The sequence below is a fragment of the Corylus avellana genome, chromosome 1 (assembly GCF_965113065.1).
Source record: "Corylus avellana chromosome 1, dhCorAvel1.hap1.2, whole genome shotgun sequence".
NCBI classification, from domain to species: domain Eukaryota; kingdom Viridiplantae; phylum Streptophyta; class Magnoliopsida; order Fagales; family Betulaceae; genus Corylus; species Corylus avellana.
In genome coordinates, this window is record NC_142490.1 from 12,799,067 (window position 1) to 12,920,502 (window position 121,436).

A 121,436-nucleotide genomic window follows, 5' to 3' on the forward strand; every position below is an offset into this window, starting at 1 on the left:
CATTTGGTTGGACTTTTTCAGGGGTGCTTTAACTTCTAAAAGGTGAAGTTATTTTGCATCTCATTAATTTGCTACTTCCAAAATGTTTTCTAATTTTATGAGAAGCAATTAAAACAGCTGAATTTCTCATATTTTAAATAGATATATATACTGTTCAAAAATAAACTTTTAGAGCATTTCTAGCAAAAAATGTAAACTAGTTTTTTAGTTAAATTTAACTATTATGCCTTATTTTCTTACTCCAACAGTCATGGTAAAATATAAGTTTTTCCTACAATTGCTACAATAAACTTTATTATATATATATATATATATATATATATATTTTTTATATTTTTTTTAATCTTTTCTCTCTTTTTATGGGGAAGACAAAGAAATGACAAAATATAATAAAATAATACTAAAAAATAGTATTTAATTAGAGTAGATAGTTAAAATAGATGTGTGAAAAACTAGTAAGTAAAATGAAAAAAGTTACATTTTGAGTAGTTAAAATGAAAACCATTGCCGGAGATGCTCATTCCAACAGGTTGGTAAAGTTTAATATAAGGTCCTTAAAATAATAATTATACCGGATAAGGGTATATAATTAAGAAGCAAAAACCTTTATTAATTACTTTTGAAAAACAAAAATAATCTTAATTATGTGGTGGAAGTACCTTTACCATCTACATATATAGCCCACATATACATACACACACATACATACATATGCGTCTATATAGCAGCCAGGCTGAGGGAAGCAACGTGTCTGTGTTTGAGAGGATCAAAAATGGGCAATAATTCAGAGAGGGAAGGGTTTAAGTACCATTTGGATGGTGGTAGTAGCGAAGATGGGATGATGAAAGAGCAAGATCGGCTGCTTCCGATAGCTAATGTGGGGCGGATCATGAAGCAGATTCTTCCTCCCAACGCAAAAATCTCCAAAGAAGCCAAAGAAACCATGCAGGAGTGTGCGTCGGAGTTCATAAGCTTTGTGACTGGGGAGGCTTCGGACAAGTGTCATAAGGAGAAGCGCAAGACTGTGAATGGTGATGATATTTGCTGGGCTATGGCAACTCTAGGATTTGATGATTATGCCGAGCCATTAAAGAAGTATTTGCAAAGGTATAGGGAGTTAGAAGGGGAGAGAGCTCAGCAAAGTAAGGCAAGCAGCAATGAAGAAAAGATTATTAGTGAAACATCAAATTATGGAGCTTCCACACAAACAAAACCTACTGCTCCCTTGAACTTCAATGTGATTGAGAGGAGTACTCATAGCTCTCTGTCCAGGCGATTTTGAAAGATATAAAGCATGGTAATTAATAATTGATTTCTACTACTACTACTACTCTTTGTATTTAACATTTTGATGCTGATGGTGATCGATGTTGTAGACATAATTAATCATATTATAGCTAGCTATAGTAGAGGTGGGCTAGGGAGAGTTTCGGGGTTCTTTTACTTATTGTGTGGGATACTAAATCTTGGATTTTCACTTTGATTGACTGTTTTAGTTTGAGGAATATGTGAAATAAAGCTAATCCTTGTATCTTTTTCTCTGAAATTATGACTTTCATTGCAACAAATTATAAGAAAATCATTGTTAATTAGTTATATATATATATATTGCTGTTCTTGGCTAGGATGAATAAAATTATTAAACAAAATGTATATTTTTAGAAATCAAGAATCAACCAATTAAGCATCTGTTAAGAGTGGAAGGTTGGAATTAATCTTAAAACTAAATTGACCCTAGATCTAATTAACCAGTACCAGAATGTCTGAGAAAACACTCAAAACAGTATAAACATTTCTAGACTTGCCCCAAAAAGTCCTGAAACTAACAAACTTATCTTGGTTTGCATGTTAGTTGGAAATATGTGTATGATTTAGGGTTATTTTTTATTTTATTTTATTTTTTTTAATTTTTTTAAGCTTACTATAAATTTTCTTATTGTCAACCTAAATTCAAGTAGAATTGCTTTCCAATGAATGGGATAATTTTGCAATATATGAGCTTTGTTCAAAATTAACCCCAATCTACAAACAATTGAAACATTGAAACCTATATGTTTGATTAAATTTTAGATCAATGTGATTGATGCAATTAGCTAGATATGTTTTCCCTTTTTGTTTGCAGTATCTTCATCAACATGATTCAATTCCCTCTTCAATTCTGTGGTTTACACATGCTCTAGTTTCATCATCGTCTGGTATATGATTTAGATCCATGAAATTCCATGAATGATTAAATGCTTGGGGTGTTGGAATCCTAGTCTAGAACATGAATTATCATGTCAAATCATTTTCCTTTTTTATTTTTTTGTGTTGATGATACTAAGTATATATATATATTCATGACCTAATACAATTTCTGAGGATTGCTTGCAGTTTGGTTTGATTTTACAATGAAGGAATTCCAAATTATACTCTGAACTAGAAGAAGAACTAGCAAGGACATAGCCTAGCTAGCTTCTGTCAATTGAACAAATTTATGCAGAGAAGCTAATTAACTAGTCACCATCTTTGCTTAAGTGAATCAACATCCAATTAATACTCAAGTAGTCATGAACTGTTAATTACAGGATTACCCAAAAGGATATATTTGTCTAGAAATCTAGGGTTTTCTTTGAACACTGAAAATCTGGGGACCACTGTCAGCTGTTTTAGTGGCTCTATCTTCCATGGATTGTCGTTGAAGGCCTCATCTTGTCTTGGCGTGCTGACATTTTTCTATAGTCAAATGAGTTAGGATCATATCCCCACAAGTCAGTAGACCTTTTGGAAGTTTTGTTCACATATATTCTTCTTATATATACAGAGAAAAGGGAGAAATATGAGAGTAAAATTTAAGGTTTTCAACTGAGGTTGGTTCGAGTGGTAAGTCATTTGGCTTTGGTACTTAAAGTTCAAAGTATTAAGTTTAGGTAGTTCTTTGGGGCTACGCAACTTGAGCTTTACCCAACTCGTATGAAGGAAGCGTTTTGCACAGTGTTCTAGGATATAGTCGGGCAGAGCCTTGGATCGATACCTCTATTATCATAATAATTTTTTTTAGAAGGATTTTTAGGTTTCTGTCACATTGCTAGCTCTACATGAAAGATAGATATATACTGCCTCTTCTTTTTCCTGATAATTACAAAAGAAGAGAGAATATTAATTGATTATACGAAATTTTATACGGAAACCATTGATCAAATTATCCTTTAATGCAGTACTTTGTGATATATACTTTTATACCTGCAGATATATATGCTAGAATAGCTTGCATCTTTTACTTTGTGATATACTTTTATATCTGTAGATATATATGCTAGAATATCTTTTTATAACAGCAAGGGCCAAATGAATAGTGGTACGTACGGGCATGGACTTGGGCCAGTACCTTTATAGTATGCATGATGTTAAGTACTATTGATGAATAAAACATAATAATAAGCCAAACTCTGGTTTTATGAAATGAAAGGAAGTTTGATTCAAAAATAATAATAATAATAATAATAATAATAAAATAAATAAGATAATCGCACTACGTGCCATTTGCCAAAGCCGTTTGATGCGACAGAAAGCACATGTGATCATAAGTACTTCTCCATGTGACACGATCTACCAAGATTGGCTTGACGCAAAGCATATATACAATTGGGACCGACACGTTGTCATGGATGGATGATGGATCCATATCCAGAGTTGGTGCATTTACATCATCACTACTTGGCCGGCCGGTACCTAATTATTGGTAATATTAATTAATATATATGCTAAGAAATGCACCAACTGGACTTGCAGAGCCTAGTTAATTCAAAAAAATATTTGTCTCAGCACCAATTTCCTTAAACTCTTATATATATATATATATGAAGAATTCTGTGATCATGCTCAAAATAGTGTTCGATCTCTTTGATACACATTGTTCGAAAACATTTTAGTCAATAGTCCTGAGGATATATATCCTTAATTCTTCGACAATCTGTAAATTAAGGATGGAGTTGAAACAAGAACAAGAACCTTAATTATCAATTTTCTTTGTGCTTAGCCGATGTACGTATGCAAAATAAAATGAAACTTTCGAGTCATGTTCGAATGGAACCTTGCGATGAAGTCATGTGATCAAATGAGTTTTGACTATCTATGATCGAAAGTCTTGGGTTCACCGGAAAAAAAATAAAAAGGGCTTAATTAGTAATGTTTGGGATAGTGGCATTTGGAAGAAATATCACTAAAATGCATTATTTACTGTTTAAACAATATTATTCATAAAATAGTGACGTTTGAATAATGTTAACGTTCAAAATTATAGCACCTGTTTGATCTAGTATAGATCGAGACCTGTTTTGACCTACTAAATGTTAGAATTGAAAAATATTCATAGTCCTTTTGAATAAGCTTTCTTACGTCACCAATATTGTCTTCATCTGGTATTGAAATCACCAAAATATGACTAGTCTACATATAAAGCGGCATTCATCATGCAATATCGCATGTCACTAATGCAGTGCCACCAATAGAAATCGATGCTTCTTTTGAGTTCCTATTTGAAATAATTAATTAATGCGTGATGTATTGTGGACTTACGCTTTTGGGAACTGTAATTGGATTCCGACTTGAAGAAATTTGAAGAGCCACTGCCAATTAATATAAACCAAACACAAAATATGGGAGCAAAACCATAGCCCATTCCAAATAATCTTAAATAGGATAATTTTATCATATGGTGCCATTAAATGTGATTTTCCCACCAAAAAAAAAAAAAAAAATAGGGTTTTTTCTTTCCCCCTTTTTTTGTTTTGGTTTTTTTTTTTTTTTTTTTTTGGCAGCTCCACCATTGTGGTGGCCGAAACCACCCCAACCACCATTGGGAGTGGTTTCAGCCACCCCCAATTTTTGTTTTTTTTTTTTTGTTTTGTTTTTTTTTTTTTTTTAAAAAAAAAAATACATTTTTTTTTAAAATTTTTTAAAAATTTAAGTAGGTGTCACGTGTCAACATTTGATTAGTCAACGTGGACTTTCGTTAAGTCAACTAACGGTTAATTGACAAAAGGACTAATTTGGTCTATTATTAAAACTATAGGAACCGCCTGTGATAAAAATCAAACCCTAAGAAGGAAAAAATAAAGAAACGAAATCTCTGGGAATATTTAGTATTTAACCCATTAATTAGTTATTCATTAAAAAACAAAAAGCAAAACAAATACGACTTATGATCTAAAAAATACGTATGGAAGGCAACTTTGCGAAAAGAGAACTACTTCCGAAATTCTAATTAAATTCATGAATGTGTACAGTGTACTAGTGGAATCATGTATATATGACTCAATTATATATATATATATAAGGGCTAAAATAGCTGGAAAAAAAAAAAATTATAAGAGATAAAACTATCTTAAAAAAGAGAAAGAAAAAGAGCTCCAATACTTCATCAAAATACGATCGACAGCATTCCTCAGCACCATGGAAATTCTAAGCATTACTTGAAATATTATTAATATTGAAGGCTAGCTCCCTCTGCTTTATTGCCAGCCGAAGGGGCTAAGTGATACTTTTTTCTTTTTTACTTTTTTGATATATAAAAATTTATGGAATAAATCACCTCCAAAAATTACAGTATCACATGCAGGGGCATACCCCTGGAGGCTAACACCAACAAAAGGCACCCCAGCCCAACAACAACAACATGTGATCAAGGAATATCAAACAACAATTTTGAGTCGTATTGATTGCATGTTGTCGTTTCGTTTAAACGACACAAAAACAAAGTTTTTTACTAGGCTTAATTATTTGATCCACCGCCAAAAATAAAATATGATCTAAAGCTCATAAATCATGCCCACTTTTAGCATAGACTTGTGAGGAATATCAAACACATTGGTACTTTGTCTCAAATTCCTCTTCAAGAAATTGTAAGCATAATTTATCACAATTCTCTTGCCTATACTAGAACTAGTGCCAGCAACCACTTCAGTCTCACCAATTAAGTGAACAACTCCTGCTTTACATGCCTTGTCCACAACCTCAATCTCTTTCTCCACCGCCTCTTCTCCCTTAACTTCTTCTTCAACTTCCTTCACATTCTCATTCTCATCTTCAATCTTTCCATCCTTCTCATCACCATTATCAAGCAATCTATGAGCCAACCAAAACTCATCATGTATATGCTCCTTCAATCTCTCCATCAAGATCTTCTCAAAGGGCTCTTGCTCATTCCTCACATCTGTGTATCCATATCTCACAATACATCGAAACACATTAAGCTCTTTCGGCTCCAATTGGCGAAAAAGGAAACGCTCTTCCACTGGAACCTTGCTTATGGGAAGCGATTTAATGGAGACAAAAACCAGGACTGAGTGCAATGCAGGCACGTTTTCCACATAGTGCTTGAAGATTGGTGGGATGCCATGAACAAGCTCCGAGTAGAACATGGCTAGCCCAGGCATTCGACAAAAGCTTGTGTCAGCAGTTATTTCCCTTAGCTTCTGTGGAGAGATTTTGTGTTCAAGCTCATAATAGTACTTTCTCCGAAACACATAGTTCCAAATATACATGATACTCATTAGGATTGTTGCAAATGCTAGGGGAAGATATCCTCCTTGCTCAAATTTGTACAGTGTTGAACTTAAATAGAGAAGCTCTATGCCACCAATAATTACAATGTAGGAAATTACGAGAAGTATATGAGATTTCCATATCATGATCATGATTAGTACAAGGAATGACGACGTGAGGGTCATTACAAAAACCACCGCTATCCCTGTTAATGCAATAAACAACTTATTAGTTCCAAGTTATACTTCAGGCTGCATTTTTCGACCATTTTTTAGATTTTTTATTTTTTTTATTCAAATGAAGAGAGGGATTACAACAGATGGTCTTTCCCGTTCTTGATCCTAATGAAAGTAAGAATACAAGCGAATGAAGATGAGCAGAATACAACAGTTTTGTTAGTTGCAGATTAGTTAGCTTTACAGTTAAGGTTAGTTTTCTGTTAAGTTGTTGTACATACAGTATATATACTACCTCTATGATTACAAACAACTCCTATACGTACAATAATCTCAACTATATGCACAACAACTTCAACAGAAAACTAACTAACTTTTAACTGTAAAGCTAACTAATAAACAAAACCGTTTCTTCAACTTGTATTCTGCTCATCTTCATTTGCTTATAGGGAAAATAATTGAGAATGCTTCCCATCTAGACCATTTTTGAGATTAACTTCCTATAAAAGTGTGGATGCGTTTTTTAGAATCAAATGGGGTTTAATTACTAGCAATTGGAACCATAAAATGTGGATTAATTCAAAATTCACATATAAAAGAGGCTAAAAAAAAGTGGAGTTAGACATTACCGTAGGCATTGCCAATCTTAGCAGTGGTCCTAAAACCTAAAGTGACTGCTACACAAGCCAGCATAAGAAGGTAATTGACTTCAGGTACGTACACTTGTCCTTCATACTTAGCGGATGTATGCACTACTTTCACCCGAGGAAAACACCCCAATGAGAGGGATTGTTGGATTATAGAGAAAGTCCCAGAAATCATGGCTTGACTTGCTATGATTGCCCCCAGTACAGCAACTACAAACATTGGCCAATACAAAGTTTCTGCATAATATATATAATTAACCACATGAATAATAAGTTGAATATGCATGCATGTTTAACACCAAATTAACCTGTAAGTTAGAGGCGCATTAAAGTGTTACTCTAGGACAACCATATATAATAGCATGTACGTGCTAATTATTCTGCAGGTGTGTGTGAACAATGAGGCCATTTGTTGTGGGGCTTTGTACATGTGTGGTGGAAAAAAGGTTGCAAAACAACATGAGAAAATGCTACTCAATCTCTCCTTTTTGGTTTTATTGAGTATATTGAGAGGTACTTAGACTATGGGTATTGCAGGTATTGCTCGAGTAGCAAGCGCCGTATTGCGAGGAAAGAAATGCTAGAGATGTAAAATGTAATATAACACCTTAGTCTCATATTGGAAAGATGAGTAGCTCAGATAGGGTAGGAGGTTTATAAATATACTCATGGGTGTTAAGATTCACATTGCTTACTAAGTGAAACTGACTTTATAAGTAATTTTAGGCAAGCTCCCAATTGACTAGTCCTTGTGGGTTGATAGTGCAAATATGGATAGAGCTTTTTCTTGAATCATTATAAATGGTATCAGAATCAAGTCTTAACGACATGCGATATTGCCAGTATCGCATGACATGTACTTGACAAGGATGCTAGGGGTTTAGGGGAGCAGTTTGTAACATCCTAGTTTCATATTTGGAAGATGAGTAGCTTACATAGAGTGTATGGTTTATAAAGATACTCGTATGTATTAAGTCTCACATTGCTTACTTACTAATTAAGTGAAATTGGGTTTTATAAGCTACAAATTGACTAATTATTTTAGGGTGATGATATATAGCACAAATGTAGGTAACACTTTTCCTTGAGTCGTTAAACAAGAGATAAAGTACTTGGAACAACTCAATTTAGATCTAAATTCAGTGTGAGAAAGATACCCAATATTTTTATTTTGCCGCGTTATCCTTTTAACAAAAAAAAATAAAAATAAAGGGCAATTGATCACAAGTAGTGCTTACTTGGTATGGAGCTGAAAAAGACATTGGCAACAAGATCATTGTGCTTGCGGAGGAAGGAGGCTTGTCCCGTGTATGCCAATATGATAGCCGGGTACGTCAGGCAACACATGCTTATTTGTATGGATCGAACAGAAAAGTGGCCAAGATCTGCAAATAGAGCTTCACTTCCTGCATATTTTTACAAGTAATTATACTTAATTTAATAATCAATACTTTAACAGTAAATAATGCTTCATTAAGTATAAGGGGAAGAAATTGCAACCTGTTGTGCAGAGGACAACACCACCAAGAGAAATCCAAGCTTGTTTTTTGTTCCTCTGAAAATAATCTATTATATACATTGGATTTACTGCTTTAATAACCATTGGATCAAATTTGAAAAAATTGTAGATGCCGATGCCAGCAATCAATACGAACCAAATGCAAATTATTGGAGAAAAAGTATAGCCCATTTTATCAGTTCCATATCCTTGAATAACGAATAAGACGACCAAGATGACGACTGATATCCAAACGATGAGATCTGTGTGATAAAGACAAACAAAAAAAAAAAAAAATGAGAGAGAAAGTAGAATGATTAACAATTTATTAAGAATATTTTTTCATGCAGTTTTGTGCCTCAAGTCCTATAGTATATTAATGCAGCGTGAATGTGGTGTATCGCAAAATCAAATAAATACAAAAATTACAATTCCTTTCAAACCGAGAATAATAAAGGAATTGAGAGAAAATAGAATAAAACTCAATCTCATGACATAGTTTTTTAATGAAAACTGATGAAAATTAATAACATAAACTACGGCATAAGTCATCCTTATTGGTTTTATATAGTTTTATATATAAAATAGAGTCCTAAACCTACTAAAAACATGAAATTAAAACACACCGTAGCGATCTTGGTCGGATGTGTTATTTTCCTTTCGGACAGAAAATGCGATAGATCGACAGATGACCAACTGAGACTATCTCGGTCGGTTGGACAGATGACCAACCGAGTCTCTGACTGAATGCCTCAAGAGTAAATGCTGGGTCGAAAAGGATTCAACTACGATTCCGACCAAAAGCCTCGAGTCTCAGCTTTGACTGGCTGCCACTCCAGCTGAGGCTCTTGAAAATTCTCCCTGGAGCTCATCCAATAGACGCATTTGGATGAGCTTGAAATTACGTGGAATGCTAAGCTTACAAAAACTGTCACAAAAAAAAAAAAAAAAAAAAACCTTTATAAAGTGATGTGGCACAATTTCATTGGGAATGAGATAAATTCCAATATTGAGAAACCTAATCAATATTGTGCCACGTCACTTTGTAAAAGTTTTTTTTGTAAATATTTTTGTAAGCCTGACATTTCTCTTAGATTATTGATACTTTTGAAATATAGTTGGCAATAAACGGCAGAAACTAACAATAATAACTAGTTATCGATCTTAACGTATGTTTCCATGTGACATATATACGGGAAAGAAATGCGAGGATCTTTCAAGAAAAAGCCTATTGATAGTGTCGTAAAACAAGCATATATATAGGCTACGTACCTTCTGTAATTGCAGACGTTGCTTCCTTTAGCCCTCCCACAGCTGATAAAACTGTCAACACATAAAATGGAACAAGGAAGACTTGTAATTTGTGATTCAAAAGTCAAATAAATAATGTGAGAATATAAATGCAAACAGTAAGGGCCGTTTGGTTTGTGGAATGACTTTTATTGAAAAAAAATATATGACATTTATTAAGAAGGCAAGAAAGTGAAATAAAATAGTCTTACTGTTAAAGTATATAAACATATACTTTAATACTTGGAATATCCAATTCTACAGCCCGAATATTCCTAAAATTGAAGGAATAGCTAAATTTAAGGAATGATAATTCCTTCTTGGGTCATGTGAATGGCTATTCAAAAACTATTCAATTTCACCTTCTTCAATTTCTAATCAAAGTTATTCGTTTTTCTAATAGAATAGTCATTTCGCATATCAAACGTATACTAATAAAATTGCTTTGGTGTTAAAGTATATATATACTCTAATACTTGGAATAGTGATCATTGCCTCGTTGGCTATGGGAATGGCTATTTGATCCACTCTACCTTCTTCCATTTCCAATAAAAAATATTCATTTTTTCTAATGAAATAACCATTAGACATACCAAACATAACCTAATAGATATATGGATACACCTATAAGAACAACATGCATAGCTGATAGCTCAAATATTATGAGCTCTAAGAGAGGTTTGGAATGATTAAATGGAAAGTTAATGTGTAAACCTGAGATACAAGGAGTGAGAACACCGTCCCCTATCACCATGGCAGTTCCAAGCATTGAGGCAAACAAAAGGAAAATCTTAGCAAAGTTGCTCTTCTCTAGCCTAGACTTGAGGCCCGAAGCCCTCCGTACACGACGGTTCGGCAACTCGAGCTTGTAATTTGAGACGTTACTGTCCTCAGCCTGTTGATTTGGGATCAAACTCACCTTGGCATACCGGCATATGAGAGAGTATAACGCAAACGTCCCTCCTGAAACATGATTTCTATGATGTTCACACCCTTAACTTTATCTTCTAAGTTTAACATAAGGGTTCTGTATAGGAATTCATTAGCACATTAATCAATTACAAGTCTTTTTTATTTACTAAAAACAAATATTAGGACATGTTTGGTATGCGGAATAAACTACTGAAATGGAATAGTGGCTAGTCCCATGGAATAATCACTCCTTTATTTGGTTGCACGTTATTCTTGAGAATAGTTATTTTATTTTCATGGGAATAACTATTCCCCTAAATAGAAGAACAATTATTCTTATGAAAAAAAAGAAGAAGAAGAAAGTAATAGATATTTTTCGAAGAAAAGAATGTGTTTTGCAAAAAAAAAAATTCATCGAATTAATCCCGTCTCCAATTCCAATGAATATAGTCTTGTCAATGAGTTAACGTTTGTGGTGGCCGCCAATGAGTACCCAAATCAGGTGTTTTCGGATGAAGAAAGATTGGACCGCGGCTTGCCGGTTGCGTATTGGAGAGTATAATTGGCTACTCAACCTCAACCACGGTCACAACCTCAGACTTTGCCCATGTAGTACCCGGGTTTTATATTAGGAAGATGAGAAGTAATTCACATAGAATGAGTAGTTTATAAAAATGTTCATGAATGATAAGTCCTATATTGCTTAGTTACTAAGTGAAACTGGACTTTATAAGAAATTTTAGAAAAATTCAAAATTGCAGCTAGTCCTTTTGGGATCGTAGCACATATGTGGCTGACGCTTCTCTTTTTTTTTTTTTTTTTTTTTTTTTTTTGCATTGTGGAGGAATAATCAAATTCGGAAATTGGTATTTGGTGCGACCACCATTGATGTTTTGTTATGGTGGCCGGCCACCCTTAACATTTCTAGAATTTTTTTTATTTAATATTTTTTTGTTTTTTATAAACTTTGGTTCAATTCAGGTAAGAGCGTATGTGTTATTACCAAACAAAAGAATAGTAATGATTATTCCATTATAACATCTTCTTTTCCCAATAATACTCTTTACTATTTTTAAAAGAATGACCATTCTGTATACCAAACATGCCCTTAATTTTTGGAAGTATATCTCCATACCATCTCATATTTCATCTTAGAAGAGTAAGGATATCAAGAGAGTGTGTTCATCTCATGTGTTCATAGGTTTTGTTATGAACCCTTTTTCATTGAATGGAGAGTTTTAGCTTACAAACCCTACTAATTACTACCATTTTGTAAAGAATAATTAGACTACTCCGCTCATAAAAGATTGGCTAATTAAAACTATACATAGACGCAGTCTAGAAATATAATACTCTATACACTAATTTGATGGGTGCCTGCACTTTGATCTAATTAGATACCTTTATCACAAATTTTGACCAAAATATCCACATCATGATGAAAATATTCCCGAGCTCTCATAGTAATTAAGGACAGTTCTTAGCCTTTTCCTTCTTAACTAAACAATTAATCACCTAGTTTTTAAATTTATATTGAAAAGATGAAGAATCAATATGATGTTACGTACCTTCGCCATTATCATTGGCCTGTAAGACAATGAACACGTACTTGATCAAAGGGAGCAAAGTGAGGGTATAGAAGATCAAGGAAAGTACTCCCAGGATATCATCGTTGTTCTTAATACCTTCGGTGAAGGTGCTCGCATACACATATAATGGGGATGTCCCAATGTCTCCATACACCACTCCAATACTTTGGAATGCTAGGTTTAAGATCACTCTCCACTTCAGATTTTCCTACAAAAATAGTTAGTTTCCAGTAAATTATTTGTCAGATTTCAATTTATCCATTAACTTTCATTCACCAACAAAGAAAACACCTCTCTCTCACTACTATAAAAATTAAAATAAAAATTAAAAAACCGGCGTTTTGTGTCGTTTGTTAATTAAACGACTCAAAATGCCAAATAAACGACGTTAAATGTTTTACATTGCTTGTTTTATGTCGCTTTGATAAACAACATTAAACATATGGACGAGAATTTATTTTCGCATCCTTTAGTGCTCAAACGACATCAAGTAGTGTCGCTTGAACAGTAAACAACATTAAAAATTAACAAAAACCTCATGAACAAACAACTACACATACAATACGGAAATTAAGTATCGATTCTTTCAATCTAATATTTAAAGTTTTAAAAACATCTTAATGTTATCCTAACTTAACAACAACAACAATAATAGTCTAATAATCTTGAAAATAATAATGTGACATGGTCGTGACATGGGGATGAGAATATGTGAAAGAACTAGCTAGCTATTTCTGGCAGACCTTGGAGTTATGGGCATGATTACGACCAGAAATGCTGTCGGATTCTTCCATGTCCGATTCATATACTTGCAACTTTTGGCTTGAAATTTTCTTCTCTTTGAGCTCTTCCATTTTAACGATGGGAGTTAATTGATCGATCATGTCTTCCCGTGGCCTCATTTCTCTAAGGGATGTCATGTACGATCTACAGAGAGGTTTCACATATCAGAGGGTCTTGATTATCTGCAAAAGAAGTGATCATCATCACAAGTTTTCCCTCCTCTTTATTTATACTTTCTATCCTCTTTAATTCCTAAAAGCTTTTGACAATATCGTATAATGCATGTTAATAAAAGGTTAATTAGTTTGTATGAATGTCCACCACATGTTTCTGATCCGGACAACACGTTAACATTTCCTCAAGTGTAGGGGGTTTTGACCTTTGTTATGTGGTGTAAGATACTTAAGCTTCGGTCGTGTGTCGCCAAAATAGTCCCTTTTAATCGGTTACAAAGAAAATAGTCAAATTTTTTTTAGTTTTATTTAACTGTTATAGATTCAAAGTCCTTCGTAAATCAATATATTTCATATAATTTGACATTGAGATGTATTTGATGGCATTCTTTTGTACATTTTTTGTCCATCTCTTTTTTAAATTTACTATTAAATATGTGAAATTTACATGTGAGTCCCACAAATTCAGTGATAAGTTTGTCAATCTCTTGTATAGAGATGAAAAAGAGATATACAAGAGAATGAAAATAAACATTTCTCTTAAAGATTGTAGAAGCTGTAGAAAATAGAAAACCACATTTCTCTCTTAAATCATTGAACATATATACACGAAATAATTATAATTATTATATATATCCTCTTTATTTATTTATTTTTTAAATGGGAAATGATAGGTGTTCTTCTAGTGTTCTCCAGGTATTCTCTCAACTGTGATGTGGCTTTTAAAATCACTGTTTAATTTGAGATTATCATTATTGACTTTTAATCTATTGGTGATTTTAAAAGCCACATCACAGTTGGGAGAACACTAGGAAAACACTAAAATTGAAGAACACCTAGCATTTCCCCTTTTAAATCACTAAGCTTTAATACAAGCTTATATATGCTAGGCTACAAATCTTAATCATAAGTGATGACGTTGTTGATCGCACGGCTAACCTTAAACTACAAATACTTGTAAAATAGATGGAAAGTAAGCACTACCAAAAAAAAAAAAAAAAAAAAAAGACCAGGGGTTAACAACGTTTATATCAAACACTACTAAATATTTATTTGAATGATTCTTAGCATATTGTATTAATAATGCCTATAGTTTTAACAATCATAATTGAGCCATCAGCTAAGCAATTTAATTAGAAATATGGTGGAGGTGCATATATATGTAGTAAAGGATGAGGGGTAAGGTGTTATGTGATTGCAACTGTGATTGCAACAAGTGGAATCGAAAAGCCAAGATGACCCTGAACAGATGTAAGATTGTTATGATAACATATGTTAGCAGTAGAAATTAAGATTTAAAGATTGGAAATGGAATTCAGAAAGAGAGAGTAACAAATAGGGAAGAAAAAGACCCTAATTGCCCCAAATAAGCAAACAGATAAATAATTTTGAAAGACTTAAATTTAATTGATAGTTCAGGCTGAATTGAAAAATAACAAATTGGGTAAAGTTCACTTAACCCCTTCAAACTACCACCCCAATGATAATTTACCACTCAAACTATCAATTACGACAATTTACCTTCCAAACTACAAAAACAATGACAATGTACCCCCAATTGTTAAAAAATGATGAAATTACCCTTACTAAAATAAAAATAAAAATACTAAAATTTAATTTAATTTTTTTCAAAATTTTAAGGGTATTTTTTGTCTTATTGAAAATTCTATATGGATAATTTCGTCATTTTGCTAGCAATGGGGGGGGAGGGGGGTATATTATCATTCTTTTGGTAGTTTGGGGGGTAAATTATTGTAATTGATAATTTGTGGGGTAAATTGTCATTGGAGTGGTAGTTTGAAGGGGTTAAGTGGATTTTACCCTAACAAATTTATATGCTTTTACATAGGCGAGGCACATCCTCATTTAACAAGGAAAATGAAAACAAATCCTAATTGTCCCACAAATCATAATCCTAATGAAAAAGGAAAAACTCAATCCTTATTAAAAATGAAAACCAAAACACACATTGTAGTGACTCAAATAATTAATTAGGCTTAGAACATCTTAATTAGAGAGTTAATTGGACTTTAGGTCACTAGGGACACTTGGAGGGGCATTTTTGAAATTTGGGGTTTTCAGTGCTACAGTGGATGAACGCTCGCATGGGAGATCAACGAGCGCTCGACCCTAAGTATTAGGAGTGCTCTATCCTTTCCTAATATTTTTCATTTTACCCTTAGCTTCTCCCCTATAAATACCCCCCCCTGGGGCATTACCCCCCCCCCCCCCCCTGGGGCATTCGAGTTTTTCGTCCTTTCCCGGTCTATTTTGTGAGTGTTGTAAGGTTTTGTGTGTTTTGGTGGAGAAGGAGGAGTCTTCTTGGAGGAACTTGCTAGACGTAATATCTACCTTTTCTTTCAATGGGGTTTTGGTAGGTTGTTAGCTTACTTATTGCTGTAGTAACTTAGTGCTAACACCTAGGAGTTGTAAGCTATGAACTTGTTTAGTCATTTTTTTCCATTAGACATAATCGTGTTATTTGAAGGCATCATGTTGGTTAGAGGTGTTAGAAATCCTTTTGTAACCTCAGGACTAGTTGAAGGAAGGCTCATAAAGCATTTGAACCAAATGAGGTTTTACCTTAACCTCACTGGCTGAACGCTCGTCCCTAGGGGTCGAGCGCTAGACCAGAGTCGTTCAGGGAAAGGTCCTTTTGGTTGAGCACCCAACGACCCCTGTTTTATGTTCTAAGTTTGTCTTGGCTCGAGTTTAGAGGTAATGATAGGTCTTTTCTCAGTATTCGAAGTTATGGAGCCTCAAAGGGATTTTATGGAGAAGACTTACGACTCGGGTGAGTACAAACTCACATAGATACTTGTTGTTACTTTTCCCGCATTGCATGATTATTTAATATATATCAAACATGTATATTTTGTAACTCTCATGAAATACATTTTTAAACCACTGTAAACTGTCTTTTACGAAAACGTATGTTAATTAATAAGATAATGATGAAGCTTGTAAAACTATGCATGTAAAAGACGGATAAGATTAATTGTATCTTATGACATGGTACACCGGTACGTGTGAGATAACGGCTATGGCTTACTATACAAGTTAACTTTATGGTCAAGTATATGTGTGTGTGGGCCTTGAATTCAATGGTTTTCGTGACTGGCGCAGCCAATGCCAAAATGGTTGGTTATTACAAGACGTACATCACTAGTAGCGTGGGCCACCCGAGGTCGGACTTGGTCGGGCTGCTAGTGGTGGATGGTAGCGTACAATGGTCGGGGCACCGGCATTGTATTATAGGTCCCTCGGGACAGCACCAACTCTGCTGAAAATGGGTAATATCTCGGGTAAACCATACTGTTAAACTATAACATAATTCTCATATTACAGCATATACATTATATCTATATTGCATACATGATAAACTGTCACCTCATAATTCTACATGTACTTTATAAATAACTGAGTTCACCACTTAATAACGGATAATTCATGTGCATTTATACTCACTAAGTCGTCGGATTTACTCTTGTATTATTATTATTTATTTTTTTTTTTGCATATGTACAACTACGCTATTATAGATAGTTTAGCAGATAATAGATACTACAAAGCACCCGGTTATCTTGGATAATTCGATCCAGAAAATGTTTGAGGACTTATTGCGAGCTTAGGCGGGTACTTATGGTAACTAATACTTTTAAGTTGCTGTATACTTAAGAGTTTTGATGCATGCTTGCATGTCAAGATATATCATAGATCCCTTATACGATGATATATATAGTATTTCAGCTACTGTGATGATCCTTGGTAAATGCTCTAGTTGTAATGATTAATGTTTATAGAATCTTAATGTTTCTATTGCTTAGTATCCTCTCTTTTGAGGAGTAGGAATCCCTGAATCTTGTTCCGTGAGAAATAAGATTGGAAGACAAACCGTGGAGTTAATTATCAGTTAATTAATTTATGAGGCGTTACACACATGCATAATTAAAATAACAGTTTTGTCAATTTTCTTCTACATCAGCTCTCCTAATTGGAAAGAACACGTCCTCAAGTTCAAATCATCTTTTTCTCAATCTTTCGGATGTCTAATTAATTCCTTCCATCCCATACTTCTCAACATCAAAGCAAGTTGATACCGGAAGAGAAACAATTTTCAAGCCTTCATAACATGACTTTGAGTATTATATTTGAAGTTACTCGCACCAACTTGAGATAAAATATTCTAAACAAGATCTTGATTGATTGTCATAAATTCACTCTCCATAAAAATTTCCCGAAAACGATGAATTCTTTCCTGTCCGCAAAAATTCAAAAATTTCCTCTAACATGCCAAAACCAATGTCAAGATTTTGTTTTTGACTTGGACCCAGAGTCCTATTCCTACTAGGAAAAGGGCTGTTGACCAGATTCTTCTAGAAGTCTTGATTGGACTCAGATTGTGACTCCTTATCCAATTCAACTTGGAGTAGGGTTCTAATCCGGATTGCATGGGATGAGACCTAGTCCCAAAGATTCAGGGGTTGAGACCCGGTTGAACCCTTTCTGTGAATCGGGGAATGTGGATTCCCAGTACCTTCAACGATGAGACTGATACCTGATTCCCGAGACATTCCCGTCCCGAGCCTTTAACTAGTGAAGATAGACTACTTAAAGGCATTGAGTCCTAGGAAGCGTCATTTCCAGGACTTACTCTGATGGACTACTTGCCATATCTTCCTTGGACTAGCCTTGCTTGGGCTTCTATCTTCCGGGGTAGGCCCATCCCCAAGAGTCTTATTTCCATGGTTTGGAGTCTGCAGTCTTCTATGGGCCGGTTCTGGCCTTGAGGCCCATAGTTCTTTTGATGGGTAGGTTCAAGTGGGATTATTCCCAACAAATTTGAGTACCATAGAAGAAAAGGAAAGGTACAACCGAAGCCTTTATCGGAATTAAAACTTGAATTAAATCAGAACCATTGAAAAAAACTACAACATATATATTATAATGTTTTTTTAGAGCACTTAAGCCAAATCCTTTCAAGAATTGAAATTAAATGAAATTGTTTGCTGCTAGCTAACAAGCTCTTGAGTAAATTGATGTTAAACTTAACAGCAGCTCAAACACCCATGTGTAACTAATTTGTTAAAGTAGTTTATTCAGTTAGTTAGTTAAACAAGTTAGTTCAATTAGTTTGCTTGTAACTGTTTTCCTAGTAGAAAACAGAGCATATATATATAGTAATTGTGATTTTTGAGGTTAATGAGAATGATTTCAGAAATTCTTCCATATTTCATCTTCTTCATTTAAAATTTGATAAAACTTTCCGGAAAAATATATGTTGGGACCAATTTGTCGACCTGTGAATGCAAAGCAAGCCTTTTGGTTTCTGGTGTGATACTCTCAAGGCTCTATTATGCACATTTTTTATGTCATTAATTAATTACAAAGCTACTCCAATGCGAATAGACTAATACTTCAATAGAGAAATTGCAATAATCGATATAAATATAACATAAAATATTTCAATTATTGCGAAATCAATACAATAGCTTATGTTTGGCCGGCACATGTAATAATCCAAGACCTTGTACAGTCAGGAAAACTATAAATTAACATTAATTAATCAAATCGGAAAATGAAACAGAGATATATCGATCGAATAATTCGACGGCTGATTCCTTATTCCTTGGACTATGATTTTCTTGACGGCAGCGACTGCGTCTGCATGCATGGAAAATGCTGAATATTTAGCACCCCACGTAAATGGCTAGCTGGGTAACAACCTGCCCTTTTGACATAAATTATAATCATCCGCCGCTAAATAAATTTTTTCAACAAATTTATTTGTGATCATAACAATGGAGCATCATGATACAAAGTTCCCGTCACCTTTGTCTTTTCCGTTGCTTTTTGTCCACTACTCATCATGAGCAAGGCAAATATCAAAGCTAGGCTCCTTAATTGTTGGTTTGGTTTAATCCAAGAGAATAACCCATTCAAAGAGAGTTGCCATGCCAGCTATTGGCGGCAAAAGAGCATATTTAGAATTGTGTTTGAGAAATAGAGTTTTTAAGTTTATAAGCGTTTTTTTGGCAAAAGCTTAAAAATAAAGCTTTTGTCAAAAAGTGCATTTTGACTATTTTTAGGTATTTTTAGACCCTTAAAATGCTTTCAATGTTTTTTACCAAACATGTATTTTTTTTCTTTAAACTGACTTTTTGAATGTTAAATGCATTTTTAGGCCCCTCAAATACATACCCAAACAACCCTAAGAGTGCATTTTCTATTGCGATTTTGCCGGTTATTTTGAATAAGACTGACCCAACATGTCCAATATTCAACTAATCACGGAAAATAAATTATGGAGACGATGTTGAAACTTATAACCTTTATCTCATACCATGTTAAAAATCATCATTTGTATGATCAAAAGCTTAAACTCATGATAAAAATTATGAATTTAATTATTTAATTAATATATTGTAACATTCTTTAGGGATAAAAACACCCTCAAGAATCACTTGATAATATAAAAAAATGACGCCTTTTTCAAAGGATATTCAAGAAACTTGCAAATTGTGGAAAAGTCGTACGTACTGGTAGAAACTTCAACTCCCATTGTTTAGTCGTGAGTTCACACCGTGAAGACGACCAGGCTCTAAATTCAGGAGCAGGATTGCTTTGATATTGGACGGGGAAGTCCAAAGAGAAAAAGCTTTCATGTGATTCCCAAAAAGCACACACACGTCACACGTGACTATTTCTAACCCTGCACGTGACGTTAGTTGGAAATATCAATGCAATTTGTAGCATGTCATGCGAATTGGAAAGCACCCAAAAGCAATCGTCCACAGACGATGAACAATGTATATATAAAAGATAAATCCAAAAAAGAAATTAATATATATATAAAAAAAGGCAATAAAAAAATATCAATCGCATAAGAGACACCAGCTAGCGTACGTGATTTGGCAAATAAATGTTGCTATATATATCCTTTTATCTTACTCCCTAAGAAAGAAAACAATAAATAAAATAAAATCTTTTGGAAACCCTTTGATTTTCCTTCATTTGCATATAAATATCCCTCGGGTCTCGGATATAAAAGCTCTATCTCTTTCTCTCTCTCGCTCTTTCTTTCCTCCTTGACTTCTGGGATTGTTATAGACATGTCTGATGATGTGGTAGAAGCCATCAGTGAAGTAAATGGAGAAGTTTCTCAAGAGCTCCAAGAGAAGAAACTTTCGTGGAAAAAGCTGCCTCGATATGACTCTTTGGACATCGAGTCCCGCCACTTTCCTGGTTCTCAAAACGGCCATGCCTCAAAGGTCTGCCACAGCAAGCTCTTCCCCACAAATTCTCTTCCTACATGAAAGCATAGTTAATATTATAATTGATTTTCCATTATTATTATTATTATTATTATTATTTAGTACTGGCCGGACTCATTAATTGTTGATCAAACTGTTTGGCACAAGTAGCAATGTTTCTTTCTTGCATGGCAAGGGAGTAATAGCTAGATACATGTATATATATTGTAGATTATTTAATTGTTGTTTGAAATTTAATTAATTTAATTTATATTAATTTTTATTTTTTATTTTTTAGGGTGTAAAATGGTCAGTGATCTTGCAGCTAGCATTCCAAAGTATTGGAGTGGTGTATGGGGACATTGGTACCTCACCACTGTACGTATATTCCAGCACTTTCCCCAATGGTATCAACCACAAAGACGACATCCTGGGTGTACTTTCTTTGATCTTCTATACCCTCACGTTAATTCCTCTCCTCAAGTATATCTTGATTGTCTTGCGGGCCAATGATAATGGCGAGGGTATGATTCTTAATTTACTACTTTCAAATCTTTCTATTTTATATTTCATAAAAAATAAAAATAAAAATAATAAAAAAAAAATTCAGAAAATGTTTTTCCCATTTTTCTATGCATGTTTGGTGTAGGCAGAAAATACAAGTGATCAGTGAAAATTGATTTTCAAGTCAACAGCAAATTTAACATTAATATTATGACTTACAATATCTCTAAAGAGGCCTAAACCATTTTCTAGAACTAATAAAATCCCTCTTGCCTTGTTGTAATTAACCTCTTCCCCCCTTCAAACTCCAAACAATTGCTTTGTTTTCTTGAGATTTTGCTGGCTTGTAAGCCTTGACTTTGTTGCCTTGTCTCCTTGCTTTTTGGCGAGGCAAGCGGCTGATGTTTGATCTTGTTTTGATTATTTAATCTATTACCATTTATCAAAAAAAAATAAAATAATAATAATAATAATTTTATATGTAAGAAAAAGGTTATTTGAAATGAGGGTGAATGATTAAGAGAAGATTCAAACTTAGGACAATTAGCAGTAGTTATCCCAAAAGCTATTTAATTAAGGTGATAGAATTAATCAAATATTTCAACAACCTTAACATAAATGGAATGGATTTCAGGAGGAACTTTTGCCATATACTCTCTCATATGCCGGTATGCGAATGTGAGTTTGATCCCTAATCAACAGGCTGAGGACTGTGACGTGTCAAATTACAAGCTGGAGGTTCAAAACAATCGTTTGCGGAGGGCAACGTGGCTCAAGTCAAAGCTAGAGAAGAGCAAGTTTGCCAAGGTTCTCCTATTGTTAGTCTCAATGCTTGGAACTTCGATGGTGATTGGAGATGGTGTTCTTACACCTTGCATTTCAGGTTAATTTACACATTAATTCACCTTTCATTTCTTCTTCATTTCATGTTAATTAATTCCTTCTATCTCTTTATTTGAATCTTAAATACAATTACATTTCTTCTCTCTTCCAATGTTTGTGATGGCAGTTCTATCAGCTGTTGGAGGGATCAAGGAAAAAGCCCCATCAGCGATGACAGAAGGTACCCCCCCTCCATTCATGCATGCATACGGGACATTATGATACACTCCTAGCTAACTATATATATAAAACTAAAACTAAAACAAAAGACAACAACGAAAACAAAAACAAAAATTATAGAACTTATACCAATTGTCATACATATATATTTAAATACATAAATTATGTGCATGCATCTTAATCTTACGTTTACTAAAGTGGCGGAATCACCCTTTGGCTTGGGGGCTGGTCGCCTCAATATATATATATATATATAAAAATTAACTTTTTCCTTCCAAAAAATTTTTTATTTTATTTTTTAATTTTGTTCTCCAAACTAAACGTTCTAATCCGCCCCTAGTTTACTATACATTAAATATATTTTAACTGGCCACTAGGAGCGTACAAGAGATTAAGGTTAGAATAAATTAATGGGAATTAATCTGCAGTGAATTCAATTCAAAATCTTGCATGTGGAGATTGAACAATATAAATTTGTTTATACAGACAGGATTGTTTGGATATCAGCAGCTATATTGGTGCTCCTGTTCATGGCTCAGAGATTTGGAACTGACAAAGTAGGATACAGTTTTGCCCCAATAATTTGCATTTGGTTTGCACTCATTGGTGGCATTGGCCTTTACAATTTCATCAAATTTGACCCAAATGTTTATAAAGCCATAAACCCAAAGTACATCGTAGATTACTTTCGGAGGAACAAAAAAAACGCTTGGATTTCCCTTGGTGGTGTTGTCCTCGCCATAACAGGTTGCGGCCATTTCTTCCTCTTTTCTCTTTTTCTCTTTTTCTCACTTCTTCCCCATAATAACCTGTAAAAATATATTTATGCACGCAGGGACTGAGGCATTATTTGCTGATCTTGGCCACTTCACGGTTCGGTCAATCCAGATAAGCATGTGCTGTGTGGCTTATCCGGCTCTCTTATTGGCCTACACTGGACAAGCTTCCTTCCTTCGCAACAACATGGATCTTGTCTCAGATACATTTTTCAAGTCCACGCCAGGTTACTAATACATATCATCTATTTCTTTCTATATATTAATCGTTTAATTTATATTCTAACACTCTCCTTAATATGTGATGCCAAATACGTAAAATATTTAATTAATATGGAAGTGAATGACAGAGATAGGGTACTTTCAGACTCATGACATTGGTCCCATACCATGTCAGACCACTAGTACTTATCCCAAAATCTTGAGCTTATACAAAATAGTTAATTTATTAATTTAATTTATATACTAAGACTCCTTCTCGTATAAGCTTAAACTCTTCGTTAATAAATGAGGTCCAATATGTAGAATATTTAATTAAAATGAGGCGTTGAATTGATAGAGATCGATTGATAAGGTTCAAAGTTAAAATCTTTGCTATGATATCATGTCAAATCATAACTTATAATGCACTTGTTTAAGCGGTTATCTATGATGCATGCAGGATCTTTATTTTGGCCAATGTTTGTGGTGGCCGTATTGGCATCAATCATAGCAAGTCAAGCCATGATTTCAGGGACTTTCTCAGTAATCCAACAATCCCTCTCACTGGGGTGTTTCCCTCGGGTGAAAGTAGTGCATACATCCGCTAAGTATGAAGGACAAGTTTATGTACCCGAAGTCAATTACCTTCTTATGCTGGCTTGTGTTGCAGTCACTTTGAGTTTTAGGACAACTACTAAGATCGGCAATGCATATGGTAATCTATAATTTAAATATGAATTATGCATACACAAGTTTTGTTTAATCTAAAAAAATGCATGAATTATTATTAAGAGCTTTCTTTCCTTTCAATTCCCTTGTGTTTCCAGAGATTCAAATGCAGCATATAAAAAATATATCTTGGAAACTAATAATGAGTTGTTTATTGCATACAGGGATAGCTGTGGTTTTTGTAATGACTCTCACGTCAACCTTCCTAGTATTAGTGATGATAATGATATGGAAATCCCACATACTTCTCATTATTTCCTACATTCTCATCATCGGCAGTGTAGAGCTTCTCTATCTAAGTTCAACCCTCTACAAATTTAACCAAGGAGGATATCTTCCCCTAGCCTTTGCAGCAATCCTAATGGCTGTCATGTTTGTTTGGAACTATGTGTTTCAGAGAAAGTACTATTATGAGCTTGACCACAAGATCTCTCCAGATAAGCTCAAAGAGATAACAGCTGACACAAGCATTTGTCGAATACCTGGGCTAGCCATGTTCTACTCCGAGCTTGTTCAAGGCATCCCACCAATCTTCAAGCACTATGTGGAAAATGTGCCTGCATTGCACTCAGTCCTAGTGTTTGTCTCCATTAAATCACTCCCCATAAGCAAGGTTCCGGTGGAAGAGCGTTTCCTTTTCCGTCAAGTAGAGCCTAAAGAGCTTAATGTGTTTCGTTGTGTTGTGAGATATGGATACACAGATGTGCATAACGAGCAAGAGTCGTTTGAGAAGATATTGATTGAAAGGCTCAAGAACTTCGTTAGAGATGATTTTCTGTTTTTCCAGAGAATGTTGGATAACAATGGTGAGAAGGATAGAGAAATAGTTGATGATGGATTGGTAAATGGCCAGGAGAATGAAAATGAGGCTGTGCAAAATAAGCAAGAAGAGGCAGTTGAGAGAGAAATTGAGGCTGTGGATAAGGCATGGCACGCAGGTATTGTTCACTTATTTGGTGAGACTGAGGTGGTCGCTAGCAAAGAATCTGGTATAGGCAAAAGAATTGTTATAGATTATGCTTACAATTTCTTGAAGAGAAATTTGAGACAGAGTGACGAAGTGTTTGATATTCCACACAAGCGTTTGTTGAAAGTGGGGATGACTTATGAGCTCTAAAGCATAAAATGAACGTGGGTATGGCATTGATGAATATAGTGGAGTCAGAAAATTGTTATTTTAGGGCCGTCAAGATCTCAAGAAGAACATGAACTAAGGGTGTCCTGTGTAGAAACGATCATTAGAAACAAAAAGTGTGTAAAAAAGAACGGTCCTGTTTTTTTTTTTTTTTTTCTTAGCATGTTTTGCATGTGTGTCTTCATTGTATCAACATTAGTATTTGACAATTTAAAAAATGTTAGTGTTTGATGTGTAGATTCAAAGATGCTTATATAGTTATATAATGTCTTTGTCACTGTGTATTATTGTGTATGTACAACATCTAAGTGACCTATTTTTTTAGCATGGCTCATTGTGTTTGTTTTAAGATTTGTGTGGGAGAAAAAGAGTAAAGCCAATGAAAGCCTAGTAGCCTACCCTTTCCAACGTATCAGTCATAGTCTCATAAAATAAAAATAATAATAATAACCAATATAGATTATAATTCGGGAGAACCGTCATACATTTTCATTGCTTTTTAATGTGTCAGTCATCTCAGGCCAAATGGCCACCGCCAACAGTCTTGGGGTGGTTTCGGCCACTCCCATTTTGCAAGTTAGGAGTGATTCAGCCACCTTCAAACCAATTAGGAGTGGCTTGAGCCACTTTCTTTCAATTTTTATTTTATTTTATTTATTTTTTTTAATGTTTATAATAATTTTAGTTTTAATTTTTAATTAGGTATATGGACACGTGTTAGATTTTTTAGTGTGCTTACTTGGATTATGCTTACAATTTCTTAAAGAGAAATTTGAGACAGAGTGACAAAGTGTTTTATTTTCCTCGCAAACATATGCTGAAAGTGGGGATGATGTATGAGCTCTAAAGCATAAAGTGAAGGTGTTCGGGTATGGCGCTGATGAAGATGGTGGAGCCAAAAAATTATTATTGTAAGGCCGTCAAGATCTCAAGAAGAACATGAACTAAAGGGCATCCAATGTAGAAATGATCATTTGAAACAAAAAGTGTGTACAAAAAGAACGGTCCTATTTATGCTTGTATTTTCTATGTTTGTCTTTTCCTTTTTTTTTTAGCTTCTTGTGCGCGTGTCGTTATTGTATCAACATTACTATTTGACAACTTAAAAAAAAATGTTAGTGTTTGATGTGTAGCACAGAGATTCAAATATGCTTATATAGTTCTATAATGTCTTTGTCACTGTGTGCATGTTATTGTTATTTTGTATGTACTAAGTGACCTTTTAATTTTAATTTTTTAATATATATATATATTTTTTAAGCGTGTCTCATTGTGTTTGTTTGTAGATTTGTGTGGGAGAAAGAGAGTAAAGCCAATGGAAGAGCCTTAGGGGTGGTTTCAGTCACCTCCATTTGCAAGTTGGGGGTGGTTCGGCCAACTCCAAACCATGGAGCCACCTTTCAATTTTTTTATTTATTTTTTAAATGTTTTATTTTTTATTTTTAATTAGGTATATGAACATGTGTTGATTTTTTTAAAGTGCTGGGGTAAATTTCTGTCAATTTTTTTTTTTTTTTTTACAGAAGTTAGACGGATTATCATCTCCGTTTTTAGCTATATAATATCGAGGTATCATGTGTGATACAAAATAAAATCGAGGAGGAAAAAATAAAGTAATTAATACGTGAGCCTCGAGAGTATCACACGACAAGAGTAAAATGCTATACTTATTTTCATTTTTTCTTATTTAATACGCGTTTTAAATGTTTATAGACACCTAACACTATTTTGAATGGGTTAAAGGATATTTTCTCAAGACCGGTTTAGAAAAAATTTCTATTCATACGCAAAAAAGTGTGAGTATATGTAACATTACTCCACCTAAAAACCCAAAGGCTTGCCTTACAGTCACATGTCGACAAATTTGTCCTAACGTTTATTTTCCCATAAAATTTAACATCAATTTATGCAAGACTTTGTTGGCAGTGAACAATTTCAATTAATTGCAATTCTTGAAAAATTTAAACTCCAACATATATATATATATATATCCTAATCCAAAATTTTCAAAACCCGCCCATTAATACCCAAGGTTTTGGGGAGGGGGAGGAGAATTGATGCATATGTTAGAGGAAGAACTATTTGTCACGAAATATCCAACACTCTTGTAGAGATAACATAGTTGGCCACCTTAGCTTACCAATACTCCTGCAATTTGTTCATGTTCTATTATAGTTTATAAGTCATGCCTACTTTTAGCATGCGCTTGTGAGGAATATCAAAAACATTTTCAGTCTGTCTTAAATTTTTCCTCAAGAAATTGTAACCATAATTTATCAGCAATCTCTTTCCTATTCCCGCTCCTTTTCCAGCAACTACTTCATTCTCACCAATCAAATGAACAACCCCAGCTCGCCATGCTTCATCCAAAGCCTCAATCTCTCTCCCCAACTCCTCTTGCAGCTTCTCTTTATCAACATGATTTAGATCTTTGTTTTCATGGTCGTCTTGATCATTAACCAACCCAGCATCCAACTCACCATAATCATTTTCAACATTATTGGGTTTACTTTGGTTGAACCAAAAATCATCTGTAATAAACTCCTTCAATCTTTCAACCAACATTTTCTCAAGGGGTTCTTGCTCTTGAGGCCTATATGTGTACCCATATCTCACAACACATCGAAACACATTTTGGTCTTTTGGCTGCAGACGACGAAAGAGGAAACGCTCTTCCACTGGAACTTTGCTGATGGGTAGTGACTTGATTGAGACGAAGACAAGGGTTGAGTGCATTGCAGGAACATTTGCAACATAGTGCTTGAAAATGGGCGGGATGCCTTGAACAAGCTCTGAATAGAACAAGGCCAAGCCTGGGAGTCGACAAAACTTAGTATCAGCAGCATTCTCCATGAGCTTCCCCAAAGAAACTTTGTGATTCAACTCATAGAAGTATTTTCTTCGGTGGACATCATTCCAAATGTACATTGTACTCATCAATACTGCAGCAAAGGCTAGGGGAAGATATCCTCCTCGGTCAAACTTGTAGAGGACTGAGCTTAGATAGAGAAGCTCCACAGAGCCAATAACAAGAACATAGGATACTATCAAGAGTATGTGAGATTTCCATATCATGATCATGATTAGTACTAAGAAGGCCGATGTGAGAGTCATCACAAATACCACTGCTATCCCTGTATGCAAAATAACAAAAATAAAATACCATTACTCTTCTTTTCTACTCAAAATGGTTGAGGGAATGAGTAATTGCAGCTATACTAATTGGGTATAATCAAATTCTAATCCTGCCCCATTAGAGTATTAGTGAGATTCAAGACGGCTAATACTAATAGTTTTGAAGATTCTCATTTCGGGAATCAAACTCTCACCTTAATATATATTCAATCACTTTTAGAATTTCATTTAAGTAACTGAATCACCGCCACTGATGGTGGGTTTTAGGTTTAAATATTACTATTTAATAGCCAAATTCAACCAAACATGAAAGCTATGTGGGTGTAGTAGTGTATTAAATACCGTATGCATTGCCAATCTTTGCAGTGCTCCTGAATCCCAAAGTGACTCCTATGCACGCCAACATAAGAAGATAATTGACTTCTGGTATGTAAACTTGTCCTTCATACTTCGCCGATGTATGCACGATTTTAACCCGAGGAAAACACCCTAGTGAGAGGGATTGCTGAACAATAGAGAAAGTCCCTGAAATCATGGCCTGGCTAGCTACTATTGATGCCAATGTAGCTAACACAAACGTTGGCCAATACAAAGGGGCTGCATCACAAGTAGCCATCTCAATTAGTTAATATATCAGAAAGCTTATTATAGAAAACTTTAATTAATTGCAACATACTTTTGAGATAATATGTGATTTAACAGTATGACTAGTGTTCTCTAGATCGTGACAGAAAATTAATTTTTTTTTAATTTTTTTAACCTGGTATGGACTCGTAGAAAGTATCCTTGACAAGATCATTGTGGTGGCGAAGGAAGGAGGCTTGTCCAGTGTAAGCCAATATGAGAGCCGGGTATGTCACCGAGCACATACTTATTTGAATAGACGGAACTGTGAAGTGGCCAACGTCGGCAAAAAGTGCTTCGGTTCCTGCATATATATTTGAAGTTAATTAATCTTCATTAATTAATTAACAAAAATAATAATAATTATCTCATTTTATAATTAATTGGGAAGCAATAATATTTCCTTATATACCTGTTATGGCAAGCACAGTGCCACCAAGGGAGATCCATGCTTCTTTTTTGTTCCTTCGAAAATAGTCAACAATGTATTTTGGATTAATGGCTTTGACAACACTTGGGTCAAATTTGATGAAATTGTAAAGGCCAATGCCCCCGATGAAGGCGAACCAAACGCAGATTATTGGCGCAAAAGTGTAGCCCACTTTGTCGGTTCCAAATCTTTGAATCATAAATAGGAAGATCAAGATTGCAACTGATATCCAAACAATCATATCTGTAGAGGAAGGAAAAATAATAGCACTGCATCAACAAAAGATTAAAAGAGTAATATATATTTTATTTGAGTTTGAACCAAATTACTAAGCACTCTTAATTAATTGTCAAACTTTCTTAAAAATATAATCATGAAGAGTTGAGTAAATGTGGGGGTACCTTCTGTCATTGCAGATGTAGCTACCTTGATACCTCCCACAGCCGATAACACTGCCAATCAAATGGAAAAGAGGAAATTAAAAGTTGGAATTTCAAAGTCAAAAGTCGGACAAAATTAATGAGCAACAAAAAGACTAATAAATCGGCAAGGACAATAAAAGAAGCAATAAATCGGCGACATTGGAAAGGTGTCAACCATTATGAGGCATGCCATTATTTAATTATTAAATCCACAATGCTATTTTTTTCATTTTCTTTTGTAAAGATATATTATAAACATTCCTAAAAATTCTAATTTTCTTTTTTTCTTTTTTTTAAAAACAACAATTATTTAAGAAAGAAATCTCACTTAATCACTTTAAACTTTCATAATTTTTGCAATTATTTTTTGAACGCTCAAAAACTTTCAATTATTTTTTTAACTCTTTCATTAGGATTTTTTTTGTTAAATCTTAATAAAAGCTTTGAAAATTTCTAAAATACTTTTTTTTTTAAAAAAAAAAGATATTTAATTACAGTAGTTTTATAAATTTTATAAGGATATAAAAGTCATTTCATCAATTAATTAGATGGTGACATTACAAAATTTTTAAAATTTAATATATTAAATTAAAAACGTAAAACTTCCTCGTTGTTTAACTAACATATAATATAGCAAACATAAAACGTTTAAATTAAAGGTCATTTTCAAGATACAAAGGGTAATATATATATATATAGAAGATTAAGATACCTGACATGCAGGGAGTGAGAACGCCATCACCAATGACCATGGCAGTGCCAAGCATGGTGGCAATCAATAGGAAGAACTTGGCAAACCGGCTGCCCTCCAGCTTAGACTTCACCCTCGATGCCATCCATTGACGACTACTTGGCAACTCAAGCTGGAAATTGGAGACCTCCTGATCCTCAGCTTGCTGGCTTGGGATCAACCCAACCTTTGCATACCGGCATATCAGAGAGTACAAAGCAAACGTCCCTCCTAAACAAATTAAATTAATGTAACAAAAACATTAATTAACAAAATATAAATATATAAATAGGTAATTAATTAATAATAAAAGGGGTGTTTTATAAATATTGGTACCTTCGCCATTATCATTGGCCTGCAAGACGATGAAAACGTACTTGATGAGAGGGATTAAGGTGAGGGTGTAAAAGATCAAAGAAAGAACACCCAGAATGTCGTCGTTGTGCTTTATTCCATGGCTGAAAGTGCTCGCGTACACATACAGCGGTGATGTACCAATGTCACCGTATACAATTCCGATGCTCTGGAATGCTAAATGCAACACCACCGACCACCCCACTACCTGAAATTTATAAAGAAAAACAACCTTAAAATTTTTGTCTTTGTTTTGTCCCAAGTGTTGCCATGCCATGCAATTATAATAATAGGAAACATATATATATATGTACCTTGGAGCCATGGCCATGACGACCAGGAACAGTGGAGGATTCTATGTCCAAGGAATCAAATCTTCGCAAAACATTCTTCCCGCCAAGTTCTCTGTGAAAAACGCTATGCCGACTCCAAAAACTTGTTTATCATAATTTATGCGGAATTAATATTATGAAGCAATAAACAATTCAATCACCCAAAATATATAAAGCAATAAAGAGGCAGACGCAGATGTTTTGGTTACGAAGAGGAAACCTTTTAGAAACCGATCTAAAAGTAAAACCTCTCCGGGGCAGCCAAACCTAGGAAATCACTATCAAAAGATTATCCAGAAATTACAGACACTAGGAACACTTACAACCCTTTGCAAGACCTTGGCTCTGTAAGATCGACAAGCCTACAACTCGTCTCCTTGCTCACAATCTTCTTCAACGTGATTCTCCTAGCCTTTACCGGACCCTTCCGATAGACTTTTCAACTGTAGATTTATCAAAGGAATAACTAAAACTCTAAGAGATTTAATTTAACGCTCACCACATATGATCTCTCTTAGCACAGCCTCCGACGAACTCTCTGGAGGTGAAAATTCATACTTCTCTCTTCTATAATGATGTATATATACCCCCGACAAAACCCTAGACCTAACCCACTTAAAATCATGTTTTTGGGCCAAAAACTTACGGGGTGTCTGGACATGTTAATGGGCGGTCCGGACACGGCTTTGCGGAGCAAGATTTTAGTTTCTGGAAATGAGGTCCGGACCCGGGGAATTGCGGTCCGGACCCGGACTGTCCAGTCTTGATCAACAGCTCCGATCGATGGGTGTTTGTGGTCCGATTGAGCTGAAATTTTGCAGGGACGTTCACAACACATGAATCTACATTATGAACGGTAGAGATTGGATTCTGAGCATTCTATGTCAGTGTTTGAGCCCATGAACAGTAGCATCTGCATTTTGAAACTGAATTAAGCCAACATAAGAACTAACAAACTCCCCCTTTGGCAATTCAGTGACAAAACCAAAATGTCAAGCCAATCCCATCATCTCCCCATATTTACTCCCCCTTTTTGTCACAGAATGACAAAAGGTCTTCATGTTTCCTGAAACACTTCACAAAATGCATCAAGGCATATGTGGAACAAGAAGACATAAATAAAACTCATGATAAAAAAAATGACGTAGAATGCGTTATCATAAAGAAACATTAGCAAAACTCTCCCTCAATGTATGACTCAATTAACAACAGGAAACTGGAAATGCAAAGCATGTTTCTCCCCCTTAAAAGTTAAATGAACACATCAATGACTCATGTATTGCATAATGAATATCCAAACATGCTCCAAATATGCAAAATATACATGAGACTAGAAATGGCTAGAAACTCATATTGCTTAACCCAAGCCAAGAAAATGTTTCATTCAACCTATGCTTGTGTGGTGTGTGGGTAAGCCATCCAAAGAGAAAAATTTTCAATTTACAAAATGAGGAGAAAGTTTCACCACCATGAGGTTTTGACAAGTATATCAAATCAAAAGTCAAACCTTATCATACTAGGGCCTAGCCACTCTCATCCTATACAATTCTCTTTGTAAAATATTTTGCACAAGTTTGACACAGTGAAATAAATTCCTGTTGGAATATGATCTTTTGATTTTATTTGTTTCACTATTTTGTTTATTTTTCTCTTTGAGAAAGTGTCCTTAAACTTTTGGTGCTTATCACAAAAGAGAAAGCAGAAATTTTTAAGCCCTAGGTTCAACTAGCATCTGGTCAATTTGAAAAATATGACTAGTCAAAAACCTCATATGGTTACCTAACAGACCTCACAAATAAAGTGAAACAAAGCCTCAATTTAAGCTTAAATGTGCACAAAAGATAAAGCATAGGCAAAATGTACCACATAAGCTCAGGCTTTAGGTAACCACAAAAACAAGTCCATTGACACAAATTTTCATCTCATGCATATTAAGAACATTCCAAGATGTAAGGAATTAAATCCATAAAAAGCAACATGAGAAATTAATGGACTATCTAGGTGCATAAGACAAAAGAAAGAAAAAGAAACAATCAAAGTAACATATTTTTGTCTTTTTGAAATTTTTTACAAAAGAAATGCACACAAAAGAAAAAACAAATGCAAAACAAAGAAAAATGCAATGCAAAACAAAACAACGTGCTTGAATTGAGATTACAACAGGCAAGACATGAATGTCCTTTAGCATTAAACTTTCATCACATCTTATAGGTCCCACTACAAAATAATGATTTGGTTTAATAACTACTTTTAGGTCTTCACAAGACATTACACATTCCTGAACATTTGATTAACAAGTAGACAAAAATCTTGGTGGTCCGCACACAATATCTCATCTATAAGCTTTTCAAAGATCATGATATATGAATTTCTTGAAAAATCCTTTATGAATATGCCTCAAAACATGAATCTCAAAACAATCATGTATATACTCTTCATACAGAAAGTGTAACAACAAAAACAATGCAGTGCATAAACAATAAAGCAAAAACAAAAAAAATGCAAAAAAAAAAAAAAAAAAAAAAAACAACAACAACAACATGCTCTAGGATATTACAAAATAAGCAAAACAATCAATCCTAGGCATGTTATTGACTCACCTAACTTTAGGTGAGATCACTACCACTCCCCCTCAATGGGTGAATGATATCATCCTTCCTAACCCACACTTGAGAAATCTTAGGTCTAGACTTATGACTTTGCTCAAACTTATCTAGCCTAGATAGCACTTCTCTCATCATTATGACCAAACCCTCACTTTCTTTCCTAGAATAGGAATTTTCACTTTTATGCTTATGGGATTTCAAATCAAAACAATTTGGTCGAATATGACCAACCTTTTCACAATGATGACAAGTGGGCATAAACCTTTTAGAAGGTAATTTTCTATGAGGATGCATGACTCTAAGCTTAGGGTAAGATGCATGATGCTTAACATAAATTTTCTTACCTTTCTTACCATGGAGAGTCGGAGCAGCTGCATGATTTTCTTTCTTTGGAGCAGCTTTGAATTTCCAACAGTTTGGTCTAATGTGACCAACAATCCCACAATGATGGCATGTAGGAAAAAACTTACCTTGAGTTTGTTTAACTGAAGGAGTCTTAGAAAAATTAGCCTTGGTTTCTTTAACATTCACAGGCTTAACATTCAATGACTCATTAGAAACATGTGAAGTAGATGCACCAACATTATCAACAATCATACTAGGCTTGTTAGGAACAAATTCTTCATTACAAAGAAAACTTTTCAAATTATCACTAGAGAAATTTCGTGAGAGTTCCTTAGAAACATTCAATTCATTCTCAAGTGATAAAGACTTTTCAACAAGCACAGAAATCTCAGATTTCAAAGAATCAATCAAGATATGTGATTTAGACAAATCATTCGCCAAAGATTCTTTATCAGATTTCAAAGAATCAATTAGGACATATGATTCAGACAATTCATTAACAATAGATTCATTCACATGTTTAAGATCTTGAAAATCTCCCAAACAATTTGTGTATTGATGTCTCAAAATAGTGAATTTTTCCAACAAATTGTTGAAGGAGTTTATAAGATCATATTCCCCTTGAGAAGTATTCATAGCAAACAGGAGTCAACAGATCTCACTCAAGAATTTAATCCAAACAGAGTGAACCCGCTCTGATACCAATTGAAAAACGCTATGCCGACTCCAAAAACTTGTTTATCACAATTTATGCGGAATTAATATTATGAAGCAATAAACAATTCAATCACCCAAAATATATAAAGCAATAAAGAGGCAGACACAGATATTTTGGTTACGAAGAGGAAACCTTTTAGAAACCGATCTAAAAGTAAAACCTCTCCAGGGCAGCCAAACCCAGGAAATCACTATCAAAAGATTATCCAGAAATTACAGACACTAGGAACACTTACAACCCTTTGCAAGACCTTGGCTCTGTAAGATCGACAAGCCTACAACTCGTCTCCTTGCTCACAATCTTCTTCAACGTGATTCTCCTTTACCGGACCCTTCCGATAGACTTTTCAACCGTAGATTTATCAAAGGAATAACTAAAACTCTAAGAGATTTAATTTAACGCTCACCACATATGATCTCTCTTAGCACAGCCTCCGACGAACTCTCTAGGGGTGAAAATTCATACTTCTCTCTTCTATAATGATGTATATATACCCCCGACAAAACCCTAGACCTAACCCACTTAAAATCATGTTTTTGGGCCTAAAACTTACGGGGTGTCTAGACATGTTAATGGGCGGTCCGGACACGGCTTTGCGGAGCAAGATTTTAGTTTCTGGAAATGAGGTCCGGACCCGGGGAATTGCGGTCCGGACCCGGACTGTCCAGTCTTGATCAACAGCTCCGATCGATGGGCGTTTGTGGTCCGATTAAGCTGAAATTTTGCAGGGACGTTCACAACACATGAATCTACATTATGAACGGTAGAGATTGAATTCTGAGCATTCTATGTCAGTGTTTGAGCCCGTGAACAGTAGCATCTGCATTTTAGAACTGAATTAAGCCAACATAAGAACTAACACTCTGGAAACAGCTTCCACCATACTTGGTTCAGAATATGCTGCTGCTGCTGATGCTTCAGTACTAGACATTTCTGCAACCCCAGAAACTCTATTACTATTCAATTGGAGAAGAAGCACTATGTAATATTCCAATTTTAGAACGAGGATGGAGGTCAGCTTACAACAGGAGCCGACATGTTTGAACTATCGGGCTACCAAAACGCCTTTTTCAGTGCGTAAATCCCAATTAAGGACGCCGATCCTTCTTGGCAAGTTGCTGTTTAGTCAGATTTTTTTTCTTTTTCTTTTTCATATTTTTTAATGGTCAAAATTTAATTTTTTTTTACGCAATTAAACATCATTTTTTTTACGCAATTAAAAGTCTTCTACAATAATTTCTTGTGCGAAACCGAGCTCGAGCTCGGTTCTTGAACGAGCCGAGCCCCTTAACTGGTACTCGGCTCGGCCGGCTCGCCAGACCTTTGCATGGCCGGCCGGGGTGGTATTCACCGTTTTCGGCTTTTTAGAGGTTCTCTGACCTGCCACCGTAGCTGTGGTGATGGTGCTAACGCACTGCACCATTTCCTGGCCCGACCCATTTCGCTTTTTCTGCAAAAATCATAAAGAAAATGAACTATAAAGTAAAACCTATACAGATTAAAAGCTCTGCTTTTATTTGCCAAACAAGCTTAAAAACAGAGTACATACAGTTGCAGCACAGTCCACATCAAGATCCACGGCAACTTCACCATCGCCATCATCATCTGCCAGCAAAAGCTGAGAGAAACTGGTTGCCCCTCTGAGATGGTCATCCCCAAATCCCTAATTCTCCGCCATCAGAAACCCTTAAATCAATCTTCCACCCATCAAAAAAAAAAAAAAAAAACCCAAGTGTACAAAAATCAGGACTTTAATCTCCTCTTGACCAATGGCATGCAGTGATGGTGAGCAACCGAGACAGAGAGACGGCGGGAGACGAGTGAGACAGACGATTGGCAACCGAGACAAGAGACCGGCAGCGGCGAGAGAGCAGGCGGCAGGGTCTGCAGGGATGAGCGTGAGAGACGACCGAGTGAGACAGAGACGATCGGCAACAGGGAGAGAGCAAGCGGCGGCGAGAATGATGGCTGCGTGAGTCTTGAGAGAACTGATGATTAAGTTTAGGGTTAGATGAACATGAAAGTATATACCATTTCCAAACACTCAATTTCATCAACTCAAAATTTAATGTCTGGGCAGCTAATATTTTATAAATCATTAAATTTAAAAAATTAAAGGCTACGATTTCATAAGATAAGATTTTTCTATTTTTAGTAATTGAAGCCTTTGGAGGTCTCAATCCTACTAGCCTCAGGTCCAGCTGTTTCCAAAAAGAAACACCTTTATAGTGATCAAACGGCGTCTTCTACAATGTCAAAAGTGCTGACGTCATAGTGGAAATCTGGAACGTCTTGGCCTCTTTTAGAAGATAATAATTTGTTTAATTAATGTTGGATCAAAATATTCCACTACTTTAGAATATACTTGAAGAAAAGTGGGAATGGGCTAATTAATTGTTAAGATAAAGTGGACTTAACTCCTTCAAATTATCATGATAATTTACTCTTAAAACTAATAATTAAGAAATTACTCCTATAGAATTTTTAGTAAGACAAAAATATTCTTAAAAATTTGAAAAAAAAAAATTAAAAATTAAAAATTAATATTTTTATTTTTGTTTTAGTAAGGGCAATTTCTTTATTTTTTATTTTTTAAATTTGGAGTACATTGTCATTAATGTTTTGGTAGTTTGGAAGGTAAACTGTCGCAATTGATAATTTGAGGGGGTTAAATGGACTTTACCCTAATTGTTATTTTATATTTTAATCTAATGAACTTCAACAATAATAATAGTCCTTTTTATATTGTTCATAGGGTAATGCTAGCCTGCTAGGGACCAAACATACTGGTATATATATGAATAATCTTAATTAATTAATGTGTGATTTTTTTTTAGGAGGGACATTTGCATTGTACTACAAGCTATATTCCCGATATGCGAAGGTGGGTTTGATCCCAAGTCAGCAAGCAGAGGACCAGGAGGTCTCGAATTTCCAGCTCGAGTTGCCGAATAGCTGTTCGAAGAGGGCATCACGGCTCAAGTCTAAGCTCGAAAATAGCCAGTTCACCAAGTTCTTCCTTTTGTTCGCCACCATGCTTGGTACTTCCATGGTCATTGGCGACGGCATCCTCACCCCTAGCTTGCATCTCCCGTTTGTTTGTCTTTTAACTTATACTATTCTTTATAATAATTCTAGAAAGATACATTGAGGTGAAACAGTGTGGTTCGATCTATTCGGACTCTTAAAATATGACTTAAGTTATAATTTTAAATGCCATAAAAAAGTCTTCATTTATTTCATTGAACACTAATTGATTTTCAAATGATATGGTCAAAGATAGATAAAAAAAAAAAAAAAAAAAAAAAAATGTGAGTTTGTAACTTATTTATCATTGATAATAATGTACTTAAATTTTAAGATACTTAAAATAATACTTTGTCAAAACGAAATACTAATTAAGATAGTGGAGTTGAACAATAAATTTTTTGATTATTTTTATTGTTAAGGAATCCCATATTGATTAGATATATAATTTTTCTCCTGAGTTAGGTGCCACTTTGTCAGCATGCATCAATGACAAGATTTTTTTTTTCTTCAATCTGCAAGAGTTGCGTCTCTTACTGTTTTATTGATCTTCTCCGTTGAGCTTTGGCTTATTTAATTTCCTGTCACAATTGATGGAAGTTTTGTCAGCGGTGGGAGGGATCAAGCAAGCTACGTCTGCAATGACGGACAGTAAGTCCCATCTGAAACACCAGACATTTTTTCGGGGTCCCATTTTTCTTTATTAATTTCCTAATAATGTATGCCCATTTTGACTACTAAAATGCATGGCGACAAAGTTTAAGAATAAACACTTTATTATTTTGACACATCAAACACTTTTGTACGTGGGGCAAAACAAAGTTTAAGAATAAAATTAATTAAGATGCTTTAGTGTTAATTAACAAATTATATATTCATAATACATCTTCTTTGTATACAGACATACTTCTCATTATCTCCAATGTTCTTGTCGTTGGCACTGTGGAGCTTCTGTATTTAAGCTCGGTCCTCTACAAATTCGACCAAGGAGGATATCTTCCACTAGCCTTCGCCGCAGCTGTAACGACTATTGTGTATGTTTGGAATGATGTGTACAGAAGAAAGTATTACTTCGAGCTTGATCACAAAATCTCTCCGGATAAGCTCAAGGAGGTTGTCACCGGAGCAAACTTTAGTCAAATTCCTGGTCTTACAATGTTCTATTCTGAGCTTGTTCAGGGAATCCAGCCGATTTTCAAGCGCTATGTTGAAAATGTGCCGGCATTTGCACTCGGTTCTTGTTTTTGTTTCCATCAAGTCATTGCCGATCGGCAAAGTTTCTGTGGAAGAGCGTTTCCTCATCCGTCGAGTGGAGCCTAAAGATCTCAATTTGTTTCGCTGTGTTGTGAGATATGGATACATGGATGTGCACAATGAGCAGGACCCTTTTGAGGTCTTGTTGATTGAGACATTGAAGGAGTTTATTGCATATGATTTTTGGTTTTCTCAAAGAACGCTCAACAATGATGAAAATAATGGGAACAATGGTGCGGTGGTTTATGGAGCGAATGATGAAAAGAAAAGACACAAGGGAGATTGAGGTTGTGGAAAAAGCATGTCGTGCTGGGGTTGTTCATTTGATTGGTGAGAATGAAGTGGTCGCGGGGAAAGCGGCTGGTATATATAGGAAAGAGAATTTTGATAGATTATGCTTACAATTTCTTGAGGAGAAATTTGAGACAGGCTGAGAAAGTATTTGATATTCCTCGATCACAAACGCATGCTGAAAGTGGGCATGACTTATGAACTCTAGAAACTGTGTGAATTGAAGAAGAAGCTAAGAATACACATTTAGATGACATAATTCACATGTATTATCTTATTTCCTTTTGCTAATTGATATATAGAGAGTATACGCGATGAAAGAATTAATTAAAATACTTTTTTTTTTTCTTCATATATATGTTCAAGAAGACCATACAGTTTGTGAATTAAAGTAATTAAAGTCATATATAAAGGGAAAGATTCAGAAAGAAAAGTACCTTGGCCCCCCATCCTCTGCCAAATTCAATTATTATGAACCACTAGAGGTTGCAGTCTTGCAGATGCATGCATTGAACCAATTTTACTCAGTACCAAAAAATAAAAAATACAAAAGTCAGGTTCATTTGATTTTTCTAGTGAAGAAAAAACATGGACTCATATAGGCAACTTGGCTTCCTCTTATTTGTGATCATTATGGGCATATTTACAACACGTGTTTGACATTAATGCCGTGGTAGGGTAGCTTGATTGGTCCCTAAGTTAACAAGCAGGAGGAAATTTCCTGCGATGCTGCGCGCGTGACCTTGACTAACTCCCGCGCACTGACGTTGACTAGTACGTATGTAACGTATGGACATGAAAATAATGTTTAATTGCCTTTAAAAGAAAAAAAATAAATTGTAGAGGACTTGTATGGACAGAATTTTCATTCAAATTGGGTTGAAAAAATTCATACAATCCAGTTTAGAGAAAAATTTTATCTTTTTGTATTTATTTTAAATATTTAGATTTAATTTTATTCCCTTATTTTTTAAGAAAAACTTAAAATAAATTTGTACCCTTAAAAAAACTTTGTTATAAATTGATTTACAACACCTAAGCCAAATCTTGTCCTTCAATTCCCAGTAAGCTGTCGAAAAAAAATTTCTTATACTTCTTTTAATGGCACCTAAGTCAAATCCCACCCCTCGATAACTAGCAAATTGCAACTTAAAATTAAATTTTGACTGTTCAATTTTATTTTATTATTATTTTTTTTATTTTTTATTTTTTATTTTTAAATCTCATCAAAATTATCCATTCTGTCAATGACCAATAAACAATAACTTGCCAAGTAGGATCGACGTCCCTTGGGGGGTGGCTGAAGCAACCACATGGCCTTTAGGGGTCGATCGGCCAGCCCCAAGGGCCAAATTATTACTATTATTATTATTTTATATGGCCCTTGGAGATGACCGATCCACCCCAAAGGGCCTTCGGCCACCCTCAACCAGGCCTTGGCGGTGGATCGGCCATCCCCAAGGGCCAAATCAAATTTTTATTTATTTATTTATATTTTTTTAATTTGGCCTTTGGGGGTGGCAGAACCACCCCCAATAACCATTGGGATGGCCTCGGCCACCACAGACTGGCCGATTTGGGGTGGTTGAAGCAACCCCCATGCGCAAAGTGGGTGGCAACCACCCTTTACTTTTTTTTTGTTTTTGTTTTTACTATTTTAAAAATATAAATAATATTTTATTATAATTTATATCAATGGAACAGATGTTTCATTTATGGCCTCCAGGATTTTTATAGAGAGATCTTGACCATTAACTGAATATTCTTTAGTCTAAAATAGACCGAAGAGGATCCTATTCTGTGTTGGATCCATCTTGATCCTCTCCGGTCCATTTGGATTTTGGATAAGAGAGTATCCAATTGATGGTCAGGATCTCTCTAGGAGGCCATAAATCGGACATTTGTTCCATTAATACAAAGTAAGAAAATATTATATGTTTTTTAAAAAAGAATTAAAAATAAAATAAAAAAAATTTAAAAAAAATTAAGGGGTGACTGGCCACCCCAGTTGGGGCTAGGGGCGGCTTTGGCCACCCCAAACTGTTGATTTGGGGTGGCCGAAGCCACCTCCACAAGCCTTGGGAGAGGCCGATCCACTCCTAAGGGTCATCACCCTAGACTGGCTCTTGGGGGTGGCTAAAGCCACCCCATGACCAAATCAATTTTTTTTTTTTGGTTGTTGGGGGTGGCCGAGCTGGGCTGGTTCGGCCAACCCCAAGGGCCATATATATATATATTATTTGGCCCTTAGGGATGTCCGATCCACCTCCAAGGGCCATGCCACTCCCAAAGGCCAAATCTTTTTTTTTTTTTTTTTTTTTTTTTTTCTGTGCCCCTTAGGGGTGGCTGAACCACCCCCATTGGGGTGGCTTCGCCCACCCTAGACTAGCTGGTTTGGGGTGGTTGAAGCCACTTCCATGCGCAAATTGGGTGGCCGGCCCCTTATTTCTTTTTTAATTTTTTTTATTATATTTTTTATTATTTTTAAAATATAAATAGTATTTCATTATAATTTATATTAATGGAATAGATGTCTCATTTATGGCCCCATGATTTCTATAGAGAGATCTTGACCATTAACTAAATATTCATCAGTCCAAAATGGACTGGAGAGGATCATATTCCGTGTTGGATCCAGATCCTCATTAGTCCGTCCTCTCCGATCTATTTTGGACTGAAGAGTATCCAGTTGATGGTCAGGAGAAAGATCCTGGGGCCATAAATGGGATATTTGTCCCATTAATACAAAGTAATAAAATATTATATATATATATTTTTTAAAAAGAATTAAAAATAAAATAATAAAAAAATTAAGAGGTTGCTAGCCACCCCAATTGGGGCTAGGGGTGCTTTGGCCACCCCAGACTGCCGATTTGGGGTGGTTGAAGCCACCGCCATGGCTCTCGACGATCCACCCCCAAGGGCCATCACCCTAGACCGGCTCTTGGGAGTGGCCGAAGCCACCCCATGACCAAATCATATATATTTTTTTTTTGGTCCTTGCGGGTGGCCGGACCACCCCTAACCCCAATTGGGGCGGGCGGCCACCCCCAATGGGTGGCCAACCACCCCTTAATTTTTTATTATTTTTTAAAACTTTTTATTAGTTTGTTTTTTTTTAATTATTTTTAAAATATATATAATTTTTATTTTTAATTTTTAATTTTTATTAATCGGACAGATGTCCCATTTATGGCCTCAATATCTCTCTAAATAAATGTTGACCGTTAATTGGATATCCTCTGGTCTAAAATGGATCGGAGAGGATCCTGTTCCGGGTTTTTGGGGATGTTGCACCTCGCTTTGACCCTTCCCGTTGGTTTTCTTAGAACCGTTCTTGATTTTTTTTAAACAATAGCTTTAGCTATTTCTTAAGTTTAGGGGATAAAATTAATTTTTATTTTTCTATCTAAATATATTTTACAATAATTTCTTTTATATTTTCTCAAACTATTAAAAAATTATTTATTTATAAAATATAGGGAAACATATAATTTAACCCCCTAAACTACCAACCATTTTCATTTTAGCCGTCTAATGTCCAAAAAGTGATAAAGTAGCCCCCTAAACTATCAAACAGTTACAATTTGACCACTCTGTTAATCATTACGATCAAATAGAATGAAAATTTTAAAACTACGTCGTTTTGGCAAGGTTAAGTTACTAAAATGCCATTTTGTAAAAAAAAAAATCAATTTAAAAAATGTCCCCCCAAAACGACATCTTTTTTAGGGAAAAAAAAAAATTTTAAAAAAAGAAAAAAGAAACATTGGTTTTGGGGTGGGCAACCACCCCATGGGCCTATGGGGGTGGCCGCCCAGCCAACCCCAAACCTGTGGGTGTGGCTGGGCGGCCACCCCATAGGCCATGGGGGTGGCCGACCAGCCAGCCCTAATTATCGGTTTTTTTTTTTTTTTTTTTTTCAAAATTCCTCAAAATGATGTCATTTTTGGGGGGCATTTTTTTAATTGATTTTTTTTTTCAAAAGGGCATTTTAGTAATTTAATCTAAAAAAAGACGTCATTTTGCATTTTACATCCAATTTGACGGTGTTGACTAGTGAAGTGGCCAGATTGCAATTTCTTAATAGTTTGAGGAGCTAATTTATCATTTTTTGAACATTATGGGGCTAAAATGAAAATGACTGATAGTTTAGGGGGGCTAAATTATATTTTTCCCTAAAATATATGTTCTATAAACTACTCATTCATTTTTTACAAAATTTTAACACAATCCCCAATAAAAGAAAAAAAAATCATAAAGAAAAAAGAAATATTTATATTAAAATAATGTATATGGAAGTTCTTTTGTTTTCTTAAGAATAACATTGTAACATTGTCAATGTTTTGGGAAGTTACTGTAGGTGATTTTTTAAAAAAATTTCTTATATATAGGAAAGAAAATGAAGTATATGGTGTTTGTGACCGGTGTTCATCCCATACCTTAGGCCTCGAATGGTCTTTAGGTAAACCCAATGTGCTGCCCTATTTGGTTGGTCCGATGCTGAAATACAAGAATAAGTAGAAAATGGAATAAGTAGAAAGATGGCCTTGGGTCTCGAGAACAATTGTCCTACTCTTCAAATTCATTTCCTCCCTTAATAGAAACTAAAGTCTCCATGTAACTAACCAACCACTGATATTGCGATCTATCAGCAATTTTGGAGATTAGTAATTTCTTTGGTAAATGAGTCATACAAGACTAGCTAGGGGTGTTAAGAGAGCAAGCCGCTCGCTTGCAAGCTTGGGCTCGGCTAATATAAGCTCGGCTTCTGCTCGGCTCGAATATTAAATGAAACGTTTCGTGAACACAAATCCTAGCTCGAATATGAAATGAAGCAAGGTCGTTTCAACTCGGTTAATTAAGCTCGTGAGCAAACTCGTATAAGGCTCTACTCGCTTATTAGGCTTGACTTGTATATTTTTTTTTTAAGTAACAAATAACAATATATAGTTAACATTACTCAACAATAACAAATATATTATATACCTTTGTTAGTTTGTTTTTTGTTATTTATACATATGTGTATATATATTATATATATGTATAATAAGAAATATATTTGATATTATTATTAATCATTTTATCATATGATATAATCAAACGGTACATGTTATTGTGTCATTTAATAAAAATATTATCATTATATAGTTTATATTTTGAAAATTGGAATCGTATATCACATAATCATTAATCATTATATAATCATATGGTATATTTGCATAAGTTATTATTATTTTTAATCAATGCATTATAATTAGATATTTTATTCTTAGAAAACGTATACGGTATATATCACATGATCTTAGATTTAATATAATATTAATATGAATTGTGAGATGATATGATCATATAATTTAAGTATGAGTGTACGACCATTTGATCATGAGGAATTTAAGACTTAAAGTTTGAGTATTACCATTAGATTAAATGATTCATAATTAAGTAACTAATGTTTTTTTTATAATTTATAGATTATAATCACAATTTGCGGTGAATCGTGATCATGAAATCATATAATATAAGTATATAACAGTTAACATTGACCCATATACATATAAGTATATAAATGTTTACATATAAGATACAATATATACTTGACATTATGTACTTGACAAGCATTAACATTTTAACTAATTAATACTATATGTAATATGATAATAGTGATTAGTGTTTGTGACATAAAACGTTTGACATTGTGATTTAAAAAATATTTAATCTTGCATAAGAAAAAAATATATGATTGAAAAAAACAAAATGTTTAAAATCGCAATTATTGAAATTCAAATAACAAACTATAATTTCGAAAGTGAATCTTAATTTTTTAATTTGAATTTTTTATTGAATTTAATCTGAATTTTTAAACTAACAATTTCGAAAGAAATTTAATTTGAATTTTTTATTGAATTTAATTATAGTCGTTCAATTTAATTAAATTTAATCTCGGCTGTTGGATTTGATCTAATCTAACGAATTTAATCTTGACTCGTCTTCAACCTTTCACTCTCTTCTTCAACCTTCTGAAAGTTGCAGACTTTGAACACAAAACTTAACCCAAAACTCTGAACAACATAAATCTCTGAACAACATAAATCTACTATAATTAATTTATAAAATCTAGAGAACCCAATACACAAAAAATCACATAAACTAAAAAATGGAGGAAGTGTGCGATGTGCTCGAGCTACCATTGGAGATGAGGAGCAAAAGGGATGGTCAAAATGGGAAGAGGTGGAGGTTTATATAATGGGTTTGAAGAAGAAGATGTAAATGAAGATAGAGAGCAGTGATATGGGACATGGGTTTTGTGGGTTTGGCTTCCTGGATGGTGAATTTGAGGGATGGTAGAGAGAGAGAGAGAGAGACGAGAGAGGGGAAAGAAGACGTTCGTCTCTACCCCAAGATCGGCTTACTGCATCAAACCAAATCGGTCATCCCCAAAATTAACACCCATCAAACCTTGAAGGCCTTGGAGACAAGCCCGAGCTTCTTCAAATGTCTTTTGGAGCATGAACCATTGTTGGAAGTGTTGATAATGGCTCAAATTGTCAACAACTATGAAGATAATTGCAGAAAAATATCAATATTTAAGTTGGTGAGCTTAAGTCATATTTATTTATAAGAGAATAAGGTTAGTTTTAAAAGGAGTTCAAGAACAACTTAGAATTGGATTTTTGAAGAAAACATGTGCGAATAAACATGTGGGCCGCAATGCTTATCTTCATTATGGAAAAGACTTTGTATTTATGATGGTTTCGTTTTCCTAATAGCAATTGGATTAGAATTGTTTCTCATCTTTTTCGTGATTAAGCGTCTATAAAAGGACATGCAGTCTTTGGTTAAGTGGGGATCCGAAAAATCCAAATTGGTGGGGATCCGAAAAATCTAAATTGGTGAGAGCAGTTTGTGACATTTACAAAATGTAGAGAGTTTTTATTCACTGGGTATTTAAGAGGGATAGTTGAGTGAGGTGTATAAGGGGTTAAGGACTTGGGTTTGAGATATCAAACTTGAGCGGTTCAGGCTTGTACCATTGTACTCAATATTTCTCAATAGTAAAGAAGGAAACCGGATCACGCCCCGTGGACGTAGGCATATTGCCGAACCACGTAAACTCTTTGTGTACGTATGTGATTGGTGTGTGTTCTCATGTGCTTTCTTTTCAAACGTGTCTTTCGCATAAAGGACTGGTGGGAAATTGGTTGCCAATTAATTATTAATTTTCCCAACAATTGGTATCAAAGCTTGGTTGTGGATTTCTACTCATTAAGAAGAAATGCAGTCCTTGAAGCTTGGGATTGAAAGGTTCGATGGGAGAATGAACTTTGGCTTGTGGCAAATACAAGTCAATGCCATCCAATCTGGGCTACACCAAACGTTGAGAGGAGCACGTTTGGCAGATTGCTCCAAAAACGCTAATAGTGTTTCTTTCACTACAATGAGAGATGAGTATGATGATGCTCTTTGAGAAGGGCATGTACATCCTCTGGCATAACTGCTAAAAATGTCAAGATAATGGATGTGTTCTATTAGCAGGTCCACATTTGCATATGAGACAATGGTTTGGTTTTTTTTATGTTGGGTATGTGGTGGAAAATGGGGTTGATGGCTGATGAACTTTCGAGGAACCAAACATGGAAGTTGCACCATATTTTTCAACAGGATTTTTTCAACACGTGCCCAAAAAGAAAGAGAAAATTCTTGGAATGGTTTAATTCTAAGTGCATGTGCTCTTTATGGTGGAGCATGATAATTCTTGTAGAATTATTACTGTTGGTGTAGACAATGTTTTGTACGACATCCCAGGGCGTGGGGATGAGCATCGGTCAAGATGCGGACTTGAGGTCTCAGGTGGAGGTTGCCAAATTTTCGCCAAGGTGAAGATTGTTGATAATGGCTCAAATTGTCAACAAGTGTGAAGATAATTACTGAAAAATATCAATATTCAAGTTGGTAGGCTCAAGTCATATTTATCTATAAGAGGATAAGGTTAATTTTAAAAGAAATCAAAGAATAACTTAGAATTAGATTTTTGGAGAAAACGTGTGTGGATAAACATGTGGGCCGCAATGCTTATCTTCATCATGGAAAAAACTTTGTATTTATGATTGTTTTGTTTTTCCAGCAGCAATTAGATTAGAATTGTTTCTCATCTTTTTCGTGACTAAGCCACTATAAAAGGACATGCAGTTCTTGGTTAAGTGGGGATCCGAAAAATTCAAATTGGTGAGGATCCGAAAAATTCAAATTGGTGGGAGCACTTTGTGACATTTATAAAGTGTAGAGAGTTTTTCTTTACTGGGTATTTAAGAGGGACAGTTGAGTGAGGTGTACAAGGGGTTAAGGGTTTGGGTTTGAGATATTAAACTTGAGTGGTTTAGGCTTGTACCATTATACTCAATATTTCTCAATTCTAAAGAAGGAGACCGGATTACGCCCCGTGGACGTAGGCATATTGCCGAACCACATAAACTCTTTATGTACGTGTGTGATTAGTGTATGTTCTCGTGTGCTTTCTTTTCAAACTTGTCTTTCACGTAAATGACTGGTGAAAAATTAGTTGCCAATTAATTATTAATTTTCCCAACAGGAAGATACAAGCAATAGAGCAAGAAAGGTGTCTTCTTGTCTGGTGAGCAAAAGAGTGAGAGAGTGGGAAATGAGAATTGGGGTGAATTTGGTGAGAGGTGCGTGGTGAAGGAGATCGAGGGATTGAGAGAAGTTGAAAAGTTTTGTCCCACTACATACAACCCATTGTCCCACATCACTCGAAAACGTGAACCCCCAATTTTGTTCCTCTATAAAAGGAAGCATACCCTTCCCTATTACAAGCCGGGAACTCTTGTCGTACTGAGTGAGGCGCAATAATAGGCTAACTGGGCCAATTGGCAAGCCAAGAAAAATTAAAAATTTGTCATGGGCATCGAGCTGAGCCGGGCTCATTAGCTCGGCTTGTTTATTATGCTAACCAGCCAAACAAGCCAAGCTCGAGCAAGGGTAACTCTTTGGTGCGAGCTGAGCTTGAACACAATTTTCAAGGCTTGTGTCTGAGCTTGAGTTTGAGCAATATTTAAATGAGTGTTTAATTAAATGAGTGATTAACTCAAATGAGAGTGTTCAAGCTTGGCTCATTTACATGTGTAATTCTTCATGCTCGTAAAATATATGATGTATTACTTATTGTAACCACTAATCGGGTCACTGGTGAATAGCTTAGTCCATCATTTCTTAACAGTTAACACCAACTTCAAGCCATATATCAAAGCAAAACATGTCAAGCATGGCAATCGATGGTCGCAAATACAGCATCCTAGAGGTGTTTCATAAGCAAGCGTGGATACAATATGTTCTTTTACCCCAAGGGAAGAGAAAGGGTGCTGCTGCAGTCAATGACAAAACACTATATCTCACTAGAGATAAGTGTTTGAGTGTTGCAGATCAGAGAAGCGCTGAAGATGAAGAGAATAGAGATTGAAAATTTGAAATGGGAAGAGAAATTAAGGGTACTGCAGGCTGCAGTCGATGACAAAACACTATACGTGGAAAATGGGTTATTCGGATGGGGCTTGGATGAATGGTGTAAGATGACTGCCTAGAAGGATCTAACGGTTGACGATTAGGGGTGCGTTGGGATTTAAAGAGAGGAAATCCAAAAGGTTGCAAAATGGGGCAGAAGGAAAAAAGGCATTGTGGGATATGTTTTGTACAGCTGATGTGCCACTGAAACCAGATCCGTTATGATACATGTGAAGTTGACCTAATTATAATTTGTTGGATTATGGAGTTGGTAAAGCCCAAGTACTCAAGACATGCATCATCAATCAATCCCAACAGTAACTACAGTATATATCGTCTCTTAAAAAATCTGGATGACAATAAGAAGAAAAGAGAAAAAAATAAAAATAAAAATAAATTGGCAATTCAAATCCTTCATTGTAATGGTAAGGGTATATATTGCACATCCCAGTGGTGTTTAAGCTTAGCAGCTCAATCAAGTAACCAGACTTAACATTGACCCTGGTCCCTGAATGACTAAAATCATCTTGATCTAAATGGTTATTGATTCGTATAGAAATTAATTGTTGGGTAAGTTGGATGAGCTCAAAGCCTGTAGCCATGTAAATGCTTAGCCCATCTTCTAGCCATGTAAGGATCGTGGTAATCCCAACTTTCAACACTGCTATTCCTCCCACCAATGCTCACATCTCTTCCTGTTGCATTACTTTTATCCCCTACACTCACTACAGTTTCCCCTGTTCTAGTGCATTCATCGACGTAGCTATATCCCACATGAACATCATCTCCATACTCTCCCAAGTCTAATGAGATCCTCCTTTCTTCACCAACTTTTAGTTCTCCAATCCTTATGATTCTGCAGTTGACTTCCTCCCCAATTTTCAACTGGATATCTCTAATGACACCTCCTAGCATTCTTAATAGGAACTGTTCAAATTCATGCATGACGAATCCATTTGAAGTGCCGAATCCGAGCCCCACATGAAACCTATGGATTGGAATGGGCACTTCCATATTGACGGCATGGTAAGATCGTGTTGGACTATCAGACAGATGCAAGATACAGGACTGTAGATTTTTGTGAACACGATCTTCAAGTATCTTAATCCCCCTTTTAAGCCCTTCAAATGGATCTGCTCGCCCCATATAGAATAGACGATCAATGATTTGTAGTGCAGTCCACTTTCCATAGGAGGTCATGCGCCTAATGGGAAAGGCACGTGCTGCAGCTGATGTGTAGGTAACAATGGCTAAACGATCAATGGGTCTAAGGGAGAAAACCACCAATGCCATCGATTGCTTGAGCAGCCTCAAGTGTGGCCCATTGGGACTCGCAACCAAGACCAAGTCAGTTGCTTGTTGATGTGCTAACTTCACTGAAAGAAAAGCTCTATTTGAGGAGGTGCAGATAATAATATTAGGCATTTGCCTGTTTGGTGACTGCAATAGTGAGGTCAATCGATGTAGGGGTGGATGGTATGCGCATGAGGTGCGACTACTATTCATTTGTATAGATGAATGAAAGTTGGGTGGAATGGGCACTGGAGAGAGATAAAGGCGGGGACGATTCGGCAAGTGAATATTGGGCTCAATAGGGTCATCACTGTCGGAGTATGCCCGTATGGGATCATTTTGGTTGCAAGAAGAGAGCGAAGGATAAGAAGGGTTCAGGCTGCAGGGCAGTTGGGTCCAATGGGCACGGCAAATGGGGCAGGTGACACTACCATGGCGAACAATATTGGAGGAGATGCAAGCAAAGTGGAAAGCATGAGAGCATTGGGTTGTGAATATTGCCTGCCCGGGGTTGCTTCCGCTGCTGTACCTGTTGTAACTCAAAGGGTCTAGACATATTGCGCACAAGTTCTGCCACATGAATCAACAAATTAAGTTGAAGCTATTAAATCATGGGAGACAGACTTTAAAGTAATAAACAGGTAAATATGACAAAAACTTATCCAAATGAAAACAATTGCACTTTATATATATATATATATATATGATCCTTTTTAGAATTGATAAATGGTTTTCTGGATAGCTACCTTAATTATAATCTAGTCTATGTCTATTATAACAAATTCCATAATTTCATGGCAACTTTCTAAAAGTAACCCAGCAAAGAATCCTATTCTAAATGCTAATGGCCAGAGTTTTTTTTAAAATATATAACGATTTCACTGTATTAAGTTATAGAGCAAGTGACCTACGATGTTCTAGTGGATGGAGTAATAAATAAATTGTTAATATATAATTGGGAATATATATAATGATGGTTCATCATTTACAAAACCCTCCACCCCGGCACCTCCTATTACATAAAAACAAAAAGAAGTAATGAGAAAAGCTTGACAAGATAATTAACTTTTCAGCAAAAACGAGCCAGAGATGTGATTACAAGTTTTTTTCTGAGATAGGGACAATTTCTTTCACTGCAATTGTCCCATTTGCTTGAAGATTCATGTATCAAGGTTTTGCCAGAAGACTAGTGCATACTAAATACGATGGACAAGAAAAGAACTTTTAGGTTTGGGCACTCAAGTGAGTTTGAGGTTGGTAGATTCAAAATTCAAGATGGGACTTTCAGGCTTAAATAGAATAGTACTGGTTAAGGAAAACGCCATAATGAATGAGTGCTTTGGGCAGGTGGGACTTCCAAAATAGGTTCTGCCGTCCACATAATAGTGGATTCTTCAACCGCTCCCTCTCTCTGGGCCTGTGCCATCATCAACAATCAACATGCTATATACACTCCTCACTCATTAATTAATACTGAAAAAAACTTTATTTTGATCTCCTGAACTTTTACTCAATTTTACAAACATCCCTTGAACTTTTAAATATTTCATTTTAGACCCCTGAACTTTTAATTAATTACTCTCAATGTGGACCCCTTTGTCAGATTTTAAACGTTACATGACGTTTATACCCATGATTTTTGTATAAAATTTCAACTTCCAAAACGTTTTTTTATTTTAAAAAAAAATGAAAATCAAGAACATTACGGTCTTTTTTTTTTGTATTTTTAACGGCTAAAATCAACGGGAGTGTTCTAATTAAGAGTAATTGAAAGTTCAGGGATCCAAAATAAGAGATTTGAAAGTTTATGAGTTTTGTAAAGTCGGGTGAAACGTCAGGGGGCCAAAGCGAAGTTTCTCCTTAATACAGTGACCCCCTTGATACACCCATCAGTAATTTAGATCGTAAACAATACAAATACAAATCAAAGTCATTGGATCTGAATTTTGATTGGGGAAAAGTGAAAGTAAAAAACAACTAAAACATGAAAAGTTGTGGCCCTTCTGGGAGTGGTCAAACTTTGAGAAGCATTGGATTCCGGAAAGAAAATTTCTTTCAAGCAAAATGCAGGGGAAATGAGTTAAGAAGAAAAGGAGATTGTAGGATGGGGAATGGATACCTTAGAAGTAGGGACGTTGTTGGTGGATGATTCTGATTCCTCTGCAACAGCTTCTCCTGTGCTCTTCTTTGCCTTTGCTGGAGTCACAGCTGAAGGATCCGAGATCTGCGCAAAACATTGAAAAATAACAACAAAGAAACCAGACCCAGTTGTCATAATTCATATGTATGGTCTTGTCTTTCTTAAGACTGACGAAGTAAAAGAAGCTCTTAGAGAAATTTGCAAAGAATAAAAACAGAAAAAAGGTACTACTTTGGGGCTTAAATCTTTTGACAGAAAGTGAGAAATGTTGGAAAATATTATGAGGATCTTACGTATTTTGTCCCGTAAGAGTAGAAATCCAATAGATGACTAAAGAGAGGAGATAAAACAATTGAATGAATTAAATCACGTAGGTTTTCTCTATATATACTAGTGCAATACAACTCTTCATGGAGACGCTTTGCTTACAGTTTGAGTAGTGCTACTGGTATAGAGGCCCCCTACAGCTTTATTCCTGGAGAAGGAGCCGCACGCATATGCTGCTGCAACCACCACCTTCCGAGCCGCTTTTCTCAGTTTTGATGTTGCTACTCCTCCTTCTCCTCCCATCCCTTCTATTATATCTTCTTCTTCTCTTCTACTTCTTCAGATGCTATAAAGTACTCTCTACGACTTGAGAATTGCAAGAAAAATAGAGAGCCGGAGTGGGGCGGGTAGACAAGGCTCTGTGCCAAGTCTGCAATTTGTCACAGGATCCCAGCTCTTGCTGCTGTGTCTGCCGTTCCTTTAAACTTTATTATTCTTTTTAACACACGATTATTCTTTTTAAAGGATATATATATATATATATATATATATATATATTTTGCCTTGAAATATTTTAAATGGAATGTTTTAAAAAGCATTAAATGAAAAATGTCCAACGTTGAATAGAGAGAAGATTTTGTTGGCATTCATACAGCCCAACAAATTTAAGTTATTAAATGAGCTATGCTAGGTACATCATTACATGATACCTGCACTTGTGGGCTATAGGGCGCTAGTGACACACTTCGCACTTATCACGAAGCCGAGTAATGCTATAAGTCTTTTAGAGTCTTCCTAGAATCATCTCTAATGTGATGTACCTTTTAAAATTACCGTTGAATTTGAAATATAATTTATTGACTTTTGATTTAATAATAATTTTAAAAAATCGCATCACATTTAAGATGACTCTGAAAACTGTAAAAAAATTTATAACATCGCTCCACGAAGCCCATTAGCTTTTCTCTTCCGGGTTTCCACATCCTTAAAGGATGCCAGCTTTCCTTCATTTGATTCCACAAAATCATTTCACTTTGAATAATGCCGAGAATCACTCGCCTCATTAAAAGAGTTTCGAGCTGTCGTTGCACTGTGATCGCTCCTGGCCAAACTTTCCTCATCCACCCGGAAATCCGTAATTTCCATTTTGAGAATTAGGTTTCCCCCGTCCCAAAGGATCATCAGCGCCGCCCTCCATCTCTTCAGAACCTGCTCCGGCCATATTCTGGTTGTCCTCCATTTTGCTACCTCTATCCCATCGCGACCTCTGTCCCCCCATAGCCGGTGTAGTGGGGCCTCTCTTAGCAAACCAATTTTGAAACTTGCCCTTCATACTTGGCCGATGTACTCACGATTTTAACCCAAGGAAAACACCAAAGTAAGAGGGATTGCTGAACCATAGAGAAAGTCCCTGAAATTATGGCCTGGCTAGCTACTATTGACGCCAATATAGCTAACACAAACGTTGGCTAATACAAAGGGTCTGCATCACAAGTAGCCATCTCAATTAGTTAATGGAGAACTTTAATTAATTGTAACATTAACTAATTCTTTTAGGATATAATTTAAATGCATGTAAAAATATTTATTAAACAATATAATTAAATTCACCATTATATATTAATTTAAACTTTTAAGATAATCGGTGATTCAACAATATAACTAGTGTTTTCTGGATCATGACAGAATTTTTTACTCGTAGAAGGTCTCCTTGACAAGATCATTGTGGTGGCGAAGAAAGGAGGCTTGTCCGGTATAAGCCAATATGAGAGCCGGGTAGGTCACCGAGCACATACTTATTTGAATAGACCGAACTGTGAAGTGGCCAACATCGGCAAACAGCGCTTCGGTTCATGCATATATATTTGAAGTTAAATTATTTCATTAGTTAATTAACAAAAATAATAATAATTATCTCATTTTAATTTATAATTAATTGGGAAGCAATAATATTTCCATGCATAAATACCTGTTAATGCAAGCACAGTGCCACCAAGGGAGATCCATGCTTCTTTTTTGTTCCTTTGGAAATATTGAACGATATACTTTGGATTTAAGGCTTTGACAACACTTGGGTCAAATTTGATGAAATTGTAAAGGCCAATGCCCCCGATGAAGGCGAACCAAACGCAGATTATTGGCGCAAAAGTGTAGCCCACTTTGTCGGTTCCAAATCTTTGAATCATAAATAGGAAGATCAAGATTGCAACTGATATCCAAACAATCATATCTGTAGATGAAGGAAAAATAATAGCACTGCATGAACATAAGATTAAAAAGAGTAGTATATATTTTATTTGAGTTTGCACCAGATTATTCAGCGCTCTTAATTTGTCAAACTTTCTTAAAAATATAATCATGAAGAGTTGAGTAGTAATTAAATGTGGGGGTACCTTCTGTCATTGCAGATGTAGCTACCTTGATACCTCCCACAGCCGATAGCACTGCGAATAAAGTGGAAAGAGGAAATTAAAAGTTGGAATTTGAATCTCCATTTAAATCTAAATCTCTATTTTCACAGATACATTTCATCTAAATCTCCTACTTCTAATGTCGGTATCCATTAGATTGAGCCGTTGCTTTCATTGGTTGCATTTATAGATGACTTCCACTTTCACATGCTTAGGGGTGCTAGTGGTTTGTTTGGATCAGGTTAATCTGCCTAAGTTTGTTTTTAGCTTGGTGTCTATCGTGTAACCTTTTTTTGCTTTAATGGATGTCGGTTTGTTACCAAAAAAAAAAAAAAAAAAAAAACATTTAAAATATAATCAAATATTTTTATATAATTTAATATGTCAATTAGATCACTTTCTTTTATTTGTAAAATTTTGTTTAAAACTTTTTTTTTAATTACTTATTAGATATAGAATGACTTATCACTTGATTAACATAAAATTGTAAGACTTAAAAGAAAAAAAAAAAGGTTTGAGAACATGGAAAGCTATAAAGTGCAATTTATAGTGGAATACAATGTGAAAAAAGAAAATTGGATGTTGAAAACTCGCTGACATTGTAATTTTATCTGTAATGCACAATGCAAACAATTGAAGTTTTATGTACTTTAAAAACTTTTCACTTTATAAAAATTTTTGTAGGTCGAGACTTTCCATGAATTTTAATAATGAATTTCAATCCATAATTATGTACTATACCATAATTAGGGTCTTTAATTAATTAGATACTATCTATTAACTTTTACTATATTAGAACCTTAAATAATTTTCTAGAAAAAAATCTTTATTGTACAATTATTAATTAATTGAGGCCTTAATTAGACACTATTAATTATTAACGTTTTACCATATTAGAGCCTTACAATATTTTTTTAGAAAGAATCTCTACTTTACAATTATTAATTGAGGCCTTAATTATATGAGCATGTATGCTATAGTTTAATCAACGGTCAAGATTGAATTTTTCAAAATCTCTTTTCATTTTCTCTCTCCTATTAAATGCTTATAAAAGTAAGTCAACTTTAAAATTCAATCTTGACCGTTGATTTAACTACAATATACATGCTGTTATTAAAGTAACAGCATGTAAGCCAAATTCTAATTATATACTATTTATTGTATAATTATTAGTTGGTGCCTTATTTAATTGGGTTGGCAAATACATGTTGCTATATATATATAATATCCCTCGGGCCTCGGACATAAAAGATCTCTCTCTCGCTCTTTCTTTCCTCCTTGACTTTTGGGATTGTTATAGATATGTCTGATGATGTGGTAGAAGCCATCAGTGAAGTAAATGGAGAAGTTTCTCAAGAGCTCCAAGAGAAGAAACTTTCATGGAAAAAGCTGCCTCGATATGACTCTTTGGGCATTGAGTCCGCAACTTTCCTGGTTCTGAAAACGGCCATGCCTCAAAGGTCTGCCACATCCGACTCTTCCCCACAAAATCCCATCCCACATGAAAACTGTTTGGTGGCCATTGTCGATCAAACTGTTTGGCTCAATTAGCAATGTTTCTTTCTTGCATGGCAAGGGAGTAATAGCTAGATACATGTATATGTATTGTAGATTATTTCATTATTAATGTTTGAAATTTATTTAAGCTTTTCTTTTTCTGTTTTTTAGGGTGTAAAATGGTCAGTGATCTTGCAGCTCGCATTACAAAGTATTGGAGTGGTGTATGGGGACATTGGTACCTCACCACTGTACGTATATTCTGAAAGAAAGCAATTACTTCTATATGCTTGGTACGAGCATGGTAGATGGGATTAGAAGCTAAAGTAATAGCTTCTATGTTATCACACCAGAGTACAGGAGGATCATGGAGAGAAACTTGCAATTCTTTTAGTAGCATTCGAAGCCATGAGAGTTCAGCAGCTGTAATGGCCATTGCACGATATTCAGCCTCGGTGCTAGATCTCGAGACAACAAGCTGTTTCTTGGCATGCCAAGATACTAAGTTGGAGCCAAAGAAAACACAATACCCTGTAGTGGATCTGCGATCAAGAGGATCCTCTACCCAGTCAGAGTCACAGTATGCCTGAAGTTGAAGAGGACCTGAAGTGAAGTGAAGGCTATGATCTGGTGTGCCTTTGAAATACCTTAGAACTCTTTTAGCAGCCTTCATATGTTCTGTAGTTGGACAATGGAGAAATTGACACAATTGATTGACAGTGTAGGCTATGTCAGCTCTTGTGAGTGTGCAGTATTGTAGAGCTCCAATGATATGACGATAGGTTGTGGGATTTGGTAGAGTATCACCATCAAGCTTGGTGAGCTTCTTGCCTGAAGTGCAGGGTGCGGCATAGGGCTTTGCTCCAAGCATTTGCACACGATCAAGTAAATCAATAATGTATTTACTTTGATTTAGATGCAAGCCAGTTTTGTCACGAAGGACATGGATGCCTAGGAAGTATGAAAGGTAGCCAAGATCTTTCAGCTTAAATTCCATTTGAAGGCCGTGGATGAGAGTCTCCACGATAGATGAATCTGTACCTGTTACTATGATATCATCAAAATATATCAGTATGTACATATGAACAGAGCCTTGATGAAGCATAAAAAGAGAGGTATCTACTAAGGATCCAACAAAACCAAGATGGAGAAGAGCTTGTGACAATCTATAAAACCAAGCTCGTGGGGCTTGCTTTAGACCATAGAGGGCATTTTTGAGCTTACAAACATGATCTGGAAAAGCTGCATCAACAAAACCAGTAGGCTGCTCCATGAGGACTTATTCATTCAAGTAACCATGAAGGAAGGTATTAGAGACATCCAATTGCTTGAGGGGCCAATTGTAGTGGATTGCTAAGGATAGTAGGATCCGTATAGTGGCTGGTTTTATAACTGGACTAAAGGTTTCAGTGTAGTCAATACCATCTCTTTGTTGGAAACCCATAGCCACTAGTCTTGCCTTGTATCTTTCAATAGTGCCATTTGATTTTTCCTTTAGCCAAAAAATCCACTTATTCTTGATGATGTTTCGATGTGAAGGTCTAGGGCAGAGAGACCAAGTACCATTGTCAACTAAAGCTTGAAGTTCACTTTCCATTGCAGCAAACCATTTAGGGTTAGAAACAGCCTGAGCAAATGTGGTAGGGATAGAAGGCAAGGGTGTAGCATGAAAGGATTTTGGTGGATGCTTGGTTGATTTTAATGATAGGAATAGCTGATAGTTGGGAAAAGACTTAGGTTTAGAGTTTCCAGTCATAGATCTTGTGACAATATGAGGAGAGGCTGGTTCAGTAGGTGCAGGCAAAAGCTGAAGTAAGGATTGATCTAGGTGGGGGATAGGATTAGGGGTAGGTGGTAGTAATTCGGCAGTAGGGGTAGTCAAGGGAGTGTTTAGAATAGGTACTTGTGCTGGGGAAGGCAAGGTGATTGGGGGTGAGGTCTGAACAGTATTAGAGTCAGAATTATTCATAGAGTAAAAATGAGAATGATCAAGAACAATACCTGTAAGGAAAGGATCTGATCCGTTAGGGGATGAAGATGCTATTCTATTCTGTGCAGGGAACACCAATTCATCAAAAATAACATGTCTAGAGACATATACACGATTGGAGATGGGATCAAGGCACTTGTAACCCTTTTGGTGGTGGGTACAGCATCCAAAGAAGATGCATTGTTTGCTTCTGAATTCCAATTTGTGTTTGGCATAGGGTCTTAAGAGAGGATAACAAGCACAACCAAAAGTTTTTAAAAAGGTGTAGTTTGGCTCCTTATTGTAGAGTTTGGTGAAAGGACTTGAATTTTGGAGAGTAAGGGTAGGCAATCTATTGACGAGATACACGGCAGTATTAACAGCTTCAACCCAGTATTTAGAAGAAATGTGGGATTGGGCTAGGAGACTAAGACCAGATTCAATGATATGCCTATGTTTTCTTTCTGAAACTCCATTTTGTTGAGATGTATGTGGACATGTGACTCGATGAAGAACACCATGTGTTGACAGAAATTTAGTAAAGTTATGAGAGGTGTATTCACCACCCCCATCTGTTTGAAGTTGTTTAATTTTAAGGGAAAATAAATTTTCTATCAAGCACTTGAATTTAACAAAGGTTTCAAAAACATCTGATTTGAGTTTTAGAGGAAATAGCCATGTGTATCTAGAGAAATCATCAATAAAGATAACATAACATTTGCTTCTATTGATTGAAGATAAATGAGAAATCCATACATCACTATGAATAAGCCCCAATGGAGCAGTGGTAATATGACTTGACTCAATAAAGGGTAACTTTTTGCTCTTTCCTAATTGACATGAAACACAAATAGATTGACTCGACTTAACTGAAGACACAGGAAGGTAGTAGTTGTGAAGCAGATGCTGCAAGATTTGATGACTTGGATGCCCTAAGCGGTTGTGCCAATCTGAAGAAGACACCCGAATCCCAATTTGTGCAGTAAATGCTCTGATTTTATTTTTGGTGAAGTGTTGTAGCCTTAATGGGTAGAGACCATCTTTACTTGCCCCTTGTAGGAGGATCTTCCCTGTGAAGTTGTCCTTAATCAAGAAATAGGTATCAGTTAGTTTAAAATGGCAATTATTGTCATGACAAAATTTATTTATTGAAAGTAAATTTGTTGTAGCATCAGGACAATGTAAGATATTTTCAAGATGTAGGAGTTGATTTGAGTGAAGAAAAGAGGAAGAGCCAGTGTGGGAGATACCAAGTCCACTACCATTACCTACTGCTACTGTCTCATTACCCTGATATGGTTGCTGCAGAGTTAGATTTTCCAAGTCATTAGTGATGTGAGTATTGGCTCCACTGCCAGCAAGCCATTCATCTTCATCTAGTAGATCGTTGGATTGGGAAACCATTGCAGCAAGTTCAGATGGTGGATGTCTTCCTTGGAATGAATAATCCATGCGATGAAAGCAGTCCAATGCTTGATGATTGGAGCGGCCACATATCTGACAAAGAGGTTTGTTCGATGAGAGGATGCCAGGTTGAGAATTTCTCCTTGGAGTGTAGTTATTTCTCCTTGGAGTGTAGTTCTTGGGAGAATTGCTTCTTGGAGTGTAGTTGCTAGTGCTTCCAGTAATAGTTTTTCCTTGGGAGAAAGCAGGAGTTTGGAGTATACCAGGAGATCCATTGAAAGTCTTCTTTGAGGGATAGGAATTTCTGTTATTGGAGAAAAGTTTCCTTTGGTTGTTGAATCTCTGTTTGTAAACTAGCTTCTGAGTAGTCATGGCAAAGGATTGTGGTTCATCAATGGCAGCCTGATGTTCAATGAGTTGCTCGTGTCCAAGTAATTCAGACTGAAATTCTTCAAGAGACATAGTGGTATTCTTTGTTATCATGGAGTAGGTCATGACAAAAGAATTGTAGGTGGAGCTTAATCCACCAATGATGTAGGATACAAGGTCATCATCGGTGATGGGGCTGCCGGCGATAGCTAGCTGGTCAGCCAAGGATTTTGCACTTCGAATAAAGGTAACACATGGATTATTACCTTGTCTGAGAGTCTGAAGTTGGCGTCTCAATTGAGTGACGTGAGACCTTGATGGAGAAGCATAACGAGTGGCAAGGGTTTTCCATACCTGATTGGAGGTTTTACACCCATAAATAGTAGGCACAAGTGGAGCAATTAAGGTTGCAATGAACCAACTGAGAATACATTGGTCTTTCTTTTCCCAGAGAATATATTCTGGATTTGGGACATCATGAGTAGTTTTGTCCGGAGAAGATGGAATAAGCTTTGGTGGGCATGGCTCAGAGCCATCAACAATGCCCATCAAGCCGTTAGTTTTGAGGATGGGCTTAAATTGAAATACCCATCCAAGATAGTTGCTGCCATCGAGCTTGGATTGACAGAGATGCGCAATGTTTGGCATTGTAAAGGATAGAGCGGCGTCGCTGGATTGCGTCATGAATGCAGTATCAAGGACACGGCAAGGAGATGTGGCTATGATTTGGTGCGGCAAGGAGAAGAACAGCAATGAGGCTGTAATTTGGTGCAGCAAGAAGAAAGAAAGTAGGTGCGGCAATTTGGTGCAGTGCGGCAATGTAGGTTGGCAATTTGGTGCAGTGCAGCAATTTGGTGCAATACAGCAGGTGCGGCAAGAGAAAAGGTGATCTGAGGGCAGCAAGAAGAGCTGCAAATTTGCCTGGAGAAGAAGCTGATTCCGTTGAAGAAGGCCCAAAAATTTGAGAGGGTCAAGGATCTTATTGAGAGGGGTATGAACCGTAAGGCTCTGATACCATAAAAGAAAGCAAAGAAAATTGCTTTTGGCGGAATGAAGTCTCAGCTTCGTTCTCATTGTATATATAGGCAAAGAGTTACAATTGTAATCAAGTTTGACAAACCCAAACTTGATACAAACTAGGAGACCTAATTTAATACAAATAAGTAAAACAAATACAACTAGAACACTAAAGAGAAGAGATAAGAACAACTATAAGGATAATACTAAAAGATAAGAACAACTAAAAAACAGACTCTATTGGTTCCTTAACATATTCCAGCACTTTCCCCAATGGTATCAACCACAAAGACGACATCCTGGGTGTACTTTCTTTGATCTTCTATACCCTCACCTTAATTCCTCTTCTCAAGTATGTCTTGGTTGTCTTGCGCACCAATGATAATGGCGAGGGTATGATCCTTAATTTCCTACTTTCAAATCTTTCTATTTTATAATTCTTTTTTAAAAAAAAAAAAAAAAAATCAGAAAATGTTTTTCCCAATTTTCTATGCATGTTTGGCGTAGGCAGAAAATACAAGTGATCAGTGAAAATTGATTTTCAAGTCAACAGAAAATTTAACATTATGACTTACAATATCTCTAAAGAGGCCTAAGCCATTTTCTAGAACTAATAATATCCATCTTTCCTTGTTGTAATTAACCTCTTCGACCCTTCAAACTCCTAAAAATTGCTTTGTTTCATTGAGATTTTGCTGGCTTGTAGGCCTTGACTTTGTTGCATGCCTTGTCTCCTTGCTTTTTTGCGAGGCAAGCGGCTGTTGTTTCTTCTTGTTTTGATAATTTAATCTATTACCATTTATCAATATATATATATATATATATATATATATATATATATATATATATATATATATATATTATTTTATATGTAAGCAAAAGGTTAATAAAATTTTCAAATGCATTATAACCTTCATTTTATGGTATAAGCCTTTTATTAAGTCACCACTTGTCCTACAGGATAAAAGTTTAAATTATAGGTGAGATTTAACACATGAAATATTTGTTTGAAATGAGGGTGAATGATTGAGACAAAATTCAAACTTAGGACAATTAGCAGTACTTATCCCAAAAGTTAATTAATTAAGGTGATAGAATTTAATCAAATATTTTAACAACCTTAACATAATTGGAATGGATCTCAGGAGGAACTTTTGCCATATACTCTCTCATATGCCGGTATGCAAATGTGAGTTTGATCCCAAATCAACAGGTTGAGGACTGTGACGTATCAAATTACAAGCTGGAGGTTCAAAACAATCGTCTGCGGAGGGCAACGTGGCTCAAGTCAAAGCTAGAGAAGAGCAAGTTTGCCAAGGTTCTCCTATTGTTAGCCTCAATGCTTGGAACTTCGATGGTGATTGGAGATGGTGTTCTTACACCTTGCGTTTCAGGTTAATTTACACATTAATTCACCTTTCATTTCTTCTTCATTTCATGTTAATTAATTCCTTCTATCTCTTTATTTGAATCTTAAATACAATTACATTTCTTCTCTCTTCCAATGTTTGTGATGGCAATTCTATCAGCTGTTGTAGGGATCAAGGAAAAAGCCCCATCAGCGATGACAGAAGGTACCCCCCCCCCCCCATTCATGCATGCATGCGGGACATTATGATACACTCCTAGCTAGCTATATATATAAACACTAAAAAAAAACAGAATATTAGTAACGTATATACTATTCATTAATATCTGCCACGTCACCATTTAGTGACGTGACAGTTAATGACACATTACTAAAATATTTAGTAACGTGTCATATATAACACGTTACCAATTGGTAACGTGCCATAATGGAACGTTACCAATTGGTAATGTGTCATTATAGCACGTTACCAAGTAATAACGTGTCATTATGACACGTAATTAATTGGCAACGTGTCATAATGGCACGTTACCAAAATGGTAACGTCTCAATGAGACACGTTACCAATTTGGTAACGTGTCCAAATTAATAGCACATTACAATAGGGCATTGGGAACCTGCGACTAGCTGGTTTCCAATATTTTTTCTCCCCCTTTTCTTTCTTTCTTCCCTCCTATTTTTTTCCTACCTCCCCCCCGCACAGGCCTTCTTCTCTTTTTCTCTCTATCTTTTCCTTTCTCTTCTTCGAAGAAGAGGGAATTTCCTCTCCGGCATTAGCCTCTCACAGTACTCTCTCTCTCTCTCTCTCTCTCTCTCTCAGGCAGGTCTGGCCTCTCTCCGTCCATCTCCTCAGGTATATATATTCCTCATTATATATATAGCTTGTGTTTTGCATTAATATATTGGGGTTTAATATATATAGCTTGTCTTTCTATTGTTAGAAAAAATGGCTAGGTCGAAACAAGCCAAAGAAGAGGCTGAAGAGGGGATAGCTGAATATCAGGCATAAATGGAGCTCGAGTTCTAGAGGAAAGTTGCAGATGTTTGTATATGTTGTTTAAACTGATTCAAGACAGTCTGAGTTCTATGATATTATTTGATGGTTTATTAAATCTGATTCCATGATATTATTTGAAAAAAAAAAAAAAAAAATCAGATTCCGTGATATCAACTGTGCTGGGTACAGATTTTTGAAAATCAGATTCCATAATATTGTTTGAAAAAAAAAAATTTGAAAAAAAAATTTTCAAATTTTTGTCAAGAATTTTTTTTTTTTAATAATTTTTTAAACTTTAGTAACATGTCACGTTACTAAAAGTTTAGTAACGCGTTAGAAACTGACACGTTACCATTTAGTAACGTGTCAGAAACTGACACGTTACCATTTAGTAACGTGTCAGAAATTGACACGTTACTAAATCCCTAGTAGTTACGACCAATTTAGAAACGCCCCAGACACGTTACTAATGACACGTTACTAACCTTTAGTAACGTGTCAATAGCCTTGACACGTCACTAACGGTCCGTTACCAAAAAATTGAATTTTAGTAATGAAAACTAAAACTAAAACAAAAGACAACAATGAAAACAAAAACAAAAAATTATAGAACATATAGTAATTGTCATACATATTTAAATACATAAATTATGTGCATGCATCTTAATCTTACGTTTACAAAAGGGGCAGAATCACCCTTTGGCTTGGGGGGCCAGCCTCCCAAGCCATAGGTCGCCCCAATTTTTTTAAATATATCTTTAAAAATAAACTTTTTCCTTTCAAGAAAATTTTTATTTTATTTTTTTTATTTTATTTAATTCTATTTTTTTTTATTTTGTTCCCCAAACTAAATGTTCTAATCCGCCCCTAGTTTACTATACATTAAATATATTTTAACTGGCCGCTAGGAGTGTACAAGACGTTAAGGTCAGATTAAATTAATGGAGCCGTCTCTTCTCTCTAGCCACCAAAGAGAAAAGCGAAATCCTTTAGTCACATAGGGGAGGAGGGTTGGCCGTTTGGCTGCCTCCCTCCTCCCCTGGCCTAGTCCTCCTCGCTCCGATGCTAGTTATTTACCTGATGCCCTAACCTCAGTGCCTCCTCTCTTCCCCTTTCTTGCCGCTCCTTTCCCCCTCTGTTTTTCCCCATTTTTCCTCCTTCCCTACCGTTTTTCTTCCCCTGCCTTCATTTTCTACAGCAGGCTCCTTGGCCTTGTTTTGGCTGTTTGTGGATTCAGATTTTGTCAGTGGTCGTCGCCGACTTGTGTTGCCACTTCTTTGCCCGCTATTAGGGTTTTCTTTCATGTGTCTCCACTGCGTCGGGCTCCCACGCCCCTTACGCGGCGGTTTCGGGCCTGCACGGGTCCGTCTTCCTTCCGGCTACCATCTTCCCACTTTGTGCTCATTTTCCTTGTTTTTTTTTCCTATTTTGGTGGTTCCTTGTTGTTTTTTCCCTTTTTTCTTGTTTGTAGTTATTTTTAGGTCTTGCTTTGCCGATCTTCTCTGTGCCTGTTCGCCGCCCACCGTCCACTGTTGGGCCTTTCGACGAGTCCCCACCGCAATGAGCTTCCAATGCCCCTTTGGTTTTCGGTTCCTGGGGTGTGCGTGATCGGAGTGTGCCGTTTCTTTTCTTGTTTTATTTTCTTGTTTTGTTGCTTCTTTAAGATGTATTTGTGTTTTAGCGTATGTTTTTCCCTATATGGTTTAATTTCCCAGTTTTGTTAGGCTTGCAATAAGGCTCTTTCCTCTCTCACTCGATCTATGTCGCCTTCGGGTTAATTAGTTTTGGTCCAGACCTTTAAGTCGTAAATGTAATCATTATCTTGGCCTTCGGGTCGTGGAGGAAGAGTTTCGACATGAGAGTCTTTCCACTTATCTCAGGGTCGAGGAATAATTGATATCCATGCATTTGGTTGAGTCTGTCTGTCACAGATCTAGTACAAAATCTGATTTTAGTCATGGGTTAGCGGATTGGTCTCGAATCTTGTACTAAACCTAGTAATCTTGTAACTTTATGTTATGGTTGCTTTAGAGCTTTACTCTGTGATGTAAGAGCGTTATGCTCGTGGTATTATTGAATGAAATGTTATGTTTTTTTCAAAAAAAAAAAAAAAAAAAGATTAAATTAATGAGAATTATTCTGCTGTGAATTCAATTCAACATCATGCATGTGGAGATTGAACAATATAAATTTGTTCTATACAGACAGGATTGTTTGGATATCAGCAGCGATATTGGTGCTTCTGTTCATGGCTCAGAGATTTGGAACTGACAAAGTAGGATACAGTTTTGCTCCAATAATTTGCATTTGGTTTGCACTCATTGGTGGCATTGGCCTTTACAATTTCATGAAATTTGACCCAAATGTTTATAAAGCCATAAACCGAAAGTACATCGTAGATTACTTTAGAAGGAACTAAAAAGATGCTTGGATTTCCCTTGGTGGCGTTGTCCTCGCCATAACAGGTTGCGGCCATTTCTTCCTCTTTTCTCTTTTTCTCTTTTTCTCAATTCTTCCCCATAATAACCTGTAAACATATATATGCACGCAGGGATTGAGGCATTATTTGCTGATCTTGGCCACTTCATGGTTCGGTCAATCCAGATAAGCATGTGCTGTGTGGCTTATCCGGCTCTCTTATTGGCCTACATTGGACAAGCTTCCTTCCTTCGCAGCAACATGGATCTTGTCTCAGATACATTTTCAAGTCCACGCGCGCCAGGTTACTAATACATCTCATCTCTCTCTTTCTATATATTAATCATTTAATTTATATTCTGACACTCCCCTTAATAGATGAGGCCAAATACGTAAAATATTTAATTAATATAAAAAGTGAATGATGGAGATAGGGTACTTTCAAACTCATGACATTGGTCTAATACCATGTCAGCCCACTAGTACTTTTCCCAAAATCTTGAGCTTATACAAAATAGTTAATTTATTAATTTAATTTATATACTAAGACTTCTTCTCGTGTGAGCTCAAACTCTCCGTTAATAAATGAGGTCTAACATGTAGAATATTTAATTGGAATGAGGGGTTGAATTGATAGAGATCAATCGATAAGGTTCGAACTTAAGATCTTTGCTATGATATCATGTCAAATAACAACTTATAATGCACTTGTTTAAGCAGTTATCTATGATGCATGCAGGATCTTTATTTTGGCCAATGTTTGTGGTGGCCGTATTGGCATCAATCATAGCAAGTCAAGCCATGATTTCACGGACTTTCTCAATAATCCAACAGTCCCTCTTATTAGGGTGTTTCCCTCGGGTGAAAGTAGTGCACACATCAGCTAAGTATGAAGGACAAGTTTATGTACCCGAAGTGAATAACCTTCTTATGCTGGCTTGTGTTGCAGTCACTTTGAGTTTTAGGACAACTACTAAGATCGGCAATGCATATGGTAATCTATAATTTAAATATGAATTATGCATACACAAGTTTTGTTTAATCTAAAAAAATGCATGAATTATTATTAAGAGCTTTCTTTCCTTTCAATTCCCTTGTGTTTTCAAAGATTCAAATGTAGCATATAAAAAATATAACTTGGAAACTAATAATGAGTTGTTTATTGCATACAGGGATAGCGGTGGTTTTTGTAATGACTCTCACGTCAACCTTCCTAGTATTAGTGATGATAATGATATGGAAATCCCACATACTTCTCATTATTTCCTACATTCTCATTATCGGCATTGTAGAGCTTCTCTATCTAAGTTCAACCCTCTACAAACCAAGGAGGATATCTTCCCCTAGCCTTTGCAGCAATCCTAATGGCTGTCATGTTCGTTTGGAACTATGTGTTTCAGAGAAAGTACTATTATGAGCTTGAGCACAAAATCTCTCCAGATAAGCTCAAAGAGATAACAGCTGACACAAGCTTTTGTCGAATACCTGGGCTAGCCATGTTCTACTCCAAGCTTGTTCAAGGCATCCCACCAATCTTCAAGCACTATGTGGAAAACGTGCCTGCATTGCACTCGGTCCTTTGATTGTCTCCGTTAAATCACTCCCCATAAGCAAGGTTCTGGTGGAAGAGCGTTTCCTTTTCCGTCAAGTAGAGCCCAAAGAGCTTAATGTGTTTCGTTTTGTTGTGAGATACGGATACACAGATGTGCATAACGAGCAAGAGTCGTTTTAGAAGATATTGATTGAAATGCTCAAGAACTTTGTTAGAGATGATTTTTTGTTTTTCCAGAGAATGTTGGATAACAATGGTGAGAAGGATAGAGAAATGGTTGATGATGGATTGGTAAATGGCCGGGAGAATGAAAATAAGGATGTGGAAAATAAGCAACAAGAGGCAGTTGAGAAAGAAATTGAGGCAATGGATAAGACATGGCATGCAGGTATTGTTCACTTATTTGGTGAGACTGAGGTTGTCGCTAGCAGAGAATCTGGTATAGGCAAGATAATTGTTATAGATTATGCTTACAATTTCTTGAAGAGAAATTTGAGACAGAGTGACGAAGTGTTTGATATTCCTCACAAGCGTTTGCTGAAAGTGGGGATGACTTATGAGCTCTAAAGCATAAAATGAGGGTGGGTATGGCGTTGATGAAGATGGTGGAGTCAAAAAATTATTATTGTAGGGCCGTCAAGATCTCAAGAAGAACATGAACTAAAGGGCGTCCTGTGTAGAAACAATCATTAGAAACAAAAAGTGTGTAAAAAAGAACGGTCATGTTTTTTTTTTTTTATTCGCATGTTTTGCATGTGTGTCTTTATTGTATCAACATTAGTATTTGACAACTTAAAAAAAAATGTTAGTGTTTGATGTGTAATAGAGAGATTCAAAGATACTTATATAGTTATATAATGTCTTTGTCACTGTGCTATTGTGTATGTACAACATATAAGTGACTTTTTTTTTTGCTTGTCTCATTGTGTTTGTTTTTAGATTTGTGTGGGAGAAAAGGAGTACTACCAATGGAAGCCTAATAGCCTATCATTTGCAACGTATCGATCGTAGTTTCATAAAATAAAAATAATAATAATAACCAATATAGATTGTAATTTGGGAGATCTGTCATACATTTTCACTGCTTTTTAATGTTTCAATTACCCTAGGCCAAACGGGGTGGCCGAGCCACCCCTAACAGCGTTGTGGTGGTTTTGGCCACTCCCATTTTGCAAGTTAGAGGGTGATTCAGCCACCCCCAAATCAGTCAGGAGTGGCTTGAGCTACTTTCTTTCAATTTTATTTTTTTTTATTATTTTTTTTTTTAATTAGGTATATAGACACATGTTCATTTTTTTAATGTGCGTACGTGGATTATGCTTACAATTTCTTGAAGAGAAATTTGAGACCGAGTGACAAAGTGTTTGATATTCCTTGCAAGCATATGCTGAAAGTGGGGATGGCGTATGAGCTAGCTCTAAAGCATAAAGTGAAGTTGGTCAGGTATGTCGTTGATGAAGATGGTGGAACCAGAAAATTATTATTGTAAGGCAGTCAAGATCTCAAGAAGAACATGAATTAAAGGGCGTCCAATGTAGAAACGATCATTAGAAACAAAAAGTGTGTACAAAAAGAACGATCCTATTTATGCTCGTATTTTCTATGTTTTTTTTTTTTTTTTTTTTTAAGCTTGTTGTGCATGTGTGTCGTTATTGTATCAACATTAGTATTTGACAACTTAAAAAAAAAAATGTTAGTGTTTGATGTGTAGCACAGAGAGTCAAATATGCTTATATAGTTCTATATTGTCTTTGTCACTGTGTGCATGTTATTGTTATTGTGTATGTACAAATTAGTGACATTTTTTAATTTTTTTTTTTAGCGTGTCTCATTGTGTTTGTTTGTAGATTTGTATGGGAGACAGAGAGTACGTAAAGCCAATGGAAAAGCCTTAGGGGTGGTTTCAGCCACCCCCATTTTCCAAGTTGGGGGTGGTTTGGCCACCCCCAAATCAGTCATGGGTGGCTCGAGCCACCTTCTTTTAATTTTTATTTTTAATTTTTTAATGTTTGAATAATTTTAGTTTTAATTTTTTTTTATTTTTTATTTTTAATTAGGTATATGAACACGTGTTGATCTTTTAAGGGTACTGGCATGAATTTTCATCAAATTTTTTACGAAAGTTAGACGGAGTGTCATCTCCGTTTTTAGCTATTATCGACGTATCATGTGTGACGCAAAATAAAATCAAGGAGAAAAAAAATAAAGTAATTAAATCACATGGGTTAAAGGTATTTGACTCTTATATCAAAATATCTTACGTACTAATTGGAATTTTAGGCACTATCCTTAACAACTTTTCACTTGCCCCCAATTCCAATATTTATGCAGCAGGCATCCAACGCCCATTCTTAGTAAGACTTCACAAGTACTCTATTACGGAAAGGTATCAGTGAAAGGGTTGTCAATATCTTGGCCAGTGGAGTTTTAGCTACGACTAGAAGTTTATATGAATATTGAAAATTTTAGGAAGTAAAGAATGACCATGTGTAAGGTGGAACTATAATTAAAGAAACTATTCGGCCTAAGAGAAAGATAATAGCAAAGTACCGGGCTAGGATAAATGCCACACACTGAAGTTACGGTTACATGATGGTGTGGCCATCACTATGTTTACCATTCTAAGTTCACCTTACTAGTTTATCAACTCACCAGGGTGCACCCACGGCCACGAGTGTTACTAGATCCTCAGAGGTTGGAGGCACAACCCAATGTAGACGGGGCATAATAACCTGCGATGTCATAAATAACAAGCGAAAATAGAACCTATTTATGTCAATTTTGATAAAAGAAGGAAGATTTATTATTAAGGTAGAAGTCGCCTTCCCTTCATTCATTTCAAACAGAAACAACAACAAATGCTAAAACACACCAAGTGCAAGAAGAAAAGTAACATCATCAGCACACTAATGCATAGATCAAGGAGAGTGCAGTGTTGGTACAAGAAGAAGAGGAATTTTCTTTGACACGGTGAGCCCATTAACTTCACTCATGTCCAAGTCTTTCCCTTGTGCACTACCACTAGGCAAATTCCAATCAAACCAATATAAGATGTTGGCAATCACATATTCAATTGAAGTAACACCGAATGTCAGTCCTGGACATCTCCTTCTCCCACCTCCAAATGGGATGAATTCAAACTCTTGCCTATTGAAATCAACCGTCGTGTCATTGAATCTCTCCGGGAGGAACTCTTCTGGCCTCTCCCATACAGTTGGGTCCCTTTGGATTGCCCATATATTGACAAATACTCTTGTTTTTTCTGGAATATCATAACCTTCAAATTTGACACTTGCTAATGTTTCTCGAGGTACCGAGAGAGGAGCTGCTGGATGTAGTCTTAGAGTTTCTTTGAGGATACACTTCAAGTAATCCATTTGGTTGATGTCATTCACATCTATCTTTGATTTCTTTCCCACCACCCTTCTCACCTCTTCTTGTGCTCTCTTCATAATATTTGGATGTTTCATGAGCTCCGCCATTAACCATTCCAAAGTTGTTGAAGTAGTATCAGTTCCTCCCACAAACATGTCCTGAAATTATGGAAACACAAAACTTTAGACATGGGTTTGTGTGTGTGTGAGAGAGAGAGAGAGAGAGAGAGAGAGAGAGAGAGACCAGAAGGATTGCTTTGAGGTTGCCTTGAGCGAGCACAGCATCAAGCATGTCGTTCTTTTGAAGTTTGAGGAGAATATCAACTAAGTCTTTCCTCTCATCATCGTCAGTTTTAAATGTTCTGTGTTCTTCGATCACTTGATCAAATAAAGCATCTAATTCTCTGAAAGTGGCTTTCAAACTCGGGATAAATCCCGTAAGAACATCAATCCATCCCAAGAAAGGGAAAAAATCTCCCAAGCAGAATGCTCCAAGGTGCATCATTATCCTTCTTGATAGATGTTCGAATGTACTCTTACCTTCTTCTTCTTCAAACGTTTTTCCAAGCACACATCTTGTGACTATGTTGTTGGAGGTTGCCATGAACATCCCACTTAGATTAACAGAAGCCCCTTTGCTACACGCCTCACGTATCTTTTTCATCAATACTTCAATTTCTTCTTCCCTTACATATTGGAAGGATTGCACTCTTTTGAGGCTCAAAAGTTCTAACACACAAATTCTCCTAGCTTGTCTCCAATACTCACCATAAGGTGAGAATGCCACATCTGTGCATCCATAGAGTAAGGCATTGGCAGCGGTAATTTTTGGCCGGTTTGAGAAAATGACATCATGTGTCTTCAACATTTCTCTTGCCATATCTCCAGACGACACCACAAGAGTTGGAGTATTGCCCAAGTTTAAGAACATTAGAGGGCCGTACTTGTTTGAAAGGGCTTGAAGAGAGCGGTGTGGGAGTGTGCCAAGCTGGTGAAGGTTGCCTAGGATTGGTAGCTTTGGTGGGGAAGGAGGTAAATTGGGTTTCCCACTTCTAATACGCTTGAAAGCATAAAGAAAAGAGACGAGGAAAAGAAGAGAAAGGAGGGGATTAATGAAGGGTATTTTGTGTAGCTCTTGCCATGAATATTGTTGCAGCAAATACATTGATAGTAGAGCCATTTCCTAGATCTCTCAAGTGTTAAGCACAATGCTTAACTTACAACCCATCCCTTCACTTATATATAGACGCTTTTCAAGTTGCGATCTTTTTACATAATGATAAACTAATAAATTTTTAAACCAACCAATGGATTAATTGACGTGTATTAGTGCATAAGATCAAACGGAATCTAGGTATCTCTTGCTTGTGCATTTGTAAATGTAGAAAACTGCGGTCACTTTTACTCAGATAAACATATTTAAAACAAAAGTGTTACACATTCATTTCTTGTTCCTTTTTTGTCTATCTCTTTAGCAAATTCACCATTAAACATGTGAGACCTATATGTGATTTCACATATTCAATGATAGATTTATTCATATTTTATACGGAGATGGAGAAGAGATGGGCTGCATTTCCTCCTGAATTTTCTGCCTGCAAGACAATTCTTAGCAGAGGCATAAGGGACAAATACATGGACCTACAAATTCTTTCATTGGAGTGAGACATCCCGACCTTTACACTCAATCCAAGCAGTTTAGTCCAAACTCAACTACAATCAATGAGAAATTTCTAGCATAAAACCAAGTCTACAAACTTCTATTAATTAAAAAATAAGAATCCTATCTTCACATGTTCTCGCCAATTATTGTCTTAATTTCCCACTTGAATTGACATCCAACACAGCAAGTTGTAATATGGTCAATAGAGGAATTTATTGAATTTAAATAATTGTTGACTTTTGTGTCGTATGATGAGAGTTTTGTGGATAGAATATTTCAATATTTGATTACAATTAATCTATAAATAAAGAATATTTCAATATTTGATTACAATTAATCTATAAATAAAGAATATTTCAATATCAATTAAATATAAAATATACAAAAAAATATTATATATATTCTATATATTCCAAGGGCCTAATAGGTAATAATTCTTGGCGGCACTAGCAACAGTTAATAACAGTAGTGGTGCACATTGTCAACCATGTGTGATGAGTGCGGAGTTTAGCTATGAGTTAAAAATAAAAAAGAATAAAATTAGTCAAACCATGAGTTGGTACACCTTATTCAATTTTTTGTGCGCCCTACCGCGGCCCCATGCCCATGAAATACTTGAAAACGTGTTATAAAAGAATAGAAAAAACTAAAAAAAATAATAATAATAAAAATAAAAAGTCAATAGAGGAATTTATTGAATTTAAATAATTGTTGATTTCCTGTCCTATGATGTGAGTTTTGTGGGTAGAATTAAACCAACATTAAACAACAACAAAATAGTTATAAAATGCTACATGCATGTCATAGCTAGATTTAGTTATAAACCTATTTTATATATTAAATTTTGGTTCCTTTTCAACCTACTTACTTTTTATTAAAATTTGTTTACATCTATTAAATGTACGTTTATGCACGCAACTATGAAACTGTTAGAAAGTTTTGGTCTATTTAAAAATTTTAGTCACTCTAAGATCAATTAAAATGTTAATTTTTTTTTTTGTTTGAGAGGTAATTAATATTATTATTTTTAATACAGTATTTAACAATTTTTTTCTCTTTTAGTGTTGACACTTATTATTGTTATTGAAATATTTGAGTTTATGGAAGTTCATTTAACTTAACTATTCCTCTTCCAATTCTTGGCTTCTTTTCAAACACCACAGAACAAAATAGTTTTTAACCATACTCAAACCTTAATTATAACCATATCTACTAGCAAACAAATTATTTTAATTTATCTATTTGTTAATTTATATTTATTTGTTTCTTTATAACACGTAACCTATTAATAATGAGATACCAAAGAAGTATTATTTAATTTAGATTTCTAGTATCTTTTGGTAGCAAGTTTGAAAGAAAGAAATCTCAACAATAATGCCATTCTTAGTCAATAAAAAATCGTATCACTGCCACCTAGCCAACTCTATTTGAATGGGTTTTTCTCTAGGATTATTAAACATAAACCAACATAAGTACCCTACAAACAAACAAAAAATGAAACATTTGATATTTTTGTCGTTTAATAGACAAAAATCAAACGGAAAAGACAAAGGCGACAAGATCGTTGTAAATTTGTAATGCTCTGGGTGGTTTATCCATGATACTTACCGCTTGCATGATTGAGATTGTATTTGAGAAATAGAGTTTTTAAATCAAAAATTAATTTTTTTAGCAAAAATTTTATTTTTAAGCTTTGTGTTTTTGCTACTTTTAGACTTTTTGGACCCTTAAAGCGCTTTCAATATTTTTTACCAAACATATATTTTTTTTCTTCAAACAAACTTTTTGAGTATTAAACGCACTTTTAGGCCCCTCAAGCGGCACACCCAAATTGGCCCTAACTTCTATCTTGATGCTCCATTTAAAGTCTGTTTATGATTGCGTATAAGAAATAGAGCTTTTAAGTCAAAAAGAGTTTTTTCCGCAAAAACTTCATTTTTAAGTTTTTGCTAAAATGCCATTTTTATGCTTTTTAGACCCTTAAAAGCGTTTTCAATTTTTTTTACCAAACATGTACTTTTTTCTTCAAACGAACTTTTTGAGTGTTAAACACACTTTTAGACCCGTCAAACGCACACCCAAACATGCTCTTAGTTCTATTTAGGGTTAATAACTTTTTTAATAACTAGGTTTGCACCTTTGTTTTTTTTTCCCCACCTAAGTTTCCAAAACGGTCACAGGAAGTACCTGACCTATGGGAAAAGACCAACTTAATGCCTCCGTTAGATTCCCTTAGAGAAAATTAACGATCTGTCACGTGCCACTCCCAAAATATGCCACGTGTCCTTAACAAAATAATAATAATAATAAAAAATTATAGAAACAATAAATAAATAAATAAAACAAAACCAATAAAAAATAAAATAAAAAAAGGAGAAAATTTTGGATTGGGGTTGGCTTACCCTCCCATTTTTGCCATAGGGGTGGCCGGCCACCCCCATTTTGCAAGTTGGGGTGGCCGAACAACCCCAATGGCCAGCTAGGGGTGGCTAAACTACCCCCATGTCCTATGGAGGGTGGTTCGGCCACCCCCAACTTGCAAAATGGGGGTGGCTCGACCATCCCATGGCCTTGGGGGTGGCCAGACCCACCCCCAATGGCCAAATGAAAAAAAAAAAAAAATGTGAGCCCGTTAACTTCACTCATGTCCAAGTTTTTCCCTTGTGCACATGGACCTACAAATTCTTTCATTGGAGTGAGACATCCCGACCTTTACCCTCAATCCAAAGCAGTTTCTTGCAAACTCAACTACAATCAACTACAAACTTCTAGCATACGTCCAAGTCGATCTACACACTTGTATTAAAAAGATAAGAATCCTATCGATCGTCACATGTTCTCGCCAATTATTGTCTTAATTATTTCCCACTTGTTACCATCCAACACATGCAGCAAGTTTACAAAGACTTTACACCAATTTAGAGCTTTTTCCGACTTATTGCCAGCGCATACGTGTAACCTCACTGATTCATAAGAAACTTGGGCACCACAAAACCCTCTTTGTTGATAATGGCTCAAATTGTCAACAAGTGTGAAGATAATTGCTGGAAAATATCAATATTGAAGTTGATGGGCTCAAGTCATATTTATCTATAAGAGGATAAGGTTAGTTTTAAAAGGAGTCTAAGAACAACTGAAATTTGATTTTTTGGAGAAAACGTGTGTGGATAAACATGTGGGTTGCAATGCTTATCTTCATCATGAAAAGACTTTGTATTCATGATGATTTCGTTTTTCCAGTAGCAATTAGATTAGAATTGTTTCTCCTCCTTTTTCGTGATTAAGCCTCTATAAAAGGACATGCAATCCTTGGTTAAGGGGGGATCCAGAAAATCCAAATTGGTGAGAGTACTTTGTGGCATTTACAAAATGTAGAGCGTTTTTCTTTACCGGGTATTTGAGAGGGACAGTTGAGTGGGGTGTAGAAGGGGTTAAGGGCTTGGGTTTGGGATATTAAACTTGAGCGGTTCAGGCTTGGACTATTATACTCAATATTTTTCAATAGTAAAGAAGGAGACCGGATTACGCCCCGTGGACGTAGGCATATTGCCGAACCACGTAAACTTTGTGTACGTGTGTGATTGGTGTGTGTTCTCGTGTGTTTTCATTCCAAACTTGTCTTTCGCATAAAGGGCTGGTGAGAAATTGGTAACCAATTAATTATCAATTTTTCCAACAATTGGTATCAGAGCCAGGTTGCGGATTTCTACTGGTTAAGAAGAAATGCAGTCCTTGAAGTTTGAGATTGAAAGGTTCGACGGAAGAATGAACTTTGGCTTGTGGCAAATACAAGTCAAGGACATCCAATCTGGGCTACACAAAACGTTGAGAGGAGCAGGTTTGGCAAATTGCTCCAAAAACGCTAATATTATTTCTCTCGTTACAGAGAGAGATGATGATGTTATTTGATAAGGGCATGTACATCCCCTGGCATGACCGCTAAAAATGTCAGGATAATGGATGTGTTCTATTAGCGGGTCCACATTTGCATACGAGACATTGATTTGGTTTTTTTTTATGTCGGGTATATGGTGGAAAAGGGTGTCGATGGCTAATGAACTTCCGGGGGAACCAAACATGGAAGTTGCACCATATTTTTCAGCAGGGTTTTTTCGACATGTGCCAAAAAAAAAAAAAAAAAAAATTCTTGGAATGGTATAATTCTAAGTGCATGTGCTCTTTATGGTGGAGCATGATAATTCTTGTAGAATTATTACTGTTGGTGTAAACAGTGTTTTGTACGACATCCCAAGGCGTGGAGATGGGCATCGGTCAAAATGCGGACCTGAGGTCTCAGGTGGAGGTTGCCAAATTTTCGCCAAGGTGGAGATTGTTGATAATGGCTCAAATTGTCAACAAGTGTGAAGATAATTGCTGGAAAATATTAATATTGAAGTTGGTGGACTCAAGTCATATTTATCTATAAGAAGATAAAGTTAGTTTTAAAAGGAGTCCAAGAACAACTGGAATTTGATTTTTTGGAGAAAACGTGTGTGGATAAACATGTGGGTTGCAATGCTTCTCTTCATCATGAAAAGACTTTGTATTTATGATGGTTTCGTTTTTCCAGTAGCAATTAGATTAAAATTGTTTCTCCTCCTTTTTCGTGATTAAGCCTCTATAAAAGGACATGCAGTCCTCGGTTAAGGGGGGATCCGGAAAATCCAAATTGGTGAAAGTACTTTGTGGCATTTACAAAATGTAGAGCGTTTTTCTTTACCGGGTATTTGAGAGGGACAGTTGAGTGAGGTGTACAAGGGGTTAAGGGCTTGGGTTTGGGATATTAAACTTGAGCGGTTCAGGCTTGTACTATTATACTCAATATTTCTCAATAGTAAAGAAGGAGATCGGATCACGCCCCGTGGACGTAGGCATATTGCCGAACTACGTAAACTTTGTGTACGTGTGTGATTGGTGTGTGTTCTCGTGTGTTTTCTTTCCAAACTTGTCTTTCGCATAAAAGGCTGGTGGGAAATTGGTAACCAATTAATTATCAATTTTCCCAACACTCTTTACTAGCCCTAATGGGTGATAATTCTTGGTGACCTCCACTAGCAACGGGTAATAACAGTACTGCTCCAAGCCTTCAATAGCACATGGGTTGAGACTAGGGCATGTGCAACTCCATATATGCCACCTCCCAACAGTACGATCACATATTTTTACCCATGAGCTGAATCCACGTACAAACGGAGGCTGGCTTGGTTTGTCAGCTAGCAGCCAACATCTTCACATGTCCATGCACATTGTCATGTTAGAGTATATATGTATATATCATGGAGTTCAAGAATAATAGTCATAGTTTAAGACTATAACTAACTTACAGCTGAAGAATATTATTGAGTCACACTTAAATGCTATTACTGAGTTATACGTGAATAGTTACCGACTATCACCCAGCTAACCTAGCTAGAATAGAAGTCTATTTGTATTTAACATGATTCTCCTATAAATATATAGGAGCAAGTTATATTGTAAATATCACTCAGAAAAATAAAAGCTTTCTGTGTCACTATCTTATTATTCCACTCTATTATTTGCACATTATTAGTTTCTTTCATGTCAACCATAAAAAATAAAAATAAAAACAAAAACAAAAAAACAAAAACAAAAAAAAAAACAAAAACAAAAACAAAAAACAAAAAATTAAAATATAATAATAATAATAATAAATTAGGTTTTTTTTTTGTTACGAATAATAAAGGCGAAAGTCTACATATACCCCCACAAACTACCATCTAATTGACAATATCCCTCCTAAACTTTCAATTGTGACAATGTTCCCCCAAATTATCAAAATATTGTTAATGTTCCCTCAATGACGAAACTTAATTATCATACAAATCTACCGACAAACAAATTATTTTAATTTATCTATTTGTTTTCCAGGCCTGGTTGATTTATATTTCTTTATTTTTTTTATTTGGTTTGGATATTAATAACACACGTGACCTATTAATAATAAGATACCAAAGAAATCTTATTTAATTTAGATTTCTAATATATTTTGGTAGCGATAGCGAGTTTGAAAGAAAGAAATCTCAACAATAATGCCATAATTCTTTTTTTTTTTTTTTTTTTATGAGTACATTGCAAGAAACCAAACAACAAAACAACAAACTACAAGAGACAAACAGAAAGGGGAAGGTCCTTCCCACTAGCTAGAGAGGAAGAAGGGAAAGGATAAGAGGAAAAGAGAATGCTACCAGAGTGAGATCTGGCTGCGGCCCAACGTGCCACTGAATGGGCACAGAAGTTTGCACTTCTATTAATTTTCCTAGCTTCCCAGGAGAAAACAATAGGAATAGTTTCTAAGGAGCCGATAATAATTGGAGAGACCCTCCAATCAAAAACAGAATTTGGATGTTGGAGAGATTGAAATTGTGGCTTATATGAAGTCGAGTGTCGGGGCCCGCTGTGCACATGGAACAATGGCAAAACAGGCTGTGATTTTGTCATGGAAAAACTAGATCGTGTGGTTGCAAATGCTGCATGGCATGACCGGTTTCCTAACGTGGAAGTCTCGTTAGACGTTGCTGTTTTTTCTGATCACATGCCTTTGTTAATAAATCTTGCAAGCAGAAATATGAAGATTAGGAGGGGAAGAGGATTCAGGTTTGAGGCTTCATGGGCAAAAAATAAAGCATGCAAAGAGGTTATAAAAAAAAAATCTAGAGGATCAAAGCGGTGGAGCATGGGACCTGGAAGTCAGTGGATAAGAAGTTGAAAGATAGCAAAAGGGGATTAAAGGAGTGGCAACGTGTGAACGGAAGAAATACGGGCCAGCAAATAAAGCAATTGTCCGAACAACTAGTTGCATGCCAGACAATTCACAATGGGGTGGATACGGCCCTCTTTCAAAAGCTGAATTTGGAATTGAAAAATAAACAGAATGAGGAGGACCTTTATTGGCGGCAGAGAGCAAAGGAGGATTGGATGAGGTATGGGATAAAAATACTCGGTATTTTCATGCATGTGCAAATCAAAAGAAAAAAGCCAACGTAATTACAGGGGTTACTGATGAGAGGGGGCAGAGATGGGAGACTAATGATCTTATTGGGGAAGCCTTTGTGCATTATTTTCAAAATTTATTTACAACAGGTGGGCCTAGAAGTATGGAGAATGTCTTGGGGGCAATTGGTCGAAGGGTAAACAACACGATGAATGAAATGTTGTGCAAAAAATTCACAATCGAAGAAGTGGGGATAGCTCTAAATCAAATGGCTCCGTTGAAAGCCCCTGGCCCGGATGGTTTTTCAGCTTGTTTTTTCCAAAAAAAATTGGGCGTCCATTGGCGAGGAGGTTAGCCATGTTGTACTTAATATTTTGAATACGGGTTGCATGAATAAAGAGCTTAATTTAACATATATTGCTTTAATTCCCAAATGTAAAAACCCCACTAGTGTCACTGAATATCGCCCCATTAGCTTGTGCAATGTGCTTTACAAATTAATTTCGAAGACCATGGCTAATAGATTAAAATTGGTGCTCCCCGAAATTATTTCACCGAACCAAAGTGCTTTTATTCCTGGTCGGTTAATTTCTGATAATATACTAGCTGCCTATGAGACCCTTCATACTATGCAATCGAGACTGTGGGGAAAAGCGGGTCATATGGCGGTGAAACTCGATATGAGAAAAGCCTATGACAGGGTGGAATGGGATTTTTTAGAAGCAATGATGGACCGGATGGGTTTTGACAGATGGTGGATTGAAAGAATAATGATGTGTGTCAGGTCAACTACCTATAAGGTCCTAATTAACGGGACACCTACAGGTCAGATTTTTCCTACAAGGGGAATCCGACAAGGGGACCCCATTTCACATTATCTTTTCTTGTTGTGTGCAGAGGCTCTTAGCTCCTTGTTGACCCTGGCGGATGGTAATGGTGAATTACCGGGAGTCCCCACTTCAAAGAAGGGCCCTCAGTTAAGCCATCTTTTATTTGCCGACGATAGCCTATTATTTTGCAAAGCGTCCCCTTCGCACTGGATTCGATTGACAAATCTCCTCAAGACGTATGAGATGGCTTCGGGGCAGCGGTTAAACCAAGCTAAAACGTCAATCTTTTTTAGCCAAAACACTCCCATAGAGGCCCAGATGGAAATTTTGCGATTGTCAGGGATCCCATCCACACAGAGATATGACAAATATCTCGATTTACCAGCCTTGGTTGGCAAATCTCGGAAACAAGCTTTCAAGAGTATTAAGGATAGAGTTTGGAGGCGTCTTAGTGATTTGAAGCTAAAATTGCTGTCATAAGCGGGGAAAGAGATCTTGCTGAAAGCAGTTATTCAAGCAATTCCTACGTACAGCTTGAGCATTTTTCTTCTTCCGAAAGGGTTATGTACCGAAATTAATTCCATGATGCAGAAGTTCTGGTGGGGGCATCAAGAGCAGGATTCACGCATACATTAGATGAGATGGGGTTAAATGGGATTATCAAAAGATCGAGGCGGTTTGGGATTTAGAGATTTGGTGAGTTTCAACAAGGCTCTCCTTGCAAAGCAATGTTGGCGGTTGCTACAATCCCCGGACAGCCTTACGGCAAAAATATTAAAGGCCAAATATTATCCCACTTCCTCATTCATGGACGCAAAATTGGGCTCAAAACCCTCCTTTGCGTGGAGAAGTATCCATGGGGCGAGGGATCTTCTTGAGGCCGGTTTGCTATGGAGAGTTGGCAATGGTCACTCGATTAATATATGGGGTGATGCTTGGATCCCTATTCCATCAACTTTTAAAATCCATTCTCCTCCGAAGATGCTGAATCCGAATAGCAGGGTGCATGAACTAATTGATCAGGAAAGAGGTGAGTGGGATCAAAATCTCTTAAATAGCATTTTTTCAACTGAGGAGGTAGTGGCTATTAATTCTATACAAGTTAGCCAAACGCAACAACCAGATATTCGGATTTGGCGGTGTACAAGTTTGGGTATCTTCTCGGTTAAAAGTGCTTATCATTTAGCAAAGGAGATGGAGATGAGGAAATGCCCGGGAGCTTCCACAAAATGGGAGGAAAGTAGGCTGTGGAAATTATCTATTCCAAATACGGCTAAGAATTTTTTCTGGAGAACCTGCAAAAATTTACTGCCCACCAAGGAAAATCTACTTAGGCGAAAAATGGTGAAAGAACCTTTTTGTCCCATTTGTGAGAGGGAACCGGAGACTGTTCTTCATGCTCTGTGGGGTTGTTCAGCTGCAAGAGACATATGGGGATGCAGTAGAAGGGTCTTTCAAAAGATGACCACAGATGGAGGGAGTTTCAAGCAGATTGCGGAAATTATCTTGTTAAAATGTGAACCAGGTGATTTTGCTCTCTTCATGCAGTTATCGCGACAGGTATGGTTTCGCAGAAACAAATGGGTTCATGAAGGAATTTTCATTGACCCAAATGTTATTCTTAAAAAAAATAGCAGAGGATACATTGGCCTACGCGCAGCTACAACAGAAGGAGCCAGCAGAACATAATGTATCTATTAGGCAACAGGCGTGGATGGCTCCTTTGCAAGGTTGGTACAAGGTGAACTGGGATGTGGCCATAGATAAATTAAATGAAAGGGTGGGGATTGGAGTTGTGCTCAGGGATGAAAAAGGACATGTGATCGCAGCTATGTGTAAAAAGCGGATGGGTGTACTGGAGCCAGCAATGGGGGAAGCATACGCCGCCTATCATGCAGCGGTTTTTTGCCGAGATATGGGAGTGCACAATGCAATTTTGGAGGGAGATGCAAAAACAAATTGTGGAGGCTATCAATTCAGCTAAGGAAACATGGAGTCGTTTTGGGCATCTAATAGAAGACACAAGGCGTGTACTAGGCACTCTATCAAACTGGAATTGTGTCTTTGTTCCTCGCGAAGTAAATGAGGCGGCTCATAGGATGGCGAAAGTGGCCTTCACTGATATCAGTGATAGAATTTGGAGAGGTACTACTCCTAATTGTATTAGTGATATTATTTTGATGGAACAGTTAGCTCTATCTTGATGATTGTTTTTGGAGTTCTTATGCTCCACCTCGAGTTATTATCAATAAAATTCATCAGTTCAGTTTTTCAGGAAAAAAAAAAAAAAAAAAAGCTACCGACTCTTTTTGAATGGATTATTCACTAGGATTTAACTAATACAAGCAACATGACCCTACAAACAAACAAAAAATGAAACTTTTGATATTTTTGTCGTTTAATAGACAAAAAGCTAGCAAACGGAAAAACAAAGGCGACGAGATCGTTGTAAATTTAAATGCTCTGCGTGGTTTATCCGTGATACTTGACACAAATCAGATTTATTTAGCTGGAGGATGTTTTGGAATTGTGAAATAGAAATTTTAAGTTAAAGTATTACTTTTTAGTAAATTTTATTTTATTTTATTTTATTTTTAATGTTCGTTTAAGGGGTTTGAAAGTGTGTTTAATACTCAAAGAGCCTTAAAAAATAAAAATAAAAATAAAAATAAATAAAATAAAATAAAAACTCAAATAGTCCGTTTGAAGAAAAATGTATATGTTTGGTAAAAATAAAAAATAAAAGCGTTTTTAAGGGTTCAAAAAGTTAAAAAAATGGTCAAAACGTACTTTTAGAAAAAGTTTAAAAATAAAGTTTTGTTTTTCTTTCAAAAAGTACTTTTTTATTTAAAAGCTATATTACACAATTTCAAACATGCTCTTAAGCTTTTGCCGAAAGTAAGTTTTGGTTATTTTTAAGTTTTTTGGACTCAAGCGCTTCTAACTTTTTTTACCAAACAGGTTTTTTTTTTTTTTTTAACAGACTTTTTGAGTGTTAAACGCACTTTTAAACCATTCAAACGCACATCTAAATAAGTCCTTAAACTTTTGCCAAAAAACACATTTTAGCCATTTTTAAAAATTTGTTCAGCTGTCGAATACTAGTTCGCTTGATTCGATCGATCTGTTTCATTTTCCGGTTTTATTAATTAATGTTTAATTGTTTTCGTGACTGTACAAGATCTTGGATTATTCCATGAAACCATAATAAAGTCAAGCCCTTAAACTTTTCCAAAAATACATTTTAGCCATTTTTAAAAATTTGTTCAGCTGTCGAATTCTAGTTCGCTTGATTCGATCGATCTGTTTCATTTTGCGGCTTGATTAATTAATGTTTAATTGTTTTCGTGACTGTACAAGGTCTTGGATTATTCCATGAAACCATAATAAAGTCGCTTATTCACATGCATGTGCCGGCCAAACATAAGATATTGTATTGATTTCACAATAATTCCAAGATTTTATTTTATATTTTCTATCCATTATTGCACTTCCTCTGTTGAAGTATTTGTCTATAGACAAAGTTTTCCTCCAAACTAGGTTAGAGGAATTTTTTTCAACTTATTCTATAAAAATGACATGTGTCCATTTTTTTAAGGACAAAGTTTTCCTCCAAACTAGGTTGGAGAAATTTTCTTCAACCTAGTCTTTAAAAGTGACATGTGTCCCTTGAACATGTAAGATACACATGTTTTTTTAATAGTAGGGACAAAGTTTGAATAATTTTTATTAAAAACTCATGCGCATCTCATATGTTATTAAAAAAAAAAAAGGACACGTCATATAGATTAGGTTGAAGGAAATTCTTCAACCCAGTTTGGAGGAAATTTCATTGCCACGTTAGCTTAGCAATGAAATTTCTTCCAACTCTGTCCTTACAATTAAAAGCAATTTCTTCCAAATTGCTTTTTAAATAAAATTTCTTCCAACTCTGTCCTTACAATTTAAAAAAACATGTGTTTCTTACATGTAAAAAACACATATCATTTTTATAAAATAAATTGGAGGAATTTCCTCCTATCCAGTTTAGAGGAAAACTTTGTCCAACAATATTACATAAGTCTCTATTTATAGTGAGACAATGAATAATGAGTAATAAACTCAAATAAAGATCATGTTCTATCAACATGGTTCTTTCGTATTTACAACCCTAACCGTCTCTTTTCTCTCTAGCCACCAGAGAGAAAAGCGAAACCCTCCAGCCACATAGGAGAGGAGGGTTGGCCGTTTGGCTGCCTCCTTCCTCCCCTCGTCCTCCTCGCTCCGGTACTAGTTATTTACCTGATGCCCTAGCTCTGGTGCCTCTTCTCTTCCCCTTCCTTGCCGCTCCTTTTCCCCTCTGTTTTTCTCCGTTTTTGACCCTTCCCTGCTGCTTTTCTTCCCCCACCTTCATTTTCTGCAGCGGGCTCCTTGGCAATGTTTTGGCTCTTTGTGGATTCGGATTTTGTCTGTGGTCGCCGCTGACCTGTGTCGCCGCTTCGCTGCCCGCTATTAGGGTTTTCTTTCATGCGTCCCCACCGCGTTGAGCTCCCACGCCCCTTATGTGGCGGTTTCCGGCCTACACGGGTCCGGCTACCGTCTTCCCACTTTGTGCTCCGTTTCCTTGTTTTTTTCCTGCTTTGGTGGTTCCTTGTTGTTTTTTCCCCTTTTTTTCTTGTTTGTGGTTGTTTTCAGGTCCTGCTTTGCCGGTCTTCTTTGCGCCTATTCGCCATCCACTGTCCACTGTTGGGCCTTTCGACGAGTCCCCGCCGCGATGAGCTTCCATCGCCCCTTCGGTTTTCGGTTCCCGGTGTGTGTGTGATTAGAGTGTGCTGTTTCTTTTCTTGTTTTATTTCCCTGTTTTGTTGCTTCTTTAAGATGTATTTGTGTTTTGGCGTATGTTTTTTTCCTGTATTGTTTAATTTCCCTGTTTTGTTAGGCTTGTAATAAGGCTTTTTCCTCTCTCACTCGATCTATGTCGCCTTCGGGTTAATTAGTTTTGGTCCAGACCTTTGGGTTGTGGATGTGATCATTATCCTGGCCTTTGAGGAGGAAGAGTTTCGGCATGAGAGTCTTTTCGCTCTCAGGGTCAAGGAATAATTGCTATCCATGCATTTGGTTGAGTCTGTCTGTCACAAATCTAATACTAAATCTGATTTTAGTCATGGGTTAGCGAATTGGTCTCGAATCTTGTACTAAACCTGGTAATCTTATAGCTTTATGTTATGGTTGCTTCAGAACTTTGCTCTGTGATGTAAGAGCGTTATACTCGTGGTATTATTGAATAAAATGTTATGTTTTTCTCAAAAAAAAAAAAAAAAAAAAAAAAACTCAAATAAACCCTAAAATATATAAAGAATAATAAATCCTACGAAAGAAATAAAATAAGAAAAATTTAAAATATTCTAACGAATGAAATAATATATTCTAAATATTCTAAGATATTCTAACATTCTTTCAAAATCAAAGTATAAGCTTGAGTTTGGAAAATAGAATAAATTAAAGGCATTCGAAGTCGATGATTGGATCAAGTCAGTGCCAACGAGAAAGGCTGAAACTGCCTGTCGGCTAAAAGAATCCGTTGAAAAGCCAAACAATTAAAAAACATGGGAAGGGCCAATACGCATTGTGCTAAGGTTAGAAAGGCTGACAATAACGACACGAGAAATGAGGTTTGATAAAGGCACAACACAAACCCAACTTAAAACCAACTTCTCTCCTGCGTGGCATTTATTTATTTTTTATTATATTTTTTTAAAACCAAATCAAAGATCAGTAAAAATCAAATTTCTCTCTCAGTCCCTCGCTCTCCCTCCCGCACTCACCATCTCTCCTCCGGCGAGTTCTTCAGCCACCAGAAATCCTCCCTCACTCCATCGCTCTCCCTCCCGCACTCACCCTCTCTCTCCTCCGACGAGTTCTTCGGCACCGGCGAAGCTGTTCGTCCGTCGCAAGGTTCCATCCACTGTCTCTCTCACTCCGGCGAAGCCGAAGGCTCTCTCTCTCCTCCACCGGTGGTAAGCAATCCCTCTCTCTCATCCACATTCAAAATCTAGGGCTTTTTGATTTATGTGTAGTGGGTGCTAGAATAGTGTATTAGATTTATGTGTATTTAGGGTTTAGATTTCTGTTTTTTGAATATTATTGGGTATGGATTTGTTTTGGGTTTATGGAGGTATAATGCATAGTATGGGAGCTGAATTCCAATTTGCAGTAGATAGAATGATAGGTGGTTGTTTTCCTGCATTATGGCTGAATATATATTACCAAACAAAAAGTTGTTTTTGGTACTACTACTATGCTCTCTCTCTGCAAGTGATATAAGAATGTAAGCTAGAATTATCATTTTATCAAATATTGCAAATTGAACTCTTAGCACTGGCCTAATTTTAGGGAACTTTAAGTAGCTAGGCTATATATCCACCTTGATATATCAAAACACAACTGTTATGCCTTGGGAAGCAAGTTGCCGCACAGTTTCAAGCCCAATCCCCTTGTTTGCTCCTGTAACCACTGCATACCTGTAAGAAATCCCCACAAATGGGCACAAAAAACATAAAAGATGTGCCTTGTTTTTTTCCCAGAAAAAGTTGTGCAGTTGTTGAAGAACAAATATATGTACCTTTCTGGTGTATGATTTCCATTGCTTTCCATTTTGCTATGCTTTGATGAACAGATATGTTGACCTGTTCATACAATGAGCTGGAGGCATATTTGTTCTTTAGCCGTGCTTGCCTTGAATGGATGCAGGTTTGTGGATGAATACTTGGTGCATCTTTTGATGTATTGAATTCCACTTTTTATTTAGCTGGATTGATTTAAAAATCTCAGGTTGGCTTGCTGATGTAGAAATAATAAAGGGATCAGTATCTTACACTCGAATGTTCATAGACATTACAGAAACTATGTCAAAGCTAAAAACTGCTTAAACTGTGTTATGACTGTAAATGAGTTGTCTGTGGAGTTTTTCTTGTTTCTTTTTTATTGACTGACTCTATGCTTGAGATAATTTAAATATTTCTTATAGCCATCTGGCTTGAAAATGGATGGAGAACTTGGTTATATCAGTGACATATCTTGAACCATGTTCTTCCAATCATAACAGGCGACTGGAACACAACCCGATATCATTCATGTCCATGAATGGCAGGCTGGAGCTTTACCACTGCTTTACTGGGTTATGTACCATTATCTCTCACTTAAGGTATTTACTTCAAGTTTTGTGACAGATATAGATGCTGTTAAATAGTTTTACCTCCCTTCATATGAGATTTGATATTGATATTGATATTGATGTATTTTTGTTTATAGAAGCCAAGAATAGTATTGACAATCCACAATATGGAGCATTATGGGGAGTGTAGGTAAGCTTATCCTTTTGTTATTCCCTTGTGCTTTAACCATCAACTCCCTTCAACATTTTCCACTTTCCATTTTATGCACCCATGGTTTGCAATTGCTTGGTTCACCCCACTACCACAATCATTTGTGTCTCATTAAAGTATTTGCCTCGCTACCACAAGGTTTTACAAGTTTCACGGTTTTCCAAAGAGAGGAGTTTGAAAGAAATTTCCTGCTTGTCTTACCCTCCTCCTTTTTTTTTTGTTATTTATTTGGGTATGATAGGAGATTGAGTACGATACTGAATTTGCAAAGGATGCCCCAATTCAAAGTCAGATTTTCTACTGACTTTGGAGTATGTCTGATTGGCAGGCTGCAAACTATCTGAACATCAAGAGCTTGCTGGATTTGACTTGCCAGACAGTGGCTGACATGATCAAGGGCAAAAATCCTGAGGAAATCCGCAAGACATTCAACATTAAGAATGACTTCACACCAGAGGAAGAGGAGGAGGTTCGCAGGGAGAATCAATGGGCCTTTGAGTGAAGATCCAAAATAAAGCATATCTGTTTTTTTGTGGCTTATGTTTCTCTTTTGTGCTGGCGAAAGGGGATGTTGTTTCTACCTATCTAAGACTTCTTAAGATATTAACTTACTATTCTGGCTGTTACTATTGTAGACAATGGTTGTTTTGCTCAAACCTTGGCCCCACTTCCCTCCCTTTCCATTTATTTTCCCCATGATGTTCAATGGATCTTTTTTTTTCTATGTTAATATTACAAAAATTTGTAGAGATTTTTAGCAACTGATTTTATGGAGTATACTTGAGTCGGTACAGTGTATATGCATTGTCTTAAATGGTCATTTGCAAATTGAACTAAGACAACCATTACCCATCAAGAAAAGAATGTGATTTACAAAAATGCTTGAGATTCATGATGGTTTTACAATGTGGACTCCTCTAAGATGGGTATCTAGAAACATTATGAAAACACCAGCTGAGTGTCCCAGCGAAAGTGATCATGTGTGTAAAGCAGGTTTCCTCTTCACCCAAAACCAAGCGCACTCCCTCAAAAAAAAATTATCTTTTTTCTTCCTTGGAGACTACAAAGCTTCAAAATGGAGCATTTCTTACAGACTCTAGCTTGGAATAGTGATCATGAATAATCCTTGACAATCCAAATTCAAAAGAAAATCGAATAAAAAAAAAAAAGATCCCAAATTGGTCTATTGTGCACCAGTGATCTACAAATTCTTACTCTGCTATGCATAAAGCAAATATTCCTTTTTGGGTCCTGTTTTGGTGTTTTAAGCATGAAAATGGGTAAATAGGACACTAAAATTTATCAGTCTTCTTTAAGGCATTACATTCCCTAAAAAAAACTTTCATAAACAATAAGAAATATGCAATAAACATAAATGACAAAGCTCTTCCGCGTTGCTCCCAACACAATCCTTTTAAAGAGTTACATGACAATTTCTCAAAAAGACAAAGTCACATGGCAACTTCTCAAAAAGACAGTTACATGACAATTCCCTAAAAAAAATGCCAACATCAAAGGCATAAACTATATTAAATTTTACATGCTCTTGGACATAATGACATGTATCAGAGAGCGGATACTTGAAAGCTCATCACCAGTAATCGTAGGCAAGTATTGTCGATGGTTGAGAACGGCATAAACTTCATTGAAGATGGGCTGCACCTGCGTTGCAATCATTGGGTCTGTTGGGATTATAGCATTGGCTTCTATAAACAAAAATATATCAATATCAATATCAATATCAAATCTCATATGAAGGGAGGTAAAACTATTTAACAGCATCTATATCTGTCACAAAACTTGAAGTAAATACCTTAAGTGAGAGATAATGGTACATAACCCAGTAAAGCAGTGGTAAAGCTCCAGCCTGCCATTCATGGACATGAATGATATCGGGTTGTGTTCCAGTCGCCTGTTATGATTGGAAGAACATGGTTCAAGATATGTCACTGATATAACCAAGTTCTCCATCCATTTTCAAGCCAGATGGCTATAAGAAATATTTAAATTATCTCAAGCATAGAGTCAGTCAATAAAAAAGAAACAAGAAAAACTCCACAGACAACTCATTTACAGTCATAACACAGTTTAAGCAGTTTTTAGCTTTGACATAGTTTCTGTAATGTCTATGAACATTCGAGTGTAAGATACTGATCCCTTTATTATTTCTACATCAGCAAGCCAACCTGAGATTTTTAAATCAATCCAGCTAAATAAAAAGTGGAATTCAATACATCAAAAGATGCACCAAGTATTCATCCACAAACCTGCATCCATGCAAGGCAAGCACGGCTAAAGAACAAATATGCCTCCAGCTCATTGTATGAACAGGTCAACATATCTGTTCATCAAAGCATAGCAAAATGGAAAGCAATGGAAATCATACACCAGAAAGGTACATATATTTGTTCTTCAACAACTGCACAACTTTTTCTGGGAAAAAAACAAGGCACATCTTTTATGTTTTTTGTGCCCATTTGTGGGGATTTCTTACAGGTATGCAGTGGTTACAGGAGCAAACAAGGGGATTGGGCTTGAAACTGTGCGGCAACTTGCTTCCCAAGGCATAACAATTGTGTTTTGATATATCAAGGTGGATATATAGCCTAGCTACTTAAATTTCCCTAAAATTAGGCCAGTGCTAAGAGTTCAATTTGCAATATTTGATAAAATGATAATTCTAGCTTACATTCTTATATCACTTGCAGAGAGAGAGCGTAGTAGTAGTACCAAAAACAACTTTTTGTTTGGTAATATATATTCAGCCATAATGCAGGAAAACAACCACCTATCATTCTATCTACTGCAAATTGGAATTCAGCTCCCATACTATGCATTATACCTCCATAAACCCAAAACAAATCCATACCCAATAATATTCAAAAAACAGAAATCTAAACCCTAAATACACATAAATCTAATACACTATTCTAGCACCCACTACACATAAATCAAAAAGCCCTAGATTTTGAATGTGGATGAGAGAGAGGGATTGCTTACCACCGGTGGAGGAGAGAGAGAGCCTTCGGCTTCGCCGGAGTGAGAGAGACAGTGGATGGAACCTTGCGACGGACGGACAGCTTCGCTGGTGCCGAAGAACTCGTCGGAGGAGAGAGAGGGTGAGCGCGGGAGGGAGAGCGATGGAATGAGGGGGGATTTCTGGTGGCTGAAGAACTCGCCGGAGGAGAGATGGTGAGTGCGGGAGGGAGAGCGAGGGACTGAGAGAGAAATTTGATTTTTACTGATCTTTGATTTGGTTTTAAAAAAATATAATAAAAAATAAATAAATGCCACGCAGGAGAGAAGTTGGTTTTAAGTTGGGTTTATGTTGTGCCTTTAACATTTTTCATTTTATATTCATTATTCTATTGAGGTATTTGTCGATTCGCATTAGGAGTTGCTTTCTAATGGCATAAAAAATGTGCATAATATGTGAGCCTTGAGACTTTAAAGTATCATTCACACCCAGAAACCAAAGGTTGACAAATTTGTCCAAACGTTATTTTCCCAGAAAATTTAACATCAATTTACGCAAGAGTTTGTTGGCAGCGAACAATTTCAATTAATTAAAATTCTTGAAAAAGACAAAGCAAGTATTACCCGAGGTTTAAAGCCCCATATATATATAGGGTTAAATACTTTAAACCCCGTTAGGGTTTAGCAACTTTATTTTTTTATTCTGGGGTTTCACTTTTATCACAGGACCCCCTTGTGGTTTTGGTAAAGACCAATTTAGTCCATCTGTTAGTTGACCGTTAAGATTAACACGTGGACCAATCAGATGTTGACACGTGGTACCTATTTAATTTTTTTTAAAATTAACAAAAAAAATGTATTTAAAAAAAAAAAAAAAAAAAAAAGAAAAGGACAAAACTGGGGGTGGCCGAGCCACCCCCTTGGCCATTTGGGGGTGGCTCGGCCACCCCCTTTGGCCATGGCCACCCCCATCTGGCCGGATGGGGGTGGCCGAGAATGGCCAAGGGGGTGGCTCGGCCACCCCTAGTGGGTTCTGGGGGTGGTTTCGACCACCCCCTTGGATCCCAAGCCACCCCCAAATGGCTAAGGGGGTGGTTCGGCCACCCCCAGTTTTTTTCTTTTCTTTTTCTTTTTCTTTTTTTTTTTAAAAAAAAAATACATTTTTTTTGTTAATTTAAAAAAAATTTTAAAAAAATTAAATTAAATAGGTGCCACGTGTCAACATCTGATTGGTCCACGTGTCAGTCTTAACGGTCAACTAACGGATGGACTAAATTGGTCTTTACCAAAACCTCATGGAGGTCCTGTGATAAAAGCGAAACCCCAGAGGAAAAAAAATAAAGTTGCTAAACCCTAAGGGGGGTTTGAGGTATTTAACCCATATATATATATATATATATATATATATATATCTTTGCCGTAGACTTTTATGGAAAAAAATATGGTACTTTTATTGACGCCAAGCCTTTTCCTATATATATTGTACAACATCTTAATCTAAAATTTACAAAATCCGCCCATTACCCGAGGTTTTGGGGAGGGCTGGGGAGGAGAATTTATGCATACGTTAGAGGAAGAGCTATATATTGTCACGAAATATCCAACACTCTTGGCCCCTTGAATCTAATTTATAATAATCCAGAAAAGGCAAAGTAATGACATATTGAGATAACATAGTTGACCACCTTAGCTTACCAAATGCTCCTGCAATTTCTTCATGTTCGATCTATTATAGCTCATAAGTCATGCCTACTTTTAGCATCCGCTTGTGAGGAATATCAAAAACATTTTCAGTCTGTCTTAAATTTTTCCTCAAGAAATTGTAAGCATAATTGATCAGAAATCGCTTTCCTATTCCTGCTCCTTTTCCAGCAACCACTTCATTCTCACCAATCAAATGAACAACCCCAGCTCGCCATGCTTCATCCAAAGCCTCAATCTCTCTCCCCAACTCCTCTTGCAACTTCTCTTCATCAACATGATCATTTAGATCCTTGTTTTCATGGTCGCCTTGATCATAATCAATATTTTCAACATTATTGGATTTACTTTGGTTGAACCAAAAATCATCTGTAATAAACTCCTTCAATCTCTCAACCAACATTTTTTCAAGGGGCCCTTGCTCTTGAGGCCTATCTGTGTACCCATATCTCACAACACATCGAAACACATTTTGGTCTTTTGTCTGCACACGACGAAAGAGGAAACGCTCTTCCACAGGAACTTTGCTGATGGGTAGTGACTTGATTGAGACAAAGACAAGTGTCGAGTGCATTGCAGGAACATTTGCAACATAGTGCTTGAAAATGGGCGGGATGCCTTGAACAAGCTCTGAATAGAACAAGGCCAAGCCTGGGAGTCGACAAAACTTTGTATCAGTACCAATCTCCTTGAGCTTCTCCAAAGAAACTTTGTGATTCAACTCATAGAAGTACTTTCTTCTGTGGACATCATTCCAAATGTACATTATACTCATCAATACCGCAGCAAAGGCTAGGGGAAGATATCCTCCTTGGTCGAACTTATAGAGGACTGAGCTTAGATAGAGAAGCTCCACAGAGCCAATAACAAGAACATAGGATACTATCAAGAGTATGTGAGATTTCCATATTATGATCATGATTAGTACTAGGAAGGCCGATGTGAGAGTCATCACAAATACCACTGCTATCCCTGTATGCAAAATAACAAAAATAAAATACCATTAGCTTTTTTTTCCTACTCAAAAAGGTAGACGAAAAAGACCAATTGCAACCATTCTAAATGGGTGTGATCATAATAGCAATTGCCCTTTAGAAGCCGCACAAGAACCGCCAAAGTCTGATCTCATCCCATTAGGGTATCAGTCAGAACCAAGACGGCTAATACTAATAAAATTGAAGATTCTCATTTCGAAAGTCAAATTCTCACCCTAATACAAACTCGACCACTTTCATAATTTCCTTTAGGTTTAAATATTACTATTTAATAGCCAAATTCAACCAAACATGAAAGCTATGTGGGTGTAGTGTATTAATTACCGTATGCATTGCCAATCTTTGCAGTGCTCCTGAATCCCAAAGTGACTCCTATGCACGCCAACATAAGAAGATAATTGACTTCTGGTATGTACACTTGTCCTTCATACTTAGCCGATGTATGCACGATTTTAACCCGAGGAAAACACCCTAGTGAGAGGGATTGCTGAACAATAGAGAAAGTCCCTGAAATCATGGCCTGGCTAGCTACTATTGACGCCAATATAGCTAACACAAACGTTGGCCAATACAAAGGGTCTGCATCACAAGTAGCCATCTCAATTAGTTAATGGAGAACTTTAATTAATTGTAACATTAACTAATTCTTTTAGGATATAATTTAAATGCATGTTAAAATATTTATTAAACAATATAATTAAATTTACTATTATCTATTAGGTTAAACTTTTGAGATAATCGATGATTTAACAATATGAGTAGTGTTCTCTAGATCGTGACAGAAAATTAATTTTATTTTTTATTTTTTTAACCTGGTATGGACTCGTAGAAGGTATCCTTGACAAGATCATTGTGGTGGCGAAGGAAGGAGGCTTGTCCAGTGTAAGCCAATATGAGAGCCGGGTATGTCACCGAGCACATACTTATTTGAATAGACCGAACTGTGAAGTGGCCAACATCGGCAAACAGTGCTTCGGTTCCTGCATATATATTTGAAGTTAATTAATCTTCATTAATTAATTAACAAAAATAATAATAATTATCTCATTTTATAATTAATTGGGAAGCAATAATATTTCCATATATACCTGTTATGGCAAGCACAGTGCCACCAAGGGAGATCCATGCTTCTTTTTTGTTCCTTCGAAAATAGTCAACAATGTATTTTGGATTAATGGCTTTGACAACACTTGGGTCAAATTTGATGAAATTGTAAAGGCCAATGCCCCCGATGAAGGCGAACCAAACGCAGATTATTGGCGCAAAAGTGTAGCCCACTTTGTCGGTTCCAAATCTTTGAATCATAAATAGGAAGATCAAGATTGCAACTGATATCCAAACAATCATATCTGTAGAGGAAGGAAAAATAATAGCACTGCATGAACAATAGATTAAAAGAGTAATATATATTTTATTTGAGTTTGCACCAAATTACTAAGCACTCTTAATTAATTTGTCAAACTTTCTTAAAAATATAATCATGAAGAGTTGAGTAGTAAATGTGGGGGTACCTTCTGTCATTGCAGATGTAGCTACCTTGATACCTCCCACAGCCGATAACACTGCCAGTAAAATGGAAAAGAGGAAATTAAAAGTTGGAATTTCAAAGTCAAAAGTCAGACAAAATTAATTAGCAACAAAAAGACGAAGCTTCTCGTAATTTACTTGTCTTTTTGCATCGTTTCCAATAAATCAACAATGACGATAACAGAAGCGTGGCGACATTGGAAAGGTATAAACCATTATGACTTATGAGGAGGCGTGCCATTATTTTATTAAATCCTCTATGCTATTTTTTTCATTTTCTTTTATAAAGATATATTATAAACATTCCTGAAAATTCTCATATCGTTTTTTCCTTTTAAAAAAACACCAATTATTTAAGAGAAAATATCACTTAATTCTCTCCAACTTTCATAGTTTTTGCAATTAACTATGAAAGTCTGTAATGTAATCCTTCTATTATGATTTTCTGTTAAATCTTAATAAATGCCTTGAAAATTTACTTCTGTTTTATATATATATATATATATATGGTAATTTTATAAATTTTACCAAAGTATCAAAGTCATTTCATTAATTTTTTGTTTGATATAACTTTAAACTTAACGAGATAAGTGACGTTACAAACTTTTTAAAGATTTAATATATTAAATTAAAAAATTTTAAACTTTAAAAAATAATTGTAAAAGTTATAAAAGTTAAATACGTAAATTGAAGTTTCCTCGTTTAACAAACATATATAGCATACATATATAACACGTTTAAAGGGTCATTTTCAAGAGACAAAGGGTAATATATATATATAGAGAGAGAGAGAAGATTAATTAAGATACCTGACATGCAAGGAGTGAGAACGCCATCACCAATCACCATGGAAGTGCCAAGCATGGTGGCAATCAATAGGAAGAACTTGGCAAACCGGCTGCCCTCCAGCTTAGTCTTCACCCTCGATGCCATCCATTGACGACTACTTGGCAACTCAAGCTGGAAATTGGAGACCTCCCGGTCCTCAGCTTGCTGGCTTGGGATCAACCCAACCTTGGCATACCGGCATATCAGAGAGTACAAAGCAAACGTCCCTCCTAAACAAATTAAATTAATGTAACAAAAGCATTGATTAACAAAATATAAATATATAAATAGGTAATTAATTAATAATAAAAGGGGTGTTGTATAAATATTGGTACCTTCGCCATTATCATTGGCCTGCAAGACGATGAAAACGTACTTGATGAGAGGGATTAAGGTGAGGGTGTAAAAGATCAAAGAAAGAACACCCAGAATGTCGTCGTTGTGCTTTATTCCATGGCTGAAAGTGCTCGCGTACACATACAGCGGTGATGTACCAATGTCACCGTATACAATTCCGATGCTCTGGAATGCTAAATGCAACACCACCGACCACCCCACTACCTGAAATTTATAAAGAAAAACAACGTTAAAATTTTTGTTTTTGTCTTGTTCCGGACATGTTGCCGCTTAATTATTAAGGCTCAACACGCGTAATATTTAATTTAAATTGTGAGTAAATTTGCAGAGTCAAGATTCGATGATTCGATCTTTGACTCGGAAACTATGTTAAATTACTAATAAATTTAATCACTTAATCAATACTTTAACATTACCATATCAAGCAATAACTAATAATAATAATAATAGCAAACATATATATATACCTTGGAGCCATGGCCATGACGACCGGGAACAGTGGAGGATTCTATGTCCAAGGAATCGAATCTTCGCAAAACTTTCTTCCCGTTGAGTTCTCCGGAAACAGCTTGCTCCATACTTGGTTCAGAATATGCTGCTGCTGCTGATGCTTCAGTACTAGACATTTCTGCAACCCCAGAAACTCTATTACTATTCATTAATGGAGAAGAAGCACTATGGATTCCCCCACCTTCTAAGTTATCTCCACTACTAATTAGTGCAACTTCCCATTTCAGAACGAGGATGGAGGTCAGCTTTATATGGACAACAAGAGCCGACATATTTGAATTATCGGGGCTACCAAAACGCCTTTTCCAAGAGTACGTGAAATCCCAAGGGACGTCGATCCGGCTTGGCAAGTTGCTGTTTACTGGTCATCGAGAGAATGGACAATTCGACCAAAATTTTTTTTTTTTTAACGGTTAAAATTTAATTTTAAGTTTCAATTTACTAGTTATCGAGGGATGGGATTTGACTTAGGCGCCTTAAAAAAAAGTATAAAAAAAATTTTTCAACAGTTTACTGGTTATTGAAGGACGAGATTTGGCTAAGGTGTTGTAATTTAATAAATTTATAACAATTTTTTTAACGGTACAAGTTTATTTTAAATTTTTCATAAAAATAAGAGAATAAAATTAAATATAAACGGTTAAAATAAATACAAAAAAGTCTTCTACAATTTAATTTTTTTTTAAGGCAATTAAACATTATTTTCATGTCCATACGTACGTACTAGTTAACGTCAGTGCGCGCGAGTTAGTCAAGGTCACGCGCGCAGCATCGCGGGAAATTTCCTCCTGCTTGTTAACTTAGGGACCAATCAAGCTACCCTACCACGGCATTAATGTCAAACACGTGTTGTAAATATGCCCATAATGATCACAAATAAGAGGAAGCCAAGTTGCCTATATGAGTCCATGTTTTTTCTTCACTAGAAAAATCAAATAAACCACACTTTTCGTATTTTTTATTTTTTTGTACTGAGTAAAATTGGTTCAATGCATGCATCTGCAAGACTGCAGCCTCTAGTGGTTCATAATAATTGAATTTGGGGGGCCAAGGAACTATACTTTCTGAACCTTTCACTTCATATATATATATATATATATGAAGTATATATATATATATATATGACTTTAATTACTTTAATTCACAAACTATGTATGGTCTTCTTGAATTCTTTTATATATAATATATTATGATATTTTTATGAAAGAAAAAAAAAAGTATTTTAATTAATTCTTTCACCGCGTATACTGTATGAATTAGGGAAAACGAAATAAGTTAATCGCATAAGATAATACGAACACGTGAAGCAATGGACTTTCTCGTTCATGTATAAATGGTCAAAGAGATGACAAAGGTAAACTAATGCATGCATTATAATTAAAGAAAGAAGATATATACAAGGGAATCATGAGTACTTGTAAGCTATTTTGTCAACTTTTGAGATATTTAGAAAGAGACATAGCGTGTGGTGACTTTTCTTCTTTCTATTTCAGTATTTCCTCACTGTTACGACGTAGCATATATATATATATATATATATATATATATATATGCTGCCTAACGTTACCTATTATCATAATAGAGTAGACTATCCACCCAAGGGCCATGGGTGGCCAAAAATGGGATGGCCGGCCACCCCATATGACAAAAGTGGGGTGGCCCCAAAGTATTTTCTTGTTTTTAAATTTTATTATTTTGTTATTTTTTTATAATTACTTTTTAAATTTTAAATATTATTTTATTATTTTAAAGATTTTTTAAATTAGTAAAACACGTAACGTTAGTAGGACACGTAACATAACGTAACGTGATCTTAACTTTTAGATTAAAATGGACATCCAAAATCTAGAAACCCCTTAGGATTTCAAGGGATTCGGATCCCGATAGGATATTTCATGCCACCATCCATCTTCAGAAATCGCGGCGCCAATCCTAGCCATCGGGTTTCACTGACAGCTACGACTTTCTTATCACCACATGCATGCGCTGTTGAAAATTTTTTGTGGACTAGAAAGGACAACGACTTCTATTAACATTCTTACATGTGTTGAAATAAGAAGGGTTTCCTTTGATCCCCACACGTATTGATTTCTCCTTTGGCTGGCGGGCTAGTATTTTGGGCTAGTCTCTCGGCTCTCATCCTTAGCTCTATAGGAATTTGCACCTCTTTTTCTTTTGTCAACAATACAAGGAAAGAGGGGAGGGACTACAACATTACAAAGCAGAATGATTCCAACAAAATTGTGAGCTGAGGCCCACCTTTCTACTACATGATCAGGACTAGAGTTTGCTTCTCTTCCCCACTTTTTGACCCTTCCATGATGGAAGAGAAGAAAATGCTAATTTGATATCCCATAAAGCATTCACATTAGGGTAGGGGTAGCCAAAAAAAGCTTAAAGGTTATTTTGGCTAGCCCTTTAACAAACAGAAAGAATGCATAAAAATAATAGAGCTAATTAATAAGACAATAATATATATAAGTAACAGCACTTTAATTCCATATATATTACATAATCATAAACAAAAACAAAAACAAAACCAAAAAAGGTTGCTCATAATTATGTCTAGATGATCAGCTACTTCGCTGTCGTGTGTAAACTGCAACTTATTCTATATGTACACATGTGCTAAGGGACATGGTTAATTAACATCTAGTAATCACCATTTACGCTTACTTTTGCTCTAACTTTGTATTCTTAGCTTCTTCTTCAATTCACACCAATTCTAAAGTTCATAAGTCATGCCCACTTTCAGCATGCGTTTGTGAGGAATATCAAACACTTTCTCAGTCTGTCTCAAATTTCTCCTCAAGAAATTGTAAGCATAATCTATCAAAATTCTCTTTCCTATACCAGCCGATTTCCCCGCAACCACTTCATTCTCACCAATCAAATGAACAACCCCAGCACGACATGCTTTTTCCACAACCTTAATGTCCCTTATCTCCACCGCTTCTCGACGCCTCTTTTCATCATTCTCTCCATCAACCACCGCACCATTTTCCCCATTATTTTCATCATTGTTGACCGTTCTTTGAGAAAACCAAAAATCATCTGCAATAAACTCCTTCAATCTCTCAATCAGCAAGACCTCAAAAGGCTCCTGCTCATTGCGCACGTCCATGTATCCATATCTCACAACACAACGAAACACATTGAGCTCTTTAGGCTCCACTCGACGGATGAGGAAACGCTCTTCCACCGGAACCTTGCCGATCGGCAGTGACTTGATGGAAACAAAAACAAGAACCGAGTGCAATGCCGGCACATTTTCAACATAGTGCTTGAAAATCGGCGGGATTCCTTGAACAAGCTCAGAATAGAACATTGCAAGACCGGGAATTTGACTAAAGTTTGCTCTGGTGACAACCTCCTTGAGCTTATCCGGAGAGATTTTGTGATCAAGCTCGTAGTAATACTTTCTTCTGTACACATCATTCCAAACATACATAATAGTCATTAGAGCTGCGGCGAAGGCTAGTGGAAGATATCCTCCTTGGTCGAATTTGTAGAGGACCGAGCTTAAATACAGAAGCTCCACGGTGCCAATGACAAGAACATAGGAGATAATGAGAAGTATGTGGGTTTTCCATATCATGATCATGATTAGAACAAGAAAGGATGATGTGAGAGTCATGACAAATACCACAGCTATCCCTGTACACAGAAAATATTCATTAGCTTCGATTGTTATTTTACTTAAAATTCCGATTAAGCCCGCAAAATGAATAGGAGAAACTTCACGTACACCTTGATATTTCAACATTTTTGCAATCATATCATTAAATTAAAAGGTTTTAATGTCAGCCTTACCATTAGGGTTTAGTTAAAGATAAAACCAAACAATGGACAAGTGAAATGTCTCTTATACCCCTGTAAAACTAATAAAAATTACAAAATTATTCTTAATTAAAAATAAAAAAAAAATAAAAAAAAAAAGAAGAAGGTCTATGGCCATGTGCCGGATGACGATGGCTTGTGCACTATTTTTTTTTTTTTTTTTTTAGACGACGGTATTTTGGGGATTTTAACATACTTCATTCAGATTTAATAAAAAATCCTAACAAATAAGTGACATTACAAACATTTTAAACATAGCAACCAAACAATATTGTCACTTTTTAAACTTTAAGGGTACCATTGCAAAAAGTGCCTAAACATCAAGGTAATTATAAGATTGAAAATTCATATTGATAAGAGGCTAAAAAGATAAGTATCTCGTATTGCTAATTACCGTATGCATTGCCAATCCTTGCGGTGCTCCTGAATCCTAAAGTGACCCCTACACAAGCCAGCATAAGAAGGTAATTGATCTCCGGTATGTAAACTTGTCCTGCATACTTAGCCGATGTGTGCACAATTTTCACACGAGGAAAACACCCCAATGATAGGGATTGTTGGATTATAGAGAAAGTTCCTGAAATCATAGCTTGACTAGCTATAATGGCTGCCAATACAGCTATAACAAACACTGGCCAATACAAAGAACCTGCATCACAAGTGGTCATCTCAATCAAAAATTCCACACAAATTCCATGCAATTCATCAAGAGTAGAAACATTTGAAACGTACTTGCAAAAAAATCAAAAGTAGCTAGCCATCCCAATCAGAATACTACGAGTGCGATTTTGTAGGTTAAAAGTAAGATTTTAAACTAAATCTTATAAAGTGTATCGTCCATGAGTACGTACATTTTAAAATGTAGAAAAAAACCGTGTTTTCAAATCGTAAACATTAGAGTGGGATTTCAAATTACACGTTTTAAAATCGTTATTTTTATTATAATCGCAAATGCAAATTGTGGCGGTAAACAATAGATCTTTTACTTGGTATAGACTTGAAGAAGGTATCTGCAACAAGGTTCATGTGCTTGCGGAGGAAGGCAGCCTGACCAGTGTATGAAAGCACGAGTGCTGGGTAGGTCAGAGAACACATGCTTATTTGTATGGACAGAACTGTGAAGTGTCCCACATCGGCAAATAAGGCTTCAGTTCCTGCATTCATCATGCATGCATGGATGATATTTCTCCAAGTCAAGTTATCCAATTTTATATACATATATATATATATATATATATATACTCATTATGCGAGCAAATGGTAACCTGTTATGGAAAGGACAATGCCACCAAGGGAGACCCATGCTTCTTTTTTGTTCCTTTGGAAATATTGAACGATATACTTTGGATTTAAGGCTTTGACAACACTTGGATCAAATTTGATGAAATTGTAAAGGCCAATGCCCCCGATGAAGGCGAACCAAACGCAGATTATTGGCGCAAAAGTGTAGCCCACTTTGTCGGTTCCAAATCTTTGAATCATAAATAGGAAGATCAAGATTGCAACTGATATCCAAACAATCATATCTGTACATAAACAAATAAGATGAATTATATATATATATATATATATATATATATATATATATATATATATAACTTGTTAATTACTAATACTAAAGCATCTTAATTAATTTTATTCTTAAACTTTATTTTGCCACAACGAAAGTGTTTGATGTGTCAAAATAATAATAATTTTTTTGTCTACATTTTAGTAGTCAGAGTGGGCATAAATGATAATTAGGAAATTAATAAAGAAAAATGGGACCCGAAAAAATGTCTGGTGTTTCAGATGGGACTTACTGTCCGTCATTGCAGACGTAGCTTGCTTGATCCCTCCCACTGCTGACAAAACTGCCATCAATTGTGACAGGAAATTAAATAAGTCAAAATGTCAACTGAGAAGTTCAATAAAATAGTAGTAAGACGCAACTCTAGCTGATTGAAAAAAAAAAAACAAAATCTAAGAAATTGTCATTGATGCATGAAGACAAAGTGACACCTATAACCTAGCATACATCTAGTCAATATGGGATTCATGAACAATAAAAGACAAAGATTTATTTTAACTATCTTTAAAATATTGCTTTGAATTATTGGTAATATATCAATGATATAAACTCTTTCTTTTTTTTTTTTTAAATCTTACTAGAATTATTGTAAGAATCATATTAGTGAAGCTAGCAATGATTTATTAAGGGAAGACAAACAAACCGGAGATGCAAGGAGTGAGGACTCCGTCGCCAATCACCATGGAAGTACCAAGCATGGTGGCGAACAAAAGGAAGAATTTGGCGAACCAGCTACTTTCGAGCTTAGACTTGAGCCTTGATGCCCTCTTTAGGCGGCTATTCGGCAACTCGAGCTGGAAATTCGAGACCTCCAGGTCCTCTGCTTGCTGACTTGGGATCAAACCCACCTTCGCATATCGGCATATGAGAGAGTACAATGCAAATGTCCCTCCTAATTAATTAATTAAAAAAAAAATCACACATTAATTACTTAAGAATATTATTCTTTATAATTTGTTAAATTACCACTTATCGAAAGAAAAAAATTAAGAAATTTGATCTAATATTAAATTAAATCATCACTTATTTTTTTTTTTAAAAAAAAAAAAGAATTAACTTGAATTTAATTAATAGAATTATTCTGACTAACAATTAAAAATGGTTGGTAGCGTGATGAACATGTGTTTCTCTTACCAGATTTTGACTAAAATAACTACACATCATTATGCATGCAATTTCTTTATGTGTTTGCTTGTCGATCTGTCTGTATTTAATATTTCACTCAATGAAAGTTAATTAAGACTTTAGAGTACCCATATGAACAATATAAAAAGGACTATTATTGGTTAGATTAATAATTAATAATTAATCCATGCTCACGTATATTCTAAAAAGTAGAGCCATCCGCCCTACAAGTCTGGAGATCAGCCCCACTTTTCTTCACGTGCACTAGAATATTTGATCGATCTATAACATTAAAATAAAAGGATTTTATTTTCTTTTCTTCTTCTAAAAGAGGCCAAGAGGTTCCAGATTTCCACTATGTCGTCTGCACTTTTGACAATATTGTAGAAGAGGCCGTCTTTAAATGCGTTTCTTTTAGAAACGGCTGGACCTGACTAGTTAAGCTTCTCCCTAGTTCCTGCCTCCACTCTCACCAGTCTCACGTACTAACTTCAATGTTAGTAAAAAAATTAATTTCTTATATATATATATATATATATATATATATATATGGCGAAAAATGTAAGGTTTTTTTTTTTTTTTTTTTTTGATATTTTCCTGGAGTTAGGTGTATATTGTTTTCTAAAAACGATGTTAGAAAAATAAATGCCATTTTAAAAAAAATAATATCGACTTAAGACTATAAGAATTAATTAAGAGATGACCTAACATTTTTTTTTTTTTTTGGCCTATCTCGATTCAGAAAGTGGCAGGATAATAGGTGAAAGCTTAGATTTTTGGCACATTGAAGTTGGAAGAAACTAGAACTAGCTAGAAATATAACCTTTTTTCTTTCAAAAGTTTGAAAAAAGTGATGAAAGATATAATTAAATAAAGAAAACATGATTAAAAATGTAGCACAGCTTAGTGGCATGGCAACAAGTGGGTCATTGACTTTCGATCAAACAAAGACCAGAAGTAAAAGTGGGACAAAAATTGAGGTGGGAGGATTTAATTTTATAGGAATTGTATTTAATTAATATTTGACACCCCTTTTTATGCGTTGATTAGAACTTTTTCTTAGTAATTAAGGCTTTACAAGATGAAGTATTTAATTGAAATGAAAAGTAGATGATACAGATATATAAGGTTTGAACTTATGATATGTATTTAAGTTTATAGAAAAGTAGAGAATTTAATTTTAATTTTTTAATTAATATTCTAAAAATAATAATAATATGAGAAACATACAGAGAAGGATCCTCTCCAGACGTTGGTTAAAAATGAGAAATTATAATTGTGCACCTTAATTTTTAACCAACAACTAGACTTGCCACATATATAATAGGGACCAAGATAAAAGAACTAGAGATGAGCCGGTTAGTAATAACACGATAGTAAAATAGTAATTTTACTTTTTGTTTGAACTATTTTACCCTTATGTTATTACATACTGACAGGCACCTCATCCTAGTGAAAGAGCATATGAATTCACTTGATATACTGCATATTAATTGCATGTCATGGAAAACAACATGAGATTAAAGCCTGTGATTGGTGCATTAATATCGATCATCTGGATGATCGTATTTATAGGGAATTAATTAGGTAATTAATTAAGAGAAGGTAAATTAATTAATCGGGGGTGCAAATTAAAGATCTTACCATCACCATTATCATTGGCCCGTAAGACGATGAGAACGTATTTGACCAAGGGGATCAAGGTGAGGGTGTAAAAGATCAGAGAAAGAACACCCAAAACGTCGTCGTTATGGTTGATGCCGTTTGAGAAGGTGCTGGCGTACACATATAGAGGTGATGTCCCTATGTCCCCATACACTATTCCAATGCTCTGAAATGCTAGATGCAACACCACCGACCACCCCACACCTGCCTAAAAACATTATATATATATCCACAAAATAAATAATTAAACCTTAAACTATATATTGTGGAAGAAAACGGCTTCAAAATATATGGAAAGGAAAAAAAAATAATAATAATAATATGTAATATCAACACAATGTCGTCCAAAGGTGGAAATATGTGAAAAAAATGTGTTGGAAATGGAGAGATCGACCTTGGAGCCATGGGCATGAGCATGATCGGGGACGCTTCTGGATTCGATGTCTAAGGAGTCGTATCTTGGCAACTTTGGCCATGAAATTTTCTTGCCATTGAGTTGTTGTTGTTGAGGAGCTTCGTCCTGCTGATCAGTTTCTTCAGTTTTATCTTCTACTACAACATGATCATCAGAGACTTCCATCACTGCACTATTTCTATCTATCTATCTTGCCCTCTCTAGATAGAGGGAGAGATAATATATTACTAGACGTGAGAAGTATCTGCGAAGGTGGCCAGCGATGATGAGGCCTTGGGAGGAGGAGTTTCCTGGATGTGGAGGAGCTGAGGTTTTTGGAGGGTGGAGGGTACTTATTTAAACGTACTTACAAAGTGGAGGTTTACTCAGAAATTTAAATAAATTAAAAAAATAATAATAATAATAAAATGAAAATGAAAAAAACCCACCTCAGATAGATATGTACTGTGTTAATTAGAAAGGAGACCAAAAAAAAAAAAAAAAAAGATCTGAAATTAAAAATTAAGAAATGGTGGGGCACCAACAGAAACAGTAGCCTTTGTTTGAACAGCCGACTAGATGTGGAAGAAGCAGGGGCAAGATGTTGATGGGCGGTCCCACGAAGGATCTTTATGATGTAAGTACTTTGGGGCGTTCATTTTACAAATAATTCTTCTTCTTTTTTTTATATTTTTCTTAAAAAAAATTATTAGTAACAATTGAAAAACAAAAAATATTTTTTCTTTTTTTTTTTTTGTAAACAAAAATATTTTTTCTTGGTCGATCTTTTAAATTTATTTTATTATTGTACAACTAAAAATAGCCATGCAAGTATAGATAGCCAGGGGCGAAATTAACGTTTAATTTATAGTTTGGTGGCAAAAGTAAAAAAAAAAAAAAAAAAAATTGGGGGAGCATATTCTAATTAAAAAAAATTATAAGAGCATTTTTAAAAAATTTTAGAAAAACATGGGAGCTTGGGAGGCTGAATAGTCAGCATCTGCCCCAAGCCCTCATGTAGTTCTGCCGCCCCTGGATAGTCAACTTCATTGATTGTCTGGTCTTCTCATAGCTCCAGCAATAAGATAATAAATTTTTCTTTTTTTTTTTATCAAATGCGATAAAAACTTATAAAAGATTATCATTCTCACTCTTAATTTGAATTAAAGAGAAAATAAAAGATTATTTGAGAATGTTTTCAAATATTCGATTATAAGCGGCCCACTTAAATGGCCATGGCCAAACAGAGTGTAAGAGTTAAATAAAGAAGGAAGAAAGAGAGAGAGTTGGGATAAAACTTGTTGTAAGTGCATGCCGTCAATTATAGATAATAAGTAATTCCTAAAACATTAATTTATTATTCACTGACATGACATTCATCTCCCAAATCATTTTGTTAATCAACTTTTAACCAAATAGCAGTCTATTTTCAAAGATTGAAATTACATTAGGGAATTAACCATGTTTGTTAATGACTTAAATTTATTTTTTTCTCAAGCTAATTATATTAATAAATAATTCAGAACATAAAATACTCTTTTAAAAATTTAAAAAAAAAATCTTCCACACTAGAACTCTCTCTCTCTCTCTCTCTCTCTCTCGAAAAGGACAAAAACACATGGATTGGTGACAAGGGTATACTGGAATAATCTTGGAGTAAAATGTAAAGTTGGTATTTTTCAACGGCCAATATGTGCCGTCCTTTTGTTGGAGGCTACAACCACCGTCCACGAAAGGTCAAAGGTCAGCCTCTCGTGCGCCTGATTAACAACACCTGGGCAACTTTGGGGCGCGCGCTTTCCAGATGTCGTTCATGTAGGGCGAGCTTTAGATGTCTAAAACCTACGCGCCGCCATCGTCACCGCTTCGACTACATTTTTTTAAAAATTTTTATTTTAGGGATCGAGAGGAATCGAGAGCCGAAGTAGGATCACGTGTGGGTTAGCCTTCCTCACGTGCGACACCTTTTGCGACTTCAAGGAAGGGTTGTTTTGTCTTTTGTGGGGGACCAATTTGAAAATCCTCGGCTTCGTCAAACTGACAATTTATAATGTAAACTCACGTGGGGTTTACTGAACATGGAAACCAGAAGTGATTTGATAATTGCAGTTTTTATTTTAATTACATTGACTTTTTCTCGCTCTATTTCAAGTGCCAACAAAATCAACACATTAATATGGGCTGAGATTGAAAATGGATTCCGATGTCACGTAATTTGTTGTTTGGATTAATAATTTGAATAGAAAAATGTTTTGTATTTTTTTTTTCTTTATTATATAAGAGGTCGACAAATTCACCATTAAATATGTGGATTTCACACATTTAATGATAGATTTATAAAATAGATAAACAAGAAATGGGTTTATAAATGGATATGTAACATCTCTCATTTGAAAAATAAATAGGAAAAATTTCACAAAATCGCTCCTCAACTTTCATGTATTTTGAAAGTATACTCGAAATTCAAAAACTTTCAATTAAGAATATCAAACTTTCAATTTTTTTGAATTATCCCATTTCGTTCGAATTTTCCATTCAATCTTTTCAAAAACAAATAAAATAAAAATTGGTAAAGATTCATGCGGTTATTTTTTTCAACTTTGCATTTTTTTTATTTTTTATAAAAACAAAAATGGTATTTTGTTCATTTTGACAAAAAGTAACGGAAAATCCAAATAGAATTGAGTAATGTAAAGAAATTGAAAGTTCGATACCCTTAATTGAAAGTTTTAAAACTTTTGGGATTAGTGTCAAAACGAGTGAAAATTCATGGAGGTTTTCTGAAGTTTTTCCAAATAAATATGAGAATAACTTCAATCAGGTCGTAATGTAAACTAGCTGTTTTGCACCCCTGAATAGGAAATAAACACCTAAACTTGAAATACAAAAAAATAATATTACTCCTCATACCAAATAATTTTTCTTCTCTCAGACAAAATATCTCATAGACAAAATACTTATTGAAAACACCACCAATAAAACCACTGGAGCCACAATCTTGGTTAGTTTTGAAGACTCCGGTCTCGATGGCTGAAAAGTGGGTAGGGGGTTCAATGGTAGGTAGTGGGCATTGGATTAGAATGAATGGAAAGTCTATGAGATTAATTTGAATTAAAGATATCGTATTTTTATGTCTATTGTATTTGGGTTTTTACATAATGTGTCAAATTTTTATTGAATATTATAAAATGACATTTTACACAACATCCTCATAGAAGGAACTCTCAATAAATATAAGAGTTTTTGTAAACCCGTCTGACTAAGCACTTAGATGGGCACTTCAAAATTTGTTTAAATACTACAAAATTGTTAGTAATCTAGACAAAAAAAATTGTTAGAATTTCCACCGTGAAAGTATAATTTTGGTTGAGTTTCAAACGGGAAGAGAATTGAGCAATAATGTCATGCTTAGTTGCTTGATAAGTAACAACCGGACAATAATTCATTAAAAAATAAACAAAAATAAAAAAGTATGGTGATCATGGGCATAGAAAAGTAGTATATATAATTTGGCGGTGCTTCCGGAAAGCAAGCTAGCAATCGTCCGATCGTTACCGACATGGGAAGATGACAAAACTTGAAGCAACCACCATGGCATTTTGCATGCTCGATATTCTTTTGAGCAAATCAAATCACCCTCTGATCCCACGTTATATGAAGGAGTTTAATTATCTTAAATTCTTTGGAATAATCTCGCTAATGGTCAAATACAGTCTAGTTTAATGGTCAGATATTAAATTAATTATATGCATTAGAAACGCAAATTAATTGAGTTATTTGTTAATTTATTAGAGAAAAGTGTGTTTTTTAAAATGAAAACAGAAAACAGCTGAAGAATTAATACGTTAGCAAATAATAAAGTGATATTTCCAAATTTTAGTGATGGTAATTCTACAACATGCTCAAATGCAAATTAAATGGAGCTCATTTGATTTGGATATTAATTTCCAACAGCTCCCCCGATACTATATATATATTGGAATAAAATGGAAATATAATTCAAAGGAGGTTTTTCTTAATCATGACTCATGAGGAGGTTTTTAACGGTGATACCACATAATTCTTAATCGTGAGGAGGTTTTTCTTGTACGTACTCTATAATTCAGAGAGTTTTTTTTTTTTTGCCTTACCCAAATTTGGGGTTTAATTAAGCCTAAGAAACTTCATTAACTTCTTCCTAGCTTCTTATAATTTTTTGATCGAAGAGTTTGACTTTAGCTCAATAATTGTAGATAAATAATAATAATAATAATAATTATTATTATTATTATTAATTTTTTAAAAAATAATAAAAAATAAAATAAAAAAGGGCTCTTTGGGCTGTTGAATCTGAGACAACTACGCCACAGACAATGAGCAATAAGAGCTTATTATATGATGTTTTGAAATAGAAAAACAGCTCCTACGTACTTGTATATTATACCATCTCATTTCTCTTTTTTCAGCTGATAAGTAGTTAATTAACTGAATAAAATATATATATATATACCATGACTCATCTTGGTTTCAACATAAAATATATATATATATATATATATATATATATATATGATTCACTTTTCCTTTCCAATTTATCTATGCTGATTTTTCTTTGTTGTTTATGCTAGCTAGCTTCTTGCATTACCCAACAAAATCTGGCTAAGCGGCCCTTCACATGCACCAAACATAAGATATACAGTTTTTAATGTAAGTGTAATTTAAATATATTTTGTTAGATTTAATTTATGCCAATTATTGCACTCTTTCTGACAGACCTGGACAGTGAATGCAAATTAAAAGATATGTATATTAGGTGTACCTTTCTACCTAACTAATAATAGCAAAGAAAAATGCACGTAACCCTATCTACCATTATATTGTTACCTCAGTCGTTTTCCTTTTCCGCAAGTGTAAGTAAAAAAATTGCCGTGGGATAAGTGTGAAAACAGCATCTCAACGAGAGCATATTTGACCACAAATATACAATATTATCTGCATGCATGCATGTCGTTTGACATCACAACTTCTTTGTTTTTGTAATATATATATGTGTGTACAGCAAGAATATGTGACACAATTGATCCTGTGAGCTAGGCTTTCTTTGGGTGCGGCATATTAAGAGAAGTTGTGCTCAAGTACGACTTTATCTATTTATTATTATTATTTTTTATCATTATCATTATCATTTTAAGATTGATTGCTATCTTATTGTAAATTTATTGTAAAGACAGACCGGAGTGTTAATAAGATCATCAAGGAGAATTCTATTTGACAATTTACATTGTTGAAGAGTTCAAATTCTATCTATATGAACTTACCCTAAAATAAATCCCATTTCGACATGATATAGGACGCAAGGGCCGGAAGTGTTAAGTTTGAGTGATATCTTGCTTTTAGATAGGTTAGAGGCACCCAGGCATGGTCGACGTCGACATAATTTTTTTGTTTTAAGTACTCTGATTTGCAAGTGTAGCATTAAAATATTAATTAAATAATTAAATTTATTTATTTTTGTAAACTTAAACTTTTGAGACACAATAGTGATTGGTTACAAGAATTTTTGGGATTGCCTGAGAGATTGGTTTGGATTTATAATAATTTTTCACTTCATTATTAGGCTTAATCATTTTGTTGAAAGCATTGCCACATCATTTTAAAACAAACAGCTTTAAAAAAAACAAACAAACAAACAGAGATTGACTGTATGGTATAAATCAATATCTGCAAATATTAATCAGATGGTGAGCCAAAAAAAAAAAAAAAAAAAAAAAAGGAAGAATCCAAAACTTAGCTATCATGGCTGCTCAGGCCATAAGGATTACTCAATGCTTAAAATAAAGAAAAACGAAAATCCTATCCAAGTTTTGATAGCAATTGTTAGGCTGTTTCTGAAAAGGCCAGGCTCTGATTGCCTTTCCGAGATTCTGAGTTGTCTGGTCTTGTTAGTTCTAATATATATATATATATATATATATATATATATATATATATATATTATTGGCTCTATTTAAATTGTCGAACTTGTGCTGCAAAAGAATATATGCACGGCAACCAACAACATTTGAATTCAAAGACGGATTCACTACGTCTATTTTGTTCGGCATCCAAAACGTTTTAATCACTTTACTTAATAAAAAAAACGTTTTAATCACCTACTTCAGAAAAAAAAAAAAAAAAAAAAAAAAAAAAAAAAAACAGTGAACATAGGTACGCTATGTTTGGCTGCTGCAATTTAGTTTTTTCCTCCTGAAACGGCTTGGGAATGATGCTTGCGCTTACATAGATTTTTCTTTAATTTGTCGACCAAGGATTGACATGTTGTGCACTAACTAGGTGGTCGTGTACCCAAAAATAAAATAGAGAAAATAATAAGCATAAAATAAAAATAAAATTGTATTATGTATAAAAATGTTTATCTATTCAGCCTGGTATATTACCAATTAACAAAATATCTTAAATGGCAATTTAGATTGTGTTTGTATATCTTTCTAGTTTGCCTTCCAAGAATCTAATGAGATGTAATCAAGGGAAGACCAAGAAAATATACTGTAACAGTGAAAGTATTTCATTAGCATTGCATACCTTCAATCCATGATACATCATCACTCAAGATTGCCTCTCTCCATATACTTTACAAAATCTGCACCCTGGGGTGAAAATTTGGTGCATAAAGACTGCGTGTGTTAACAAAAAATATGCTTACAATCGGCCATTCATAACTTACCCCATGCCCTCCTTGCTGGGACAGCTGATTATTAGTGGCTGCATATACAACATTCCAGTCCTCATCAAAATATCATGGTTGCAACTACTATGCTGCATTTCTGAGGTACCTGTCAAAAATTGGATTTTCTACCAATTCTTTAGCGGAAGGCCGGCGGACTGGATCTGGGTCTACCATCACCTGATAGAATTAGCAAAACAGGAGATAAAATCGGCAATGTTGAAAGTTTCTTATTACTAAAAATCAACTTCAAAAATTATATTTGATGAAAGCCAACTTTCTTTTAACGACGAGCATTTTAGCTTTTACAAGATAAAGAAAGTGTATAAGAGCAACTTGAACTATGCCCAGCCCAGTAGAAGCTCATATCATGTCCTATAACAGACAAAGATGCAGATTAATAGTATTCAACCTAATTTATATTCTATTAATGATTCTCCATGCAATTTTTATCCAAATCTGCTTTCCACACAGAACTGACAGATAAAAGAACGTATTGTACCTTGAGTAAGTTTTGAAGTTGCAATGAATGACCCGGAAGGAGTGGTAATTTTCCCTCTTTAAGATTCAAAACCCGAGTGCCTGATTCTGGCAAAGGTGACCCTCTAATAAGCTCATAAATAGCAGCTCCCAAGGAGAAGATATCAACTTTGTCAAGATGATCATATTTCTCATTCAATATTTCTTGAGGCATATAGCGTGCATCACCCTCTTCAATTGGCAGGCTCTTATCAATGAGAGTTGCACATCCAAAATCGCCAAGCTTATAAACACCATTCTTTATGTAAATATTATCAGGTTTTACATCTAGGTGAGCAATTCCTCTCTCATGTATAAACTGCAATGCTTTTGCAATCTGTGCAATTTAGGTATCAGAAATGGCAAATAATAATGGAAGTTGAAAACTTGTAGTCAAAAGAGTTAGGATCAGTTGAAGAGTCTAGAGCACCAAGTTGGCTTCTGGATCTCATAAAAAGATTATACAAAATAAAAAGGAAAAATGAACAGAAAAACAAAAATAAACAATTGCAGTCCATCTTTTTTTAATATAAGTAAAATAAACGAATGCATGCCATCTTGTAATCCATAGCATTGTGGCCGTCCTTCATAATGGTGGTTCAAACATAATGAAGCTAGCAAAAGATTCATATCATCACCAAAACCAAAGATTAAATTGCAAAAATAATAATCTCTACACAAACCAAAAATTGCATTCCCCGGTTCAGATGATATGTGTAACATATACATAAATGCTGGCATTAAATCTATTTGATGCCAGTGGGTCTTGTGTGTCTTATTTATGCTGTTGGTAAAGATAAAACTGCACCAAGATTGACCCTGTCAACCAAACCAGAGATTCACCTCCCCTTGGAGGGCATTTCTGAAACAGCATTCTAGAAACTTTGTTTTCATCCCGCACTCTTACAAACCAGAGAGCTGGCATAGAGTCATCCCCTAACTCATTCCAAATCCTTAGTATATGAGGTATCCAACTTTTTCCAACTCTACCTCTTGACCAGTAAGAAAAAAGCTTATGTAGAAAAAAAGGCCCTTGTGTGGATAAGTTCCCCACTGGAAGAGCTTTAGAGGGATAGGAGCGGACATCTATATGGGCTTAACGTGATTCAAAGCCAACAACCATGTATTGCAAGAAACTCCTATGCGTATCTATTGTATACCTAATAAAAGCTTTAAAGAGCCTCTGACTTCCGTTCTCTTAAGAAGCCTCATTTTATGTTGAGTGTTACTTTCCTAAATGATTTGGTGTATTGAGCCTTTATTCGATCACATGATAACATCTTCTTCTATGTCAATTTAGCAAACCAATGCCTTAAGTCACTCTCACAATAAGTTCAATGATAAAGTATGTTTCCATTGTAGCCACATAGCCTTCAATGTTTTAGTTAATATTAGAATATCTTGACGCTGTATCTTTACAGTTGGACTTTAACATGCACTGCACACAAGAAGCTCATGTACAAAACATTGGCACCCAAAATAAATAATTATGTAAAAGAAAACATTAAACAGTTACATAAGACTATTGTATCACATGTACGGATGTACCATTATATCTTCTAAGTGATATAGACTTATAACAGCATTCTAAATTAGTGGTCTACAACCATTTTTATTATTATACCATATTCCTTTTGCAAAAAACGATATTTTCCTGTGGTCAATCTAGTAATGCCTTCATGCTACATTTTATTTATCTATGATAAAAGTTTCAATTGTGAGTATACAAAATGCTCCAGAAAGAACATAACCTGATGCAAGACTTGCAACACTTCTCCCTCTGTGAATAATTGAGAAGATCTACTGATAGATAAGCTTTGATCACAGAGCTCCATCTGAATGTAGAGTTGCTCATTTTCAAACCAAGAAGAATAGTATCCAACAATGTTTTCATGAGACCCTAGAAAGGAAAGATGGTAAAATTTATTAAAAAAGATATTAAGCAGAAATACAAAAACTAAAAGAAAATTTACATTCATACCTAAAGCTGCCAAAGCTTGAACTTCCATTAAAGCTTTCCTCCTGCAAAGTGCAATATTATTGCATAAGCAAGTTACTTGACCGAAACATAGAAGTATCTAAATCCATAAAGCAGCTACCTTTCTGCATCTTGATGTAACTGCCTTGTGCTGTGTTTCACAGCATACAAGCAACCATCAATTCTCTTCAAGACTTTGAATACGCAACTAAAGTTCCCCATACCAATTTGCTGCAATTGCAAAGCAAAAACATAACAGGTTACATAAGAGCCAGAAACTTGACAAATAAGTACATAAATAAGAACTATTTGATCTTAAGTTATAAATTTAGGCATATTTACAGGTACCTTAATCTCATGGAAATCAGTGTGATAGCGTGAAAGGCCATCTCCACCAATAAGTGCAGGGAAGAAACCTGCACATTGCAGCATTATGGAATTAAAACTTCAAGATGAAGAATCTCTGAGAACCTTCTGCCAACTCAATCTCTGGCCTCCAAAATAATAAGGGGGAAATGGATGGAAACTCTTTCAAATGAATCTTACAATGAGCCTCTAGAAACTAGAACTGTACCTGCACATTTTGATCTTTGATTGCCAAAAGGATCTAAGTCCATTTCTGAATTACCCATCAAATATGGATTCTTAATGCAAGGAGGGGGCATAACCCGACAACGCAAGGCAACTGCAGATTGTGATACATAATTATGAATCTTCTGTGTTCCAGGTACGGCTGCTTTCTCTAACTTCACTTCATCTGTATCTGTACCAAATGTATCATTTGCAAGTTCCACCACTTGTTGATGGCCAGAAAAGCTAGGACTGAGAGGATTTACCAAGATACTATCTGCGAAAAGCATAGATGTTCAGTTGCATAAAGGAAGGAACTACCTTTTAGCATCTGAAAAGTTTAAATCAACAACAACAAAAAAGTGGAAATACATGGATAAAAAATAATTTGTTGTAAAATATGTATTCAATACTTTGTCTGCTTCCACGTGTAATTAAAATACACAGGCAGGTAGGAAAGTGATGCCACAAAAAGGAAACTAATGGTAAGGGATGGATAGATAAAATAAGAATTGCAACATGTCGTGTACTCAAGACCCTAGCCTGCATAATTCTACACATTAGACATGTTCATCAAAAAATTCCAAAACAACTTCTACTTGGATACATCTTAGGGCGCATTGCTGTTCATTTCAGATAAGTTTCTCTCCAATTTGATGACGTTAATGAAAAGCTTAAGTTCTAGGAAGTTGTATAATTTAAATCCTAATCACGTATACAATTGTTCACATTTACAATGCACACTTTTTTTAACTTGATGCAAGGAAACATGCATCACTGTTCTACCGCGTAATCCAAACGAACCTATCCTTATCAGAGTACGACCCAATGAAGAAAACATTTAGACACCTTCACTGTTTGTGTTGTACTGCATTTGTGAGTACTACAATTAGACACTTTCTGTCAAATGTACGGCAAAACCACATGCTCTACTTGACACTGAATACAGATTCAGGTAATGTCGCAATACTACCAGTACACGAAAGGGCCGAAACCTTTCTCCACAAGACACATTCCCTCTCATACCCTGCTCACTATGGTTTCCCAACTAGCACTGAACAAGTAATTACCATGGAATAGCTTGCATCCTCACACTACTCAAACTAAACAACTAGCACAAAAAACCAAATTTGTTGAGAATTCCAATCCTAGACACCTCAAAAGTTTCATATACGGACATCTTTAAAGTTCACATACCTATAAAAACGAGAATTTATAGTGAAACAACCCATGTATATGCTAACAACACCATTCCTTCAGTGGACGCAAAGGAGACAATTCTCATGACGCTATCAACACATACAATTCGATGTGCTCCCTCAATCTATTATCGGAAAACATTCAACAAACAAAAAATCACAACTGCAACAACTAATCTCACCTGGCCGACGCCTCTTACTTCTCACAGTATTCAGCTTATCCGGCGACTTCGGGCAAGGAATGTTTTCCTGTGGAAACAAAGCGAAAAAAAATATTAATTTGTTCCATCAATCCTAAAATCGCATCCCTGAACATGAAATCTGAGACTTTTATTTACATCACCTTGTTGCAATCGAAACCGTTCAGTAAATTTTGATTATCCGGGGTGATATAATCCGGAGTGCTACATTCACAGCAAAAACCCCCAAAAAATAAACCATAAGAAAATTGATCGTCAAATAAACACACAGAAAGTGTTCGTATAACACAAAAAAGAATCAGAGCATCAATTTTTTTCATCCAAATTGAACATGAAAACCTAAAAAAAAATCCAATATGATTTCATTCATTTGTAAGAAAAATCTGTGAAAGATATGAAAGTTTCACCAGAAGAAATCTTGGCTGAGAATGAAATCTTTCTCGTCGGCGTCGGCGTCGGACGGCAGATTCGCCTCCGCGGCGGCTTCTTGTTCCAGAAGTTTCTGGAAGAGAGAGGGAGCATTGGATAGCGACGATGAGGTGGAAGAAGATGTTTGGTGGTGGTGAAAGGGAGCCACTGAGATCTGCCCCAGCTGAACCTGCAAGCGCCTCGCTAGCGTGCCCTCCATTTCTCTGCTCCTCCTCTTCCCGTTGCCGCTCCTCTTTAGGGTTTTTCTCTTCATCAACCTCTCTCTCTCTCTCTTTCTTTCACTGTCTCTTTGTCTGCCTAAATTGCTCGATTTTTGAGCATGAAATTCAAATTGCGCGGGATGGGGGTGGATTGGGTGGGATGAGAAGCACACTGGAGAATGATTTTATCCTTAGATCTTGTGGTTTTGAACCGTCCGATCACCATCGTGGACTCCTTGATCGTGGTTTTCTGCGTTGGGTGAGTTGTGTTGCGTACTACGGAAGCTTTACTAGTTTTAGTGGTAGGAAAAGTTGGTGTGCTTTTTAGGGGGTGTTTGGCAAATGGGGTGGCCTAAACACTGTAGTTAATGTAGATTGATGTGAAAAAAAAAGTAAGAATGTTTGGTATAAAAAAAATGAAAAAAGTGGTATGGAAAAGTGAAAAAGTTTTGTTTTGTAATGATTTTTTTATTTGAATAATAATAAAAAGTAAATGATTTGCTATTAAAAGTGAAAAAGTTAGAATATTTTGATGATTTTTTTGAGAAATTGTGATGAACAGTATTTGGGCCAACCTCATCCTCATTACCAAACAAACCCTTAGATTATTAGTGCGCACAAAGGGAATAAAAGAGTAATTTTAAGACTTTTTTTTTTAAAATAATCATTAATTCGGTAGGACTCAAACCTTTATTTAAGTGGATATTACAAATTTAATAATTAATTTTTTTAATAATGGATTACGGTTTCAATAATGGATTTTAAAAGTAGCGTTTTTAAAATCGTAAAGAGGTTTGGTAAAACATATTAAAAATTACTTTTTTATTAGGGATAAGTGCAAAATTGATCCATATGGTTAGCCTAATTTACAAATTACTCCCTGCGGTTTAAAAAATAATTTATAGATCCCTAGGGTAGGCTAAAATAACATTTTACTCCTCAAACTCATTTTCCGTTAAATGACTTAACAGAAACCATTACATTGCCATCTTACACCCAATAAAAATAAAACACAAGTTCTTTTTTATTTATGCTTTTAAAAAATGACAAATAAGTTTTTTCACATCATTGTCAGACTCTAGCACACACTTCACGTCAAATTAAATAAACATAATCCCTCTATATCCCCCTGTGCCGCCGTCGTCTTCATCTTCCCCACTGATTATTGCGTCCATCCCCACCGATTCTTACCATCGTCTTCATCTTCATCTTCCTTACCGATTCTTGCGTCCATCTTACAAGATACGTCACGATGGTAAGCCACCTTACTTTGGAGCTTTTTTACTTCCGCTTTTAAGATTTTGGGCAACTTCGATTTATGGGTTACTCTGAGATTTTTGGGCATTTGCGAATTTGGATTGGTGCGTTTTTTGGCAGTCTTTCTTTGGAATTTTGGATTTGTTTTTGGGCATTGAAGAGTCTTCAAAATTTGTTTCTGGGCAACAGAAACAATCTATCCCTCTCTCTCTCTTTTTTTTTCTTTTTCTTTTTTTTTTTTTTTTTTTTTTTTTGGGTTCTATGGCAAGCACAGTTGTGCTGTTTAGTAGTAGGCACAAAGTACAAATGATGGATACCACAAAAGAGTGTTTTAAGAAAGAATCGGTGAAGATGAAGTCAACGGCAAGAATCGGTGAGGATGGACACAATAATCGATGGGGAAGATGAAGATTACTGCATGGACAGTGAATCGGTGATGAAGATGAAGATGACGGTGGCACATGGGATATAGAGGGATTAAGTTTATTTAAATTGCCGTGGAGTGTGTGCTGGAGTCTAATAATGACGTGTAAAAGCTTATTTGTTATTTTTTAAAAGCATAAATAAAAAACAATACATGTCCTGTTTTTATTGGGTGTGAGGTGGCAATGAAACGGTTTCTGTTAAAGGCCCGTTTGGGAGTGCGATTTCAATAAGTGCGATTTAATAAATTGAGTTTTTAAAATCGCTACTTTTAAAATTGCACAGGCGTTTGGTAAAACATACTAGAAGTACTTTTTTTTTATCAATTGAGTGTTTGGATAACATTAGCATATAAATATATAATTGCGGTTTCATGACCAAATTACCAATAAGGATATTTATTTATAAGAGTAAAATAACTAACATTGTTTATAAGCCTTCATTTTTAACACCTATGCAAACTAAAGTATGACTTATAATTTGAAATTAATTTTGAGTTTTCTACTTAGACAATTATATATTGCTATATTACTTGTTTCTATACGCTTTTTTGTTTTAGTCATTATTTTAAATTGTTACTGTGCAATGCAGATCACTGTGCAGTGATCTAGAAAAATACTCCGGTCTCTGTGCACTGCACAATAAAAAAATTAAAATAAAAAAAAAAATCACAAATTATCACTGTCTATTATCCATTAAAAAAAATATATAAAAAAATCGTCATAAACTGTTACAGTGCAATACCCATTAAAAAATAAAAATAAAAATACATCACAAATTGTTACTATACAGCACCTTAAAAAAAAAAAAAAAAGCCTCATACGGTTACTGTACACGCACTATCACATTACTAGTGATCTATCATTGCATGCTATGATGGATTGTAGATCACTATGCATGCACGGTAATCTAAATAAAATTTTTTTAAAAAAAAATCACAACTTTACTCTGTAGAAATGGTCGAAGAACATAAACGCATATATAAAAAAGCACAGTAATCATACAAACCACATAAAATAACACCGAACACAAAACAGTGAAAAGTTTTACAAAAGCAAATGAGTTATATGGAGAGAAAAAAAATATTAAGGTAAGATTATTACCTGGTAGAGGGGCGAAGAGATGGACAACAGCGACGGACATTACTACAAGGCAGAGAAAGGATGAACGAGACAAAGAGGATGCAGAAAAAAAAAATAAATAAAGAAAAAAAATAAAGGTTTTAATATATTTTAGGTAGGTATTCTTAGTATTTTTTTCATTCTCGCTCAAAAAAAGGTAACTATTGCGCCAAATATCTTTTTAATAGAAATCATGATTTTATTTTAAATTCGCACTTTTTTAAATAAGCACCCTCTAATCAGCTTATGGAAATGGCAGATTTTTTTGCGATTTTAAAATTTGCATTTTTAAAATCGCAATCCCAAACACCCTAAAATTGCGATTTGGTTTAAAATTGCAGATTATTTTTTTAAAAACGCACTACCAAACGCACCCTAAGTCATTAAAGAGAAAATGAGTTCAGAGAGTAAAATATTATTTTGACCTACCCTAGGGACCTATAAATTATTCTTTAAACCACAGGAAGTGATTTGTAAATTAGGCCAACCACATGGACCAATTTTTTCATTTATCTTTTTTTATTAAATATTTGTTTTGCGAATTCATGATTTTGGTTTAAATTCGCACATTTTCAAATAAGCACCCCCTATCCTGTTTTTTGAAATCGCAGATTTTTTTATTTATTTTAAATTAAATGATTTTTAAATTGCAATGCCAAACGCTTTACGTTTTGCGATATCTTTTAAAAACGCGAATTATTCTTGCAAAATCGCAATCCCAAATACACCAATTGAGACTATCACATCAATATGACCACTAAGATAGTTTGGACCGTTTTGATCATCATTCAAATTGAAGGTAGTTGAATTGCCCTTATAATTAAATGTCATTTAAAATAAACGGTCTAGATATTTTCTTTTTTCCACGAGTTACAAAGAAGATGAAGAGGGGGAAGAGTAATACTATAAGTCTTCCTAGAGTCCTCCTAGAGTCATCCAAAATGAGATATGGCTTTTAAAATCACTGTTGAATTTGAGATGTGATCGATTGACTTTTGATTTATTTGTGATTTTAAAAGCCACATCACATTTTGGATGACTCTAGGAAGACTTTAAGAAGACTTATAACATTACTCGAGGGGGAAGAAACAACAAAGAACAAAACACAAAATGAAAAGGGTGGGGCAACCTAACAAGTAACAACAATCCCAAAAAGACCAAGACAGTGTTTGTAAAAACTTAAAAACTACTGGTGATGAACAAAGTGATTGGCTCAATCCATTGGGTTCCTGACTCAATGGCCAAGAGACTACCCGCCTTAAATAGCAATTTGAAGGAGCACTGAACACATGTTATAAAATATGTTGCATGAAATCTCAATCTGATATAATAAAATACCCAAAAACATACCACAAACATTAAGTTACAAGCCTTTGACCATTTTTTTTTTTTTTTTTTTGTAATTTTACTTTAGACCCCTAAATTA

At 35.5% G+C, this 121,436-nt stretch overlaps 9 protein-coding genes, 1 long non-coding RNA gene and 3 pseudogenes across 11 annotated transcripts; 5 read left to right on the forward strand and 8 right to left on the reverse strand.

The window, feature by feature from the left end:
* Window positions 1-772: 772 nt before the first annotated feature.
* LOC132169108 (nuclear transcription factor Y subunit B-1 pseudogene) lies at window positions 773-1,496 on the forward strand (annotated as a pseudogene).
* Window positions 1,497-5,789: 4,293 nt separating this feature from the next.
* Window positions 5,790-13,521, reverse strand: LOC132172281 (potassium transporter 5-like). Its single transcript, XM_088518355.1, has 8 exons — window positions 13,396-13,521; window positions 12,617-12,845; window positions 10,851-11,099; window positions 10,119-10,169; window positions 8,849-9,109; window positions 8,587-8,754; window positions 7,331-7,585; window positions 5,790-6,730 (listed from the first exon to the last, which is right to left on the reverse strand). The coding sequence occupies exons 1-8, from the start codon at window positions 13,519-13,521 to the stop codon at window positions 5,790-5,792; spliced, it is 2,280 nt and encodes a 759-aa protein (XP_088374481.1).
* Window positions 13,522-20,679: 7,158 nt separating this feature from the next.
* Window positions 20,680-25,376, forward strand: LOC132171739 (potassium transporter 5). Its single transcript, XM_059583130.2, has 8 exons — window positions 20,680-20,864; window positions 21,145-21,370; window positions 21,985-22,233; window positions 22,360-22,413; window positions 22,899-23,159; window positions 23,248-23,415; window positions 23,850-24,104; window positions 24,283-25,376. The coding sequence occupies exons 1-8, from the start codon at window positions 20,706-20,708 to the stop codon at window positions 25,233-25,235; spliced, it is 2,325 nt and encodes a 774-aa protein (XP_059439113.1). The 5' UTR covers window positions 20,680-20,705; the 3' UTR covers window positions 25,236-25,376.
* Window positions 25,377-27,422: 2,046 nt separating this feature from the next.
* LOC132172354 (potassium transporter 5-like) lies at window positions 27,423-38,018 on the reverse strand. The gene is made up of 13 exons (XM_088513425.1): window positions 37,867-38,018; window positions 36,700-36,937; window positions 36,499-36,612; window positions 36,201-36,399; window positions 35,810-35,882; window positions 31,263-31,365; window positions 30,931-31,156; window positions 30,577-30,825; window positions 29,844-29,894; window positions 29,425-29,685; window positions 29,149-29,316; window positions 28,731-28,985; window positions 27,423-28,387 (listed from the first exon to the last, which is right to left on the reverse strand). Exons 1-13 carry the CDS (start codon window positions 38,016-38,018, stop codon window positions 27,423-27,425), a joined length of 3,054 nt encoding a protein of 1,017 aa, XP_088369551.1.
* A 599-nt stretch (window positions 38,019-38,617) lies between these two features.
* LOC132169110 (potassium transporter 5 pseudogene) lies at window positions 38,618-39,729 on the forward strand (annotated as a pseudogene).
* Window positions 39,730-49,622: 9,893 nt separating this feature from the next.
* On the reverse strand, window positions 49,623-53,055 carry LOC132169111 (putative E3 ubiquitin-protein ligase EDA40). 2 transcript variants are annotated; one of them, XM_059580194.2, is made up of 3 exons: window positions 52,900-53,055; window positions 52,450-52,554; window positions 49,623-50,900 (listed from the first exon to the last, which is right to left on the reverse strand). In XM_059580194.2, the coding sequence occupies exons 1-3, from the start codon at window positions 53,038-53,040 to the stop codon at window positions 49,623-49,625; spliced, it is 1,524 nt and encodes a 507-aa protein (XP_059436177.1). In that variant the 5' UTR covers window positions 53,041-53,055. The 2 variants fall into 2 exon arrangements, with proteins under 2 accessions (XP_059436177.1, XP_088368537.1); XM_088512411.1 differs by having other exon boundaries at window positions 49,623-50,897; window positions 52,444-52,554; window positions 52,900-53,040.
* A 3,395-nt stretch (window positions 53,056-56,450) lies between these two features.
* On the forward strand, window positions 56,451-68,307 carry LOC132169112 (potassium transporter 5-like; annotated as a pseudogene).
* Window positions 68,308-70,630: 2,323 nt separating this feature from the next.
* Window positions 70,631-72,332, reverse strand: LOC132171514 (cytochrome P450 71A1). Its single transcript, XM_059582843.2, has 2 exons — window positions 71,359-72,332; window positions 70,631-71,273 (listed from the first exon to the last, which is right to left on the reverse strand). The coding sequence occupies exons 1-2, from the start codon at window positions 72,292-72,294 to the stop codon at window positions 70,659-70,661; spliced, it is 1,551 nt and encodes a 516-aa protein (XP_059438826.2). The 5' UTR covers window positions 72,295-72,332; the 3' UTR covers window positions 70,631-70,658.
* Window positions 72,333-86,144: 13,812 nt separating this feature from the next.
* Window positions 86,145-88,298, forward strand: LOC148587951 (uncharacterized). Its single transcript, XM_088513437.1, has 5 exons — window positions 86,145-86,210; window positions 86,310-86,555; window positions 87,644-87,742; window positions 87,850-87,902; window positions 88,252-88,298. Exons 1-5 carry the CDS (start codon window positions 86,145-86,147, stop codon window positions 88,265-88,267), a joined length of 480 nt encoding a protein of 159 aa, XP_088369563.1. The 3' UTR covers window positions 88,268-88,298.
* Window positions 88,299-89,205: 907 nt separating this feature from the next.
* Window positions 89,206-91,060, reverse strand: LOC148587952 (uncharacterized). The gene is made up of 3 exons (XR_015909098.1): window positions 90,924-91,060; window positions 89,737-89,835; window positions 89,206-89,629 (listed from the first exon to the last, which is right to left on the reverse strand). It is a non-coding gene; the product is annotated as an uncharacterized LOC148587952 (long non-coding RNA).
* Window positions 91,061-92,347: 1,287 nt separating this feature from the next.
* Window positions 92,348-97,020, reverse strand: LOC132171154 (potassium transporter 5). Its single transcript, XM_059582394.2, has 8 exons — window positions 96,775-97,020; window positions 96,286-96,511; window positions 95,932-96,180; window positions 95,107-95,157; window positions 94,684-94,944; window positions 94,408-94,575; window positions 93,920-94,174; window positions 92,348-93,572 (listed from the first exon to the last, which is right to left on the reverse strand). Exons 1-8 carry the CDS (start codon window positions 96,964-96,966, stop codon window positions 92,629-92,631), a joined length of 2,346 nt encoding a protein of 781 aa, XP_059438377.2. The 5' UTR covers window positions 96,967-97,020; the 3' UTR covers window positions 92,348-92,628.
* A 2,245-nt stretch (window positions 97,021-99,265) lies between these two features.
* LOC132171431 (potassium transporter 5) lies at window positions 99,266-105,745 on the reverse strand. Its single transcript, XM_059582740.2, has 8 exons — window positions 105,412-105,745; window positions 104,997-105,225; window positions 102,871-103,119; window positions 102,460-102,510; window positions 101,923-102,183; window positions 101,644-101,811; window positions 101,052-101,306; window positions 99,266-100,474 (listed from the first exon to the last, which is right to left on the reverse strand). The coding sequence occupies exons 1-8, from the start codon at window positions 105,595-105,597 to the stop codon at window positions 99,543-99,545; spliced, it is 2,331 nt and encodes a 776-aa protein (XP_059438723.2). The 5' UTR covers window positions 105,598-105,745; the 3' UTR covers window positions 99,266-99,542.
* Window positions 105,746-111,922: 6,177 nt separating this feature from the next.
* Window positions 111,923-117,487, reverse strand: WEE1 (WEE1-like kinase). Its single transcript, XM_059582794.2, has 10 exons — window positions 116,988-117,487; window positions 116,724-116,784; window positions 116,563-116,629; window positions 115,186-115,458; window positions 114,960-115,027; window positions 114,733-114,842; window positions 114,615-114,655; window positions 114,385-114,533; window positions 112,617-112,970; window positions 111,923-112,294 (listed from the first exon to the last, which is right to left on the reverse strand). The coding sequence occupies exons 1-10, from the start codon at window positions 117,260-117,262 to the stop codon at window positions 112,202-112,204; spliced, it is 1,491 nt and encodes a 496-aa protein (XP_059438777.1). The 5' UTR covers window positions 117,263-117,487; the 3' UTR covers window positions 111,923-112,201.
* Window positions 117,488-121,436: the final 3,949 nt, after the last annotated feature.

Coding starts and splice junctions, on each gene's coding strand:
- LOC148587951 (XM_088513437.1), top strand. CDS start 86,145: ATGGGAAGGGCCAATACGCATTGTGCTAAGGTTAGAAAGGCTGACAAT. Junction 86,211..86,309: donor ATAACGACACGAGAAATGAG/GTTTGATAAAGG, acceptor ACCAAATCAAAG/ATCAGTAAAAATCAAATTTC. Junction 86,556..87,643: donor CTCTCTCTCCTCCACCGGTG/GTAAGCAATCCC, acceptor CAATCATAACAG/GCGACTGGAACACAACCCGA.
- LOC132172354 (XM_088513425.1), bottom strand. CDS start 38,018: ATGCCGTCGCCAATGACCATGGAAGTACCAAGCATGGTGGCGAACAAA. Junction 29,895..30,576: donor TCTCACTCCCTGCATGTCAG/GTATCTTAATCT, acceptor TTTGATTGGCAG/TGTTATCGGCTGTGGGAGGT. Junction 28,388..28,730: donor AAAGATTGGCAATGCATACG/GTATTTAATACA, acceptor TTTTGCATACAG/GGATAGCAGTGGTATTTGTG.
- LOC132171154 (XM_059582394.2), bottom strand. CDS start 96,966: ATGAATAGTAATAGAGTTTCTGGGGTTGCAGAAATGTCTAGTACTGAA. Junction 94,945..95,106: donor TACATCTGCAATGACAGAAG/GTACCCCCACAT, acceptor CTTCCTCTACAG/ATATGATTGTTTGGATATCA. Junction 94,175..94,407: donor CTTCTACGAGTCCATACCAG/GTTAAAAAAATA, acceptor CTTGTGATGCAG/ACCCTTTGTATTGGCCAACG.
- LOC132172281 (XM_088518355.1), bottom strand. CDS start 13,521: ATGATCGATCAATTAACTCCCATCGTTAAAATGGAAGAGCTCAAAGAG. Junction 10,170..10,850: donor TCTCACTCCTTGTATCTCAG/GTTTACACATTA, acceptor ATGTGTTGACAG/TTTTATCAGCTGTGGGAGGG. Junction 8,755..8,848: donor TGTTGTCCTCTGCACAACAG/GTTGCAATTTCT, acceptor AAAAATATGCAG/GAAGTGAAGCTCTATTTGCA.
- LOC132171514 (XM_059582843.2), bottom strand. CDS start 72,294: ATGGCTCTACTATCAATGTATTTGCTGCAACAATATTCATGGCAAGAG. Junction 71,274..71,358: donor ACCTCAAAGCAATCCTTCTG/GTCTCTCTCTCT, acceptor CCATAATTTCAG/GACATGTTTGTGGGAGGAAC.
- LOC132171739 (XM_059583130.2), top strand. CDS start 20,706: ATGTCTGATGATGTGGTAGAAGCCATCAGTGAAGTAAATGGAGAAGTT. Junction 21,371..21,984: donor GGCCAATGATAATGGCGAGG/GTATGATTCTTA, acceptor AATGGATTTCAG/GAGGAACTTTTGCCATATAC. Junction 24,105..24,282: donor TAAGATCGGCAATGCATATG/GTAATCTATAAT, acceptor TATTGCATACAG/GGATAGCTGTGGTTTTTGTA.
- LOC132169111 (XM_088512411.1), bottom strand. CDS start 53,040: ATGGGAGGAGAAGGAGGAGTAGCAACATCAAAACTGAGAAAAGCGGCT. Junction 52,555..52,899: donor CCAGTAGCACTACTCAAACT/GTAAGCAAAGCG, acceptor TGTTTTGCGCAG/ATCTCGGATCCTTCAGCTGT. Junction 50,898..52,443: donor TCCCTACTTCTAAGGTATCC/ATTCCCCATCCT, acceptor ATGTGGCAGAAC/TTGTGCGCAATATGTCTAGA.
- WEE1 (XM_059582794.2), bottom strand. CDS start 117,262: ATGAAGAGAAAAACCCTAAAGAGGAGCGGCAACGGGAAGAGGAGGAGC. Junction 114,843..114,959: donor CTGATTTCCATGAGATTAAG/GTACCTGTAAAT, acceptor TTGCAATTGCAG/CAAATTGGTATGGGGAACTT. Junction 114,656..114,732: donor TTACATCAAGATGCAGAAAG/GTAGCTGCTTTA, acceptor TGCACTTTGCAG/GAGGAAAGCTTTAATGGAAG.
- LOC132171431 (XM_059582740.2), bottom strand. CDS start 105,597: ATGGAAGTCTCTGATGATCATGTTGTAGTAGAAGATAAAACTGAAGAA. Junction 102,511..102,870: donor CCTCACTCCTTGCATCTCCG/GTTTGTTTGTCT, acceptor AATTGATGGCAG/TTTTGTCAGCAGTGGGAGGG. Junction 101,812..101,922: donor CATTGTCCTTTCCATAACAG/GTTACCATTTGC, acceptor TGATGAATGCAG/GAACTGAAGCCTTATTTGCC.